The following is a 144179-nucleotide window of genomic DNA, read 5'->3' as shown; positions in this document are numbered from 1 at the left end:
GCTTCCCAAGAAGGGGCTGAAGTCCACCTTACTCCTATTGATCTCCACACACTCCTCACCCATCTTCTGTCCAACTCCAACAATTTTGTTTCTTGTAACATAACAGTGTTAGGCCTTTCCTTTCTAAGTAAATCCTTTATCACCCTCCTTTTCCTTGCACTCCCTAATCCCCTAATACTCCAGATAACTATTCTCATAGGCACAAATCATGCAAACACCCTCAGTTATAAACCACCACTCCTTACTTCATACCCTTTCTCCTATCACCTCTACCACTAAACTCTATATTTCCTGAAGTCCTCCTTTGTCATAGTCAACCCCTTCCTTTCCCCTATCCATGACCACTTCACTGAATCCATCCACATATCCTTCCTTTTGTTTGAGATTCTCAAACTCTGTACAAATCAGTCATCAAATTTTATCTACCTCCCCACTCTTCCCTTCAAGGCATCTTTCCCGAATTCTTCCACCTTCTTCCACCTCCAATCGTACCCTTGTTGTACCTTCTGGGTGGGATGCTGGTACTTCTATTTCAGCCATAATACACTGGTTAGTAACCAAAAACAAATTGACATTCGTACCTGGTTGGACAGGGATAGCACAAGGAACGCTAGGACTAAACTATTTGCCAAATCTGACTGAACCTGGTGTCGTTTCCTTATAGGGAGACTTTTGTGGAGTAGACATGGTAGAGCAAGCACCACTGTCTAGCCTACCCTCTTGAAAACCCAACCCCAGTACTCCCCTTCCTAGTTCACCCTTATCCATGCTCACAAGAGAGAATTGTTCTCTTACATTTAAGTCCTATACGCTCTGAGACTTTTCTTTGGCTCCCTCATTATGGGATAGTGGAACCTGTCCAGCAAATGCAACACCTCCTACCCTTTGTTCTTCCTTGGGAAAAACTGTAGTAGCCCCCTTCTTCTAAGTACAACACCTCCGTATTCAGGCTCATTGTTTCAATCAGATTTTGTTTATCTTGCAAATCAAGGCTACTCAAACTTGAGGCTCCATCTGACTCATAGTCATCGTTGCTACTGCTTTCATCTCCAAGCCAAACTGCAGAATTTAGCTTTTCTAAATCAATGCGCTTGACGCATCTAGGATTCCACCTCTCAGGCGACACCTATACGGACTGCTGACATCATCCAGCGGCGGTCTGACATCAGGAGTTCACCTCGTGAGAGAGGATCAATAGGAGAGGTACTCCTATGTGCTTTTACCCGCTTAGATACCAAGTTAAAAAACAAAAGTTAAAACTAGGGTTTAGAAGAGAGAAAGTAAGAGGAGAGAAGAAGAAGAGATGTGTCGAGAGGTGTGTTATTTTTACTGTTCACACCCTCAAAAGATCTTTATACTTTGAAAATAGTAAATTACAAGGAAGCCCCTACTTGACAAAAAGAGTACAAGGAAGAGAAAAAGGTTCAAAAACATCCCTGTCTAAGCAATCTCAACAGATTTCTAATATAAAACACCATCAATAAACTCTTCAAAGAAACCGAGAAACTTCTTAAGACAGTAAGATGTGTGCTCTATGAAAAGCAAGCAAATATACTACTAACATGCTCAAGAGCTTAAGAGGAAAAATAATAAACTTTGAAGGGCAACCATCCAAGATTCACATATAAGGAAGATTTTAGAACTGTGATCAAATCCGGTTAAAGCAAATATCTAACTATTTCCGAATTTCCAGAAAATGGGATTGGCAATGTAGGGGGCCGATGTGGATCTAATACAGATTTACAAAAGTTTCATTTGCATCTAGCCACTGCTGTGAGGACTGCAACAGAATTGGTCCTCTGTGATATGAGGCTACAATAGTATTCAATATTGGGGAGCAGAAAGCTTCTTATAACAATTATAGTGATTGATATTTCTGCATTATTTACAGACTAAATGTTTTGATTCTCCTTGTTTTATTTAATTAATTTTTTTTTTTTTTACTTTTTTGCTGGTTGGACTTCCTGAACATAGTTTATGAAGTTACCGGATAAGGACATTGTAGAGATGATTTTCTTCCCTGTTGTGGATGAGGCCTGTCGTGTCCTTGCTGAAGGAATTGCAGTCAAGGCATCAGACCTTGACATTGCTTCTGTTATGGGTATGGGATTCCCACCATACAGGTTTGTACTTTGTACTACGTTTCATGAAAGTTCAGTCTGTGTTGCTTCTTTCTCATCCTTAATGAAAACTATAGCCTAATCAAATGGCATGCACATTTTAATCAGGGGAGGGATCATTTTCTGGGCTGATTCTCTTGGATCCAAATACATTTGCTCAAGATTGGAGGAATGGTCAAAGATGTATGGAGAATTCTTCAAGCCTTGTTCCTATTTGGCAGAGAGCGCTGCTAAAGGAGCTCCATTGGTAAGAAACCTTAAGCCTTTTTCTCATGGTTCTTGTTAGCTTGTTGTAGATAATATCAAGGGAATCCCTTGGCATGGCAACATTTCTGGAATACCATGTATTCATCTTTATGTGTCTGAGTCTTGCAGTAGTTGCATTTTGTTTGGCTATTTGATATGGTCTACAACGTGGAGCCACCCCATTACATAGGAGAGTTCAAATCAGCCCCCCACAACGTCCCACAGCACATCCCTGCCGTGTATTGGGAACAATTTCTGATGATGATATCTTCATTTTTGATATATCGGAAGATATTCCCAATACACAGCAGGGATGTGCTGTGGAACGTTGTGGGGGGCAATCTTGTGGAGGGCTGATTTGATCTACATCCATCTGGATTATGTGGTACCTAGAATATCTCCTCATGATCACCAATATGAAATTCCATGCCCCATGCTTTCATATAATGAGCCAATAGAAATATTTATACAACTCAGAGAAACAAAGTTAATTGATTAAATGGCAGGAGTGAACCAATTGGTCATTTTTTTCCTGTGCTGAATGTAAGATGCACTTTGCTAATTGGAGGGTCTGTATCATTACACTCTTCTGCCAAACTGTTATTTGAAGGGGTGAGGGTTTCTACCAAAAAGGGGGCCGAGAATGCCCTAGAAGCTGTGCTGGTGCCACCTGTCATACAATTCAAACAGCACAGCTTCTGATTTTACAGAAACATAATCTTATATATATAAGATTGGGGTAGAAGTGTAAAGTGGGTTGTGCTGCCCTTTTCGGTGGAAATTTTGGGGGTCGGCCTGGTATGATCCACGGCCCAGGTCCGTGTGGGTCCGGACCGGGTTACAGGCCGTGTTATGGGCTTAGGTCATGCCGGGCTGGGCCACAACCTGGGCCGAACCGAGCTACAATGTTTTTTTTTTGAAAATTTTGATTTCTTTTCTAAGTAAAATTGTAAAACTAAAATATTTAATTTTCCTTTGAACTTTGGGAATCAGAAACTATTTAAAATTTTAAGAAATGAGAAATCTAAGTTATCTAACACATAAATGAAAAAAAAAATACTTAACCAAATTGAAATAAGAATGATGAAATAACAAATTGGAAGAAAAATAGGAATTTTATTTCATTTAATTTTGAATACAAATTACAAATACAATGATTGGATCATTGGATACTTGGATGAAAGAAATATGAAAATGGAATAAATTAATAAAATATAAAAATACAATATAGTTATAAATTGAAAATACAAAATTACATTGTTAACAAATTAAAAAATATCAAATAAATTAAATAAAATTTAAAAAAGTTACAATAATTTAAAAAAAAATAAAAAATTCTATACAAGTAGTCAAATTCATGAATCAAGATTCATGACTTTCATCATCTACTTCGGGTGAAATATCCGGTGTAGTATCATGCCCTCGTTTGTCTTGTAATCTATCTTCTGCATCTAGCAAATCTTTGAAGCAGATACACATCTCTATGCTTTCATCGTTCATGCAGCTTCTTTTGTCATCCAACACCCTGATACCTGCACTAAAACAAGACTCCGATGGAACTATAGACACCGGAGGGTTAGTAGATCACGTGCCATGGTGGCGAGAACTGGATAATTTTTTGAATGTTCACTCAACCAGGCTAAAATATCAAAATTATTTGATCCTTCCCCTCAATTAGAAAAATTTGCTTATAAATAAAAATCAAGTTCAGTAAATGAACTTGTTGTAAAAGTATCAGATTTCTGCCTTCTACTTGTAAAATAAAAAAGTTTTTCTCTTCTACTATTGGGTTCAAGGTCAGAAGTGGAAGATGCTATACAAGTTATAGGAATATTTCCTACAACTTCAGATTCGTATAAATTGTACATTTCAAATAATAAGTTATTAATTTCTTCCTTTTTATTTCCTATATTAATATTCATATTTTCACAATATGATTCAAGTAAAATATCTAAACCATCTTTCCTAATCCTAGGGTCTAATATTGTAGCTAAACGATAAAGGGGAGAAATGTTCTCCCAATATTTTTTAAATTTATTTTCCATTATTTCAACAATACATTGAAATTGTGGATTATTTCTATATTTTGCAAAACAATCACTAATTACCATTAATTGATAAGGTAAATTACAACTAGTTGGATAATAAATTCCAGATAATTCATTAGTTACATCACAAAATTGTTTTAAAAAAACTCTTATATAGACTACCATTTCCTAGTCTTCCTTAAATATCATATCATTTGGCATTTTTGAATTATAAAAATCAATAAGAATTTGTTTATGAAAAATACAACTTTCTAACATAGCATAAGTAGAATTTCACCTATGCTTTACATCTAATATAAAATGTTTATATTTTAAACCATAATTTTGGCATAAATATGTAAATTCTTGTTTTCTTGCCCCTGAACTTTTTATATATATAATACAATTTCTATTTTTGAAATATAAGTAGAAATAATATTCAAGGCATCTTGAATACATAAATTTAAGATTTGACATGCACATCTAATATGAAATAATTGACCATTTAAGCATGGTCTTAATTGAGATTTTAAAATATTTATTGCAGAATCATTATTGCTGGCATTATAAAAACTAATAGAAAATAATTTATTTTCTATTCCATAAGCATGCAAAGTATTTAAAATACTTGCAGCAATAGCTGGGTCAGTATGTGGCCATTTAAGTTTGGTAAGGGCATGTTCGTTTCCTCTTAACTCTTATCTCTTAAGAGGAATCTTTTAACTTTAAGAGAAAAATAGTTGTTCGTTTCATCTTATTCTTATCTCTTAAAGTGCAATCATACAACTTTTTGCTTTCCAATGATACCCTCAAAAAGACAAATAAAAACTCTAATATACGGGGTCAAAATGGATATTTGATAATTTTCAAAATTCAGAATTCAGAGTTCAAAACAACATTCTTTGCATTCAGTGTTTAGAGGAAAGAAAAGTTCACCAATACCAATATACCTCTTAATGTAATCATTGCACTTTCAAATGTCAGACTTCAGAGCAAACGAATAGGCCCTAAAACTTAAAATTCTTTTATTCAAAAGCTAATTTTCATCAATGAAATGGCCAATAACACAAATATAACTTATATTAAATTTGGATGTCCAAACATCCAAAGTAATTTCAACTTTAGAATTAAGATTTGTTAACAAAGAAATTAAATTTTGTTTATATGAAAAAAAAATTAAAGCATCCAACCTAATAGTATTCCTAGAAACTTTTTTATATTGTGGGTTTACAAAATTACGCAACCATTTTTCAAGCTTTGGATCTTCAGCTAATATAAATGGTTGTTCTGCATGTACAATATACTTAGCAAGTTCTTGTCCCATTTTTTCTTGTAAATATTTAAAAGTACCAAAACAACTCCCCCTCCCAATTTGTGTTTGAGTTGTTTCTCTCCCTCCGTCTTCTTCTTTCTCATGTGTGAGCAGATGCTTGCTTAAATGACCCGTACACCCTTGTTACAATAACTAAAGTCCTTCCTAAATTTTTGGCAAACGGCCCTTTCCCCTTCCCCTCAATATCCTCTTCTTTGAAAATTTTCCAAATCGAGCTACTCAACTTAGAGGCTCCCCTTTTTCCCCTAGTATCAGTACAAGGGGTAAAAGTTCCACTTCCATCGACATCAATCGCATCAATGCTAACACTATCATGATGTGATTGAATATCACCAATGGTGAACATGTTGGGGAATCGGTTTCCAAAAGAGCCGGTCATTTTTTTTAATTCTAAAAAGATAAAAATTAATCTAATTCGACTTATGCCAGTTCAAAATCTCAACTTGATTTCAATGGACAACGGTTGAAACCTTTCAACGTCCAAGCCTCCAAAATTGAGATAATTGAGTTGGTTGAGCAAGCCTTCTTCTTGTTGAAAGTTGAAACTTCAATAAAGTTGAGACTTGAGAATTGGAGAATGCAAAATCAAACAATCAGCTAATCAGAATTACTCAGATTGCAAAGAATTGAGAATGTATGAGTATGAGAAAGAGAGAGAGAAGAGATTAAGAGAATTGTTGAATTGGTGTGATGAGTATGGTGGAGGATAGGGCTATTTATAGGAATTGAACATAATTCAATTGCCCAAAATACCCAAAAACTAGTTGTTATTTAGTTGTTGGGAGGGGTATTTTGGTCATTGTAAAGTTATTTATAACTTTACCCAAAAAGCCCCCCTAAACTAGTTGTTATATAGTTGTTGGGGGGCATTTATGTCATTTTTTCAACCCTCCATAAGCAAAATACACAAATACCCCCCTAATATGGTTGTTTATAGTTGTTGGGGGGTATTTCTATAAACCCCCCCAAAAAGCTAAAACTAGTCATTGGGCCCCTTGGGGGGGCCAAGGACTATATTTTGGGCAGGCCGCACTCGGCCCGCTATGCGGGCCTATGACGGGCCATGCTGCGAGCGTGGACCTCAAACCCCCGGCCTAGCACGAAACGAACCTTCGTGCCGAGCCTGGAACGGTCCATGGGCCTTCGTGTCGTGCTGGGCCAGACTAGTCCAATTTCGTGTTGGGCGGCCCGACCCGATTTACACCTCTAGATTGGGGTGCTCTCTCCATACAGGAAATGGACTCTTGAGAGTAGATTCCCACATGAGAGGAACCCATTTCCTATTAATTATATAATAGTTATCTAATTATATAAATATATAATAGTTATTATAAATGTTTATTTCCTATTAATTATATAAATATTGTTAGATAATTAGATATATATAATTATCGAATTATATAAATATATAATAGTTATTATAAATATTATTAATAACTAGATATTGAATTAAGAGAATTTTGACCGTTATTTATTTATTTATTTTTTGTCAGAACGGGCCGATTGTTCAGTTTGAACGGTTGGACTGTTCGACCTAGTAACAGGACCCCTGACTGGTTTGGTCTCCGGGTCGGTTTTAAAAACCATGATGTTATGTCATTCGAGCATGTGACTCATACAACCTGAAAATGGAACTGTTCTGACCATCGGTTTTCAGGTCAATGGTTTGACCGTCCGGTTCGAACAAACGGTCCGTTCTGACAACAAAAATTTTATAAATAAAATAATGGCCAAAAACCATTGAATGGGTCAACGGGTTGACGGTTTGACCATCCGATTTGAATGGACGGCCCGTTCTAACAACAAAAATTTAAAAATAAAAAAAATGGCCAAAAACCATTGAATGGGTCAACGGGTTGACGGTTCGACCACTTGGGTCAATCAACGGTTTTTGGCCAGGGACCGGGATTGGGGTATAATGGAACTAATTGTCTAGACGGTTCCCAATTAAAAAAATAACAACATGGACGATCTGTTCTAACAACAAAAATTACAAGCAAAAAATTGTGTGTGAGGTCCATTAAGCAATACCATACGTGTTATGCCATTTGAGCGTGTAACTCATATGACCTGAAAACAGAATTGTTCTGGCCATTGGTTTTTGGGTGGACGGTTCGACTGTTCAATTCAAACAGATGGCCTGTTCTGACAACAAAAATTAATAAAATAAAAAACGACCAAAAACCATTGAACAGGTCAATGGTTCGACCGCCCAGGTCAATGGGTCGTTGACCGATTCAACGATTTTTTGCCAGGGATCGAGATTATGATAAAACGGAACTGGTTGCCTGGATAGTTCCCAATTAAAAAAATAAAAACAGCCAAAAACCATTTCACGAGTCAACGGGTCGATGGTTCAACCGCTCGGGTTCCATTTTAGATAATTAGATATATATAATTATTTGATTATATAAATATATAATAGTTATTATAAATATTCTTAATAACTAGATATTGAACCATTCAAATGGTTTTGACCGTTTTTTATTTTTTTTTGTAAGAACGAATCGACCTTTCGGTTTGAACGGTTGGACCGTTCAACCCGGTAATCGAACCCTTGACTGGTTTGGTCTCCGGGTCAGTTTAAAAACCACGATGTTATGTCATTCAAGTATATGACTTTACGACCCGAAAATGGAACCGTTCTGACCACCGGTTTTCGAGTCGACGGTTCGACTGTCTGGTTCGAACAAACGGCCCATTTTGACAACAAAAATTAAAAAAATAAAAAAATAAGTCCAAAGACCATTGAACAAGTCAACGGGTTGACAGTTCGACCACTCGGGTCAATGGGTCGTTGACCGATTCAATGGTTTTTGGCCAAGGACCGGGAAAATGGAACTAGTTGCTTGGACGGTTCCCAATTAAAAAAATAAAAAATTGGATGACCCGTTCTGACAACAAAAATTACAGGAAAAAAATTGAGTGTGTGAGGTCCATTAAGCAGTACCATACGTGTTATGTCATTCGAGCGTGTGACTCATACGACCTGAAAATGGAATCAGATGACCCGTTCTAACAACAAAAATTATAGGAAAAAAATTGAGTGTGTGAGGTCCATTAAGCAGTACCATACGTGTTATGTCATTCGAGCGTGTGACTCATACGACCTGAAAATGGAATCGTTCTGGCCATCGGTTTTTGGGCCAACGGTTCTATTGTTCGGTTCGAATGAATGGCCCGTTTTGACAACAAAAATTAAAAAAATAAAAAAAATGACCAAAAACCATTGAACGGGTCAATGGTTTGACCGCCTGGGTCAATGGATTGTTGACCGATTCAATGATTTTTTGCCAGGGACCAAGATTAGGATAAAATGGAAACGGTTGCATAAATGATTTCCAATTAAAAAAATAAAAAACGGCTAAAAACCATTTTATGAATTAACGGATCAATAATTTAATCATTTGAATCAATAAATTGTTGACCAATTTAACAATTTTTTAATAGATACCGGATCAACGGATCGATGATTCCATTCCAGCCCCTGCGAAGCAGGGCCCCTCCGCTAGTTGTATATTATCAAAGAAATATTTAAATGCCCTCCTATGATTATAAAGGGGAGAACAATTAAAAACAGCTGTTGTTCATCATATTTATACTTAACAAATGAACCTTGAATGCAGAACTGTGGAATAATCGTCTACAGTTCTGGTTATATTAGGCCAGACATGATACGCCATGCCTACAGTTCAGGTTATATTAGGCCAGACATGATACGCCATGTCAGCTCCGTAGACACGGATCTGCATTCAGGTTGAAGGCTATAAATGGGCTGAAGGCTTTGCTCCCTAGGTTCTCGGTGAAGTTAGAAATACTCAAATACCTGGGTATAGTTGATAATTGATAGTCCAAGTCTCCCGTTTGTACTCCTAATGTTTACATCTTACATTTAGGTTATGTTTGATTTGAAGGAAGGGAAAAATAGGAAAACTTATATAAGGCTTGTAAAGGTTTTCCTACTTTTTCATTCAAACCAAATATAGCTTAAGAGTCCCTTTAATTCGTGAGAATAGAGATCTGAAATTAGACTAAGTATATGTTTGGCATCATTGTTGCAGTTGCAGCACCGTTTTCTCAGAAAATGGTGCATTTTTTTGTTTGGAATCGTTGTTGTCAGGTAGAATGTTTCCTGGAACAACAACTTTTTTTGTTTGGTACTAATGCTTCAGGAAACGTTTTCTACACTTCTACCCATTATTCAGTGCCACATCATTGTCCAGTTGGTAGCAATGAGCTGCAGTTCTAGAAAACGCCAAATTTGGCGTTACTCCAAGCCATGCCTTCCCAATTTTCAAGGCGTGGCTTGGAGCACCGTTTTCTATGGAAAAATGGTTCTAAACAGATGGTTGTTTCCTGGAGCACCATTTTTTCCTATATAGCACTGATGTGCACCATTGCTTTAGAAAATGGCAACGATGCCAAACAGTGGCAAAAAATGGGCCATTTTGATTTGATTCCAATTGTTTAATTCGAAGGAATTGAAATTCAATTCACATTTTTGGTGGAACGACATTCCCCAATTTGAGAGTATGGCCATTCTGACTTTGATTTCAAGGGGTTTTGATTTGGATTCTGCCTTCGAACCAAACGGATTCTTACTTAAACCACCTATTTATCTCTACACTATCACGCAAGGTCTTAAAAGCAGTCGACTGGACTTGAGTCAAAAGAAGCCAGCATGTTGCATATATGTATAGTTCATAGATTCATATTTGGGATTTGGATTTTGAATACTTTATTAAATTAACTAAAAACGATCAGAATATTATATAATCAATTAAAAATAACTTTATTATTGTATTATCATGAAGAAAATGGTATTAGACTAGATTTTGTGTCTAAACGTACAGCATTTCTATACATAGATTGGAATGTATAGGTTAGATTTGGGGTGGATGAGTGGATCTATATTCAATCCAATTATAAATGGATACTCTTTGCAGCATGTTTTTCAAAACCAAATTGGACAGTTGGACCGGAAACTCGAGAAAAAGTGACCGGTTTCATTTCATACCAAAACTGCTTTTTGGTAAAAAAAACCATTGATTTGGTCAATGAATCGTTGATTCAGGCAATTAAACTGTCAATACAGACAATGGTTTTTAGCCTTTTTTTTATTTTTTAAGTCAGAATGGGCCTTTCATTTGAACCAGATGATTAGACCATTCATCCTGGGAACTGGTCCCCAGAACAATTCCCTGTCCAGCCTAATTTTAAAAACCTCGGTTTGCAGCCCTAATTTCAAAGTGAGATTAAACGAGTCAAATCCAATGGTTTTGGACAGGGAGTTGGAGGCACTTATAATATATTCTTCTTATTTATAATCTTTTTTTTTGGGGAAAATTTCCGATTAGTACCTTGTACTTTAGGCCTAGTGTCACTTTGGTCCCCAAACTTTAAAATGCAACAATTCAATACCCAAACTTTCAAAACATGCCAATCCAGTACCTGCTGTTAACCAACCCATTAACTAGCCATTAAGTGGAATTTGAAAAGACACAAATGCCCTTTAAGTGCCATCTAATTCTCTTTATCAATCATTCAAATGTTGAGAAAAAATGAACAGTCCTAAATCCTTGCATCTTCTATTCAAGAAAGTTGGGGTGACCAGAATTCCCATTGAGACATGACCCCAACTTTCTTGAATAGAAGAGGCAAGGATTTGGGATTGTTCATTTTTTGTCAATGTTTGGATGGTTGATAAAGAGAATTAGATGATACTCAAAGGGCATTTGTGTCTTTTCAAATGCCACTTAACAGATGATTAACGACAGATACTAGATTGACACGTTTTGAAAGTTCGAGTACTTAATTGTTTTATTTTAAAGTTTGGGGACTAAAATGACACTAGGCCCAAATTGCATGATACTAATTGGGAATTTTCCTTTCTTTTTTCAAGGAAACCTGAAAATGTTGACCTGGTATGGCAGGAGAAAAACTTGGAGGAAATAACCAAGAGATATTAAAGACTGGGAATTGAACTTTGCAAATTTGATTAGTCCCAGCATGGCACTTGCAGGCACATACCATGTTCTTGAACAAATTGGCCATTCTTAGGCTAACCCAAGATTTTACTATTGCAACATGTTTTGAAAACATTTTGAGTTAATCGATACAAATTATCGTTTCTACTTTCTACCTAAAATTAGGGTGCAAATGGATCGGATCATCTTATTTGGTTTCGGATTGAATCAGATAATATGATCTGATTAGAAATTGGATCGGATTCGGATAACCCCTATCCGACCCGAGAACATCCAATCCTATGTATATTATATATTTATAAATATAAATATATATATATAATACATATATATGTTATTTTTTATTTATAATTATATTTTTATAAATTTGTTATATTATTTATTTTTTTATAAAAACATGTATATATGATGAAAATAATTAAAAAATACTTGTATTTTTTGTTTTTAGAAAAATAATTGGATAGAATCAGATCCAAAGATTCGGCTTACGGATCGAATCTTCAGATCGGATTTGAATCTGATCTGATCCATTTGCATCCCTACTTAAAATGTAGAACTTGATGTTTTTCCCACATCATTTTTCTGATTGACATGACACTCATATATGATGTGGCAACGCATATTTTCACAAATTTGCATCGATCAACTGTAAAACACCCCCTATGAAACCTGAGCTAAGAACAAAATTATGGAAACCGGAAGTTGCGCATGTCAACACCAAAGCTTGAAGGACCCAAAATCTTCAACATTAAGACTGAGTTTGGAAGGAGTATAAATGCAAATATGTAGTGTACAAAACCTTATATTTTGTATTATTTTGTATGTATTTATGCAGTACATATTTGCATTTGTACTCTTTCCAAACTAAGCCCCGGATCAACATGAAGCACAAAAAGGTAAACACAAACTGATATTAGTGCAACAAAAGATCAATCTTAACAGAGTATGCAATGGAGCAGGGTGAAGAAACCTCATACAGAACTGCATCAGATCTATATCCACTTATAAAGTAGTTACTGTCAACAAAACTGATATGCATTGGTTCAAGGTCAACAGACAAAAGTATTCAGATGCCTTCATATTTGGGATCGGCCATTATATAATGGTAAGCAATTACCAGAACAAATACAAAAATGCCAATAAAATTGGTAAGGAATCCCAACTCTTCGTCATTAATCATCTCTGCAGAAGAGCAAAACAACAGAACCCAACATAGCATTAGCAGCAATACAGAATTAAACTCTTTATTTAAAAATCCATGATAGACATGTAATAGAAATGACGCTGAAAACATTATAAGAAAAATTTTATAAGAAGAAGAAGAAGAAGAAATAGTTGGTGAAAACCAGACTTCCATAGGAATTGTTAGTTTTATAGGCTCAGTTTGGAAGGAGTATAAATATAAATATGTAGAGTATAAATTCTTGTATTTTATATGTATTTGCACTCTACATATTTGTGTTTGTACTCCTTTCAAACTGAGCCTTAAAAGAAAAACGAGGGAAAACCAGTTTTACTTATTTATTTATTTATTTGAAGATACTGTAAATGCTGGCTTAGATCAAGGAGGTGGAAGGTTCAGAAACTGCTCTCATTGTCATTGGCAATGCCATGCTTCAAAATGAAATTGGATTTGAAGTAAAAAGGTAAAAGAAAAACTGAAAAACAAAGAGTTACGTTCTAAACTAAGGGGTTGGTTGATAACAGCTTAAATGCCTGAACCAAATGAATAAATAATGAAATATTTGAGGTTATGGTACTTGACCCAACTTTAGCTTCAGGTATTACAGAGCTCACAACCTCCTTAATGAGGAGCTATTCACTAAAACACCAAGAAAAAAATACCATTTAATTCATCTGAGACCCACCCAAAAAGAAAAACCTAATAGTGGAGATTCATTAAACAAGATATTGCAACATTGGCCAGTCCTACACATATTCCAGTGAAAAACCAGAGGCTCTTAAGAGGAAAGGAAAGTAACCACAAACTGGACCGGATCGGATGATCGGATTGGAAAAACCGGGAATAAGTTAGGTCTATTTTTCTTCAAAACTGATTTTTCTCCAAAAACCATTGGTTTTGGTCAGTAAACCATTGACATGGGTAGTTAATTGTTCGAACGATTTTAATTATTTTTTATTTTTTTTATTTTTTATTTTTGTCAAAATGGACTGACCGTTAGTCCCGATAACGAGACCCCTGACCGATTCGATCTCTGAATCGATTTTAAAAACCATAGTAAATATAAAATAGTAATCATTGTTTGCTGGCTTTTGCATCCGTGATGAAAGCATCAACATGTTTCTCCTTTGAGAGAAGTTATTTATCTATTTCTCCATTTTTTGCATTTTTTCTTATTTTTTTTTAAATATAAAATAGTAATCATTGTTTATCTTAATTAGATTAATAAAATTGCACACTATTAGAGAGAGACTTTGGGGTTTTACAATGCCTCTTATTTTAATGCATGTTATTATTACATTTAAAAGAGAGAGAGAGAGAGAGAGAGAAGTAATATAAATCAAATAATGTAAATAGGTAGAGGTGAAACAATCAAAAAATTATTAATTTAAAAATCCACTAAACTTTCACTAAAAATAAATATTATAAAAACTTAGTAAATATTAAAAATGTATTTTAATTCCACTTAAAAATCAAACTTAATAAATGCTAATAAAAATAAGAAGTTTAAATATAAAAATATTAATTCATAGTTTTAATAATATTATTAGATAACTTATGAGTTGAGACCTTTATTGTGCATAATGAACTCATTAAAAATGATAAAAATTAATGAAAATTTAAAATGCATAACCCATTTTATTAACAATATTTTATTGAAAAAATTACTGAATAATAATGAAAAATACCAAGAATTAACTAAAAATAAGAAATTTTAATTTTAATTTGTAAAATAAAAATTTTAATTTATAAAAAATCATAGTTTTATAATTAACACGGGCCTCTTTATCAACAAAAAATGTGCAAGCCCGGCCCAACCCGAGCCTAGCCCTTATATAAAGCTCAAAGCTCAACTAATTTAGATTTTCTAATAGAAAATTGATATTTAATATATATATATATATATAAAATAAGTACTTTTTTATATATGTAATAGTATCAGGCCAAGCTTATTTGAGAAAGCCCGAGCTCGAGCCCACATGCATGAAGTTTTGTCCAAGCCCAAAAACTAACGGGTCAGGCTGAGCTGGGCCATTGGACTACTCGGCCGATGAATAGGTCTAATTGTATATATAAACAATTGTATACATAAAAAGTCATATGAAATAAAAATTTAAACATCTTCTTCATTTTTTTTAAATGGACCTCTCATAGCTTGGTCTGGTCCACGACCTGGCTTGGCCCAAGGATCGGCCCATGGACAAGGTCAGCCTATGTCATGGCACAAACCCGTGCAGGCTCGAGTCGTGGGCCTTACCGAACCGACCCCTAAATTATCTTAGGGGAGGCAAGCACGACCCGATTTACACCTCTACTTGAACCCACCCAATACTAGGGACAGGGCAGGGAAATTCGAGGATTCCCCATCCATGATGAGGAGTGGGGTGCCTTGACCTTGAACTCGCCCGATATCGAGGAATAGTTGCCTTGCCCTGAACCCGCTTGACACTAGGGATGGGGTAGAGTGTCTTTACTATGGGCAGGGAGCCAAGATTTTTTATTAAGGGGGGTCAAAGCGTAGAAAACATGGACACGGGGGCAAAAGCTAGGAAACATGGGTAAGGGGGCTAAAATATAGGGGGGGGGCATGACTCCCCTCCACCACCCTTGGCTCCGCCCATAATTATGGGGTAGGGACAGGGATAGGGTGCCCTATCCTAAACTCACCCTATTGTCATTCCTATATAATTGTTAATTATTATTAAAATTAATAAAAATATTAATTTTTGTAATTACAACATTAGAGTAAGGAGATTATTTTTTGATAGTCCAAATGGAGATTGTATCCTTGAGCATTATAATTACAACAACTTTCATTTCCAATATAGTAGAGACGAGAGAGTAGAGACCAGAATGGCAAGGGCAAGATCTTCAATCTTGGAGAGAGGGAGGATTATGGGTATGGCTAAGATATAGGTTGAGGCATCTCCTCTGAATGGATTCACAAACTTTATGATGCTTCTAATGGAGGGGAGGACCCAACAACAATTTTAATCTCGCGCCTGCCTCTATTTGAGTGAGTGGCCAATTTCTTACTTGGTTTTCTCTATGAGACTGTGACGTCCAAATTTGAATGAAAATATGAAAAAAAAACCCAAATTATTAACATTTTGAAGAAAAGGATAAAATGATCTTAAAAATATCAAAAAGCATAACTTTGTTTTTTTCAGAAAATTAAGTCGCACATATCATCCATCATATAATACAAATAACTGGTAAGACTGCTTTCTATAAGGCCTCGTTCACTTTTCGATAAGTCACTTATCTGGGTAAATGCAATTACGTGAGTAAGTTTTTCCTCGTAAACACTTACGTGAATAAGTACATTTACACATGTTCTTTTTGTTTCCCTAGTAAATAAGGCAATGACCATTTTAGTCATATAAATTCATTATTAAAAGAGGTATTTTTGTCCCATTTAAGTGTTGGCAACTTCCTCCCTATGTGGGAAAGTTATTTACTCATTTAGGAAATGGATATCACTTTCCCGAGCAAGTGGTACCCAGAAAATAAACTTTCCCTAATCCCCACATAAAGCTGAAAAAAGAACTGTACGAAGCTAACAATTTTCTGGAATTCAGGTACTATGATACTAATCCCAAAATACAAGATATTTATCTGCAATTTATCCTATTTTTTAAACTGAACAATAATTAAATAATGGAGTGACCCCTCACAATCCTGAGACCTATATATTATTAATTAATTAATAATGAGGTATTTTGACAATAAGAAATTTTTAGTGTTTTCTTTTCTTGACAAGGATGGCAATGGGTTCTGTGTTGGGTCAAGATCTCATGTTACACCCAGAATCCCACCAAGCACCGACTAGCTAGATAGATTGCTGTCTGCAATAAGTTATTTGGTTGGCTTCCAGCATCACTGTTGCTATTGTCAGCATATCCACACAACTTCTGCTCTACTACTTCACGAAATCTAACACAACATATATAATAGATATCTATGAAGTGCATGAATCATGAACAACTTGCACACTCTATAGTACATTCTCTCAAGTTTCTTATTTTTTTTTTCCGAGAAATCAAAGCTTCTTTATTGATGAACGACCCTTCCAACGGTTCGATTGTTTTATACGTCATAGTCACCATTAAATAGCTTACCAAACTATGATTTCTTCCATTATTTTTTTTAAAGCCCGAAGACAAATTCGTTCAACTAACTCAGAAAAAGGTCTGTCTGATATCTATAAGAATATTAGGTAAGAAAGAAAGAAGTTACAGAAGACCAAGAGCAAGTGTAAGCAACACCAAGTGTATGGAAGAAATCATAAATCAACAATAATGTATTTTAAATAGTAATTATTATATTAAATTTATTGTAAAACAACCACAATTGTTAAATTTAATATAATTTATTGTTTTTACTGTTTATTTTTTAATACATAGTTAATTATTAATTTACTGTTTATCAATTACTAATTAAATTTAACAATTAATCTAATGCTTTAAATATATGTTCGGGGCACCTAGTTATCAGACATTGATTAGTTAGTGTAGGTATAAAAGAAACAAGTGGAGAACATGCCAACTCTCTACATGTGCATGTGACTACGGGTGTCAATTGGACTGGATTTGGTCCAATTGGATCCAGTTTAGTGTAAGTCCACTACAAATGGATCAGGTCCAATCCAATCTAATGAATATTTTGGACTATTTTGGATTAGTCTAATTCAATGTTTGGACCATGTATTCAATCTGTTCAATTTTGTTTTAATTTAGAGTAATTCTAACCCAAACCTGGTCCATTGGCACTTATATTCTATCTTCTATCAATGAACCAGATTTTGGCTCAATCCAGTAAATACGTTGGGCTACAAAGTCCGGACTGGTCCAATTCACTATGTGTTGTTGGTCTGTCTAATCCGTCCAAATTGATTTTGGTTTGGATGGGGTTCAATCCAAAACTGGTCCATTGACACCCCTACATGTGAATCAATATAAATATGTATAAGGAGCTCGCATTTCCTATATATGATCATAGCGGTAGGACAATCTAGAGACCCTAAAATAAAGTGAAAACTTACCAGCATCTGCAATAAATTCAAAGCTTGGCATTACCTTATTTTTATTTCAAGCGCTGGTGTATTTACATTCCACTGGGCCATATTTGGGAGTGCTTAAAAATAAATACTTATTCGAAATAAGTGCTTATTTGGGTCGAGACCACACCATTAAGCACATATTGGTGTTTGGGAAATAATCCTAAAATAAATGCTTATTTTAAAAATAAGGACTTATTTTTTAAGCCCAAATTTTTAGCTTTTTTTAAGTGCTTATACAATAAGCACTTACTCAATTTTTTCTTCCAAAATTATCCCTAGTGGAATTCTAAAATACCACTTATAAAATTATCCCTAGTTGAATTTTGTAAAAGTACCTTTATAAAAGTGCTTTCATGTAAAAATACTTTTCTAAAAGTAATTTAATAAAAGTACTTTCATAAGGGTATATTTTGAAAATTTGAAAGCAAATAAAGGGCAAAATAGTTATAAATGCTTATTTAAGTGCTTATTGGAGAAAAAGACTACCAAACACCCAATATGAAATAAGTGCTTATTTCACTTGACAAAGTTGGGTGCCAAATGCAAACAAGTATTTATTGGAATAAGCACTTATTTTTAACATAAACACTCTCAAACATGGCCCATCACATAAGACACGGAAATGTTTTCTCATGTATAAGTTGGAAAAAGAAAATTTGTTACAACCATTGTATCATACAACCCCCAATGAATTAATAACACACAAATGTTGAAATTAAAAAAAAAAAAATTCAGTTGATGTAATATCTTAAAGTTATTTAATGCTGGTATGTCCATATTACATTGGAGTTGCATGGGATTATAAACTGCATTTGGAAAGGATGCAAATGGAATGTAAATCCCGGTTCAGGGTAAATTTGCACTCAGGTTCACTTTTGCTTGTGTTTGGCAACATTACATTTATGCATTGATAAATGACGGAAAACACATTTTCCAATGCATATTTACATTGATAATAAGATGTAAAGTACATCAATAAAAAAGAAGTAAATTTGCATTCAAATGGGCTTTTGATAAAAAAAAATGGCATATACTTTACCAGAATTCGTATCTGTATACATTACAGCTAAAAAATCTATTTGGTAAGATGATAAATTTGTCAGTGCAAAATTAACCTAACTTTGTAATTTATATAGACCATTCTACACTCTACATATTTGCATCGTTTCCAAGCGCAACCATAATTGCAGCAGAATTAAACTCTATGGACTTTTCCTCTTTCTTCTAATGATGCAATAGATGAATTACTGAGTTTTACACAAGTCCCATAAACCTGCCATATTATTAGTTGATTAATGCAGGAAACAAAGGTGTAGAAATTATTAGGGACTGCAATCTACAGCTACAATCATGGTCACACCATTCCCTCTGCCTGAAAATGCGGATTCATTAAGTGCTCAAATTAATGTGATCAGCAATACAATAATGGTCAAGGAAAGAAGGAATCGTTGACCAAGTATACACAGAGCTCTGCAAGATTGGGCAATCCTGTGAGCTGCATGCATTGTCTTGTCTGCTAATCTAGGGGCAGAAACAAAAGAGCACCGAGGAAGATTAGCACACAGAGCTCTGCTAATCTACGGATTTGCCAAGGAGGAATGTAAGCTCCCCTCTAATAGGTCTTGTACAATAGTTAAAAGAGTCTCCATCAAACACTATATAAGAAAGCCCAAGCTCCAAAGAAAATTTGATACTCTCCAAATAGCCAAATTCTACTACAGAGCATTTAGCAAGCTTTTTTGCTCCTTTTAGAATTATGGCATACTATGATGATCATGGATTATTTAGGGTGTCAATGGACCGAAATTAATTTGGACAGATTGGATGAACCAACAAGACATATTGGATTGGATCAATCCAATCCAAAATATTTATTAGTCCATAATAAATTTATATTGAATTGTGTTGAATTAAGCTAAAATCTGGTCCATTAATATAAGATAAGAATATAGATGTCAATGGATTGGGTTTGGGTTGAAACCAATATAAATTAAGATGGATTTGAACAAATTAGACAGTCCAAACATTAAATTAGACCAGTAAAAAATCATCATCCAAAATATTCATTGGATTGGAGTGAACCTGGTCCATTAGTAATGGATTCACATTAAACTAGATCTGATTGGACCAAATCCAGTTCAAATGACACTCCTATCGATTACATTACAATCGGATTGAATACGATTTTGTAATTCATTGATTTGAGCATTAGTATTGATGACAGTGGAATGGATGTCTACCTCCTCGCCCTCCAAAGCTATTTTGCATCTATCTTTGCAAATGAGCCACATGATAACGACACATTTTGCAAAAAATGATAGGGATCGAGCCACTTCGACTACCAATCAGCCAATCATTCAAAGTGCAATCACAAACAACATTAATTTGCAGACTGAATGAGCTTTTAAAACATATTGAATCGAGGAATCCATGAGTCATTGAAATGAACATATGTATGTCCCATCCTCACCATATCAGCCATAATAATCATCCCTACATTTTAACACATCAGCCCAACAATCAGAGCTGTTGTCATTTGGAGTGACATTCCAGAAAGAAATCGCATTTGATAAATATTTGGAATGTTGGAATGAAAGAACTATTGTTCGAAGTCATGAATCTCCAGCATAATCTCATAATTTGTGCTTTATTCTTCAATAGACACGATATCATCCACCCTCTTCTTTCAATTTAGTCTAGTTGATCAACGCCTTAAGTACATATATATATATTTTTGTTATCGAAGGCACCCACTAAAAATTCATTTCCAATCCAGTATTGACCTTGTAAACATTAGGGCTGCGTTTGAAATCAGTGTAAAATGTTATTGGTATAAAAATACATTGATAACATTTAACACTGAACAGTGAAAGTGATTGTTGCTTTTTGAAAAACGTGATAGATGGAAGAGTGTATCGATGTAAAACTTTACGTTTGATGGGGTTTACATCGGTTATCGATGTAAAACTCTACTCCATCCAAACACACACCAAACTGAATCAAAGTAGAGTTTTATGTCAATCATAATTACACACTCCTTCCAAACACGTGCAAAACTGAATCAATGTAAGTTTTACATCTATTCTTGATTTACATCGCTTCCAAATTTAGTCTAAAGGAAATCTTGTAGACATAAAATAATTGGGAATTGATGAAAATGTGCTCTTCAACATAATTGTTCTACCTGCATGAGTGAGGTATCGGCCTTTCCACCCCACTAGGCGTTTTTTTTTTATTTCATATGGTGACATCAAATGCACATTTAACAAATTTAGGATACCTCACTCATCATCATTTAACAAATTTAGGATACTTTGTCTATCTCTTCTAATACTATTTGTACTGAATAGTATGAAGACTTATCATCATTTACCATTTGTCCTGACCACATGCCAAATTGTGAGAGAATAGATTGTAAATGATTCATTAGGAAAACACCATTGCCAAAGCGAATACCATAGAAATCATGAGCCAATAACTTACTATAAAGCATGCATCATAATACATCCATGGCCGATATAAAGGGGGCATTCTTTTTTTTGGATTTTGAGAGGGGGAAAAGTTGGTCAATAGGATTTTGTTTCCCACTGATCAAGAAACCCATATTCATTTTTCAAATTTATGTGGAGACCAGCGAAAGTTTATTTTCCAGGTAAGTGATACCCATCTTCTAAGTGGATAAATTAACTTTCCCATATAGGGAAAGTTGCCAATACTTGAATAGAACAAAAATACCCTTTTTAATAATGAAATTTTTATGACTGATGGTTATTGCCTTATTTACATGGGAAATAAAAGAACATGGATAAATGCATTTACCCAGATAAGTGATTTACCGAAAAATGAACGGGACAAAAGAAATACAGTGACAAAGGGAAACCTTGCCTTAGTCCCCTTTGTGGATGAAAGGAGGCTGAAGAATAATCATTTAGTAGAATAGATCAGAAAAAGAGACTATAGATACACAATACAATTAGGTTGCAAAAAATGCTGGAAAAGCCTCTGAATTGAAATGCTTTTAATGAAAATGACCATTATAATCTGTTATAGGCATTAGAAAGTTGAAATGCTTATAACGAAAATGACCATTCTAATGTGTCATATGCCTTAGAAAGATGAGTTTAAAAACGAAAGAGTCAGACCTACCTCTCTTATCCTTCTTTAGAGTGAACTGCATTGGACACAATAATTCTATTTATCTTCTGTTGTCGGCCTAGTACAAAGGCATTTTGAACATGTACTGAACAATAAAAATGAACTCCCCAACCCCAACCCCAACCCCCTCATTTATGAGAAAACATTTCATGTGATCTTGTCGCATATAGGGGTGCTAGTGAAAAATCAGAAAACCTAAAAACTGAACCAATAAGCCAGAAATCATTTTTAACTGCAAAATCCAGTTAGACAAACTCCAAACCCGTATTCAAAAAACCGATAGTTAATCATTCTAACTATTAACCAATTGATTCTATTCACTTTTAATTGGTTTAAATTTTTTAAAAGACTGATAGGATCAGTTCGATCATAGTTCGATTAACCAAACCAATGAAACGTAAAACTCACCGGCATCTGAAACCAAAACCAAAACCAAAAGTTAATTGTAATTGATGTTATGGTTTGAATTTAGGGAGAATTACGGTTCAGCCTAGGGTCAGAATTTGTAGGCTCAAAGTATATTTTGGATAGGTATCAGTTTGGAATTGATGTCAATTTATGGACGAATATGAGTGCATAGAGTGTGGGGTTTTGACCTTTTGAATGTTTTTAATTTTACAGTAAAAATTAAATCAGAAATCTACACTGGGACTGTCTGTACTTCCATTGAATTTATTACACAATCCGGATTTTTCATTTATAACTTGCTCTCCGTATAAGAGCCTTTTGCAAATGTAATGGAATAACTTTTGGAGAACTTCCCACCTTCCAGGTTTCATGGAAATCCAAGATTAAAGGTAAATTGGTTTACTATACACACCACACCACACTCCACGGTTCACACCACTGTTGCGGAAATATCATGAGTCCAACGATCCACGATGTCAGTGTACAATATATAACTCAAACAAAATTAAACATGTCTGGAGTGAATGCGGTATAAGTGCTATCTGTTTGAGGTGTAAATCGGGCCGTGTTAGGTCGGCACGGGCAGAGCCTGCATGTGGCCCGTATAAAATGTGGGCCATGCCGTTTTGGTCTATGAGCCATCCTGGTCCGTGCCTCCCTCTTCTGAAATAATTTGAGGGTCAGCCCAGCCTGGCACAATCCGTGACTTGAGCCCGCCGAGCCTTAGGCTAGGTCCGGTTGTGGATTGAGCCAAACTACGAGAGGTCTATTTAAAAAAATTGAAAAAAAATTATATATATATATTATATAATTATCACATATGAATTAATTGTAATGCATATTGGACCATGCCGGTACATGGCCTACGGGCGACATGGCCCTCTCAATTGCGCCACGTTGTGCCAATTCATAAATCTCTAAAACCCTAAACTCAGCACAACCCATGTATTGTCGTGCAGGACCCGGCGGAACAATCCGATTGGTGTACACATCTTATTCGTAGCAGACCGTTGATCAGCTGCAATAATTTGATGTTGTCTCGAGGGGCAATCAAGTATATTTAAGATTTAAAGATATGGGGTTTTTATAGTTCAGTCCACTTATTTCAAATATTTATTTGACACTAAATTATGCAGACCTCTCACTTGAATGTATATGCTCCTCAATCACTCCAACATGGGGTTATTATTGGTTGAAGTGTTTTTAATACAGCCATCAAATGCAGCTAATTTGAATTTCAGATCCCTCCTCTACATAAATCAAACCAGTTTTGGTACATGGTTTTAGCCCCACAGTAAAACTGTGAAATCAAGGCCCTCTTATGTATTGTTGTGCCTCATCTTGAATTAGATGAAGTAACATAGTAATGCTAATAACAGTGGGGTCATAAGGATATATCTAACGAGTTCACATCTCCGCCTCACAATACATCTCTGTCGTGTATTGAGAATATTTGAACATTTTTCGATGATAAATCAAACCAGTTATCATTGAGAGATATTCTCAATACACGGCGGAGATGTGCTGTGAAGCATTGTAGGGCGGCTCACTTTTGCTATGTTCTTTCGTGTTTTGGTACCATTAGTGTTTATTATGAAACGTTTAGGTTCGATTATTAATTTAATAAAAAATGATGTTAAAAATATGAATTGTCATGTCATATATGTATAATAAAAAACAGTGTTGGTTGATCTATACAAATTGCTGTTGCATCACTAATTCAGATGGTTCAACTCTAAACAGCAATGATCAGCCCCGACAAGCATTTTCTTTTTCAGTTGAAGTGACTCCTTGTGCAAGTGACAATTCATCAATTTCTATTTTTGAACCCCAAAAGTTTCATCATCAATAAATTGCATTAATGGTACCAAACGTAATCTGAACTAAGTCTCTCATTCCAAAAATGGTTTAAAACCGGCGATATTACTACCTCATCTCATCGTAGGGTGGCATTCAACTGGCACCTAGTGGAATTAGAATTTATTAATATATATGCTAGCGGAGGGGCCCCTATTTCGCAGGGGCTGGAATTATTGCTATTTATTATATTAAAAAAGATAATAGTTTTTTAATAAGAAACTTCTAATTATAAGTATTCACGTATTGAAATTCATATAAAGACTTAAAAGAAATCATCAGGTGTTCATTTTTTAAATATTATTTCAGTAAAGCATGTCATATAAAAGAATTAATATGATCATACAGTGATAGTTCTTAGTTCTACTTCATAGATGTCCTCTATTTCACATCAAGAACTCCCAGTTGACCCAGATAGTAGGACCTGTTTGGCTTGAGAACCGTTCAGACAATTGGTTCCGTTTTACTCCAAATCCGGTCCCTGACCAAAAATTGTTGAATCAATCAATGACTCGTTGACTTGGGCGGCCGACCCCTTGTTTAGCGGTTTTTGGCCATTTTTTATTTTTTAATTTTTCAATTTTTGTTGTTAGAACGGGCCATCTGTTTGAACTGTCAACCTGGAAACCGGTGGCCAGAATGGTTCTATTTATGGGTTGTTTTTTCTAGATATCAATAATTAGACGAAATAACTTTGTAGTCATAGTCATGGGAAGGGTGGACATTGCAAGGGATTCCAAAACCTTGAAAGATAAATCCAAAGTGACCTTAAACACAGAAAAAAAATAGCGGTAAATCCACCAAACTGGAAAACCCAAAGAAAAAAAAAATCAGAAAGTCGAGTTCAAAGTTCCGCTTTGAAGCAGAGCTAAACATATATGCAATCAAAGAAAGAGACAAAGTAGATCGTTTTGTAAGAAGATAAAAACAATAAAAAAAATCGCACAAGAAAACTCAAAGAAAAAATAAAATGGAATAAATAAAATGGTGGTAAACCCTAGACCGTTTTGAAGGATCTTGAAGAAAAAGACCAAACATACACCAAAAAAAACTAAAGCAGAAAATGAAAAAAAAAAGTAACATACTGCACGCTCAAATAAAACCAATAGTAGAAGAAACCTTTGAATAGTGAAAATCCAAAAGCCCAAAAAACCATAGTTTTCGAACCGCCGTTAACCCAGACGAACAGACATTTTTGCCTAGGAATCGTCCAGGAAACTGGTTCTGCTTTACCCCAATCCCAGTCCCTGGCCAAAAACTATTGAATCGATTAACGACCCATTGACTCGGGCGATCGAACTATCGACTTGTTGACCCGTTCAATGGTTTTTTGCTGTTTTTTTTTTATTTTTGTTGTCAGAACGGGTTGTCTATCGAACAAGACGATCGAGCCGCCGTTTTTTTAATTTTAAATTGGGAACCATCCAAGCAATCGGTTCCGTTTTACCCCAATCTCGGTTTCTGGCCAAAAATCGTTGAATCGATCAACGACCCATTGACCCGAGTGGTTGAACCGTCGACCCATTTAATGGTTTGTGGCCATTTTTTATTTTTTTTAAGTTTTGTTATCTGAACGGGCCGTCCGTCGAACCGGATGGTCGAATTGCAGTTTTTTTAATTTTTTTAATTGGCAACCATCTAGGCAAGCGGTTCCATTTTGCCCCAATCCCGATCCCTGGCCTAAAAACCGTTGAATTGGTCAACGACCCATTGACCCGAGCAGTCGAATTGTCGACCCGTTCAATGGTTTTTGGCCATTTTTTTATTTTTTTAATTTTTGTTATTAGAACGGTGTGTTCATCCATTCGAACCGGACGGTCGAATTATCGACCCAAAAACCGATGGCTAGAATGGTTCCATTTTTGAGTCATATGAGTTATGCACTCAAATGACATAACACGAATAATACTACTTAATGAATCTCATACAATTTTTTCACTGTAATGTTTGTTGTGAGAATGGATCATCTATTCGAACCAGACAATCGAACTATCAACCCGAAAACCGATTACTACAACAATTCCATAACTTTTTTATTGTAATTTTTGTTGTAAAAATCGACTATTCATTCGAACCGTCGACCCAAAATAGGTGGCATATATATATATATAATAACCCCATGGCAAGAAACCCTAATTTGGTGCAAATTTCCTGGTTCCCTTTTCTAAGCTGCACAGCCAGGCCCACCACGTTGTCGTGTTAGAATGTCGGAGCCAGCAGTGAGAAGTCATTCTAGTACAGAGTTAAATCTTTGCATGTTTAACCGACCTCTGTCATTACAGGTGAGAGATCATAAATCAGCGGGTTGTGGCAGTGCAGAGTAAATGTGAAGCAACTACAATCTGTTCAAACACTTAATTCTATTTCACCTGTTTTCTGTTTAAATAGCTTGATCATCACTGGCAGTTCTGCCCCCCAAAACAACTGAAACAAAGGCGGAGAATTTGAGATTTCCATCGAAGAGTAGTTATCAACAATGGCTTCAGCTGACCAGGAAAAGCAAGCTCAAGCAATGGAAAACTTAGAAGGATTTCCGCCGCTTAGCCCTCTCTCACAAATCATGCACTCCTTGACCATCATCGTGGTCGCAGGATTCGACGTGCCGTTCGACAAGTCTCAGACCGTGGAGCTGCTTAAAGCCATGCACACCACGTCTGATCCTCGTCTTTTCTCCGTCATTGTAACGGACCGAAAGGGTGTTCATCGGTGGAAGAAAGTTACTCAAGTAGCTTACGAAGACCACATCTTCGTAGCTTCGTTTCCGGAAGGACTATCCATGGAGGACTACGACAAACATTTCAAGGACTACTTGACCAAAGTATCTGTGACTCCATTCTCGGACAATCTTCCCCCATGGGAGGTCCATGCGATCATGTATCCAACCAGCAATGGCGCAGGGTCTCTGGTGTTCAAGTTCAGTCACGCGCTGGGAGATGGTTACTCGTCGTTGGGTTCGATCATGACGCTCTGCAGACGGGAGGACGACCCATCGCTTCCCATTACGTTCCCTTCTTCCACTTCCAAAGCAGGAAGGAAGAACAGCTGGTCAAGGAGTGCTTCGGTGTTGATCTCCTGGTTCATTAACACAGTACGAGATTCTGCTGTGAGCACGTTGCAGGGGACGTTTCTGCGAGATGATAAGACGCCGATCCGATCGGGGACGCCGCCGGTAGGGCTCCAGCCCATGGAAATCTCACCTGTCTCATTTTCTCTTGATTGCATCAAACGAATTAGGTCCAAGCTTGGAGCAGTAAGTTAGCTGAACTATCTCTTCCCGCCTTCTCCGCCGTTTTGTTTTGCTACCACATGGTTTTAGCGCAGGCCTAAAACTGTGAATCATTGCCTTTCATGTATTGCTGTAGCGCTCTGATCAACAACTTATCTGGGGCCACAGTATGATCGACGGCTTTGATTACGTGGTTTTAGCGCAGCGATAAAGCCATGTAGTAGCAAAAGTGGTTGGTTTTTTTTTTCCGACTATTTTCTGTAGTGTTTTTCTTTAATTTTAATTTTGACAAAATTATTGATTCCCAACTTCATAAATTCATCACTCTTACGGAATCTTACATGATATGGTATAAGGATAGGGTACGTGTGTATCGTAGGTGGGGATTAAAATAAAATGAAAAAGACAAAAAAAAAATTATGAGGTGAGATAAACCATAATTTAACGACTTTTGCTACAACATGATTTTAGCATTTGAGTGAACCCATCCTTAATGGGGCGTTCTTTTTTCAGATTTTTAGAGGGGGAATGTTTCTTTTTCATATTTAATTATGTGGGAACCAGGGAAAATTTATTTTTCTAGGTATCTTAGGTGGGTAAAAATAGCTTTCTCACCTAGGGAAAAAATTGACAATACAGCAACACTTGAATGGGACATAAATGACTTTTTTAATTATAGATTTTTATGGCTAAAATGGCTTTTGCCTTATTTACACGAGAAATAAAAGAACATGGGTAAGTGTTTCCTAGGAAAAAATAGGTATCTTAGGTGGGTAAAAATAGCTTTCTCACCTAGGGAAAAAATTGACAATACAGCAACACTTGAATGGGACATAAATGACTTTTTTAATTATAGATTTTTATGGCTAAAATGGCTTTTGCCTTATTTACACGAGAAATAAAAGAACATGGGTAAGTGTTTCCTAGGAAAAAACTTACCCAGGTAGCTGCATTTACCTGGGTAAGTTGGAAGTCCCCGTGGCAGTGAATCATGTCATAACAAAAGTTGGAAGTCCCCATGGCAATTGGGCAACTTATCACAAGTGAATACACCAATGTTTTGTATATACAAGCAGTGTCTTCAATGCATACCCACTTGCATCCCATCAGTTGTACAATCTAGTATCTTAAAGTTAATGTACTCTATGTTTTATATTTTGGTATGCATGATTAGCATGGTTGTGAGGTAAAATAGTAACTTTAATTAATATTTTTAAGTAAAAAACAAGGATCATTTACTAAAATACCCCCATAGTTTCATAGATTTACTAAAATATATTTTATAGTTTGCATTTTATTAAAACACCTCCTATAGTTTGTAATCTATCTACTTAATTGACCTTCAATTAGTATATGACTGGAAAATGACAGTTTTGACCCTAATGTCTATTTGAATAAATTTAATCAAAAGAAAATAAAAATAAAAAATACTATTTTTGCCCTCTACCAAGACACAAGCAACCACTGTATTTGATTATATTTGGTCAATTTTGTTTTCTATACAAAAAATGTGACGTGTACTTTTTTTGGAATAAACAGTCATGGATCTATGCCCTTGAACATTTTTCACTCAGTTTAGATGATGATGTTACTAATTTTAAATGGCAAAATAAACACTTAATTGGTAAAAGTTGATTAAGTATATAAATAGGTTGTAATATATAAGGGGTGTTTTATAAAATAAAAACTATAAAATTAAAATTAGGTTGAAATAAATGCATGAAATTATAGGAATACTTTAGTTAATAACCCAAAAAAACATATAAGAACTGAATGGGGTGATATATCATGTGCAGAAAGACCCTAAACAGCCTGTGCTGTCCACAGGGTTGTTGACAGTTGACACCTCAGTCCATACAACAAAAGCCTCATGGACAGCCAATTATTACTTTGACACAAAGCAGTAGATGTAGATGTGCTATTGTGGTCTCATTCGATTGGCTGTCGCAGTGAATGCGAGCTTCTTCTCTATCAACGTTCATGCAACCATGATTTTTTCTACACTAATTTTATCCATGTAAATTCCGTGCAATAAGTAATAGTATTGAAAAGTACTAAAGTCATGGCTGCATGGACTGACATACGGATCTGCTACAAACAGAGGTATACACGGACGGAGTACCTAAACAATTAAGAATGAATACACCGGCGAAGTGGGAATCTGCTACCAATAAAATAGAATTCCTAACACGTCTATCTTATTATAACTCTAAATTGTCACATTTCATTTTAAAACTAAAAATAAAACAAAATAGATTTTATTAACTTTTCGTGTTTATATGTAATTTTATACAAAAATAATTTTATAAAGTGATTTTATAAAAAAGACTTTTACGAAAGTACTTTTTACAAAAGTACTTTTACATGAAAGTACTTTTATGAAAACACTTTACAAAAGTGCTTTTATGAATGTATTTTTACAACAGCATTTTTACACAAAAACACTTTATGAAAGCACAAAAGTATTTTTATGAAAGTACTTTTACGAAAACACTATTATGAAAGCATAAAAGCACTTTTACATGAAAGCACTTTTATAAAAGTACTTTTCTGAAAGCATAAAAACACTTTCATAAAAGTACTTTTATGAAAGCATAAAAGCACTTTTACGAAAGTACTTTTATGAAAGCACTTTTGTGGAATTACTTTTATAGAAGTACTTTTATAAAAGTACTTTTGTGAAACCACTTTTACGAAAGCACATTTATAAAATATGCATTTTTTTTTGTATTTTCTGCTATTTTCTGTAATTTTTGGTATTTTCTACAGTTTTTTGGTGCTTTAATGCATAATTTTTGCATTTTTTGGTGTTTTTCATGCATTTTTTGGTATTTTTTGCATATTTTCTAATTTTTTCTTCAAAAGTTCTGAATTTTCTGCAATTTTTTAAATATTTTTTGCATTTTTCTGCATTTATCTACAATTTTTACATTTTTCAGTATACGGGTTGGCCTGACTTGTTTTTGTCACGTGGCAGTCTTGAGAGAGATTATTCTCTCAAAAGTTCTTATTTTGGGTATATGGGTCGTCTCAACCCATTTTTGTATTTATAGATGAGGGTAGGTGGATTAGTATGGGTGAGGGTGGTTAAGGGTCAATATGGATGGGTCAAGTGGGTTAGGGTGGGTTATGACCCTTTAATAAGGATTGATGAATGATGATGGGTCATGGTGGGTTGGTATTCAACCCAATCCAACCCACCCATTTGCCACTCCTAAGTCACGATTCAGTTAGTGAGTCTATTTTTTAAATCGAACCAGGGTTACCTTTTTTGGAAAACCGGTAACTAAAATCAAATCAAAGTCAACCAATTAACCGGTTGACCAATTTGGTTAATCATTGGTTTGGCTAGTCAATTTTTCAGTTTTTTATATTTACAATATATTATAAAAAATATATAAATATATAATAAAAAGTTAGATATATATATAATATTATATTTTAAATAATAAATAATATATTATATATTATAAATATATATATTTATATATAATGCATATTTATTAATTTATAATACATAGAAAATATAATATATATAATATACATAAAATATATAGAAATATATTTATACTGGTCAGTTTGGTTAATCGCCAATTTTCTATATTGGTTAACCGAAACCGAAATGGTACCTTCGATTTTTTAAAAATATCGAACTAGCTGGTTCGGTTAACTAAAATTTCGATTCTATTTCAGTTAGTTATTTTGTTCAATTTGATATTTCGATTTTTCTTGCTCACCCCTACTACCAACCCTGTCCCATATTGGGAACATCTCTCCCTTATCATCTGAGTCTGGATCACCTGCCAACAATATGCATTCCAACAACCTAACAACATGATCTAACACCACACATCTCATACACGGTGGGTGGATCCACACTTTTATAGTGAGTCCTAGTCTCATGGTGAGATGTGCGATATTAGATCAAGTTGGTAGGGGGTTAGAATGGCCCGTTGGGACGTTGTTGGCATCATGTCTTGGTAGCTGAATCAAGCTTGCAAACAGTATTGGATCCACGCTGTGTATAAAGATCACTGGTGTGTTCATCAAAGATGGTTCTATATCTGATTTGGATTTAATCCTCACAAAAACAGTCCTCACACCTTTTAAAACATCTCCAGACTTATATATTTTTTATTCATGTCAATCTAATAATATGTATATAATTTTTGGCAACGTTGTAAGGTCTTCTTGTAGGGTGATATATTTTCAACTTTTGATGACAATGATTTAAAAGCCTAATCATGTTCAAGCCCACTTTTTTACACTTTCAGGTACAACCATGTATGAGCCGATTTGACATAGTTATTAGGGGTTTAATAACTATGAAATTAAAGTTAACAAAAATGAGTGCTGAAATTAGGGTTGCAAACTTGGTGGGTTCATCAACTTGAGTCCGATCTCAACAATTAGGGGTGAGAAAATGGGTAAGTTCTACTCGAATCAAATAGAATCGACTTTGATCCAACCTTGAACTGACCCTATCAGGGCTGGTTCTTGGGTCTAGGGGATTATCCTACTCGAACCATTTCAATGAATCGGCCTTGGGTTGGCCATGGTTGAATCGGCCTTACTTTGAAATAAATTCCAAAATACTTTTGAGGATGTGAAGATTTGATTTTATACATTCATGGTTACAAAAGCTATAGTTTCACTTGACCATTGAGTTACTTGAGTGATTTGATCATTTATTTTCATTTTAATATTTGAATGTGTATAATAAGTAATGTAAAAGGTAATATTTACATAATTTAAATTATAATTATAAGTTTCGAACCACGTATTAATATATTATGGTAATGTATATATATTAAATTATTCAACTTAATAAAAATATTATATAAGTTTTAAACTATATATTATATTTATTGAAAATTAAGTTTTTAAAGAACATACCATTTTTTTGAAGGGGGAGAGTAAAGAAAGAACAAGTTCCACGAGTATACCTTAGAACTGCCAAGGACTGACCTTCACAAGGTAAGTTACTGGTTCCAAAAACTTACAAGGTAAGATCCAGGTTCTGTCTCGAAACTAAACCGTACCGACCCACGCTCATTCCTATCACCAACCCAAGCTTATGCATGAATTGGGCTTGACCAGTTCTAGATTGAGGGATGTACACTACCCCTGTTGTGTAGGCCCATGGAGCCAAAAAATCAAATAAAAAAAAGTTAACCGCTAATTCTATATGCATGGATTGGGCTTCAATTCATGGGTTTTAGCTTGGGCCTAGGCCTGAAAACTAAGACTTTGACCTAGTGTTGGGACAGACAGGCCTGAAGTCTAGGTAGGATTGGGTCAGCGTTAGCCTTAAATCTTGCCTAACCCATGCAAATTGCTACCTTAGTTAAAATATATTTAACCTGCTAATTCTACATACATGGATAGGGCTTGAATTCATGGGTTCTAGGTTGGGCCTAGCCCTGCAAACTAGAGACTTTGACCCAGGGTTGGACCAGGCCCAGGCCTGAGGTCTAGGTAAAACTTATGTGGAGTAAAGTTTGGAGTCTTATGACTTGTTTGTTTGTTTGTTGAACAGACTGTGAATGATGTGGTGATTGGGATATTATCATACGCCATACAACTGTACATTCAAAGGATGGATTTTATTTCTAGTGGGGCACGCGTAACGGCATTGATTCCTTTAAACATGAGAATGCTGAATGGATATCAAGACATTGGGGATATGTTGAAAGCTAATTTATGGGGAAATCGATTTGGTTTGTTGAGCATATCACTCCCTTCATTCAGTGATGAAGAAAAAGTTGATCCCCTCCACTTCATTACCAGCTCAAGGGACAACATCAGAAAGAAGAAGAACTCCGCTGCTGTTCATTTCTCCAGTGGATTGCTTACAATGCTCAACAACGTTCTGGGCCCAAAGGTTTGACATTAATTCGAAAAGCATCATATCTCTAATTAATTAATCTGGTCCTAACCCGGGCTGTAAATGATTCGGATTTGGATTGGATTCAATTACATAATGGTCCAAGTTGGTTAATGAAATTTTGGTTCCATTGATCAAGATACTCGTATTCTTTTTTTTTTTTAACGTAAAATCTACAAACATTTTATTTTTCTTAAGTATCCCTTATTCATCTTCTAGGTGGTTAAATAATTTTTTCACTTGGATGGAAAAAAAATTTTCCTTTTTATAATAACTTTTTATGATTAAAACAGTTATTATCTTATTTAGCTAAAAAATAAAAAATAAAAAACATGGGTATGAGTAAAAGAGGTAAATAACTTTCTGAATAGCGAATAGGGCCTTGAATTCAATCCCATTATTGAACTCTGTAATCTGAATCCAATTCAAAATCCAAAATATTGAACTTGGTTAATCTGAACCCAAATCTGAGTATGTGGAATCAGGTGTCGGATTCTTCCTGGGTAGAAGAAAAAAGAGAAAATGACCACTGTTTTTGTGTATTGCATGCAGGCTTTAGCTGGATTTATCAAATCTAGTTTCAGAAACACAAGCACAACAATCTCTACAGTGGTTGGTCCGACCCACAAAATATCACTTGAAAATCATCCAGTCAAAAGATGCTACTTCACAGTGGTCGGTGCTCCTCAGGTAATTGGAATCTCATTAGGTAGTTCGTCCCTTTCTGCCAAGGTTTTCGAACCGCCATTGACCCGGATGATGGGATCGTTTGGCTCGGGAACCGTTCAGGCAATCGGCTTCGTTTTACCCCAAATCTGATATTTGGCCAAAAATTGTTGAAAAAGTCAACAACCTGTTGATTCAAGTGGTCGAACCGTCGACCTGTTCAACAGTTTTTGATCGTTTTTTTATTTTTTAATTTGTCTGTCAGAATGGGCTGTCCATTCAAACCGGACAATTGGACCATCAACCCGGAAACCAGTGGCCAGAATGATTCCTTTCCAGGTCGATTTTTAAAATGTTACTTTCTACTATAATCGTATAAGCTGCCCATAGAGCGTGCCCCACAGCCCATCCCCTCAGTGCACTGGGAACATCTTTCGTGTTTGTCATGGGGAGATATTCTCAATGCACGGACTGAAAGAGAAAGTTGGGGAAAAAATCATCAAGGAATTTCTTGATGAATTGATTTAAGAATTTTCCCTTACTAATAAATCATTGAGAAACCAAACACAGCACTAATTTCCTTACGCGTCTATTTCCTCTCTTTCCTCTTGGGAAACACTAGGACACTCATGTAATTTTAATTTTATGTTGTTCTTTTAAGTTTTAACCAAAATGTGGCAAGACTCAGACCAGATTGAATGTTCTACAAAACACAGTTTTCTCCAATTGATCAGGCGGTTGAACCGTTCACCTGTTTCTGGTTTTTACCATCCGGTCCAATTTGAGTCTTACAACACTGCTTTTGAGTCTTACAATAAATCAAAAGCAGCTTTAAGCTTTGTAAACTCTAGGCCTGTTTGGCGTGTCTTTCTGTGTGGTCTTTCAGCTGTTTACAAGCCGAGAAGACCGATTTTCAGTCTATTTCTGTTTGGCGTGTGAAAGATCTAACCACCAAAAGACGGAATGCCAAAAAGATGTGAAAAGCCCATTTTGGTCTTTTATTCTCGTGCAAAAAGATGCATGGAAAGACGTGCATCTGCCAAACATGCTTCAGGCTGCTCAGATCTTCATGCAAAAACTCAATGCATCCTTTGATTGCCAAACGGGCCCTCTATAAACTCTGTTGGGCTTTGACGTACATGCTTTCTGTTTTCTGTCGTCGTGACCATTGCCACATTTGTCAATAAAACTGAAATATATTCTTTAGTTGTGTTTTAGGGACCGGATCTAGTAGGCACAACATAAGTGAGCATGTTAAAGTGGATTTTAATTTTCTTCAAGGGTGGGTTGAGGGGGTCCGGATGTAGTAGGCACGTTAGGTAAGCACAATGAGTGAGCACGTAATAGCTGTGTGACACATGTCCTAATTAATGCGCCTTTCTTCCAAACATTTTTGCTCCGCTAGACATAAATTATCCATTATTTTATTATCTTTGTCAAAATAATTAAAAATAAAAAACAATGAAAAAGGAAAACGTAAATGAGTCCCAACACCCAACATGTCTAGGTTTTTTCCTTTTTCATTGTTTTTATTTTTAATTATTTTGACAAAGATAAAATAACGGAGCAAAAACATGTGGATGAAAAGCGCATTAACTAGGACATGTGTCACACAGCTATTACGTTCTCACTCATTGTGCTTACCTAACGTGCGTACTACATCCGGACCCGGGTTGAGGGTATTTTAAGGGACAGGTGTCAAAAAAATTTTCAAGTGCTCATTGAACGTACTTACAACGTTGTGCCTACCTGATCTGAACTATGTGTTTTATTGTTTTGAAAAGTAAAATCAAGTTCGTTTTATTAAAAAAACATTAATATTTTTGAAAACATCAAAATAATGATTTTTAAAGCAAAACAAAAGAAGAAAAGACTACATTGGTGGTTTTTTGTTCTCTTCCTAAACCTTTGCATGAATTGGGTAAACATTAATTGGCTTTCCATTATCTCTTGTTTGTGTTTTTTACTTGTTTTTCTATTTTCCTAAACCTTTCCATGAATGTTATATTTGGGTGTTAAGTTTAACAGAAGGTTTATCATTATCCCTTTCATGAATTCATCATTTAAGAGAAGTGATTATTGATCTTTTATTGTGTTTATTTGCTGTGGTTGGAACTTGGAACAGGATGTTGTGTTTACTATAGCAAGTTACATGGAAGAACTTTGCATAGTTGCAACAGCGGAAAAGTCATTTATCGACTCTAATGTGCTGATTTCTTGCGTGAAAAAAGCCTTCGAGGACATTTATCAAGCAGCTTGTGGGATTAATAAAGTAGAGTTGAAGTGAAGATTCGCTGTCTTTCTACATGAAGTATCTATTTTGTTTGAGTGTGATTTTTCTTTGTTAGCTTGTAAAAGGTTACTAAGTTATTGTATTAACCCCAAACTCATGGTACTACAATATAAATAAAGAGGAAAAATGACTTCTTCTTCTTATAGAGCCAATGCAATTTGATCCCAAGTCTATCTTGCTAGTTGCTACAACCAGCCAGAGAACTTACCATCTTAGCCATCATTAGTTAGTAAAACGACTTCTATTTCATTTGAATATGTATGATGTTTCTCAAGTGCCCATTTAGGAGGGCTTTTACGACTTCTGCTTTGCATGGTGGACCTCACTTTAAAACCCTAAAATCTGTTAGGTGAAAAACCGGAAAAACTAGAATATGCTTTAATGAGTTAATGAAGCAACTTTTCAATGAAGCTAGTTTGTAGTTTCTACAATGCGATTCACTCAATGCAGTTCAATCAAAGCTGAAGCCCTTCCAAACTATAAATCTTTTAAACATTTAATAAAAGTACCCATTTTGATATGAATATCTAGATATTCATAATGGCTGGGCAGAATGTTTACATATACCATTGAAACAAATAAAAAGTAAGAATACAAGGATGGCGCCCATAGAGGCAATCCAGGACTTGGGGGTGGAACAACTGACCAATAAACTAGAATCATAAACATGATAATGATTCAGGTGTTATTTATCAAAATTCATAGGTGGGTTTTGATTGGTCAAAATCATATCATAGATTGTTCCTTTTCTAATTACTATGGTTATACGCAGAGGCTTATGCCCTTCACGATGGTTTGAAGCTATGTCGGGACCTCAATTGGCTACATGTAAAAGTGGAATGTGGTATTCAGATTGTTGTTAATCTCCTCAATCGGATTGAGAATCCCCCCATGGAGTATCTTCTATATCTTTCATGAGATTGTATCTCTTTTCTTCATTGAGGGTTTCTATCACTCGCTCTTACAGAGAAGTGAATCGCCTAGCTGATGCCTTAGCAAATGAGGGAATCGAATCCATGACGAGAACAACTTACCTAGTGGCTTCTCAACTACCAAGGCATATCAAGATGCTTGTATTTGATGATTGCCTAGGCTTGCTGACTCTTAGATACTTTTGATTTCTTAACGAATTTCTGTATGGGTGGGTTTAAAAGTGAGCTTAGGTTTTCTGAGAGTTTATGTAATGCGGGTTGGGCATGGCAGACTAAGTCATCCCTGTTTCTGCTTTATATTTTGAATAAATTTTAATTAAATATTAAGGTGGCCACCCCTCTACCTGGAGTAAATTTTGGGGTTTGAAAAAAAATATATATACAAATATCTAATACCATGTAAAGCATATACTTGCCTTGCCTTGCATTTTGGGGTCCCGGAATGATACGTATCAGCCGATACAGACCAATACGTGTCGATACTTTAAACCTTGGATGGAACAGATTGTTGATTCACAAGATTAATGTGAAAAAACAATGGGAGAGGATTGATAAGTGATGACGGTGGTGGACAATTGGAAGTGGATGGCAGAAATGGAGGTCTCGGTGGAGAAGGAGATGGTGGTGCCGGCAGTCAACGTCCTACACAATCACTTAGGCTGTGGTCTGCTGGTGCTCAGGTGAAGCTTAAGCAGAGGTGGAAAACCTTGAGCCAATGAAGGAATAAGATAGAGAGGACATTTGACATCATTAATCTTCTTGCACATGTGAAATACGCACACGCTCTTATGTTAACATGGCGTCCTGCAATGCAATTGGAGTGTAGGAATTTGTGCAGGAGGTCCAAACTCGAAACTCCTTGCCGAGGATGAAAATTTCCCCATCCCATGGGGAAAAGGTACGGTAACTACGAGAGTTTGGCCAATCAGAATCCCCATAGCAGGACTTTCTTTTTTATATTAATATTATCCACCTGCAGCATATTAGTTGGTATCCCCTGCATGATGGGAAGGAAAAAATAAACAGATCTAACGCTGTCCTAAATAAACTTGTTACAATTATAAATTTAGATCTTAAATGCGTCTTTCGAATTCTAAACAAAAATTTAGGCATCCCTATAAACCACAGAAGAGGACCCAAATATGTAATGAAATGCCTCTAATCGTAAGGATCACATTCTGTAAGCCACTTTGAAAAGGTCCACTGCCAATGTTCAATTTTGAGAGGCTGATATCTTCAATGAGATTGTGCTAGACCGCATAAGAATGCCTTGGGCTGTAAACAGTTGCACAGTGCACACATTTTTGTTGGAGATGGACTTGAGCGAGTATTTCGGAAGAGTAAAACATCCTGAACAACCATGTCGAAGACCCCAACCAAATCCGTTGCTTCACTTCCTGGGACTCGATCTGCAAATTCATGACAAAATATTATTGTAAAGGTTCATCCTTTGTAGTGACCACCTATCCCATGAAATAGTTTTAATAGATGCAGTTCTCACAATAACTCAAGGGAGTTCATATTTCACGTTTCCAAGGTAGAGACCACAAGCAGGCGCCATGGGACTTGCAGCTGTCACTGTCTTTGCATCCAAGATCCTTTCAACTGAAATAATTAATAAGAATTACAAAGACCAGTCTGATATAAAGCTAATTTGCATCATTTATTTCCATGTATAAGTGCATAAAGCAAAGTTGGGTATACCATCAGCAGTAGTCAGATTTCCAGTGCCAACAGATTTTAGAACACCAACAAGCAGTCTGACCTGGCAAAAGTTGAAGTTTCTTAGCAGAGACACTTTATAAGTAGTACGAAACAAGCTAATACAACTATGCACTTCATTAGTGATATCCTCATTGATTGAAAGGACACTTAGAATTTAATCAACTGTTGATCTTTGATTTAAATGATGAATTTTCTTTCAAAGGTTTTGTGGTTAGTAGTCAATGCACATGTTGATGAACATTTTAAAAACCCAAGCATCACAATAGGATAGCATGACACTGATACTTCGAGACAATAAGATATGAGTTCATTTCTTAAGATGGTTACGATATGATTGAGACCTTTACTTATGGAAGATAATTGTGAACAACATACAGCTGGCATGGTATAAAGATTGGATGACGACTAAAAATGTAGAAAACTTAGAAAAATATTCTAAAGAGAAAAGGGGAAGCCACAAAAGAGCGAAGCTTGATTTATGTAACTCTAGTATAAAGATTGGATGACAACCAGTAGGAAAGAGAATAGAAAATCAAGAAGAAAATAAGAAGAAATAGAGAAAACACCAAGATTTAACATAGTCTAGCTCAATAGCCTACACCCATGGGAAGAGAAGGAAAAATATCCACTATGAGAACAAGAGATACATGGTTTACCTCTCTATAAACTCACAAAAAAATATCCACTCTCACTCAACCCTAATCCCACACAACCAATGGCTTCAACAAGAAAAAATACCAAATTATATCAAAATTTCACACAAGCCCCTCTTCCATAAGTCCCCAAAATCAACATTACAAATATACCCTTATAACCTCCAACACCCTCCTTGAAAGAGAAACCAAACACAACCAAATAAAATAATATCTTTTTTTTCAGTTAACTCAAGAAAATTTTATTAAGATTAGGGAATGAAAAGTACAAGAAGTTGTTAAGTGAAAGACCCTTTACAGCAAAGAACTCCACACACATTTAACATTGCATCTTAGATTCTTGAATAAGAAGAAAATCTGGTTTTTCCTTTCTAAGAAGTTCCTTAAAAGATCTCCTTTTTGTTGCACTTCCTAATCCCCTCACATTCCAACTGATAATTTTCATTATGAACCTTAATCAGGCAGCCCTAACCACCTTCCTCCCTATAATCCCCCTTTTCTTCTCCCTCCCCTAGCACTGAACTCCTTATCCCCTTTTACATCAATGATTAATTTCTCTACAAAAACTTGTAAAAAAGAGAGAAGGAAAAGATAGATTTGGATCATGTGAGATGCCTGGTATGCCTTCCCACTTTACCTCTCCTAGTTCTTGGATTGTGGATTTTGGAGCTAGTGCTCACATGACTGGTATGCTTTCCCACTTTACCTCTTACAAATTGGCTCCAAGGAAAGGTAAAGTCACTGTAGTTTATGGATCTCAAACTCCAATTTTGGGTTTGGGTGAAGTCATGCTCTCTCATAATCTTTCCTTGAACTCCATCCTTCATGTTCCTTAGTTGGACAAAAATCTTTTATCTGTTATCTCCCTTACCAAATCCCATAATTGTTCAATGGCATTTTTTCCTTCACATAGTGTTTTTTAGGACCTAAGTACAAGGAGGACGATTGTTATTGGACATGAAGCTAGTGGAGTTTACCTTTTTGATTAATCCTTTAAGCAAGGATTATTTTGCCAAAACGAGTTATGTCAAAGTGAAAATGTAGAGAACACTAATGTGGACCCCACTGTGTTCGTATGTCAGCAATTAGTTATGATTAGGATTTGATTAGGATTAGTCTATTTCAGCTTTATCTTATCTTATTATCTTGCCATGTAAGCAATTCAGTCCTTTTACAATTATGATACTATGTATATAAGTTCAAGAGTGGGGCGGCTGTTTCTAATAACAACCACTCTCTCTTTTCTCAAAACCTCTCTACGAGTTCTCTCTCTCCATCTCTCTTCTTCTCTTCTCCTTTTCTTTTATTTTCTGTTCAAAACCTAAGGCTAATTGTAGTCTTGTACGACTACTTGGTAGCAGAGCAAGATCTAGGGCTTCTCATGTGAGTCTGATCCAGCCAACCACATGAGAATTGCCTAGGACTGGAAGAATAGAAAGATCTTTCTTCGGTTGATTCTTGGAGGTTATCAGAAATTGTAGCAGCTGTCCAAAGATTGGATCATACTCTTGATAATCAAGAAGAATCGGAGAAAGATAAAAGGTTCAAGATTAGTTTTTTTATCAAGACTGGAGGTGGCGATCAGAATTTCAGAGGATTTCTGGATCAAGATCAGTTTTTTTATCAAGACTGAAAGTGGCGATCAGAATTTCAGAGGATTTCTGGATCAAGATCAGTGTTTTTAGAATTTTCTGGGTAAGATTTTATTCTTTCTTAAGACCGGCAGCAAGATTAGTTTAAGAGAAAATCCCCAAAATCCAGGAATGTTACTGTTTGGGATAGGTGATCAGACTTGCCTCCCTTGATTTAAGTCAACTTTTTGCTCTCTGGAAGTAGAGCTGTTTCAGGACTGTTACCACTGAATCTGATTTCTGTTTCTAGGCCACTGCTATTAGTTTCAAAACCCAGTAGGCGGACTGATACAGTAGTTAGAAGGTTTTTTTTTTTTTTTTTTTTTAATTACTGAATCTGGATTCTGCTTCTAGACCTACTGTTATTAGTTTCAGACCCAGTAGGCCGACTGTTACAGTGATTAGAAGGTGTTTTTGATTAACCCCTAATCAAAAATGGAGTTTAAGAGCCAAGGGGAGGGTGTTTCTAGAACTGGTTCAGGTAACATGACTGAAAACACTTTCCAGATTACAACTGTTAAGTTTGATGGATCAAACTACTTAGAACGGGCCCAATCATCCATGATGGCCATTGGGGGTAGAGGAAAACTGAACTATTTGTTGGGGAATGTGAAGGAACAAACTAAGGAGGATCCCACTTATGCTAAGTGGATTCAAGAGAATTATTTGGTGATGACATGGTTGTGCAACTCTATGCAGCCACACATTAGCCGAAACTACTTATGGGCAAAAACAGCCAAGGAAATATGGGATGTTGTGAAAGAAACCTACTCTCAGCCCCTTAATGTTGCTAGGGCTTATGAGATGAAATGTGAGGTTAAAAATCTCAAGCAAGGAGAGAAACAGGTCTGTTTATTTTTCAACCTTGAAATCCCTGTGGCATGAAATTGAACACCTTGAAACAATTGAATGGGAAAATCAGAAGGATGCACAAACTTACAGAAAGCAGGTTAAAACTAATAGAGTGTTTGAGTTCCTAGCTGGTCTGAATTCTGAATATGATATTGTGATACAACAGTTGTTGACAAGAGACGGTGTAACTCTATCCCAAGCTTATTCCCTAGTGCATAGTGAAGAGACTAGGAGAAAAGTTATGTTACAACAACAGCCTTTTGAATCAGCCCTGGCAGCAGTTAGGCCGAAATCTAGGGGTGATAAGGAGAGGGATATGAAGAAGGAAGCTAAGGACCTAGTGTGTGAGCATTGCAAGAAATCTAAACATACTAAAGACACTTGTTGGAAGTTGCATCCACATCTAATTCCAGCAAAACTCATCTGGCACAAGAGGCACTCCTCTAGACACCTTAGCTGTTGTCTAAGCTGCTCTAACTCAATTGGAAAATGAAGTTGGTAATTCAGCTCCTCCTACCTCAGCTTTTGCTCATTCAGGTAATCGGGTCTCAGCTTACCATGCCTCAGCTACAGGTAATACAGAACATTCTTGGATAATAGATTCAGGAGCATCTGACCATATGACTGGCTTGCCATCACTATTTACTACCTATCATTTATCTTCCGATAGAGACAAAGTGTCCATTGCTGATGGCTCCCTTGTTCCTATTTCTGACAAGGGAGATATCAAGTTGTCTAATGTCATTTCTTTATCTTCGGTTTTGCATGTTCCTAAACTTAGTACTAACTTGCTTTCAGTTGGTAGCATCACAAAAAACCAAAATTGTTTAGTAACTTTTTTTCCTGATCAATGTATTTTTTAGGACCTGGAGACAAGGAAGGTGATTGGGACTGGCCATGAGACAAATGGAATCTATCTACTTGGAGGGAGTTTTCATTGGGAAGGTAGTGAAACTAAGAGGTCTTTTGTTTCTCAGTCTATTGATCAGATTATGCTTTGGCATAATCGATTGGGTCATCTATCTTTTTGGGCTTTGAAGAGTTTGTTTCCTAGTTTATTTGAATCTATCCAAATGTCCAGTTTGAGATGTGAGAGTTGTGAGCTTGCAAAGCACTGTAGGACAACTTATTCGTTGAGTAACAATAGAAGTAGTATTCCTTTTGAAATTGTGCATACCGATGTTTGGGGACCTTATTATATCACTGCAATGGGAGGGTATAGATATTTCTTGCTGTTTGTTGATGATTATACTCTGTTTTCTCGGGTCTATCTTATGCATTCTCGATATGAGGTTCTAGCATTGACCCGGATCTTTCATCAAATGATTTTAACCCAATTTGGTGTCAAAATCAAAATTTTTAGATCCAACAATGCGAAAGAATATTTTGAAAATCCATTAGCCTCTTATTTGCTTGCCCATGGGATTATCCATCAGAGTACCTATCCTCATACACCATAGCAAAATGGGGTTGCTGAGAGAAATAATACACATATTGGAGGTGGCCAGAAGCATTATGTTTACCTCCAATGTGCCTAAACGTTTCTAGGGTGATGCTATTCTTACAACGATATATCTCATCAATGGAATTCCTTCACAGGTTCTTGACAAGAAACCTCCTTTTACCCTTTTGTATCATGATAAAGAGTTATTTACCGTTCCCCTCAAAACCTTTGGGTGTACTTGCTTTGTTCAGATTTTTGGACCTCATCATTCCAAATTTTATCCTAAGGCCTCAAAATGTATCTTCCTTGGTTATGCACAAACTCAAAAGGGATATTGCTGCTATGAACCAACTTTTGGGAAGAGATTTGTCTCTATGGATGTCACCTTCTTTGAGGATGTACCCTACTATCCAAGGGTTTCTCCTTAGGGGGAGAGTAGTGAGGTTGGGATTAACTCATTAGAAGTTCCTTTACTCGTTCCATTATGTGAAGAGGGATGTAATGGGGAGGGTTATCAGAGGTGCAGGGATGTGAGAGTCTATCACAAACGGTGGAGGCAGGTTGATTTTGGTTATCAACAGTCTAGGCCTGCCAAAGTTCCTTCTGCAGATCCAAATCCAGGTACCATAATCCCTTTACCAGATATTACAGATGAGATACCTCCCACCATTGAGCCTTCACCTTCATTGGATGACCTAGACCTTCCTAAGGCTGATTGTAGTCTTGTATGACTATTGAAAATTTGAATCATTTGAAGTTGTGGCATTGCCATCTTGGTCATGTGTCTTTTAAGTTCATTAAGTTTTTGTTTCCAAACTTGTGTCAGTCTATGTCCAACTTGAGTCTACAATGTAAAGTCTATCATCTCTCAAAGCAATGTAGACCTATAAGTACATATTTTGCGAGTATAAGAAAAAGTGTTGTTGCTTTCAATTTGATACAAATTGATGTTTGGGGCCCATATTTTATTCCTTGTATGGGTGGCTATAAATACTTTATCCTGCTCATTAATGATTACTCTTGATACACTTGGCTTTATTTGATGAAAAGTAGAGGTGAAGTTCCCTCCATTGTCCAAAATTTCTTTAGAATGGTAGAAATTCAGCTTGAGAAGAATATCATGATAATAAGGTTTGACAATGCTAAGGAGTACTTTGAAAAGCATCTATTACTCTTCCTTGAAGAAAAAGGAGCAATTCATCAAAGCTCATGTTCCCATACTTCACAACAGAATGGTGTAACAGAGAGAAAAAATAGACATGTGGTTGAAGTTGCTAAAGGGGTACTCTTTCAGATACATCCGTCCACTCGTTTTTGGGGAGATGCAGTTGAAGCAATAGTTTATCTCATTAATAGACTTCCTTCACAAATTCTTCATCTCTAGTCTCCCCATCATCTTCTCTTCCACAATGATCCCATTATTTGTCTTCCTCTTAGAGTCTTTAGTTGTAGTTGCTTTGTTCATGACTCGAGTCCTTCTTGCCTCAAACTTGATCCCAAGTCCATCAAGTGTGTTTTTAGGTTACTCCTCAGTTCAAAAGGGGTACAAGTGTTTTGATCATCACACTAACCAACAATATGTTTCTAGGGATGTTATATTTCTTGAGTCTACTCAGTTCTTTCAGTCATCTCTCCTTCTCTTCAAGGGGAGAGTATTGGTGATGATTGGGTTCCGTTTTGTCACCCAGTTCCTACATCTGTGAATATTCCTAGTTCATCTTCTTTTCTTCCCACTTGCAATGATAGTACTCCTACTCCTCCTACTCCTACTCCCCCTATTCCTTAGCAGCATTCTTGGTAGCAGTTGTTCATAAGGCACAAAAAGAAGGTTCTTCGTGAGGCTAAATTCCTACAATAATCTAACCTCCCGGTTCCAGGTAATTTTGAATGCAACCCTCAACCTAAGACTCTTGTTAACTCAGAACTTCCTATTCCTACTTTAACTAAGCCTCATATCTCACAAACCGGCCTTGACCTTCCAATTGCAGTTTAAAAAGGAAAAAGGAAATGTACTGCCTATCCCATCACTGTGTTTTTTATGATACTCTTTCACCTTCCTGCTATGCCTATATTTCTGCCATTTCCTCTGTTTCTCTTCCCTCATAATGTATAGATGCAGTGCAGTCCCTCTAGTGGAAGGATGCTATCAACCAAAAGACGGAGGCCCTCATAAAGAACCAAACATGGGAGATTGTTCCACTTCCTGAGGATAAAGTCCTAGTGGGTTGCAAATGGGTGTATACAGTTAAACATCAAGTTGATGGCTCAATTGAAAGATATAAAGTTAGGATGGTGGCAAAAGGGTACACCCAAACTTATGGGATTAACTATTAGGATATCTTTGCACCTATGACCAAAATGAACTCTATCCAAGTGATTATGTCTCTTGCTACACACCATTAATGCCCTTTGTACTAGATTGGTGTGAAGAATGCCTTCCTCAATGAAGATCTTCAAGAGGAGGTTTACAAGGATCTTCCCCCAGGAGTTGCCCTCCCTAATAGTGAGGGGAAGGTTTGTTGTTTAAAGAGATCCTTTTATGGGCTCAACCAGTTTCCCAGAGCTTAGTTTGATGGATTTAGAAGGGTTGTTCTTAAAATTGGGTTTACTCAATCATAAGTTGATCATACTCTATTTATAAGAAGGGTTAATGGACTAGTGACTTCGTTGATAATGTACATTGATGACATTGTTGTCACTGGAGATGATAGCTCTAGAATATCCCAGCTAAAGTCATTTCTTGCTTCCGAATTTGAGATCAAAGATCTTGGGAAGCCCAAATACTTCCTCGGAATTGAAGTAGCAAGATCAAATGAAGGGATCTTCATTTCATAGAGAAAGTATGTGCAAGCCAATTGAAACTCCCATTGACCCCAATCATAATCTAAATGCTGATGATGGAGACATTCTTCCAAATAATGGTGTCTACCAAAGACTAGTTAGTTGGCTTCTCTATTTGTCCTTGACCAGACCTGATATATCCTATGTCGTAAGTGTGGTGAATCAATTATACATAACCCCAAAACTTTACATGTGTAGGCAGTCAACAAGATTCTTGCCTACTTAAAGGGGTGCCCAAGCAAAGGAATGTTGTATTCCAACCATGGGCATCTCATGGTTGAGGTTAATACTGATGTTGATTGGCCAGGCTTTGTGCACGATAAAAGATCCACTTCTGGTTATTGTGCTTTGGTCAGATGTAGTGTTATGTCTTAGAGAAGTGAAAAAGCAATCAATTGTAGCTCAATCTAGTGCACAAGAAAAATATAAAGCAATGGCTCATGGTGTATTATAATTCCTTTAGAAAAGGACCTTGTTATCTAAGATTGGAATCCAAGCTGAAGTTCCAATGAGGTTGTACAACAATGATAACCAAGCTGTGCTACAAATATTGCTCATAATCTACTCCAATATGATCGCACTGTTGAGTTGGGCCTAGTTGTTTTTATTCTTATTTTAAGTTATTTAGTTAGGAAGTTGTTGGGCTTTAGGCCCATTAGTTTATGTTTTTAAGTTGTGACTGTTCAGCTACATTAGTAGCTACCCTACTAAGGGCATCCTTGTAATATCTCATTCTTTAAGTTAAGTATAAATATAATGAGGGGTTGGCGGCTAGGGTTAATCTAAGAATCCTGGTTGACTTCCTACTCTTTGTCTTCCACCTCTTTCCCTTCACAAGAAATTAGACTAAATTTGCAATCAGTGATTTCTACTTGGTATCAGAGCAGGCCGAAGGTTCCTTGAGTTGTTTTCTCATGCAGCCCTAGATCGGCCGACTGCATGGTGATTTAAGAGGCTGATCGAAGATCTCAGGTAAGCCCAGTTTTTGGATTTTTTGGTGGATTTGTGTGCCCTGTAGCTGGTCTAGGGTTTCTCATCAAAATCAGGAAAAATTGGAGAAAGGGAAAGAGTCTTGTTTCTATTTTACTCTTCAATTTTGACCTAGGAAGTGGCGCCCTAATTTTTTAGGGTTCCTTGGAGATTTTTGTAAGGGGCGGTTCAAGTCTTGCTTGATTTGGAGGCTTCTAGAGAGAGCGGCTGCCTCTTCTCTCTCTTCTCCTGTTCCACAGAAAAGGAATCTTTTGTGGGAAGACAGTCTAGGACACCAGAAAGGTGTTGTTGGTTCCAGAGGTGTTTCGTTTACACTTTTTGAGAAGCATGGAGGGTCACGGAGTTGAAAATAAGCCCAAGAGTGAAATGGGACCAATGGGAAGAGGTGCTGGAGACCTTTTCGGGACTGGGACCATTACTATAGTTAGGTTGGATGGCGCAAATTACTTAGAATGGTCACAATCTGCAAAGATGGCCATTGGTGCTCATGGGAAATTAGGGTATATCATTGGTGAAGAAGTGAAACCCGAAACTAGCAACTCCCGGTGGGTACAGGAGAATTATATGGTGATGACTTGGTTGTATAATTCCATGTTGCCCCATATAAGTAAATTTTTTTTATGGGCAAATACAACTAAGGAAATATGGGATGGGGTTGCAAAAACCTATTCATAGAGGGAGAATGTTGCTAGGGCTTATCAGTTGAGAAATCATATTATTTCTACAAGGCAGGGAGATAGACCTGTTGCAGCCTATTTTTCAACCCTTAAAACCCTGTGGCAGGAGATTGACCATTTAGAGACATTTGCTTGGGAAACCACTAAGGATGCAACTACCTATCAAAAACATCTAGAGAAGTATAGGGTGTTTGAATTTCTTGCGGGCCTTAATCCTGAGTATGATATTGCAAGACAGCATCTTCTTTCCAGGGACAGTGTTACCCTCTCCCAAGCATATGCCTTTGTGTCAGGGCGAGGAGAGCAAAAGAGATGTGATGATGAAAAATCCTATTTCTGATTAGTCTGCCATGGTGAGTATTGTGAAACCTAAACAAAGTGGAGATCAGGGTGGCAGCGAAATCAAGAAGTAAGATAAAAGAGATTTGATCTGTGACTACTATAAGAAGCCTAAACACACAAGAGATACTTACTGGAAGCTTCACCCACATCTTGTGCCGACTAGACTGAAAAATAAGAAGGGAAATACACACATGGTAGTTACTGGTGACATTTCGGCCCCTCCTACTATAGCTGCTCTGGAGTATGTTGCAGCTGTTGCAGTAAGGGCCGAACTTGAGAGGTATGGGCAACTTCTGAACTAGTGGAATACAACCAGTTCCAGTTCAGCAGCAAGCGGACATCAAGGTATAAGTGGCACTGGTGGAGTCCACTCTACTTCCTTTTCTCACACAGGTAGTTCACACATCACTGCAAATTATGTTTCTACTTCAGGTAAGGAGGGACTTCCTTGGATTATAGATTCTGGAGCATTAGAGCACATGACCCATAGCTCTACTATTTTTTCTTCTTACCAGCTCTATTCTAGCAAAGATAGGGTCTCCATAGCTGATGGATCCCATGTTCCCATTGTTGGAAAGGGATCTGTCAAGATTAGTGATTCTATTTCTCTACCCTCTGTCCTTCGTGTTCCCAGATTGAGCACTAATTTGTTATCTGTTAGTAGTTTGATTAAGAACCTGAACTGCTCAATAATTTTTTCTCTTGGTCATTGTATTTTGCAGGATCTGGATTCAAAGAGGACGATTGGGAGTGGTCATGAAGTGAATGGGATCTACCTCCTGGATGTGCTTCCTCCTCATCAGAGTCATCATGTCAACAGGGGTAGTGAGTCAGGGTCTGCGGGTCAAATTATGCTTTGGCATAATCGTTTGGGCCATTTACCTTTTTCTTCTTTGAGTCTTGTTTCCAAAACTTTTTGAGTCTGTTAGTTTGTCAAGTCTGGAGTGTGAAGGTTGTCAAATTGAAAAGCATTGTAGACATTCATTTAAACCTAGTAATAAAAGGTGTTCTTCTTCTTTTGATGTTATTCATTCTGATGTGTGGGGACCTTACCATGTTCCTTCTATGGAAGGCTATCGATATTTTCTCTTATTTGTGGATGATTTCTCACGATACTCTTGGATTTACCTGATGAGATCTCGCGATGAAGTACCATCCTTGGTGAGGCAATTTCATCAAATGGTGCTAACACAATTTGGAACAAGAATAAAGGTGTTTAGATCAGACAATGCTAGGGAATATTTAGAAAAACACCTTGCCTCATATTTGTTAGAATATGGTGTTGTCCATCAGAGCAGTCGTCCCTACAGTCCACAGCAGAATGGTGTTGCAAAAATGAAGAACATACACATTGTTGAGATTGCAAGAAGAATGATGATCACAACTACAGTTCCAGTTCGGTTTTGGGGTGATGCAGTTCTCACAGCAGTATATCTGATTAACAGGGTGCCCTCTCGTATACTTGGATTCAGCACCCCATTCAGTCTTCTTTTTCCTGAGGGGGAGATGTTTCATATTCCTCTCAGGGTGTTTGGGTGTGTCTGCTTTGCACATATCCTTGGTCCTCACTGCTCGAAGCTTGATCACAAGGCAAAGAAGTGTGTCTTCCTTGGATATGCAGAAAATCAGAAAGGGGAGTGTTCTGGGGAAGTGAGTCAGCAGTCTATTCCTCTCCCAGTTCCAGTCCCTATGTCTACTCCTGTGCTTGACCCTCATGTGTCACCTACCTTACCACCTCCTTTGTGTCCTGCTTCTCAGCATTACTTACGACAGAGACTTCACAAGGAGGTTGATTCCACTACAGCAAAACTCACATCACTTCTTGTCGGTTCCTTGGAGACTCCAAATTCAACTGACATGGATTCAGGTATTCCTCTTGGTCCCGCTACTGTTTCTGTTCCCATTGATTCTACTAACCCTGCTACAGATAACCTTGATCTTCCTATTGCTCTCAGAAAAGGGAAGAGAAAATGTACTGCTCATTATATTTCATAGTACTTAACCTACAGTGGACTTCCTCCTTCCTACTAGGTTTTTCTTTCCTCTCTTGACGCAATGTCTATACCCAAGGGTGTTAGTGAGGCTCTCTCCAAACCTACAGCTTTGATTAAGAATCAGACATAGGACATTGTGGATCTACTAGAAGGCAAGGAGACAATTGGATGCAGATGGGTTTACACAATAAAATATAAGGCAGATGGAAGCATAGAAAGGTACAAGGCAAGACTTGTTGCAAAAGGGTACACACAGACCTATGGCATTGATTACTTAGAGACCTTTGCATCAGTTGCAAAGATGACCTCTATTCGGATACTTCTTTCTCTTGTTGCCTCATACTCTTGGCCCTTGTTTCAACTTGATGTGAAGAATGCTTTCCTAAATGGGGATCTATAAGAGTAAGTGTATATGAATCTTCCTGCTGGCTTTTACAGTGATACTGAAAAGGGAAAGGTATGCAGGCTTAAGAAGTCACTTTATGCTTGAAACAATCTCCTAGAGCATGGTTTGACAGATTCAGAAAGGCCTTGATTGCTTTTGGCTACACTCAAACTCAATCCGATCATACCTTGTTTGTGAAGCGAAGGGGATCTTTGGTGTCGGTCCTAATTGTTTATGTGGATGATATTGTTGTCACGGGGAATGACCTAAGTGAGATTGATTGTCTGAAAAGGAATCTACATAAAGAATTTGAAATTAAGGATCTTGGAGAACTGAGATACTCCACGAGTCCAACATTGGGAGGCAGTTGATAGGATTCTTGCTTATCTGAAGGGACACATGGGCAGAGGCATATTGTTTACTGATCATGGACAATTGAAATTAGAGGCTTATACAGATGCAAATTGGGCAGGATGCCTTGATGACAGGAAATCAACTTCGGGAGTGTGCACCCTTGTTGGGGGTAACCTTGTCTCGTGGAAGAGTAAGAAACAAACAGTGGTGGCAAGATCAAGTGTTGAAGCTGAATACAGGACCATGGCACCTGGAGTTTCAAAACTTCTCTAGATCCGTTACCTATTAGAAGAAATTGGTGTATAGGCAGAAGAAACTATGATGTTGTACTGTGATAACCAGGCAGCAATTAACATTGTCCATAACCCAGTCCAGCATGACCAAACTAAGCACATTGAAGTGGATAGACATTTTATCAGAGAAATAGTGACTTCTGGAGAAGTTTGTCTTCCATACATTGCTTTTGATCTGCAGCTCGCTGATGTTCTCACAAAAGGTGTTGCAAAGAACAAGTTGGAGCATGATCTACGCAAGTGGGAATGTGCGACATTTACTCCCAACTAGAGGGGGAGTGTTGAGTTGGGCCTAGTTGTTTTTATTCTTATTTTAATTTATTTAGTTAGGAAGTTGTTGGGCTTTAGGCCCATTAGTTTATGTTTTTAAGTTGTGACTGTTCAGCTACATTAGTAGCCGCCCTACTAAGGGCATCCTTGTAATATCTCATCCTTTAAGTTAAGTAAAAATATAATGAGGGGTTGGCGGCTAGGGTTAATCTAAGAATCCTGGTTGACTTCCTCCTCTTTTCTCCTTCTCTTTTCTTCTCTACTACTGAAATCTTTATCTTCCTCCTCTTTCCCTTCACAAGAAATTCGACTAAATCTGCAATCAGTGATTTCTACTTGCACAAAACACATTGAGGTTGATAGACACTTCATTAGAGAAAGAATAGTCAGTGGAGAAATTTGTGTGCCTTTTGTAAGTCAGAAAGATCAACTTGTTGATTGTCTTACCAAGGGCCTCCATAAGTTGAAGCTCGATAAAAGCCAAGGCAAGCTAGGCATGATAGATATATATGCTTAGCTTGAGGGGGAGTGTTGAGATTATGTATTGTGGGTAAGGACATTCTTGTCCTTCTAATTTATTGAATTTTGGTAACCATTTAAGGACAAATTTGTACTTTTTGCAACATTAAGTTAAATGTCCTTCCTCCCACACTTCCAACTATTTAATTTTGTAAATAGTTATTCTATCATTGTTCTTCCTATTCAATTTTCTTCCTTTTGTTCTACTTCTACCTACTAAATCTTTAGATTTTTTTATCCAATATATATTCTTTACTTTCATTTTTCTAAATCAAAAAAACACAAGTTAAAAAAAATTAGACAAAGAACAAAGATCTTCATATCGTATTCATTGATAAAGAGAAAGCATGTAATTGAGTTCCTAGAAAGATAATATGGTGGGTTTTGGAAAAGGAGTACCAAATAGGCACGTTGACAAAATTAGGGACATGCATGATAGTGCAACAACCAATATTAAAAAACCTGTGAGAAAGAAATTAGAGTTTCCCATTACAATGAGGCTTCACTAAAGCTCAACAGTTGCCCTTGTTTGTTTGTACTAGTCATTAATGAATTAACTACATATATTCATTAAGAAAACACACAACGTATGTTGTTTGTTGACAATCAAGTACTATTGACTAAACTAGAGAGGATCAAATGTAAAATTAGATTTACGAAGAAATTCCTTAGAAACAATATGTTTCAAAACCAATAGGATTAAAACAGAATATATCCAAAGCACATATTTAATAATAATAGGAGTGAAAAATAGGGTACGTTTATTGGGATTGTAAACCAAGAACTATCTCAAAGTGACATCTTTCTTTAACAGGGGAGAGATAAGAAGTCGGCATTCCCCACACTTTTTCATGCACTTCTATTCAGTCAGTGAAGTGTGTAAATAACCATATGAATGAGAATAAACATGTAGCCCCTTTTGTCTTATCAATCAACTGGTTGATTGAGTCCTCCACTGCTATGGCCAACAATGCTATATGGAGAAAAGGATTGGACAACCCTATACAAAACTGCTTGGCAATTAGGTGAGGCGAGCCCCCAAGGGTGCCCACCTAGGCAACTATGGGTAGAACACCTTAGATATGATCAAATTTCTCACATACAAGGAAAAGTAAAGTTCAAATCAAAGAAAAGCTAAATCTTTCACATAAAGGATTGGTTCCACCGTCCACCTCCAACCCACAGTAATAGGAAAGACAACTCCCCCTTGAGCTGGATTCAAGAGATCTCCTCGTCCTGTGATTGGGACACTAGTTCCCCTCCCCACCCACCCCCACCCCCCATTTGCAAAATCTCCTAAGGCCCTAGCTTCAAAGGAAGCCCCTTAAAGAAGACATTACAACTAGTTCGGTGGCAACGAACAACGGGAACAACAACCTTCCAGTAAGTTCCTCTTTCAATGAGTCTAGAGACCTATTTGTCATTGAGGAACCACTGAAAATAATTCTTTTGGCAACTGATTCTAACCCTCAACCGTTGAGGTCAAGCATGTCTAGTCCTAACCCCACTGGAACAACCCAGGTGGTCGATGGCTAGATCCCTTGCAACACTGCAAACTCAGGTTTCTTGGTAGGTAACCCACTATCAGCCCATGCATTTTCTAGGCATATGCAAGTTCTCATTTAGTGAATTTCCAAGTGTTCTACAAGGGCCTCGAGGACATTGTGAAGTAATTACTTGTAGCGATTGAGCGCAAAGCATTGCTGGACAAGAGTTTGGAAAATGCCAGGGACAAGAGAGGAGGATTGAGGAAAAATTGTGAGATCTTGCAACAGATCACTTAGGGCCTCAATGATAGAACCGGGAACTCAGATGGCAGCTTCAAAGTAGGAAGATGGGTAGAAAACAATCTTCTAGGCTTTTGTGAATTTTTTTGGCTCCATGGGGCTAGACAACTGGGCTCAAACCCATAACCCTTGCCCCACTTCAACCTTGGTGCAGACAGTAATAATAGGCCAGGCATCCTCCTGGTTCAAGAATACAAACTTGAAAATTCCAACCCTGCCACTGTCCAAAGTTTCTAGAGTAATAGGTTCTCAGTTGGTGCTTTAAACCTACTGTGTGCTCTGCTAGAGGCCAGCTAGTTATTTGGGACAATTTGAGGATCTCTAAGCTATCTATGTGGGTTGGTGAATTCTCCATCTCGGTGGATCTAATTTTAGATGATGGTTTCCAATGCCTTGTATCTTTTGAGTATGGCCCTACTGTTTTACAAAATTTCAACTCCTATGGGAGATTTCAACATAATCATGTTCTTTCATGACAATGGTGGCTCCAGACTCACTGCAGGCATGAAGGGTTTTGTTTCATTTGTCAATCAACAAGAGTTGATTGATCTTCTTCTTACTGGAGGCAACTACACATGGACAAGCAACTAGAGAAAAACCATGCTTGTCAAACTTGGCCACTTCTTCATATCTCCAAAGTGGAAAGTGCACTTCCCAGCCACTCATGAAGATGCTCTGCCAGGCCTCAATCTCTCTCCACTCCCCTTTGCTCCTGATCTGAGGCTCTTTTTTCCACATGTCGGGCCCTTTCCACTTCGAGAACAATGATCTACAGGAATAAGGTTTCATCAACAAAATCTAAAACTGGCAAAACTATTGCAAGGTTGTGGGAGTGCAATCTCATGTCATGGCCAAAAACCTATAATTCATCAAGAGGATGATTAAGGAATAAGGATTGACAACACACAACTCCCCACACCCCCAGTCTACAGAAAGATGAGTGTTTGAAAACTATTGTCAAGATTGACAAGGAGTAGGATATCACCTCTAAAGAAGATAATAATATCCAAGAAAATATCAAGTTACTTTAAAATAAACTCCTTACAAGGAGATTAAATAGAGGCATTGATCTAGAGTTAAGGGGCTAAAATAAGGCAATAACATAGTTTTCAAAGCGCCAAGGTGAACCTAGGTGACTAGGGAGCACTTAGTTGCTTGGTCAACTAGGCGCCTGCCTAGGCGTCACTTAATGTCAAAAAAAATAATAGAACAAAAAGGGGATGGACCCCTATTTTCACCAATGGTTTTTGTTCTAAAAGAAGAAGAAGAAGAAGAAGAAGAAGAAGAAGAAGAAGAGCACACACACTACATTCTATGATCAATTTCCCTTTCTTCTTCAAAGACATACAACTTGGAAGAATCAAACTCGTCTTCAAATATCATATCTCTGACTCATCTTGAAATATCTTCTCTATCAGAAACGTTGGCAAGATAAGAAATTAATAAAAAAACTTATTATCTTATGAAACAAATAAAATAATGATTCGGTGCATCATGTCTATGTTTATATTATAGACTTTAAATATAAAAAATATTAAATATGCGAAACTTACAACTATATATATATATGGTGCTTGGGTGAGGCGAGACCCAAAAAACTACACGCATAGGTAGGTGCCTAGGCGTCGCCTTGACAACTATGGGCAATAACAATACTGTCTTTTCCCACAAGAGGGAAAACAGGAGAACCAGGCGTAACACTATTACTAAAATCAAGTAGTAGTGGAGGCGACAAGAAGCCTTATGGTGTGTGCCTCAATTCCTGTTTGTTTTTGGGGAGATGCAATTCTCACAGTTGTGTACTTGATCAACCATGTACCTTCACGTGTCATGGGGTTTAAGGTGCCATTTAATCTTCTATTTCCAAATGAGAAGATATTCCATATACCTTTAAGAGTAATTGGGTGTATTTGTTTTGTTCACATTCTTGGTCCTCATTGTAGGAAGTTGGATTCTAAGGCCAAGAAATGTGTTTTACTTGAGTATGCTCAAAACCAGAAGAGGTATTGTTGTTATGATATAATGTCAGGGAGCAAGTTTGCCACTATGGATGTTACCTTTTTTGAGTCTACATTCTTTTTCTCTGGTGGTTCTCCTTAGCATAGTGTTTTGGGGAGGAGAGCTCACAATCTGTTTCTCTTTCTATTCCTTCATTTGGTCCATTAGCTCTAACTGTTGCTCCACCATGAGCTCCTCTAGTCACACTGTCAGATCCACTATGACCTGCCTCATAGTTCTTTCAGCACCAATGCAAGAGGGTTGACTTCACACATGCTCCAATAGGAGAAACTGCACCACTCTCCGTCAATCCATCTGAGATTCTAGGTGCAATTGATACAGTTCCAAGTATTTTCCTTGAGTTGTTATTGCCTCTGATCCCATTGATGATGTTTCTGTACCTAACATTGATGTTAGAGCTGATCTTGATTTTCCCATTGCACTCCACAAGGGAAAGAGAAAGTATACAGCCCATTGCATTTCACACCATCTCTCCTATAGTGCCCTATCACCTTCCTACTGTGCCTTCCATTCTTCCCTAGATTTTGTCTCTATGCCCAAGAATGTTAGTGAGGCTCTCTCTAAACCTGAGTGGAGAACAACTATGATAGAAAAAATGGAAGCCTTGATTAAGAACTAAGCATTGGAGATAATTGAGCTTCCTGTGGAAAAGGAGACAACTGAGTATAAATGGGTGTTCATTGTGAAGTACAGGGCTGATGGCAGCATAAAGAGGTACAAGGAAAGGTTTGTTGCAAAAGGGTATACACAAATCTATGGCATAGATTATTTGGAGACATTTACACCAATAGCGAAGATGAGCTCAATTCAGATCCTCTTGTCTCTAGCAACTACTTACTCATGGCTACTCTTCCAATTTGATGTTATTAATGCAATCCTTAATGGTGATTTGCAGGAGGAGGTATATATGGACCTACCAACTGGTTTCTATGAGAATGTTGGTGAGGGAAAATTTTGCAGGCTAAAGAAGCCATTATATGGTTTGAAATAGTCACCTAGGGCATGGTTTAATAGGTTTAAGGGGGCATTGATCCATTTTGGATACACTCGGACCTAGTCAGATCACACTCTCTTTGTGAAGAGGAGAGAATCACTTGTGATAATAGTGATTGTGTATGTGGATGATATAGTTGTTACAAGGAATGATCTGAGGGAGATTGATACACTCAAGAAGTCACTGCAAAAACAATTTGAGATTAAGGATCTAGGTGAACTAAAATATTTTCTAGGGATTGAGGTTGCAAGATCCAAGCATGGGATATTCATCTATCAGAGGAAGTACGTATTGGACCCATTGCAAGAAACTGGGAAGCTAGGAGTTAAACCAGCTGATACTCCTATTGATTCAAACCATAGGATTAATGCTCTAGACAGTGAGTTTGTTAAGGATGTGGGGAGATATCAAAGGATGTGGGTTAACTGGGAAGCTAGGAGTTAACCCAGACATTTCCTATGTCGTGAGTGTTGTGAATCAGTATATGCATGCTCCTTGGGTTCAACACAGGGAAGCCATTGATTGGTTACTTGCATACCTAAAGAAACATCTTGATAGAGGAATTTTATTCACAGACCATGGGAATTTGAAATTGGAGTCCTATACAAATGCAGATTGGGCAGGTTGCCTAGATGACAAGAGATCCACATCAGGGGTGTGTACCTTTGTGGGGGGAAATCATGTTTCATGGAAAAGTAAAAAACATTCAGTGGTGGCAAGATCAAGTGCATCGGCTGAATATACATCTATGGACCATGGTGTATCAGAATTACTTTGGGTTAAATCCTTGCTAAGTGAGAGTGGGATAGACGCAAAGGAGCCAATGTTGTTATATTGAAGTTGATAGGCAGTTCATAAAAGAAAAGGTGACAACCGGAGAAGTCTGCCTGCCTTATGTCACCACTGAGTTATGGTTGGCTAATGTCTTCACCAAATGGGTCGCAAAGAACAAGCTTGAACATGACCTATGCAAGTTGGGAATGTGTGACATTTATTCCTAACTTAAGGGGGAGAGTTGAGGAATTTGTGTAGATTTATTAGTTATTTTTCTGCAGATTTGTTGGTTAATTTGTTTATTATTTGTTTAGTTAGGGAGTGAGGACCACAACGCACTTGTAGGGGCCCTAGAGTGGTGTTTTCAAGTCCTTTATTTAGCCACCCCATAAGGGCATATTAGTCATTGTACATAATTTTTACTTAAAGTATAAATATCAATAAGAGGGGGCAGCAAGATCATATAGCTTTCTCATTCTTTTCTCCATTCTCTCTCTTATCTCTTATAAAAACCTCTTCTTTTCTTCTTCTTTCTCTACAGTTTTTTGTTTCTGTAGATTTCTACTTAATGGCAAAGAGATTACACTACAAGTGTTTATTTAGGCCCAAATAGTGATGGAAAAGTTTCAGTTAGGAGCAATGGGTTCGGGCACTAAGGACGGCAGAGCCTTAACATTAAATATTGAACATTGTTGGGCCTAATAGCTTTGGACAAATTCCCCATAGCAAAGGGAGTGAATTTAGCCATGTGGGGCCCACTTCCTTTTGGATTAGATCCAAGAAAAAGGAAAGAATCCTAATCTCATATATTGGCTCCAATTAAACTCCTATGCGTCTCACACCTAACAAGTTCATTCTCTCACAAGGTTCTTTAATTTATAAAAGGATTCTAGGACTGGTTTGTTGGGAATTAGAAAGTCCCAATTTGATTATGACTTGCTAGCCAAACCAAAAAGCCAAGTTCAACAAGGAAAGAAGATACCAGTCGTTTTCCAATTCGATTGGGAGTTGATTAGGGTTTAAAAGGCTCTAATAAGAGCTGACTTAAAACCCTTCTCCCCAAATCATCCGTTAGAGAAAAGCAAAAGCATTCGCTTCTGCATGCCCTAAATGCTCTAAAATAGTTGATCGGAACCACCATCGAACCAGTCCAATTGTAGCCAAGTTCACTGTGTTAGATACCTTGGAAGATATACAAAAGCAACCGAAATTCATCCTTCACATCAAAGAGCTGATTGGTAGTGCAAGAACAAAAGTGTTCCACTTACATCCTCTTGTTGGGTTCATGAGAGACATTCAAAGTTTGGGTGTGAACACCGTAGCGACTCACTGCACTTGTGGTGGGGTTCTCCTTCAGGCATGAAGTTTAAAATTATAGTTTTCAGTCTAAAAGACCTTGCTCCAAACCCCATGTTCGATTCAATGTTTGGAGAAATTGTTTCTCCTGAAACATTTCAGCACAGTAGCAATTTTATCGACTTGATTTTAAATTGCAAATTATCTACTAATTGATGTGTTTCACATTTCTGTTACATTAGAACTTCCATTTTGGTCGATAGATATTGGTATTACTTCAGATTTTATTTTCTAGTCATGGGTATCTTAAAAATATGATTTTAAGGTTTTCCAAAAAATTTCTGTTAGTACAAAATTATTATTTATGTTAACTTCTAGACCTATTAAGGTAATTTTCGTATTTACTATTTTTAGTAAACCATAATATTTTTAAAGTTAGTTTTAGCAGTATTAGGAATGTGTTATTACAGTTTCTTAGGAGCTGGAGTACTTATTTAATTGTCATTATGGGTTACCTATGGTTTTCTCTCAGTTTTGAAACAACTACAAGTTGTTTTGGGTCAACTTCTAGTCAAAATTGGAGTCTGTAAAGGGATATCCGACTAAACAAGTTGTCTATAAATAGCCATTGTAAATGGAGTTTAAGGAGAGTTGATTTGATGAAGTTTGGATTAGTGAATTCTGGTTGTTGCCAGAACATTTTCATTCCCCCTCTCTTATCTTTCTTCAAAATTCTAATTAATCACCCACAGCCCCTCATTCACCAACAAAGCCCACCACCAGATCTTAAATTAGTAGGACTCTACCCCATCCTACATCAGGTATGATACACTTTAATAAGGTTCTTTTGTGATCAGAAGACTTTTAAACAAATTAAATATGGGTACTTATTTGAACATCCCTGCCCATATTTTTGATTCACAAAAAATCCCTTCTTAATTAAATATGGTGAAATACACTGGTATCCTCATTATTGGATATATATATCAATAATTAGCAGGGTCTTGTTGTTGCTCTTCTCCATCTCTGAAGTGCATTCATCTTTCCCAACAACCTTGGCATACCCGACAATCTGACCAAGCTGCTAGAGAGAGGTGGAGATGACTTTCACCATCAACTGCACAAAACCCAGTCAAGGATAAGATTATGGACATTGGATCACTGGAGAAGTTCCTTCAGGAGAGGATCAAAGTCAAAGGCAAGGACGGTGGTCTCAGTGACTCCATTACCATCAACCATGAAAAGAGCACAATCACTGTCACCCCAGACAGCAACTTCTCTAAGTGGTATTTGAAATATCTGACCAACAAATACTAGAAGAAATACATTGTACAGGATTGGCTCTGAGTGATTGCTCCGGACAAAGATAGGAATGCTTATGAATTTTGCTACTTCAACATTGCTGAGAATGAGGGAGAGAAGGAAGACTGAAGATCCGGATCAGGTTTTCATTAGTTAATGGTTATTTCATTCATGATGTTCCTACTTAAAAATTTTGGACAAATTCTAAGTTTCTTTTTATTCAAGGTTTACTCACCATGTGAATTCCTTTTTCTTTTCTTTTTTCTCTTTTGAACTTGATATTATTGCCTAGTTTATGGGGATTAGCCACTTTTCCTTTATGATACTGTTAGATTGGTTTCCTCAATTGCTTTCCCAATTGGGTAAAGATATCTTTAGCATTATTGATAGATTGCCAAAAAAAAATAGTGTCATTCCGTCATTCACCACCCTTAATTGAGAGTGGTTGCTCAGTTTATCAAAAGTAGGGACTCCAAAATCACAAAACTAAAGTAATAGAAGAGATAAAAGGTTTCATATATATATTTTTTTCTCTACTCAATTTTATTCTTATTCAGTCCTAAAATAATAGACAAAATAGCCATTATATGTGTTTTGTCTCCATTTAGCCAACAAAAGCATTTTATTCTGTCCGTATTAATCTTGACAACAGGTATCAGATTGAAAGCATTGTACTAAAGAAATAAACTGAAGGAAGAAATAAAAGAACTCCTACCTGATGGTAAAGAAAAGAACGTGCCCGTGCTGTAATCACAAAGGAACGGTGTCTTCTTCTTTGCCCAAATTCTTGACCAGCCACAGAGGATTCTGCAACTTTATGATGATGGGGAATAGAAATTTCTAAAGGCTGCTCAATGTCTACTGAAGATGCATCTTGCTTTGTATAAGTATTTTGTTCTCTCTCTAGAATTGATGGGAAGTACGGAGTGGAAACTACCTCAGCCACATGAAGTTCATCTAAAGTTCTAATAGGTGACTTTGCCTGCAAATCATTAATAAGGTACCAAGCTATTTGTTGAGAACAGAAATACATTAAGCACATTTCCCAAGCTTTTAGTAGGAGACTACATAGAACAATACTAATTAGCACCAACAATTCAAACCTCACCTGCTTTTACATTTTTAATTTCAAATTGGCAAAGAAGTCAAGGTTTTCTTTGCAGGAAAAGGATAAAATATCCATTGAAAACCCCCCATCTTTTATGTTTCCTTTTAAATAAGGAATGGTGTTTATTGAACATATCCTACTTGATGAACGGAAAACACACCCTGATTAATAGCCAAAATATACATTCCTAGAAATACCAAAAATTAGTACCACATTGCATTAAAAGGCCATTTTTTGTCATAAAATAAGGGATATACCACATTTATCAAAAAGTGGGATGAGATCAAATAAGCAGCCATCGACAAAACACCAATAGATTTATTTTTTGCAAAACAACATGGGAGGGACAAGGAAACGATCTTATGGTAAAGTGGTCCTTATCAAATGTTTGACATAGAACGGGAAGTGTGGGAGGAAAAAGAGCATCGTCCTCTTCAAAGAGAAAATTCTTCAATCCACAAGAAGAAGAGAAATCCTTAAACCCACAAAGAAATGGAGAAAACCCAAAGGAGATTGTATTCAATTCACTATATCAATGTACTTAGATTGAGAATGTACAATGATCTTATTTATAGATAAATCATCAACTAAAAAAGAAAACTCCTAATTGTATACAAACTTTCAAAAGTACCTATCTAATAAAAAATTAAACTTCCTAATTCAATTGGATTTAAAAGCACTTATCTCCACCCCAATAAAATCAACAGATTTCAATCTCAGATGCTCCGAGAAATCAAGGGAGTTATAGGTCATAGGCTCACTTTGAAGTGTATTTTCATTGTAACCTTCCACAATATTCTTCACCACTTGAATTTCTTGAATTCTTGAATTATTTGATCCTCTTGCTTGGTGATGCATTCTTGAAAATCATCCAGACAATTATGCACCTGAATGCCTTTAGATTATAGAGAATCCTGTTCTTGCACAAGTAGTTCAACTTCTTGAATTTTTGGAACATCCTGACTAGTAAATTGCTTCACATAATCTTCACAATTTAAAACCATATTTTCAATTGTGTCAACTTGCATCTTTGCTAAAGAAATTTTCATAGGCTCTAAATTCTTACATTGAAAATTCATATAATTCTCCATATAAGAATTTATTCTCTTAATTAAACAAAATAAAATTTCATCAAAATCATTTGGGAAAAACTCGTTTGCCAACATTATCTTCATTTTTTACCATGAATGAATTTCATCCCTACCTTGACCTAGTCTATGGTATTGTAATTCATCCCACCAATTTTCTGCTTGTTCATCAAGCTTGTGCAATGCAAGTCACACTTTTTTCTTTATAAATATCTCATTGAGTTCAAAGTAGCTCTAGAACAAACACCCAATTGATAAAATCTTTCTTGAAGAAATCACCATTAAAATAGGAAATATCTTCAAAATCAAGCACCTATCTAAAAATAGGCGGATTACGAGTAATATCCCAAGTGCAAGACCTTTAGTACATACGACCCAAAAATTTTACTCTTGCAAGAGTCTTTTCTCCACCATAGTTTGTCACCTAGGCGTCTTTGGCTGGGTGCCTCATCTAAACACTGTCACTTATGGCAACTAGGCACCCTTCTAGGCAACTAGGCACCCACCTAAGCAAAAAAATGGCAAGGCAGGTGCCTTATTCTAATATCACTGCAGAATATCTCCTCTACCCTTGTCATTTGCATCAAAGACCAAACTAAAGAAGTAACAGGACCAGGACTGCAGAGGAAGAAAAAGAAAGAAAACGTGGGTGAAAATGTGCATCATTTATCTATAGGTCATCTTGCTAGAGACGATCAACCCTTTGGTTGAACTTAGAGAGGTTTTGTGGGGAGGATTGGATAAGCTGAAAGTGAGTTGGGACTGGTAGGTAATGGAAAGATGATTGGTTCACAAAATCGCTCCTCTTCATTTTGATCAGAAATGACTGATCCTTCAAAAACAAATAATTGTTGGCTCAAAAATCGTTTTTCGAATAATGATCATTTGAAACAAAATTTTAACAAAACATAGACTTAATTTGTTCTGTTGCCAAGCATTAGATTATAAGAAGGATGAACTATGAAGCTAAAGAATCAAATGAAAGGAAAGAAAATCTATAAACACCCCAATTAGAGAAAAAGTGAGACAGAGAGAGAAACCAAAATCCGTATAAAATGAGAATAAGAGCAAAAAAACTGGAACTTGCATAATAAAGAGACATTAATTCGATAATGTAATTTTTATAGAGAAACAGAATATAGCCATTGATCTTTCCATGATGAGGAACACTGTTGACTCATGAAAAACACCTGGTAATGAGATTTTTTTTGCAGCATTCGATAGAAGTTTGGGAGCTTTTCAATTGTTGGTGGCATCTGATACATCTGCCATCTGCAAATTTAGGGTTTTAGACAGGATAGAATGAGTGACTTGAGATGATAATTGTATTAGAGAACATATCCTGCTCCAGGTGGTCTGATAATTCTGTTTTATTGGTTTTTCAGTACCTCCTTCCTCCATTGCTCTTCTTTGGCTTGTTAAGCAACCAGAGCTCCCCACAATTTACTTTCCATCTGTGAGCAGGGATAGAACCAAAAACTCTAATTTGATGCAGATCCTGACTGGACTGAACACAAAAGCTCAGTCCAAACAAAGAAGTTTGTAGGGCAAATGTAACGAAGGAGGTGGTATCCTACAAGGTATATGTAAGTAGATCCTGAAACTTCAGCGCATATATATGTTTTACTATTGAAATTTAAAAGATCACAGGGTTTTGATAAGAGAAAAAGAAACAAAGAATGAATAGAAGGGGCCACTTTTAAAATCAAATAGATGAAGGGGCCAATCAAAGGTAGCAACTAGAGATAACAAAACTCGAACTGAACTCACTTTAGCCACAAGAGCAAAGGTCTCAAGGTAATCAATACCATACATCTGAGTGTAGCCTTTAGCAACCAATCAAGCCTTAAACCTCTCAACAATACCATCAAAATGATACTTGATAATAAAACACCCATTTATAACCAACTGGTTCCTTCCCCTCAAGCAGGTCCACAATATCCTAGATATGGTTTTTATGCAAAACATCTAGCTCAGTCATCATAGCATCCCTCCATTGTGGTTTGGATAAGGCTTCTGGTACAAACTTGGGAATCACATGTGTAGAAACGGAGGCAAGGAAAGAATAATAGGTTGGGGAAAGAAAGTTGTAGGACAAGTGTTTGGAGATACAATGTGTTATACACTTCCGCTTGCCTTTGCGAAGGGCAATAGGAAGGTCAAGGTCTAGAAAGGTAGCAGACGAGTCAGAGGAAGGCTGACCTATGACCTCAGTTGTGACGGAAGGTGCATGAGGCTCTGTGGAAGGAGTGGAAACAACTTGCCCATACTTGAGTCTTTGTCTTTGGTACCACCTTTGAACAATAGGATGTGAAGGAACATGGGAGGATGAGCAACAAGAGGAGGGGGAGCAGAACATGTAAAGGAGACGTAATGGGTGGTGCAACCAAAGTAGATGACTCCATAGAAGACTCAATAGGAACTGGAAGAGGAATAGCCGGGGACATAGCAAACAGCTCCTCGAAATGCTCCCCATTACAAGAAGTACCAAAGAAAGGAATAAACTCAACAAATGTGACATCCCTAGTGACAAAGCGGGTGCCACAAACTGGATCAAAACAACAATAACCCTTTTGTGTGGAGGCAAATCCTAGGAAGACACACTTGTGGGACTTAGGCTCAAATTTGTGTCTCTGATGGTTCAGAAGATGCATATAATAGGTGCACCCAAAAACTCAGAGAGGAAGAAAAAAGAGATCCTCATCCGGAAAGAAAAGCCTAAAAGGGGTTTTGAAACCTAGAACCCAAGAAGGCATACAGTTAATTAAGTATATATTAGTAAGGGCAACATCCCCCCAAAATTTTGTAGGAACATGAGATGCAAAAAAGAGGCTTCTAGTAACTTCAATCACAAGGCAGTTATTCCTTTCTGCCACTTCATTCTGTTGTGGAGTGTAGGAACAAGAACTTTGATGGATAACCCCAAAGGCATCAAAGTAGGATGAAAGGTTCGTCTCAAAATATTCCTTAGCGTTACCCGATCAGAATATTTTGATCCGAGTGTTAAACTAGGTAAGAATGAGTTCATGAAACTTTTGCACAATAGTTAGAACTTCATCCCGGGATCTCATGAAGTAAATCTAAGTATAGCGAGAGAAATCATCAATAAAGAGGATAAAATACTTGTAACCCCCCATAGTAGGTAAATGATATTGGCCCCCACACATCAGAGTGCACAATATGAAAAGCATAAATAGATTTTTAATTGCTCATTGGATAAGACTATCTACAATGTTTCACAAGTTCACAAGAATCACAATGAAGACTCGAAAGAGATATTCCCTTAAACATGTCGGGAAACAAATGACTCAAAGTAGAAAATAGATAAATGACCAAAACATAAATGACATAACATGACTCGATTAATAGACTCTAACAAAACAGATTCCAAAGCAACTCCATTAGGTGGTCCAAGACTTCTATCAGGTGTGTCCATCAAGTATATTCCATTCGTCTCATGGTCACTCCCAATCATCCTCTGAGATTTCAGGTCCAGAAAAACACAATAAGTAGGAAAGAAGGTTATGCTACAATTCATGGATTTAGTTAAGCTATTAATAGATAACAAGTTGGTGTTAAGCTTGGAGACATAAAGAACAGAGGATAAAACAAGAATGTCAGATGCTTTAATATCTCCTTTGCTAGAGATGGGAGCAAGGGACCCTTCAGCAAGGGTATCATCTCTCTACCAAAGAGGAGTTGATATGAACAAAAGAGGTTAGGTATACTAGTCATATGGTTTGACGCACCAAAATTAACAATCCAAGGGATTTTATGATTACCTAAAATAGTAGAATGATTTGTAGAAGCACAAGTACCTGAGTGAGCAAATGTGGATGATGAGGTGTTGCCTTAAGGGTTGGATGCTGCAATAGTGGTGTCCAAGTGATTAAGTAACCTCCCATACCTCTCAAACTCTACCTTTACTGCTGCCAGTTGCTCCATAGCTGATTTTTCTTCACTTTCTCTATATCCACCTTTAGGCATTGTAGCAACATTTGCATTTTTAGGCTTCCCTGTCTGACTACTCTTCTTGAAATTGTTGTTACTGTTGTTCCGAAACCTGTCCGGGAGAAGTTCTGGATGGAATTTCCAACAAGTGTCATTAGTATGCTTCGGTTTCTTCCAACAAGTGTCCAAGTGATTAATTGTACTTGCCGCCTACGCTCTTCACTGCTCACCATAAAGTATGCACAAGCAAGGGTGACTTCATCTTAGGCCAAAATATTCTGCCTAGTAATGTCAAACTCAGGGTTGAGTCCTGTAAGAAACTCAAACACCCTATTTCGTTCCACCAACTTTCTAAATGTCTCTGCATCCTTTGTGCTCTCCCATACAACTGTCTCCATAGCATCAATCTCCTACCACAATGATTTCAACATGGAGAAGTAAACTGCTACACTCTCCTACCCCTGTCTCAGATTGTTCACATCACTCTTCAACTTATAAGCTCTCGCAACATTCAACTTTTGTGAATATGTTTCAGTGACACTGTCCCAAATCTTCTTGGCAGAAGTCATCCAAAGGTAATGTTGGCTTATGTAGGGGGCTGCATAGAGTTGACTAACCACCCAATCACGGTGTAGTTCTCCTACATCCATTTCTCATATGTAGGGTCCATCTCTGCAGGTTTCTCCTTATTGCCTGTGAGATACCCCAATTTACCTCTACTACAAACAAAAATCAGTATAAACTGCGCCCAAGCTAGGTAATTGGTTCCATCTAGTTTAATTGTAGCCACTCCACTCAAAAAGGAATCTACCAAACCAGCCCCGGATACCAGAGTCTACTTCATTTCACTTCTAGATTGCTCCATCAATCAAACAAAAATCAAAAAAACTGGTTTTTCACTCTTTATGGACCTAACTAAGGTCAGCTCAGTACCAAAAGGTTCAAAAACTAGGGTTTCACTGCAACCGACTCAATGAAAGAAAGAGAGAAAAAGAGGCCGCTCCTACCAAAGCTTCCCAACCTTCTTCAAACCTCAACCGCCCCCTTCTAGGGATTAAAAGAGACCACCCAAGCCCTAAGCGCCACACCCAATCCTTCTCCTTATCCTATAACTTGAAATCTCTCTAGTCGGCTAGGGTTTGGGCAGAAAAACAACGGCTCCACTTCTTGACACTATTCAACCAAACTTTAACTCTCCAAACCCTCTACCAACTAGGCAAACAGTCCTCTGTATGATCAGAAGCTTATCTCTCCATACACTCTTCTAATCAAAGGGTGTATGGGAAAAGAAAAGATAAAGGAAAGAAGAGGGAAACCTGATCTTATACCAAGATGTAAAACTGTCCTTCAAATCTGATAATTAAACCTGATTACAGCAGTAAAAAGGAGAAAAAGAGGTGATTGCAGAAGGAAGAAGAAGATGGAGAAGAAGAGAAAGGAGAAGAGAGTTCTATAGATTCCTCCTCTCTCTCTTAATCTTTTATTAAACCCACTTAACTATGACTAATTACATCTCTGCCCTTAAGTGGGCGGCCGGCACTTAAATAACTTGAAAGAAACACAAAACAATAACAGGCCCATTAGCACATAAAATGTAAACATAGTGCTACTTAAAACATAAACAAGTACTAGGACCCATTCAGCCCAGTCTCTCTACATCTTATTTCAAAGGTTGCAGCAAAAACCCAGTTATATTTTGTACTACCATCTCATGGATCAAAAGATAGAATTATAGTAAATTGTAGCACAAATGTCACATAGAAATATTAAACATTCATGGCAGTGATCTTAGTTCTTAAACAAATTCAAGTAAAAAGAGAACTAAAGATAATAGCCATTAGATGGGGGGGAACCTGACAACCAGCTGCCCTGAAGGAACTGAAATCATGATGTCCAACAAGGATTTGACATGCTTTCTGCTAGAAAACCAATCAATTGATCATATAAACATTAAAGAAACAATCTCTTGAGAAAAGATAACGCAAAGAACAAACCTGCATAGCAGCAAGATCCAACACTTCTGGTACATGCCATACACGATCTTTCTCAAATGTCGATAAAGGCTCTGGCCCAGATAACAAGCGATAAAAATACCTAAGGCAATCATATACCACATTATATATGTTTACTATAAATGTAATGTTAATTATATCCAAACAATATTAAGGTTTGCAAATCAGGTCAAGAAATCAAATAGGAGATTTGACCATCACGTTAATTATATCCAAAGAATATTTCGACTATATGTATAAACTCCATGGACAAGCTAAAATGTCCATCACGTTGGGGTATACTTTGGATCAGGGTTACATGTTCATTTCCTGAGCCCATATCAGCACTATATCCCACCTTGTTTTAGCACCCAAAGTTATAATATTTTAATCACAAAAAGCTCCACAAAGAAGAGCTATTTTAAAAATATGGCAAAGGGATTTAACCTGAAATTTGCCCCATGAATAGGCAGTGAGAGGAACATATGAGGAATGTCAGGCCTATAATCATATTGTTACATGAAAGATATCTTGGCCATAGAAGCAAGTTTCTAAAATTGATCTGTAAACTGAACTTTAATTAATCTATATCATATTGCCCCTTGAGACACGACCAAACATATCCATGCTAGGGTCTTAAATTCTTAATCCATACATAAAATATTGGTTTTCAATTTTAATTATAGTTCCTTATCTTTTAAAAATGTCTTATATTAAGAAGGAAAAATGAACAACATAAGTAAAAAACAGGGGTTCTCAGCTCCGCTAGCTCACCGGAACGGAGTAGAACCCCATTTTTTACAAACGCTGTTTACTTGTCCTTCATAGAAAACAATCTTTTATGCATGTATTAAGAATTTAAGACCTAGCATGGACATGTTTGGGCTTTCCTCAAGGGGCTTGGCCAAGGGTCCAGGGATAGAGCACCCAACCCCCCATCCACTATGTTTAAATAGAGCAAAAAGTACAAAATTTAACTAAGTTGAACACCTAGGCCGAGGTGCAACATGCACAAGGCACACACCTAGGAGAACCAAGTGCGTGTCTTTTTAAAGAAGCTACATCTGGGCCTTGCCAGTGCACCTTAGGTGCACCTTTTAAATCACTGATCCTAGGCATCAAAAATTCTAAAAAGTTCAACTTTTTTATACAAATCAAGAAATATAAGAAAATTACTGTTCAACCCTTGTCTATATACCAACCAGTCCTACCCTTGTCTATATAAGGAGGGAAGAAAAAAAAAGACAGAGAGGAGTGAAACTGCTCAACTAGAGGAGAGGAAGAGAGAGGAAAGAGGAGTGAAGCCATCAAACTTGGGAGGAAAGAGGACGAAGATAATTCTGCTAATAGGAAAAAAGGTAGAGGTAGTACAAGTAATGCACATCCTTTCTTCCCTTCTATCCTGTCCACACATCTTATTTGGGCATTTTTTTTCCTTTCCCTGCTCTACTCTTTAAAAAACTCTCAAAGGGTCAAAGGACCTGGAGATTCTTGTCTTGTTTTAAGGTACACACACACAGACAGATTATATATAGATATAGAGCTTCTAATCCCTTTGGGCTATATGCCACATAAGAAAAAGGTTATTTGTGATAAGAACTGAAGTTTTAAACTCCCCGGTTTTAGGATTAAATTTGGTGGATTTATCCACCCTTATTATCTCATTTGGGAACTTTTTATTGATTATTTTATATGAATTTTTTTTCAAATCCATCACTAAAAACAAGTCTCGATAATGGGACCCACCCTTCAAATTAATTCTACTGTTTCATCAATGGGCCATACCCACTGTTGAACCAAATTTTAACCCTATAGTGGGTCTCATCTACTATCAAAATAGATTCAAATTATCTGATCAGTGTGCCATACCCATTGTCCAAGCTGAATTTCCTTATATCCTAATTTGTAGGGCTGACCCACTGCTAAAATAAATTTTGATATTATATCTATGGGACCTACCTTAAAATAAATTCTCATATTCTGATCAATGGGCCATTCCCACTGTTAAACCAAAACTTAACCCTATAATCAGTTCCATTCACCATCAAAAATAGATTTCAACGATCTGATCAGTGAGCCATAACCATTGTTAAAACTAATTTTAATAATCCTAATATCCTGTTTTGTGGGGGCCAACCTATAGTTAGGATAAATTCTGACATTATATCTATGGGACCCATCCTTAAAATTAAGGGGTTTTTATAGTTCAGTCCACCCCTAGGGTGGAGCTAAGATTTCTAGGGGTGGACTGAATCCTGACTGTGGATTGATGCCAAATCCACAGGCAGGATGTGGTTTATAGGGGGGGCAACTAGGAGGGGGCTGCAATTTCAGATTTCTGAGGTCGATTGCAGTCCACTTATCCCTAAAATTAATTTTTATGTTCTGTTCAATGGGCCATATCCACTGTTAAATCAAAATTTAACCATATAGTGGGTCTTATCCATTGTCAAATATCAATTCTAATGTTGTGATCAGTGGACCATACCTAGGGGTGGCCACGAGCCAAGCTCGAGCCCAATTTACAGGCTCGTTTATTAATCGAGCCAAGCTCAAGCCTAATAAATCTCGGCTCGTGAGGCTCACGAACTGCTCAAATAGCTACATAATAATAATAATAATATAAAATTACAAAAAATAATATATATAATAAAAATTCTACATATATATAATATTTTTATTTTTATATATAATAATAACTAATTATTATAATTCTAAACTTTTTAATATCAAATAAAAAATTTATATATAATTTTTTTATAAAACATTTTTCTCAAGTCGAGCTCAAGCCAAGCCGAGCTTGAGCCTCGTACTACCTTGGCAAGCTGAGCTAGAATAGATAGCTATTCAGCTCAGCTCGGCTTGAATCCACCCCTATCCATACCCACTGTTAAACTAAAATTTAACCCTATAGTGGGTCCCATCCACTATCAATAATAGATTCTAATGATAAGACCAATGGGCCATTCCCACTCTTAAAGCTGATTTTAACAATCCTTACTAGCAGGGACCCATGCGATGCACAGAATTTGTTAAGCGAAAGCTAAACAATAGAAACATATAAGAGTATACAATTGTTTTATATTTTTTACTTTTAAAATAATTAATAATTATTCATATTTTATAAATTACTTTTAAAATAATTAATAAATTTCAGCTAGGGTTGTTCATTGAACTGATGAAACCGACCAACTTGACCCAAGTTGGTCATTTTTCTAATATTTCCAGTTGACTTTGGTTAAACAATATCCCAAACCGACCAAGTTGGATTAGTTTTGCTTTGGCCATTTGTAAACATACCAAAATCAAACAACCCGACCATAGATATTCTTTAATATTTTATATTTTAAATATATTTTATGATATAATTTTCATATCATAAATACAATTTTTAAATTTATTTTATTAATAATGCCACTGTAATTTTTTTAAATTTAATTTAATTTTTTTAAGTTTAAATCTTTTGGACCTGCCGACCAAAACGAAAATCGACCCAAACTGATACAACCCGAGTTGGCCAGTTTTCACTAATGGTTGGTTTCAGGGACCAGGTCGATTTGGTTGGCAAAACAACCTACAACAAAACCGAACCAACCTGTGAACACTCCTAATTTCAGCTAAATTAATAGTCTAATCTCAAATAAATAACAATAGTCTAAACTCCAATAATAATTGAAAATTTTTAGCGAAATTAGTTATTTTCTAGAATTATTAATTGATAAAAGTGAAATTAGTTATTAACAATATTATAGTCATTTAAATAATATCATTATTTAAATTTTAAAATATTAATTATTTATTGAAGTTAATAATCCATAAAATTATAACATAAACTATTATTGCATAATTTCATCATTAATTTTGTAAAATATTAGGTTATTATTAATTTGAGCATTATGTTATAATTATTTTTCTACTTTAATAAATTTTTATTATTTTGTTTTTCTCATGTTAAATTTTTATTATTTGAATAAAATTTAAATTAAATAATCAGGAAAATCATAATTTATATTGTTAGTACATAATTTCGTGATGAACTTTGTAAAAATATAAAATTATTAATGATATGAATATTATTAAATCTATTATAATTATTTTTTGTTTTATAATAAATATTTTAAAGTTATTATATAATTTCATTAGAATATTTAAATAATTCTTAAATTTTTTAATTCAAACTTTCTTTAAATAGATATAGATAAAAAGTGGGGGAGATGATAAATAGGAATTAGAGATAATTTAGGAGAGAGACTCTCTACTAAATTAGAGATAATTTAGGAGATAAATAGGAATTAGAGATAATTGAGGAGATAAATAAGAATTAGAGATAATTAAGGAGAAAGTGGGAGATAGTGGGGGAGGTAGTTTAGGAGAAATTTAGGAGAAGAGATTATTTAGGTTATTAGGAACATATTCAAGAGAGAGAGATTTTAGGTAAATTTTTATGGGGAAGGAGAGAATCTCATTGGTTGTTTCAAAAATGACATGGAATAAAAAAAAAAGTAAAAAATTAAAAAAATAGAAATTTCCTAGACTTCCTTCTTTTACTATATATATATATATATATATGTCCTCATTTGTGGGGCTGACCTACTACTAAAATAAATTCTAACATTATATCTATGGGACCTACCCTTAATTTCTTACATTCTGATCAGTGGGCCACACCCACTGTTAAACCAAAATGTTTTCATGGTTCAAGAATGACCTAGTCTCCATTTAAAATATTTCAAGAATCAGAACAGAATAGAAACTAGAAATATTATTTCAAGGAAAAGAGAGTAGAGAACAATAATAAAAAGAGGAAAAGTGATTTGGGTGATTACCTTTTCGTTCAATGAATAAAATGGAAAAATAATAATTAAAAACTGCAATATAATAATTAAAAAATAAACCAGGACTGTCACCGATAATTGCTAGCAAATTTGCACTGATATAAAATACACCTACGTGCGCTCTTGAGCTTTAAATCTTGCATGAAAATTAGCTGGAACACAGCAAACATCTATGACTGTTATATCACCTTCATTTTTCTGCCATGAACAAGATTCACAAACTAACTAGGTGTCAACCTTCATAGAAGAAAACAACAACCATAAAAAAGGAAAACGAAAAAACAAAGAATGAAGACCTTAAATAGAAAACCACCCAAAACTCTACAATTAAGACAAGTTTACCCCTAGTGTATGTCAAATCATCATCCTTAAATTAGCTTCTTAATAGCCTGACCCAAATAACATATTGAAATATGCATTCAATACATCAAATGTCTAAAACCCTCTAACATGAGGAACCATGCAAGACTAGGGCCTGAAATAGATCAGATTCAGCAACCTAAAGCCAGGTTCAGCTTTCCAATAAGCAGGACTCCATGTTGAATCTAAGTTTAAACAAACATTCTTTTCATTAAGAAGAAAAAGCATAATTTCATTTATGTGCAACAAAAATTACAATAAGATATTACTGTGTATGATGGATTTACAATCAAAAGCTTCAACAATATTACCAGACGACAGTGTCAAAATGAACCCAATCCCTAAAGTACAAATAGATCCTAAAATATGCCATAGATTATGTAACTTAATTCTACACCCTAAAAGGATATTACAAAGCTGAAGAATATGACTTTCACAGAGGCAGTAAAAACTTGACCCGCGTGAGGACACTAGTATGTAAGACTATAAACGAACTGCTACTCCCATGGATCCAAACACAAAACTTGTATCTAATCAAGGGGAATTAGTTGATGACCCAGGACAATATGGGAGGATGGTCTATATATAGAATTACTTAACTATTATATGACCTAATATCTCATTTCTACTAGTGGCCTTTTATATCTCATTTGCAATAAGTGTAATCAGCCAGTTTATGAGATCCCCATGAGTGTCTCATCCAGATGTCGTTTTCATGGTATTACGAAACTTCAAAAGGTCTCCATGACTAGGAGTTATATATAAGGATCATGGTACTTAGTAGTTTCAGGTACAGTGATGCAGACTAGGTTGGATCTCCTTCATACTAGCAACCCACCACTAGTTTCTGGGAGAAAATCCAGTTACATGGAAGAGCAAGAAGCAAAGTAGCAGCCAAATTCGGACATTCAGTGCAGAGGCTGAATACTGGGATTTCACACTTTCTGTCTCTTTGCCTATGCATCTTCATTGTGACAACCAAGCTGCCACACAAATTGCTTCTAATCAAGTGTTTTATGAGCAGACAAAACATCTTGAGATGGACTGTCATTTTATCCAAGAAAAGGTGCAAAGTAGTAATGTTTATACTCCATTTTTCAAATCAGAAAAACAGCTTGCAGATCTGTTCACGAAGGCACTGAAAAGGAAATGAAATTACCATTGTATCCAAGCTGGGTCTATATGTAGGGTTGCTGTTGTAATGTTTAAAGGAGAGATAGATTAGTCAATATATCTTATAACTTAAGCAGGGGTAAGATCGGGAGTTCAATATTATTACTACAAAAAAACACTATTTTAATTTCTGATAGTAGAAGATCAAGACTGTAATCAGTCTTGAATCCTAATAGGTTTTAGGTTTGCAAAACAGAAGAAAAGTGAGAGAAAGGAGAGAAAATAGAAGAGAAACAAGAGAACACAAGTTGTTGAAAGGAGGGACAAATTCTAAAAAAAAATCTGCCGCCGCCACTCTCTTAATATTTATAGGTTATGTTTAGTACATAATGGAAAGGACACATCTGCCCTTAGTACTTACATAATAAATAAAGTATATAAAAGCTGAAATAAATAACAACTGAATTAACAAACTGACACTGCTATAACTGAAACAAATAACTACACTGCTGTCCTACGAACACAGTGGGGACCACTGCAGTGGGGCCCACATCAGTGTTCTCTACACTCCTCCTCAAGTTGGGAGTAGATATCTATCATTCCCAACTTGGATAGGTCTGTCTCTAATTTCTTCCTCGGTACAGCCTTGGTGAGGATATCCACGAGCTGCATATTAGATGTGATGTACGGAAGACACTTCTTGTGATGTGACCCTTTCTCGCACAAAATGTCGATCAACTTCGATATGTTTAGTTCTGTCATGCTGCACTGGGTTGTGGGCTATATTGATAGCTGCCTGATTATCACAATACAGCATTAAGGGCTTTTCATAGTCAATACCCAACTCTTCAAGTAGTGACCTCAGCCATAAGATTTCAGCCACTCCATTAGCCATTCACCTGTATTCCGCTTCAGCACTGGAGCGGGAAACAACACTCTGCTTCTTACTCCTCCAAGAGACAAGGTTACCTCCCACCAGGGCACAATATCCAGAGGTAGACCTTCTGTCATCAACACTTCCAGCCCAATCGGCATCTGTATAGACTTCCACCCTCATGTGATTACTGTTCTTGAGCAATATACCTCTACCCGGGCATCTCTTCAAGTATGCTAATATTCTCTCTGCCGCAAGAAGATGAAAAGTTCTAGGGGAGTGCATGTACTGGCTAACAACACTAACTGCATAGCTGATATCCGGCCGAGTGAGGCAGAGATATAGAAGCTTTCCAACCAACCGTTGAAACATAACTTTGTCTTCAAGAGGCTCCCCACCCTCTGCACTAATCTTGTGATTTTGTTCGATGGGTGTATCAGCCGGCTTAACACCCAACTTTCTAGTTTCCGCCAACAGATCTAGAACATATTTTCTCTGAGAGATAAAAATCCCCTGCTTGGATCTAGCAACCTCAATACCCAAAAAGTACCGTAGTGCACCAAGGTCTTTCACCTCAAACTCTTGATGAAGGAGCTGCTTGAGGGACTCAATCTCATGACTGTCATTTCCTATCACCACAATATCATCAACATATACTACTAGTAGTGTCAGAGAGGACTCCACCCTCTTGATGAATAGTGTATGATCTGACTGGGCCTGTACATAACCAAACTTTCCAAGGGCTAATCTGAACCTATCAAACCAGGCTCTAGGTGACTGCTTCAAACCATACAATGCCTTGTTCAGTCGGCAAACCTTCTTACCTGTCTCTGTATCATAGAATCCAGGAGGCAACTGCATGTAAACCTCTTCTTGTAAGTCTCCATTCAGAAAGGCATTTTTAATATCCATCTGAAACAGGGACCAAGAATGATTTGCTGCAAGGGATAACAGAACTCAGATGGTGGTCATCTTGGCTACTGGGGCAAAGGTCTCCAATGAGTCTATACCATAAGTCTGAGTGAACCCCTTTGCAACCAGTCGGGCTTTGTACCTTTCAATAGAGCCATCAGCATTGTGCTTCACAGTGAACACCCATCTGCATCCCACCAGTTTCTTTCCTTTTGGTGGGTCAACCAGTGCCCAAGTATTATTCTTCAACAGGGCATCCATTTCAACTTGCATTGCATCTTTCCATTCTAGAACTGATAAGGCTTCTTGCACTGTTCTTGGAATAGGGACATCGGCAATGGAAGTGAGATAGGACCGGTAAGATGGTGACAGACGATCAGAGGATAAGAACTGTGAGATGCTGTGAGTTGTAGAAGTGGTGCAATGTCGTTTCCCTTTGCGAATGGCAATAGGGAGATCAAGGTCATCCACAGGAGGGGAAGTGGCAACAGTGAGAGGTATCTCAGTAGGCTCTGGATCTAGAGCCGCAGAAGGAACTGGAGCTGGCCGGGACTGCCGAAGACTAGGATCAACCTGCCTGCATCACCTGTGATAGACTCTCAACTCCGGCTCCCTCTGACCACCCTCACCACTACAACCTTCATTACCCAGTGGAATAGGTAAAGGAACAGCCCCACTTCCACTCTCACTGCTCTCCCCCTGAGGAGAAACCCTAGGATAATAGGGTGTCTCCTCAAAGAAGGTGACATCCATGGAGACAAAACGTTTCCCTGAAACCGGATCATAGCAGCAATAACCCTTTTGAGTTTGTGCATAACCAAGGAAAATGCATTTGGAGGCCTTAGGTTCAAACTTGGAATGATGAGGCCCGAGAAGCTGAACGAAACATGTACAACCAAAGGTTTTAAGGGGAACAATGAACAACTCCTCGTCTGGGTATAGAAGGGAAAAGGGGGTTCTTATATCAAGGACCCGGGAAGGAACTCGATTAATGAGATAAACTGCCGTGAGGATAGCATCACCCCAGAAGCGAATAGGTACATTGGAGGTAAACATAATGCTTCTAGCCACCTCCAAGATAATGCTTATTCTTCCTTTCGGCAATGCCATTCTGCTGTGGTGTATAAGGGCAAGTGCTCTGGTGAATAACTCCATGGCTAAGAAGGTAGGAGGTCAATGGCTGAGCAAAGTACTCCTTTGCATTATCAGATCTAAGGACTTTGATTTTGGTCCCAAACTGAGTGAGAACCATCTGATGAAAGTTTTGGGTCAGAGCAGGAACCTCATCCCGAGAACGCATAAGATAGACCCAAGAAAAACGGGTATGGTCATCAACAAACAGTAGAAAATATCTGTACCCACCCATAGAAGAGATGTGATATGGCCCCCAAACATCAGTATGCACAATATCAAAAGAGGAATTACTCCTTTTATTACTTAAAGAATAAGAGGTTCTACAATGTTTGGCAAACTCACAACTCTCACACCTCAACTTTGATAACTCAACAGACTCAAATAAAGCAGGAAACAGACTCTTCAAAGACTTAAAAGACAAATGACCTAATCGGTTATGCCAAAGCATAACCGAACTCACAGACTGGGAAACAAAAGACTTCTTATCCAATGACTCCTCCCGACGAGAACTCTCTCCAAGCAGATAGATCCCATTCGTCTCACGGCCAGTCCCAATCACCTTCCTCGTCTCCAAATCCTAAAAAACACATCGGTCAGGGAAAAAGGTTACTGAACAGTTCATGTGTTTGGTAATACTACTAACTGAAAGCAAGTTAGTATCAAGCTTAGGAACATGCAAGACAGAAGATAAAGAGATAGTATCCAATAGCTTGATGTCCCCCTTGCCCGAAATGGGAACAAGAGAGCCATCAGCAATGGATACTCTATCTCGGCCAGAGAACAAGTGATAAGAAGTGAACAAAGATGGCAAGCTAGTCATATGGTCAGATGCACCTGAATCTATTACCCAACAGTGATCAGTATTACCTGGAGCTGAAGCATGGTAAGCTGAGGCTCGAGTACCTGAATGTGCAAATGCAGATGTGGCAGGAGCTGATGGTGACTAAGATGGCTGAGCTGAACTCCCAACTTCCTTTTCCAACTGTATGAGGGCAGCCCGAACAAAAGCTAAAGTCTCTAGGGATGTGCCTGATGAGGATGTTGAATCAGTGTTCACTGCCATATGAGCATTACCCTTCTTATTTCTTAGTTTTGCTGGGACCAAGTGAGGATGTAGCTTCCAACAAGTATCTTTTGTGTGCTTGGGTTTCTTGCAATGTTCACATACCAAATCCTGTTTATCTTCCTTCTTCCGGTCCCTTTCTGAGTCACCCCCTAGCTTAGGTTTAATAGCTGTCAGGGCTGGGAAAGGGGGCTGAGGCTGCATCATGACTTTTCTCCTGGCCTCTTCACTATGCACTAGGGAGTATGCTTGAGAGAGGGTCACACTATCTCTGGTCAGTATCTGTTGCCACACAATGTCATATTTTGAATTCAAGCCAGCCAGAAACTCAAATACCCTATTTGTCTCGACTTGCTTTCTGTGAGTCTGTGCATCTTTGGGACTCTCCCACTCAAGGGTCTCTAGATGGTGAATCTCATGCCACAAGGATTTCAAGGTAGAGAAGTAGACAAAAACTGGCTTCTCTCCTTGTTTAAGGTTGTTCACCTCACACTTCAGTTCATAGGCTCTGGCAACATTAAAGGGTTGGGAATAGGTTTCTTTCACAACATCTCATATCTCTTTGGCTGTCTTTGCCCACAAGTAATTATGGCTGATATGTGGCTGCATAGAATTACACAACCATGCCATAACCAAATAGTTCTCTTGAACCCACTTGGTGTATGTTGGGTCCTCCTTGGAAGGTTCTTTCACATCTCCCAAGAGGTAACCCAATTTTCCCCTTCCTCCAATAGCCATCATGGCTGATTGAGCCCACTCCAAATAATTTGACCCATCAAATCTCATAGTTGTAATCTGAAACCCGGCTTCAGATACACTACCATAACTGTGGTTTCCAAAACTACTTTCTCCCTGACCCTTAAACTCCATCTTTGATCAAGATTCAGTGGCTACAAACTGTTAGAGCCACTATACCAGAAAACAGAGTCAAACAAGCAAGTCTGGAATCTGATCCAAAACCAACACAAATCTGATCTGATCTGAAATCTGATCTGATCCGATTTGAAACCAACCCAAATCTGATCTGAAATCAATCGCCTATCACAGTATATGCAAGAAATCAACTCAAATCTGATCTGAAATCAATCGGCATGCACAGTACCAGGCAGCCTATCAATCTGAGATGCTATTTTCTGAAATCACTACTGTGGGGCCCACTGCTGCGAGAGCAAAATTAGGGTTTCAACTGTAGGTCTGAAGTAAGTGCTCAGCTGCACTCTCCAAGCAGTCCGCACAAGTGGGACTTGTCGTAGGGCAATATGAAACCCTAAAAATTAATTACCTTTAAAGAGGGGGGTTCGGCCCAACAGTCAAACCCTAGAAACAAACTTAAACACAGTTCGGCAAGCCAAACCCTAGAAACAAACTTGAACACATTCCGGCCCCTCTTTCTAGATAGGTCCAACCTATCTTGACTGATTGCAGTCTCTAAAACTCAGTAAGAAAAAAAACTTACTTATGTACTTCGGTTTACTGTCTTCTAGGGTTACCTGAACCCTAACCTTCGCTGCCTCTTCCTGATTACCAACTCTCCGCAAGCCGCGGCAAGTCTTCAACTGCTACGAATCTCTTCTGGTAATCTCCAAGATTCAGCCACCGAAAACTTCTTCAAAGCTTCCAGCCCTAGCTAGTCCTCATGTGGTCGGCTGGACTAGACACACATGAGAAGCCCTAGATAGGCTCTGATACCAAGTAGAAGATCAAGACTGTAATCAGTCTTGAATCCTAATAGGTTTTAGGTTTGCAAAACAGAAGAAAAGTGAGAGAAAGGAGAGAGAATAGAAGAGAAACAAGAGAACACAAGTTGTTGAAAGGAGGGACAGATTCTAAAAAAAATCTGCCGCCGCCACTCTCTTAATATTTATAGGTTATGTTTAGTACATAATGGAAAGGACACATCTGCCCTTAGTACTTACATAATAAATAAAGTAAATAAAAGCTGAAATAAATAACAACTGAATTAACAAACTGACTCAAACTGACACTGCTATAACTGAAACAAATAACTACACTACTGTCCTACGAACACAGTGGGGACCACTGCAGTGGGGCCCACATCAGTGTTCTCTACACTGATTTAGTTTAAGTGTATACATATATAAAGAAGTCATGACAATTGGGAGACTTCTTTTCTCAAATCATCAGACCAATTTTCTCCACTTGTGGTCAGTCGTCAAGCTATCAAACTGGTGAGAAATATTTTAGATTAAAAAAGAAAGAGCAGGAAAAAACAGATTCAAACAAGAAGAAGAGAGAAAAGTAGAGAATGTATTGAGAAAAAGAAGGGAGCAGAATAGAATGATCTGCCGCCCCAATCAATTGTATTACACATGACCATATGAGAGAGTGTTTTAAAGATGTACAAAAACTAAAATACCCTGCCATTCTATGAGTAAATAAAAAACAAGTATAAAAGTAAACAGCCCAAAACAGTCCCACATCAGACCCAAATAATCCAATAACTAATCCACTACAGATTTACACTCCCCCCTCAAGTTGGGAATAGATATTCATTCATTCCCCACTTGCATAAATCACCTTCCAGTTTAGATCTAGTGACTGCTTTGCTGAAGACATCTGCAAGTTGTAGATCAGATGCAACATACAACAAACAGGCCTCTTGAGATGCAACCCCCACTCTGATAAAGTAGCAATCCACCTCAATGTGTTTAGTACGACCATGCTGTAATGGATTGTGCACAATATTGATGACTGCTTGGTTATCACAATACAGCATCGACTTCTCATAAGACACACCTAACTCTTCTAATAGAGACCTCAGCCACAATAAGTTTGGCAGCCCATGATCCAAGGACCAATATTTTGCTTCACCACTCTCTGCACTAATCTTATGATTCAACTCAATAGGTGTATCAGCCAGTTTAGCACCTAGTTTTCCTTTTTCTTGCAGAAGATCAAGGACATACTTTCTCTTAGGACAGAAATGCCATGTTTAGACCTAGCAGCTTCGGTTCTCAAGAAGTATTTCAACTCATCCAAGTCTTTGACCTCAAACTCCTTATGTTGAAGCTTCTAAGAGAGGTAATCTCCCCTACATTATTGCTTGTGATCATATCAACAACATAAACCACATTGATAGTCACCGAAGACACATCTCTCTTAATAGAGTATGATATATCTTGAGCTTGTATATAATTAAGTCTCTCCAAAGCATGTCTAAACCTATCAAACCATGCTCTAGGAGATTGTTTCAGCCCATATAAAGCCTTTTTCAATCTACACACCTTCCCTACTTCTTGACTATAAAAACCAAGGGGCAACTCCATATAAACTTCCTCTTGTAGATTGCCATTAAGGAAGGCATTTTTTACATCCATTTGAAATAGTGGCCATGAAAAACTGGAGGCAAGTGATAATTGAACATTGGTACAAAGGTCTCTAAATAACTAATGCCATAGGTTTGTGTGTAGCCTTTGCAGCAACTCTAGCCTTATACTTTTCAATAGAACCATTAGCACTATATTTTATAGTAAACACCCACAAATATCCCACGGGCTTCTTCCCATGTAGTTAATCAACCAACTCCCAAGTGTTGCTCTTAATAAGAGCATCCATCTCTACCTTCATTGCATCTTTCTACTTAAAGCTTCCTACATATTTCTAGGTATAAAAATTGAACAAATGCCAAATAGGACATTTACAAAAGGGAAAGGAGATCATGAGAGAGGTATTGTGAAATGCAGTGGACAGTAGAGGAGGTACAATTGTGCTTGCCTTTGTGAATGGCAATAGGTAGGCTAAGGTCATCTGAAAGATCTAAAGAAGGTAGAGTGGATGCATCAATGGGTTTAGGTAAGGGATCAAGTGAGGAGGTATGGATGTCATCTAAAAGAGGTGCAGGTAAGGCATAGGTATAATGTTAGTAGTACTTGAATTTGGCAACTCAGAAGAAACTGGAATTGACCAAGGCACACCACAAGGACCAAGATCAACCTATCTCCGTCCATGTCTCCAAAACACCCATAATTCCTTACAACACTTCTTACATTCCTTTGTGCGACTCTCCTTAACCATTAGGATTGGCAAAGGAACATCACTCCCAAAAATAACCCCCTTCTCACAACTCTCCTCCCAAGAAGAAACACTAGAATAATATAGGACATCTTCAAAGAATGTGACAACCAATGAGACAAACCAAGATCCAAAGGAATAGTCATAACAATGGTACTTTTTAGTTTGTTCATAACCAAGAAAGATACATTGGTGGCCTTAGGATCAAACTTAAATCAACAAGGTGTTGGAAAACGTGGGGTTATTAGTTCAGATCTGAAAATAGAATTGTATATATTCCTAGGATTGTGGAAGGATTGATTTAGAAAGTTTTTTCTTTCTATTTCTTTCTTTCTATTTTTGTACTTTCTATTTTCTCTTCTTTCTATTTTTTCTTCTTTCTATTTTCTTTTCTTTCTATTTATTGCAGCAGCTTATTGTATAAATATGCCCATTGGCAATAGAATGAAACATATCAGTATTCTACCATTCCAAAACATGGTATCAGAGCTCTAGGTTTGTCAACCTTGAGATTTTTTCGGCCTTCATTGCCAGTTTTTTGTGTTTTTCTCTTCTGGCCTTCAGTGTTGATCTGTAACTAGAAGTGTTCCTTTATTCTTCTTTCCTGCTGGCCTTATTTTTCCTCCATTAACAATGTCCGACATGACTGCAACAAGTGCTCCCGTCCAAACCGATGAAGGAGCAACAAACTCATCCTCACATTGGTGATTTGCAGAATATTCAGGCAACATATAGACTGAATGGCCAGAATTACTTGAAGTGGTCACAACTAGTGCGTACCTATTTGAAGGGAAAAGGAAAAATTAGTCACCTCCTTGGAACAAGACCAAGGTTGGGCGAGCCAAATTTTGATGCTTGGGACGAAGAGGACTCCATGATTATGTCATGGTTGTGGAGTTCAATGACACCCGAGATCAGTGATACTTGTATGTTTCTTCCCTCTGCAAAGGCTATTTGGGATGTTGTCCGACAAACCTATTCCAAAGCCCATGATGCTGCTCGTGTCTATGAGGTCAAAGTGAAGACTGTGGCAGCCAAACAAGGGAGCAAAAGTGTTACAGAGTATGCAAATCTGCTACAAAATTTATGGCATGAGCTTGATCATTATCGGGTTCTTGAGACAAAGTGTGCAGATGATGTTGTGATCTTGAAGAATTTTATTGAAAGAGATAGGGTGTGTGATTTTTTGGTCGGACTGAATGCTGAATTTGATCAGGTCCGAATACAAATTCTTGGCAAAGAAGAAGTGCCTCCATTGAATGAAGTCATAGCCCTTGTCAGAACTGAGGAAAGCTGCCGTGGAATCATGCTTGAGCCTAAAGATCCCGAAGGCTCAGCCATGGTGGCAAGGGGAGGAAGTTACAGTGGTTCAAAGGGTGAGAACAATCACAACTTGGCTCGTGACACAACCACCTGTGACTCTAACGATAACCTCTGGTGCGCCTATTGCAAGAAGCCCAGACACACGAAAGATCGGTGCTGGAAACTTCATGGGAAACCTCCCACATCCAGCAAGGAATGGGGAAATCGAGGAGTTTCAAAAGGAGTTCAACAGGCCCATAATGTCTCCACAACCCCGCAGCAAGAACACTCAAGTCAGGGACCATTTAATGATGAAGAAATTGAAAGGCTAAGGTGCTTCCTGAAATCCTTGAAACCAGGAAGTGGTTCTACCTCTCTTGCTCTCTCAGATGAGTCTTTATCTCTAGGATTACATGCCTCGGCTAGTGTTTTTCCATGGATTCTTGATTCTGGAGCTACTGACCACATGACACCCTCTTCACTACATTTTCTCACCTATACACCCTGTCCTAGTAATAGAAAAATTTCTGTTGCTGATGGTTCTTTCACCACAGTGGCAAGGATTGGGAATATTCAAATTACTCCATCCCTATTACTTAAAAATGTGCTTCATGTTCCTAAGTTATCCACCAGCCTTATCTCTATACATAAACTCACCCAGGATGTGAACTGCAATGTTGTGTTCTTCCCTTCTTACTGTGTATTTCAGGACCAGGTTTCGGGGAAGAAGATTGGATTTGCTAAGGAAAGAGATGGACTCTACTACCTTGAAGCAACCAGCAAATCATCTCACACTGTTATGCATGTCACACACAAGTCACACACCAAGAATTTTTGGCTGCACTGCCTTTGTTCATGTCCATAATAAGGGAAAATTAGACCCACGAGCAATCAGGTGTGTCTTCTTGGGATATTCCCCAACTCAGAAAGGTTATAAATGTTATCATCCAGCCACCAGAAAATTCTACACCTCCATCGATGTCACATTTGAGGAAGGAAAATCATTTTTCACTCAACCTTATCTTTAGAGGGAGCCCTCATTAATGGAAAATAAGGCATCGGATCTACTCTCCCTAGATGTTTTACCCTCCTCACAGACATTCAATCGTCAAGAATCACATCCCTCTGAGTCACATTCCTCTAAGCCCCACATTCCCGAGTCTCAACAAGAGTCAAACAACCCGACCATTGAACCAAATTCGGACACTGTTAACCCCACGAATGATGTGCATGATAATGTGAGATATATGCAAGTTTACTCTAGGAGGAAAAATCCAGATCCTCAACCTGTGCAAGTCCAAGATTCAACTCCTAATCCTAGAACTGAGGGATGCTTAGATCCTAAACCTACACCTTCACAGTCTGAGTATGAGTATGACCTACCTATTGCACTGAGAAAAGGAACCAGAGAATGTACCAAACGCCCACTGTACCCTTTAGCCAAATATGTATCATTCCAAAGATTCTCTAAATCCCATAAAAGTTTTCTAGCCAGCCTTAATACCATTCCAATTCCTAATACTCTAGCCAAGGCACTTTCTAATAAGGAGTGGAGAAAAGCCATGAGAGTGGAAATGGAGGCATTAGAAAAAAACAACACATGGGAAGTTGTGGATCTACCAAGAAACAAGAAGACGGTAGGTTGTAAATGGGTGTTCACAATTAAGTACAAATCTGATGGGTCATTAGAAAGGTACAAAGCACGCCTGGTAGCCAAGGGATATACACAGACTTATGGGGTAGATTATCAGGAGACTTTTGCCCCAGTAGCTAAAATGAATACAGTAAGGGTGTTACTGTCGTTGGCTGCTAACTATAATTGGGATTTGCAACAGTTTGATGTAAAAAATGTGTTTCTCCATGGTGATCTAGAAGAGGAGATATACATGGACATTCCACCGGGTTTTGGAGAAGGCATTAAAGGGAACAAAGTTTGTCGGTTGAAGAAAGCACTATACGGTCTCAAACAATCTCCGAGAGCATGGTTTGGAAGGTTTACGAAGGTAATGCTGAGTACAGGTTACAAGCAAAGTCAAGGTGACCACACATTGTTTATCAAACACACAGCCTCAGGGGGAGTTACTGCACTATTAGTCTATGTGGATGATATAATCGTTACTAGGAATGATAAAAAGGAGAAGGAAGCATTGAAAAACTGCCTTGCCAGAGAATTTGAAATAAAAGACTTGGGGAGACTAAAGTATTTTCTCGGAATTGAAGTTGCACATTCTAAACAAGGCATCTTTATCTCTCAACAAAAGTATGTTGTTGATCTTTTGAGAGAAACAGGAAATATGGCATGTAAACCAGCTTCCACGCCTATAGATCCCAATCATAAACTTGAAGAAGCCCACGAGAATGCAAGTGTAGACAAGGAGATGTTCCAAAGACTAGTTGGAAAACTCATTTATCTTGCACATACACGACCGGATATTGCATATGTTGTAAGTGTAATAAGTCAGTTTATGCATAATCCTAAAGAAGTTCATCTGCAGGCTGCTCATCGAATTTTGCACTATTTGAAAGCCAATCCAGGAAAAGGAATTTTATTCAGAAGAAATGGAGGACTAACTCTTGAAGCATATACAGATGCCGATTATGCAGGACCTCCAGTAGATAGACGGTCCACTTCTGGTTACTGTACCTTCTTAGGAGGAAACTTAGTCACTTGGAGGAGTAAGAAGCAAAATATAGTGGCTCGGTCAAGTGCAGAGGTAGAATTCAGGGCTATGGCACAAGGAATGTGTGAATTACTCTGGTTGAAGATAATTTTAGAAGACCTGAAGATTCCACGAGAAGAGCCTATGAAACTATATTGTGACAACAAGTCAGCCATCAATATTGCTCACAATCCTGTTCAACATGACAGGACGAAGCACATCGAAATTGACCGACACTTTATAAAAGAGAAACTGGACAGCAAGTTGATTTGCACTCCCTATGTGTCTACAAAAGGACAACTGGCCGATGTACTTACTAAAGGGCTCAATAATACAGACTTTCGGAGAATTATAGCCAAGCTGGGAATGGAGGATCTCTATTCACCAGCTTGAGGGGGAGTGTTGGAAAACGTGGGGTTATTGGTTCAGATCTGAAAATAGAATTGTATATATTCCTAGGATTGATTTAGAAAGTTTTTTCTTTCTATTTTTGTACTTTCTATTTTCTCTTCTTTCTATTTTCTCTTCTTTCTATTTTTTCTTCTTTCTATTTTCTTTTCTTTCTATTTTTTTTTCTTTCTATTTTTCTTTCTTTCTATTTATTGCAGCAGCTTACTGTATAAATATGCCCATTGGCAATAGAATGAAACATATCAGTATTCTACCATTCCAAAACACAAGGTCCCAAAATCTAACAAAATAGGTATAGGCATACACTTCAAGAGGGATAGTAAAGGAGTCTTTGTCAGGGTACAGAAGAGAAAAAGGTGCCTTTCATGCCCACAACCCGACAAGGAACACAATTTGAGATAAATAGTTGTATGAATTGCATCCCCCCAAAAGCATATAGGAACATGTGACCTTAGCATAATGCTCATAATGTTCCTAGCCATCTCTAGGATACGCCGGTTCTTTCTCTCAACAACTCCATTTTCCTAAGGAGTATGAGGACAAGTACTTTGGTGACTGACCCCATATTCAAGGAGATAGGAAGACAAAGGTTCTATGAAGTATTCTTGGCATTATCGGATTTGAAAACCTTGATGCAAATATCAAATTGTGTAAGAATTGTCTGATGAAATGAGAATAATCATAAACAAACAAGAAATATTTATATCCCCCATGGCAGCTATTGTCAGTTGTTTATGTATTCAGATTTAGTACCATAAGGGTATTGTTGTAATTTCTCCTATGTTCATATTGTTCGACTGTACTAGTATAAATAATAAAATCATTCTTTCGCCCCCAAAGTTCTGGAGGGCTTTCAGTCACTCGACTCATCTCTTTTCTCTCTTCTCTCCTCTCTTCACTTGCTCTTGCTCAACATGGTATCAGAGCAAGTCGTCCAGGGCTGAAGGGTGGTGTCAAGCTAACTACTGTTGCATCCAGTCTTGTCTCCAATCGAACTCCTGATCTGGTGAAGTCAATTCGACCCAGAAGTTATAGAGTTTTTTCGTCTTCCAACCCAGAAATTGCTCATCTTCTGTTTGGCTGCCTATTGTTTGAGGATTCGTAGAAGGAGCTCTGGTTTACCATAAGGGAGACATTCATCTGAAACTAAAAGAGGTACTATCATCCTTGTCTGTTCGGATGCCTATTGTTTGCTGAACTGTTTGATGACTGTTCGGCTACCCTACCGTTGTCTGTTCGACTGATGAACTGATGAACTGATGAACTGTTTGATGCCTACTATTTGATGCCTATTGTTTGTGGACTATCATCCTTGTCTGTTCGGATACCCATTGTTTGCTGAACTGTTTGATAACTGTTCGACTCCCTACTGTTGTCTGTTCGACTGATGAACTGTTCGGCTGCCCTACTGTTAAGCGACTGTATTCCTTAACACAGTAACTGTATTCAAACTTTTTTGTTGTTGGTATTATGGACTGTTGATGGTCTGTTTTAGCCGACTAATTGTCTGCTCAACATCAATCTTATTAAGCCCTACTAAGTAGGTCATTCAGACCTGTTCTTGTACTGCAATAGCAGTGTGCAGACTTGTTTCAGTGAAGCCGTAGGTCAGAAGGACCTATTTCAGTACTGCAACAGCAGTGTTCAGTTTGTTATTTGTTCTCAGTGAAGCCGTAGGTCAGAAGGACCTGTTCTTGTACTGCAACAGCAGTGTGCAGACTTGTTTCAGTGAAACGGTAGGTCAGAAGGACCTGTTTCAGTACTGCAACAGCAGTGTTCAGTTTGTTATTTGTTCTCAGTGAAGCTGTAGGTCAGAAGGACCTGTTCTTGTACTGCAACAGCAGTGTTCTTTCTTTTGTTCTCAGTGAAACCAGTGGTCAGAAGGACCTATCTCTGAAATAGTCTTGTACGGTTGTGCCTTTTTTGGTTGTTGTTTCAACCTTTTATTCAGATATCATGAGCAGTGAAGATTCAGCCACATCTGGAGTTTCCTCAATGCTGAATGGAATGGGTGGGGGTGACCTATCCTTTCCCATGGCTGTTGTCCCTCTTGATGGTTTAAATTACCTGGAGTGGTCAAGAGGGATCAAATTATACATCACTGCAAGGGGGAAGATAGGCTATATTAATGGGAGGATAAAAGAACCATCCTTCGAGAGTGCTGAATATGATAGATGGAATCAGGAGAACAGTATTGTTATGTCCTGGCTCTTGGTGTCCATGCAACCTCAAATTAGGAAGAATTTCATGTGGGCTGAAACAACGAATGAAATCTAGGAACAAGCAAAGTCTACATATTCAGAATTGCGACACTATGCCAAAATTTATCAACTGCAGACATCATCTTCTACTTGTAGACAGGGGGAGAGGTGTTTATCGGTCTATTACTCTGACTTAACATCTGTCTGGAAGGAGTTGGATCACTACCAGAGTGTGGATTGGAAGTGTGATGAGGATGCTAAGAAGTACAAACAGCTTGTCTCCCAGCAAAGGGTGTTTGCATTCTTACATGGTCTGAATCCTATGTATGAATCTATCAGGGTTCAGATTCTCAGCTCTAAGGATCTCCCTTCTGTTCAAGAAGTCTATGCTCTTGTACAATCTGAAGAAAGCAGGAGAAATTTGATGAACAACCCTGGTGGGGATGCTGTTGTGTTAGTTGCAAAAGGAGGTGTATCTACTGGTGTGGGATCTTCTTCCCGGAAAGGAGATCTCCAGAAAAAAACAGAAGATAAGGAAAAATTGTGGTGCATTCATTGCCAGAAACCCCGACACACCAAAGATACCTGTTGGGATCTTCATGGGAAACCAAAATGAGCTCAAGATCTGACTAAGAAGCAAGGTTCAGAGGTGAATAAGAAGTACGGACAACAAAGTACAAAGAAACATCACATGGCCAACATGGCTACTCGGGAAAATCAGCCCCCATTTCTACTGTGGCTCAGACACATCTCACTGGACCTGACCCGAGGGAGGACATTATGAATTCCTTCCGTGACCATTTAGAGCTCTATGGTAGAGCAATTCATCAGATGGATACTCCTCCCTCAACCTCATTTGCATCTACTTCAGGTAACCCTGCCACTGCTTTCCATGTTGCTTCTCACACCCCTGACTCTCCATGGATCATTGATTCTGGAGCATCAAAACATATGACTAGTACGTCCTCTTACTTTCAAACCTATCACCCTCTTTCTGGAAGAGACAAGGTGAGACTAGCCGATGGATCATACTCTTCCATAGCTGGTCAAGGAACTCTCTCTCTTCCTCTTGGCCTTACCCTTTCTGATGTTCTTCATGTTCCAAATTTTCCCATTAATTTGTTCTCTGTTAGTAGTGTTACTAATTCCTTGAATTGCTCAGTGACCTTTTTCCCTTCTCATTGTGTGATTCAGGATCTGGCCTCGGGGAGGACGATTGGTAGGGGTCGTATGGTTGATGGACTTTACATGCTGGAGAATAAGGCTGGTCTTCATGTTACAGAGTCTATGAGTCAGTCTATGAATCAGTCCTGTAAGAAAAAAGTATATTTATGGCATTGTCAACTTGGTCATTTGTCTTTTGAGTCTTTGAAATTTGTATTCCCATAACTGTTTAAGTCAATGTCTGTTTCTGATTTTTCTTGTCAAACGTGTCAGTTGAGTAAGCATTGTAGAACTCATTTTCTTCAAAGAAATAGTAAATCTGAATCTCCGTTTCACATTGTTCATTCTGATGTGTGGGGCCCTGTTACTTTACCATCTGAGAGTGGCTACAAGTATTTCATTACCCTCATTGGTGATTATTCCAGATATACTTGGGTATACCCGATGCGAACCAAAGAAGAAGTACCAAAAATCATTCAAGATTTCCCGCGGATGGTCTTCACTCAATTTCAAACTGAAATCCAAATTTTCCAATCAGACAATGCAAAAGAATTTTTTCATAGTGATCTCACGGAATTTTTTGCTTCGCATGGTTCCCTTCACTGTAGCTCTTGTGCCCGCACACCACAACAAAATGGTGTGGCCGAACGGAAGAACCGACATCTCCTTGAAGTGGCTCGAGGTTTACTACTTCATATGAATGTTCCCAAACGGTTTTGGCTTGAAGTTGTTCTTTGTTCCACTTACCTTATAAACCGTATGCCCTCTCGTCGGTTAGAGTACAAAGCCCCACATCAACTTCTCTTTCCTAAGGCTCCCCTTCTTTCTGTTCCTCCTCGTGTCTTTGGTTGCCGGTGTTTTGTCCAAAATCTGTCTCCCACCCGTGGGAAATTGGATTCTCGTGCTATCCCTTGCATATTTCTTGGTTACTCCTTCACTCAAAAGGGATACCGTTGTTTTGATCCTGTTTCTCGTAAATTCTATGTCTCCATGGATGTTTCTTTCTTTGAAGATGAGCCTTTCTATCCTGTTTCTCCTCAGGGGGAGTGTAGGCATGAGGAGAAACTGGTTCAGCTTCCCTCTCTCCCTGACCCTCCACCTTTTCGTGTTTTTTCTCATCGTCGCAAAGGCCAACCAAATTCAAGAGCTGTAGAGAATCCGGAAGTTGTACCTCCAGTGCCACCAGACTCCTCGGGGGAGGATCATACTCGCTCAGGTATTTTGGCTCCCAATGATGTCCTTGAATCTATTGAAAATGATTCCTCTACTACTAATGATCTTGACCGTCCTATTGCTCACAGGAAGGGTGTTAGATTGTTCACCACTAAACATCCCATTTCCAACTTTGTCTCCTATGAGAACATTTCATCCTCATTCCGTGCCTTCCTTACCTCTATTGACAATGTCCCTATCCCTAAGAATGTGGCAGAAGCTCTTTCAGTTCCTGAATGGACAAATGCCATGAGGGAAGAAATTAATGCCCTTCACAAAAATGGCACATGGGAACTTGTTGATCTTCGTAAGGGAAAGGTTCTAGTTGGATGCAAATGGGTGTTCACAGTCAAGCATAAGGCTGATGGAACAGTGGAAAGGTATAAAGCCCGCTTAGTGGCAAAGGGATTTACTCAAGTGTATGGAGTTGATTATGCAGAAACTTTTGCCCCCGTTGCCAAGACGAATTCCATTAGAGTCATTTTCTCTCTTGCGGCTAATCTGGATTGGGTTTTACACCAGCTGGACATCAAGAATGCATTCTTGAATGGTGACCTTGAAGAGGAAGTGTACATGATTCAACCTCCTAGTTTTCTAGCCCAACGAAATGAACAGAAAGTGTGCAAGTTGAAGAAGTCCTTATACAGGCTGAAACAATCACCAAGAGCTTGGTTCAGCAGATACCATGTGGCAGTTCAGCAGAAAGGATACAGGCAATGTCAATCAGATCACACATTGTTTGTGAAAAAAGAAGGTAAAATTGTTGCTCTAATTGTATATGTGGATGACATAATTGTTACTGGTGATTGGGAGGATGAAATTCAGAAATTGAAACTTTTTCTTGCCACTCAGTTTGAAGTGAAGGATCTAGGACCTGCCAGATACTTCCTTGGAATTGAAGTTGCCCGATCAAAGAATGGTATCTTCATTTCTCAAAGGAAATACGTCCTAGATTTACTTCAGGACACTGGAAAGATGGGGGTGAAGCCAGTTGACTCTCCCATTGACCCCAACCATAAATTAGGTGACAACTGTGGTGAATCGCTCAAGGATGTGAAACAGTTTTAGAGACTTGTAGGGAGATTGTTATACCTTTCTATGACTCGCCCAGACATTGCATATGCTGTTGATGTCCTCAGCCAGTTCATGCATGCTCCTAGGTCTTCTCATCTTGAAGCAGCAGAGAGAATCCTCCGATATCTAAAGAAGTATCCGGGTACTGGTTTGTTGTTTCAAAAGCATGGACATTTGAAAGTTGAAGTTTATACAGATGCAGATTGGGCTGGATCCCAAAGTGATAGAAAGTCTACCAGTGGCTACTGCACCTTTATAGGAGGGAACCTTGTTACATGGAGGAGTAAAAGGCAAAATGTGGTAGCTAGATCCAGTGCTGAAGCTGAATATCGTGCTATGGCCCATGGGGTTGCTGAAGGCATGTGGATAAAGAATTTGTTGGGGGAGTTGGGTTTCCCAGTGACCAAACCTATAACTCTATTTTGTGATAACAAAGCAGCTATAAGCATTGCTGCCAATCCGGTGCTACATGATAGAACAAAGCACATCGAAGTTGACAAGCATTTTATCAGAGAGCAAGTTATCACAGGCGAAGTGTGTACCCCCTATGTCACTTCTGAGAACCAGCTTGCAGACATCTTTACAAAGGGTTTAAACCTTTCCAAACATCATGATCTTTGTGACAAGTTGGGCATGATTGATATCTATGCTCCAACTTGAGGGGGAGTGTTGTCAGTTGTTTATGTATTCAGATTTAGTACCATAAGGATATTGTTGTAATTTCTCCTCTGTTCATATTGTTCGACTGTACTAGTATAAATAATAAAATCATTCTTTCGCCCCCAAAGTTCTAGAGGGCTTTCAGTCACTCGACTCATCTCTTTTCTCTCTTCTCCTCTCCTCTCTTCACTTGCTCTTGCTCAACAGCAGCGATGTGAAAAGGCCCCCAAGCATCAATATGCACAATTTCAAAAGGAGAAACACTTCTTTTATGACTCAGAATATGTGGTTCCACAATGCTTAGGAAGTTCACAAATCTCACAATTCAAACTAGACAACCGAACCAACTCAAACAAAGTAGGAAAAAGAACCCTCAATGACCCAAAAGACAAATGACCTAACCGATCATGCCACAACATAATTTAACCCACTAATTGACAAACTAAAGACCTTCCAACAATCTTATTGCTTCCAAGTGGATCATCAAGCAACTAGATTCCATCAGCCTTATGGCCAATCCCAATTACCTTCTTTGTCACCAAATCTTGAAAAACACAATGATTGGGAAAAACTTTATTGAACAATTCTGAGTTTTAGTTAAACTACTAACTGAAAGAATATTAGTACTCAGTTTAGGCACCATAGTTGTTAACCTTGGAGGCTCACCTCGCCTAATTGCCAAGCAATTTTGTAGATTGTGTTATACTTTTATGTTCTTAATTTTTTGAGATTATAATTATAAAACAGGCATTTTTAAACTAAAAGATTGATTTTGTGTTTATATACTAATTTCTTTTAACTATTTTCTTATTTGTTAGGGTTTAATCAACACAGACATTGTTAAATTCTGTATTGAACCTTCAAAGAATTAAAACCTGAACTAATAAGTATGGAAGAACTTAAAATCATATCTAATCAACATATTCTCTTCTTCCAGCTTTACTTTTCTTCATTTCCTTTAACAAAGATAGGAGCTCCAAGGTTTAAAATTTCGCAGTATAGCAGCCTGTATCGGCCAATACGTACCGTTTCATGAGGGGTCCGAATCAAACCATTTTGGGTATGTACTGGCCAATACAATCCCGAAACAGACCAATACACACAATCTATCAGCTGATACAATCTGAATTTCATTTCCCTCTCTTTCTACTTTTTAAATCCAAATTCAGATTTAATTTATCTCTCCTCTCTCATTTATATTACTTTTAATTAAGCCTTTGAATTTGAGACAACATTAAATGCTAATATTACTTAATTAAATGCTCATTTGAGTCACCTTTAATTAAGGCATTTGAGACGTCATTAAATGCCAATTAAGTCAGATAGGTTGTTAAAACTCATAAGTTGAAGGTAAGAAGTTTCAAACCCTAATCATTTATTTAAAACGACAATTAGTCCACCACTATATCTTACCTTAACTATTTGTCTTAATAATATGTATTTTGATTCTTAAGTAATCTTTCTTCTCTTAGTGGATGTTTCTCAATAAATGATAAAAATTTGACTATTAAAATTTATATAATAATAAAGATTAATACAAATTATATTTATTTACTAAAAACTAAGGTATATATATTAACTTATATACATAATAAATATTATCTAAATCTATATGTAATAAATATTAACTAATAAATGGCTTCAAAAAAATATTAACTAATAAATATTAGTATATATACACACATACATTTTAGTTCTTCTATTATTCTTCAACGGGTACCAATTATGTCCCGATGTTTTATATCAACCCTTAAAGTGTGGTTTTTATGTTTAAATGAATTAGTTATAATCATATAAAACTCGTTTTTATTGTTGTTAATATATTTTTCTAAGGATTTCTTTGGATTTTCTAGTGTATCAATGCGTATCTTGATTTTTCGTCTGTATCTGTATTGCCAAAGTGTATCCCAATACATCTCTTAAAATTACCTTTCAATACACCTTGTGTTTCCAATACTTTGCACCTTGGGTTCAGCCCCTATATTTTTTTGAATTTTCTTCGTTTTCTATCTTCTTTTCTTATGAAAATTATGGATAATTATTAAGGAAACATGGATATGGAACATAGGCATCTACCCTAGGATATATGTTTTATACTTAAAAAAATCCATCGCCTAGGCGACTAAGCGACAAGGCGCCCCCATGTCACCTAGCCTCGCCTTGGCACCTTAAGAACTATGTTAGGTACATTATGGACTGAAGAGAGGGTAATTTCGGGCATCCTGATGTCACTCTTGCTAGAGATAGGAACAAGAGAGCCATTAGCAATAAAGACTTTGTAAATACGAGAGGCTAACTAATAGGAAGTAAATAAAGGAGATAAGATAGTCATATGGTCAAAGGCACCTGAATTAACTATACAAGCAATACTAGAATTACCTATAACAAAAGCATGACAAGCAGTTGGTCTAGTACCTAACTACCTAAGTGGGCAAATGCTAAAGTGGATGTACCAGGTGTAGAATGAGATTAATCAAGGACTCTAGATGCTCTTACCCTATTCACCAACAAATTATAGCAGCCCTAGTAGCAGCCAAGGACTCCAAAGAAGATGATTTGTTCCCCAAGGCAAAGGGAACCTCAGTAGTAACTATTGTATTTGCATTCCCCCTTTTATTCCTAAGTCTAGCAAGAACCAAGTGTGGATGGAGTTTCCAACAAATATCTCTAGTTTCATAGCAGAAAAAGCAGACCATTGTCCTGCTCTCCTCGCTGTGCACAAGGGAGTAGGCCTAAGACAAGGTGATACTATCTTGAGTGAGGATTTTCTTCCTAACTATATCATAATGTGAGTTCAGCTTGGCCAGAAACTCAAAAATTCTGTTCCTCTCAACCAGTTTTCTAGTGCCACAATGAGTTTAGGGTAGAAGAGTAAACTGATAAAACTGATACCGGCTTCTCCCCTTATTTAAGATTGATCACTTCACTCCTTAACTCATAGGTTCTAGCAACATTAAGAGGCTTGAGAATGTCTCCTTCACAAGGTTCAAAGTATCAATACAGTCTGATACCCCAAATTGGGTATATCGGATTTTGTATCAACACATTTTCTTTTTAGTTTTTATCGAACATGTTCAAGGGGGTCGGTTAAAGCCTGACTACCCCTTGAAACAGGTCTTATCCCGAAACTCCCCTTATTTCATGTATTGATGACCCACCAATACAATACGTATTGACCGGTATGGGCCGATACATATCAATACTTTGAACCTTTCTCCCTCACATTAATCCAAATTTCTTTATCTGATTTCATCCACAAGTAATTTCAGCTGATATGGACTGCATTGAGTTAAACAGCCATGTCATCACCATAGAGTTTTCTTAAACCCATTTACTGTGGGATGCATCTGTAGTTTCAGGTTTCTTAGTATCACCAGTCAAAGATCCATCTTTCCTCTTCCTCCAATTGCCATCATAGCAGACTAAGCCCATTCTAAATAATTTGTTCCATCAAGATTGACTGTTGTAATCTGAAAGGCACTACTGTCGATCACATTTCCAGCCCCTACCATACCTTCTCCACTAGGTTTAGGTTCATTTCCAGCAGCCTCCATAATGCACACACTTCAAGTACTTCACCAACTGGCCAAAAGAAAAAAAAATAAAAAAAAAAGCGCCCTTGCTGAAAATTCTGTTAACGGGTTATAAAACCTTTCCAGAGAGAGGGAATAAAAAGCAATCTAAAAGATCCCTCTCAGTTAAGAAACAGATTAATTTCTGTCAAAGTTCAGAGAACCGGACTGGGCATCAACCCAGAAAAGGGAGAGGTTTATGGATCAGAGGTTCAACCAGGGTCAAACCGTGATGATGTAATATATATATATATATACATCTATATCTATATCTATGTGTATGTAATAATTGTAAACTATATAATATATAATATTATAAATTATATATTAGATTATAATATATCCAAAATGTATAATTATATTCTGCTATAACATGTTTCTTATTTTATACTACATTATAATGTATATATATATAACATGCACAATTACATGATATATACATGATAATATCAATTGTATGCATATATTCAAAATGTATAATTGTATTCTTCTATAACATTTAATTTTTATATTCAAAATTAAGATTTGAGGCCAAAAAAGGGGTTTTTTGGCAAAAATAGTGGGACAAGGTGCCTTTGGCCCCTTGGGAACACGTAGACCTTGGAAAGTTACCCAAAATACAAAAAAGAGGATCAACCCAATCAGACATCCAAGTGCAAAGTTATGGCCTTCAGAAGTTCGCATTTATGTGCTAAAGAATTTTCAAAAAACCCGCCGGTATTCTAAAACCAGGACTGATTCAGCGATTTCTCGGTTCAATCGGCCAGGTTGGTGGTTTTGGTCGGTTTTTTACCCAATCCGGTTTTGGGGGTATGACCAAAACAACCAAGCCCAAGTCACAATTCAACTGCTCCGACCAGTCGGTCTGGTCCGGTTTTCTAAACACATATTTCTTTTTCTTTTTTTGTGATCAATAACAGTAAATTTCATCAAAGAAGAATAAGCTTACAAAGGAGGGTAGCTAAATTGTCTAAACTCCCTAAGTATGTGCTCAGGCACCCAAAGAGAAAAGAACAATTACATCTAAGCCCAGAAAACAGAATTCCTATTCACCCCTTGCCTAGCTAATCCATCTACAAAGGAATTTGGACTTCTCTTTACTCAAGTACATTGAACTTGAATGTCCTTAGTCAGCCACTTGAATTTTCTCTTTTGTGTCGGCTGTATTCTTTTAGCTAGCTCAGTACAACAATCTTAGAATCTCCTCCTATAATCAGTTTATTGACATTCAGGTCCTTAGCCCTTTGTACCCCTTCCAAAGTTGCTAATTCCTGAGCCCTCAAAGAATCTGCCACTCCAATTGGGTTGGAGAACATAGCTATTGCATTCCCTTTCTCATCTCTTAGCACTCCCCCAATACGCAAAGGCCATGGATTTCCCATACTACTGCCATCAAAATTTAGTTTGATAAAGCCGAGAGGCGGATGGTTCCAGTTGGAACTTGAAGTCTTCTTAACTAAGGCTGAACTTGCAATTTCTTTCCATTTCCTTAGCAGGTCATCCACTGAGAATTCTGTAAACATATCCAATGTTTAGAACCAATGTATTACACTTATATGGATCACCTCTAGCACGGCTTCCAGACTTCTCTCCTTTTCTGCAAAAGTCTTTGAATTTATTTCTTCCCATATAGTCCAGTCAACAGCAGCCCTAACACATTTCCACATGATCCTTGCCCTTTTTGTTGGGCAGTTGAAAGAATAGGAAGTAAACAAGCTTTGCACATTCATTGGGGAAGTCACCTGCACCCAATCAAAGAAGTAAACCATTCCCAAATAGATTTTGCAAATTGATAAGAAATTGGTAAGTGGTAACCAGACTCACCATCATCTTTACAAAGAACACACCAATGAGGAGACAAACATCTATTGGGTCTTTTTCTTTGAAGCAAGTCACCTGTGTTGACTCTTTCTAGGAACTTCCCAACAAAAACTCTCAACCTTTGGAGGGATAGATTAGCACCACACTTCTTTGGTAGGAAATGACAAACCAAGAGGAATAGCCGGTTGTGATAGGGCCTTTAAAAAATAAGCACAAGTAAAGGAACCTAAAGGAGAGTGGACCCAGATTCTATTGTCTGTCTTTGTAGGTTCCAAGAAAACCTCATCAAGAATGGACAAGATAGTTAAGTTACTATCCAATTCTATGTCCTTGGTAGCTCTTCTCAATCCCAAGTTCTATCCAAACCTAGAGCAGAGATCAAGTTAGAGGGTACAAGGAGAGTAGAGACCGGTTCATTTTTAAAGGTAGAGATAGCAAAAAGGGTTGGAAATTGGTCTTTCAAAGGAGAATCCCTAACCCAAACATGTTCTCAAAACTTGATGAGGTTTCCTGAGTGCAAGTCTTACCTGATCCAAGGAGAAAATAAAGGCAGAATGGCTTGAATTGCTTTCTAGGGTTTGGATAGAACCCTCTAACTATTATCTTAGCCCACAGTTTTTCCTTCTCTAGTGAAAATCTCAACAACCATTTCCCTAGCAGAGCCAAGATTCTCTTCCTGACATTCCCAATGCCTAGACCTCCATCCTGCTTACTCCTACACACCACCTCCCACCCAACCGTATGGTCCTTTTTCTCCTCCCGTTTTTTTTTGATAGATAAAATTCAATTAATTTTGTTAGAAGCGAATGATAAATAGTTCGTTACAAGCATCCCAATATGAGGCGCGAGGTGCAGCCTCGCTCATTGATACAGAAGCATCATAAAGTTACAATTGGGCCAAGTACAATTGTTCCCTAGTTACCTCTTGTTTAGCTAGAGAATCAGCAAAAGCATTTGCCTCCCTCCCCACCCACTGTATAGTTACCTCCATCTGCTGAGTTAACCATTTGAATTTCTTCAATTCATTTCTATAAACCCAAATCATTGAATATGGGTTTTTTAGCCAACCCACCACCACCTTGGAATCCCCTTCTATCACCAAATTTTCCAATCCTAACTCTCTTGCAATCTATACACCTTGTAGGGCTGCGTACAATTCTGCCTATAAGGAGTCTCCATTCCCCACTTGTCCTGAGAAGAGTGCTTTCAAGTTTCCTTCCTTCTGCCTAGGTTGCCTTGACTACTCCCATCGAAGTTTAATTTCAAAAATCCTTCAATGGGAGGAGCCCAAGCCAACCTTGCCATAGCCTTCTGCATTGAGCTAGAAGCCACTAAAGACCAATTCCTCCAAATATCATCAAATGTGAAATTTTTGAATAGTTCCACCGCTTGTAGCCAATGTATAACCCGAGTCATTACACACTCCACAATTTGTTGTTTGCTCCTTTCTTTCTCTTGGAAGATGCTGGCATTTCTCTCTTCCCACAAGGTCCACACCACTGCTGCTCTAGTGTACCTCCACATTACTCTTCCCCTCTTCTTCGGTAACACAAAGGTAGATGGGTCAAACAGCATTTTTATCTCCGTTGGCATATTCCACCTGCACCCAAACAAAGAGAAAACCAATCCCATATATCTGTAGCATAAGAACAAGAAATTAGTAAATGATAACAAGATTCACCATCGGATTTGCATAGAGTGCACCTTCATTTTTTTTTCACCTCCCATGGCTCCCAAAGGAAGTCTCTCATTAGCTTTTCCAGCTTGCTAGCCACCCTAGCAAGAATCTTAGAGACCAACAAGTAATAAACAGGCAAGTTAGCTAAGGTAGACCTATTTCTTGGAAGAAGGAAGTCTCTCATCCTTCTTCCAAAAGGAAAGTCTCTTTTCAAACCTCTCCACAACCGAAATCCAGAAACTTCCTTTCTAAGGATCGTCTCCTAGAGGTAAACCAAGGTAGTTAAGAGGCCAATTAGACACTGTACATTCCAAAATGCCTGCATACGCAAGGATCTCCCCTTCCCTAGATCGACTACTATAATACAACTTTTTTTCAAAATTCACTTTTAGGTTTGACATTTGCTCAAAAAGTTATACTGTAAGTTTCAAATACCTAATCCAACTCAGGTCCCCTCCCTCATAGAAGAGTATTGTATCATCTACAAACTACAAGTGTGTGAGTGGTATGCTCTCCCTGCCAACTCTCCACCCTCTAATTAGACTCCTGGAATTTGCTCTAGAGATTTGTCTCCCCAAAACATCAACAACCAAGGTAAACAAGAAAGGAGTAAGGGAGTCTCCTTGTCTTATTCCTCTCAAGGGTAGGAAGAAACCCACCACCATTCCATTTACCAAGGTGATCATCACCTCCAACAAGAAGGACCAATTTACCAAATCATAAGCCTTTTCTAGGTCCAACATGCAAACCACTCCCTTTTTCCTTGATTTCTTGAAATCCTCCACACTCTCATTTGCTAGGGTTGTTCACGGGTCGATTCGGTTCGGTTTTACTTAATATTATCAACCGAACCGAAAAAGTCAGGTTATTTTTAAGAGCAACCAAAACCAACAAGCAACTAAAGAAAACCGACTTTTTTTCATTTTACCTGAAATCAGTTTAATCGGTTTTAATTACATCAAATCTTAATTAATGTTTATTTAAAAAGGTCAATTGTTGATTGGCCCAACCTTTAACGGCTATGCCTACAATTATTATCAGCCTATAGCTATGCGGGCTATACCTACAATTGCATGTCAGTCGATCATGTCAAAAGTCTGTCAAAATAGGTATATTAATATTTTTCTAAAAGTTTTCTTTTACTTTATAAAACATGTTGTCCCTCGCCAGATTTACTAACGTGTCAATATAGGCAAATGGATTGGACATGGAATGTAGTGGCTGTCAAACTAAGAAAAGACCAAAATCATTATGTTTTTTAACTTTTTACATATACATGAAAACTTTTCCATCGGTTCGGATCGGTTTGAAGTCGGATTACAAGGTAAAAACTGTAGCTGAACCGAATTGTCGGGTTCTACCATTTTTTAAACTAAAACCAACCGACTGTTTTTTAGAACTGACCATGTTGGGTCGGGTTGGTTCGGTTTGGTCAATTTAATCGGTTTACAATATATTATGAACAGCCCTATCATTTGCTATAAGTATTTGATCGGTTATCTACCTTCCCCTCACAAAAGCTCCTTGGTTATTTGCTACAAGGGTAGGGAGCATTTGTTTAATCCTAAAGGACAACACGTTTGCACTAATCTTGTACAGACTATTTACTAGACTGATTAGTCTATAGTCCCTTGGATGAGTTGCTTCTCTCTTCTTGGGAACCAAAGCAATGAACGTGGAATTCATACCTGAGTTAACCACTCCACTTATATGGAATCATCAAATACCAACATTAGATCCTCTTTCAGTATTTCCTAACAAGCCTGATAAAATGCCATCATAAAGCCAACATTAGTGACTTTGACCTATCCATAGAAAACGCTGCCTCCTTTACTTCTTCCAAATCAAATTTTCTCTCCCACCACTCCCTATCTTCTATTCTTTGATTTGGCTATTCCATTCCATCCCCTTAATCCACACCCTATTACTTAAAGGTCTTCTCAAGATAGATTTGCAAAGGCCCTAGCAATCTCACTCTAATTGGATAATGTTATCCCCTTAATTTCCAAACTTGAAATGAAATTTTTCCTCCTCCCACATGTCACAGCATGAAAGAATTTAGTATTCCTATCCCCCTCCTTTAACCATTTACAACTTGATTTTTGTTTCCAATTGATTTCCACCTAGAACAAATCATCCTCTAACTGTCTTCTCAATCTCCACCTTTGTTCCTCATCCTCTTCTATAAGACATCCCCTCCCTCCCTTCGCATCCAGATCTTCCAGTTGTGCAATCACTACTTACTTCCTTTTTTCTAGCCTACCAAATTCTAAGAGACTCCAATCTTTAATTCTAGCCTACCAAATTCAACTGCAAGATTACTCTCTAACCACCATTCTTTGACTTTCTTAATAAAACCCAGGCGGTATAGCCACATATTTTCAAATCTAAACGGTGCAGGCCCTACATTTCCCAGCACTTCCTTACAAATCACAGTAGGCCAATGGTCTGATGTTACCCTTGGAAGTGTTCTAGAGGTCAATCTCCCCCATTGTTCTTCCCAATCAGTTGAAAAAAAGAAATGCATCTAGCTCAAAACAGATGGGATTCACTTGGAGCTTGGACCATGTAAAGTTATGCAACAGTGGGATCTCTTTAAGCTCAAAAACATCCACAAATTGATTAAATTTCCTCATACTTGTAGTCACCCTCTATCTAGAATTATTGTTTTCTTCCGAGAACCTGATTACAATTGTTAAACAAGAGTTACAAATCTAGGGTTTAGAAGAGAGAAAAGAAGAAGAGAGACGTGTTGAGAGGTGTGTTGGTTACTGTTCACACCCTCAAAAATTGTTTATGTTTTGAAAAGAGAAAATTACAAGGAAGCCCCTACTTGGGCACCCAAGTACAGAGAGAGTACAAGAGAAGAGGAAAAAAGCTAAAATACCCCTGTCTAAGCATTCTCAACACTCCCCCTCAAGCTGAGCATATATGTTAGTCATGCCCATATTGGCAAGGTTCTCAGCAAACTTTGGATGGTGAACACCTTTAGTGAGGCAATCAACTAGTTGGTCTTCTGACCTTACAAATGGAAGGCAAATCTCTCTACTAGAAATATTTTCTCTATTCACCTCAATATGCTTTGTACGATCATGTTGGACAGGATTGTGGGCAATATTTATGGTTGTTTGATTGTCACAATATAGTCTCATTGGGACATCTGCTTAGATGCCCATCTCAGTCAATAAGGTCTTCAATCAGAGTAGTTTAGACACTCCATGAGCCATACAAGGACTTCTTCAAGCAACAGATTTTTCTGTCACTGTTATGAAAGCTTACCCCAGGTGGTAAGTTCATATACATATTCCTCTTGTAAGTCCCATTAAGGAAGGCATTCTTTACATTCATTTGATGTAAAGGCCAAGAGTAATGGGCAGCAAGAGACATGATCACACGAATAAGTTCATTTTAGCAACTAGAGCAAAGGTTTCCACGTAATCAATGCCATAAGTTTGAGTGTATCCTTTGGCTACAAGTCGAGCTTTGTACCTCTCGATTGAACCATTTGTCTTGTGCTTAACAGTGTAAACCCACTTACACCCAACAGGAATCTTATCTTTAGGACAAGGAACAACCTCCCAAGTCTGGTTCTTTATCAGGGCATCCATTTCTTGGTCCATGGCTTCCTTCCAGTGAGGGGACTGCATTGCCTCTGTAACACTGCGAGGAATGGAAACAGAAGAGATGGCAGAAATATAGGCACAATAAGAAGGTGAGAGAGCACCATAAGACACATAGTTAGTAATAGGATACTTGCTACATGTCCTCTTCCCTTTTAGAATGGCAATAAGAAGATCAAGGTCAGAATCAATAATAGGATTGTCAAGAGGTTCAAGATTACCTAAGTCCGAGAGATCAAATTGTAGTGGGCATTCTGCTTCAGGAGCCACCCTCTTACTACGCCTGATGAAAAACTATTGCCAGGACCGAGGCCGATACACAAGAGGAGGAGGAGGAGGGGAAGGAATACCATTGTTACTGGGAAGAGAGGGTGGAAGAGGAACAAAGGTAGGAACAGGAAGGAAAAAGGGAGTCCATCTTCACTTGCATTCTCCCCTAAAGAGAAGGACAGGATGACCGGAAAAAGAGGACTCCAAAAATGTAACATCCTCAGAGACATACCTTTTGCCAGAGAGACCATCAAACAATCTATAGCCTTTCTGACTGGAGAGTAACCAAGGAAAACACATTTAACTGATTTAGTATCAAACTTATGTCGGGAAGGACTCATATCATGAACAAAACAAACACAACCAAAGATCTTGAGGGGTAGATTAAAAGGAGGTTCATCAAGGAAAAGAAGTTGATGAGGAGAATGAAGGTTAAGGACCCTTGATAGAAGTCTGTCAATCCTACATTTTTGGCAAATGGCTCTTTTTCCCTTCCCCTCAACCCCCTCTATTTTAAATATTTTCCAAATCAGGCTAGTGAAATTACCGTTCGGGAATTGGTTTCGAAAGGAGGAGTTTGCCATTATTTTTAATTCTAAAAAAATAAAAATTAATTTAATTGCACTTACCTGGATGGTCGGATTACCGATTCAAAATCTCAACTTGATTTCAACGGTTGAAGCCTCTCAAAGCTTCATAAATGGCTAAATTGCTAAGTGCCCTAACTGCCTAAGTGTATGACAGTATGTCAGTATGAGACTGTATGAGAATTGAGATGAGAGACTGAGAGAGTACTAGAATTGAGAAGAGAATTACTGAATTGGTGTGGAGAATAGGGTTATTTGTAGGAATGGAAAATAATTCAATTGCCCAAAATACCCTAAAAACTAGACATTTTTTAGTTGTTGGGAGGGGTATGTTGGTCATTATAAAGTCATTTATCACTTTACCTAAATACCCTGCCAAAACTACATAAATACCCCCCTATATAGTTTATAGCTGTTGGGGGGTACTTCTATAAAAACCCCCCTCAAAAAGTTGAAACTAGCCATTGGAGGGGGGTGTCTCTCCAAGACTCCAACCATCCAACAGCTATTTCTTCGGGTGGGTTGCGTCGTGCTAGCCCCCGGGCGACAGGCGGCACGCCTCGCAATGCCATGTCATGTAGGCCTAACCCATAGACCTAAAACCCCAAGCCCATACAATCGTGTCGTGCCCCGGCACGACCCATGAACCGTCGTGCCAGGCCGGGTTGGGCAGGCTCAAAATCGTGTCGGGCCGCGGGCGGCACGGCCCGATTTACACCTCTAATTGGACAGTGCTAGCAGAATTTGAAGTCAGTCAAGAGACCCATTGCAACAAGCCCCCTGAACTATGTTCAACCCATCAAGGCAGCAGAACACCAGACCTAACAGCCTTCTTTGGAGAAGAAGATAGACGATGACTATTGTCTAAGGGTACAAAACTCTTCCCCAATCTACGTGATCACTTAAGACATCACGTGGGTTGGTTTTCAGTCCTGAGGCTAAACCGCTCTGCCTCCCAATTCAAAGGCAACGGTTCACAACTTATTTTTAGCCAAGCCACTCCCTCTCTTAGACACATCGGCAAAGGAAACCCGGGACTCTTTCTCTCCTTTTAATTCAAAATCTTTTGAACTTTTTTCATTAAATAGATTACTTGGCTTTTGGTTTTCCTCCACCAACTTTCCAGTTTCCCAATTGGTCTTATTTTATTCACCAATCCTTCTCACCATCAAATGTGTGCCACGTGTATACCAGCCCACCATGTCAGAATCGTCTTCAACCTTGGTTCTTCATCCCCAAAGAGTCACTTCCACTTCTGATATCAGCCAAACACAATACCAGAAGCCATCAGATAACACTTCAACTGATTTGGGTAAAAGTATTGGTTTCATCCCTGCAATCCTAACCTCTGCAGCATGTAAATCTTGAAGATCAACCTCCTCCAAAACTCCTCCCAACAGCCTCACTATGTTTTCCAAGTTCAATTCATTTGAGAGATGGAAAGGAAGTCCTACCAGCTTTAGCAGGAAACTTCCGGAGGTGTGTTCCATCTCGTTACACATTCCAATTTTGAACCTGGATCAGGCCCTCTTCAGATTCAAATGTTGTGAAGCTCCAATGTCCATCGCCAACATCAAGGACCACCTGCCTGTCTGAGAACGGCTTTAATGCTACCACAGCTTCCGTTTCTAATATGCTCACCACTGTGTCCAGCAATTTCCTCCAATCCTTTACTTCTTTATTGGCTTTTATGACCATTCTCTGCAGCTCCCAATCACTTTTCTCGGGCTCAATCAACAACGTCTTCACACCCATTGAACTAACAATCACTCCTCCATGAAGGGAGGAGCTCTGCTTTGCAGCTTCCTGCTCCCCATCATTTATATCAATTACCAACTGGCTTGGATGGTTATGCTCACTATGCTCTTTTGTGTTCAAGTCATGTTCCTTGCCTGAAGACCTGTCAACGTATAATAGATACTGTTGTAACTTATCCACAAAGACCAGCCACCCCAGTATCTCCTTCCCTTCCGGCAAACATAACATCTGTCTGCTATTGTCAAAATATTCTGTGATAGCAATGAACCAACCTCTCTCATTCCGTCTCAGCTCAACTTCAAATCTCTTCCCTAGCATTTCCATGGAATTTCTCCAGCCTATTGCCCTGATAGAGTTGATTACTCCATCAATAAAACCTTTCTGCCACATCACAGCCTCCTCAGGCAAGAGGATCATCGCCCTCCTTTCTTCTCTGATTTTCAGCAGGTTCCTACTTCTATCCCTTCCATGTTCCAACTGTATTTTCTTCGCCTCAACACTCAGTTCAGCTTTCCACCTGTTAAACATCTGGAAGACTCCATCACTTCAAGCTCCCTCCATCTAGAAGGGGCAATTACTCTCCAGTTTTCTAAACGCACTTTCCTATAGCAAGAACCTAGAGCCGACCCTGGAGAAAAGTAGAAAATATCAGCCACTTCCTTCATAAGTCTCCAACACCTTGCCACCTTCAACCAGTATCAAGAGGGATTTAAAATATACCCAGAAATCACTGGGTGCCATCTTCAATCAAAGGTTTAATGATTAAACCCTAAACCAATATGATTGCTCTGATTCTTCCTGGTTTTTGGACAGTCTCCAGAACTCCGGTCTTGAGAAACATAGAATCTCCAATAAACCTCCAAGAATTAGGCTAAAAGTAACTGAAAATCTAGCACTAGTCCTATCTCATGCATCCGGCTACATCAACACAACATAAGATCAAAAAACAAGAACCTAAACCAGCTCTAATACCAAGTTGTCAAGCTGCCAAACTGGTGAGAAATATTTCAGATTAAGAAAGAAAAATAGCAGGAAAAAACTGATTCAAACAAGAAGAAGAAGAAGAGAGAATAGTAGAGTTTTTAAAAGATGTACAAAGACTAAAATACCCTGCTGCCCTATGAGTAAATATAAAACAAGTAAAAGAGCAAGTAAACAGCCCAAAGCAGGCCCAAAACAGGCCCAAATAATCCCATAACTAAGCCACTGCTGCTCTACATGGTCTTTGATCTCTCTTCTCTCCTCCCTCTTCAGCTGTTTCTTTGGTGTAATAAAAATAAACAAAACCTGTTAAGGCAATAAAATTGCAATCTATATGTTTTCAAGTGTAAGCCACTCAATTTTGAGGCAAAAAAAAGGAAGCCTACTATTTCCAAGCATTCCACACATCAGATAAGATTCCTTGAAGACTTCACTTCATAAAAGTTTCATAATCATCACAGTTTCGAGGGAAAGAGGGAAGAAGAGTATGTTGTGTCAGTTTGCATGTGTAACTTATGTAGTATTTGTACATATATTGACCAAAAATACTATAAGTATTTGCAAATATGCATGAACAAATAAGTAAAAGATCACAATGAATGAAGCCTAAAACTTTTGTGAGTATAACAAATAGGATAACTGCTCAGAGAAACATTTCAATGTAAATTGTTCTAAATTTAATTATATTAGAAAATTCAGAAAAAACATAGAAAAATTCACAAGTCAAGCCGGCTATACCAAAAAAAAAACAAGATAGTGTATATTAAATTATTCATTTTTAGCCAAGACTTTCTAGATAAAGAAAGGCTATACCTGTAAGAAATGGTTTACTGCCCTTCTAACCACTCCAGGTTCATGAGGAGGTAACTGCACTCCAAATATCCAACAATCACTGTAACTAGTACTTCTGAAAACACTGAAGTAGTAGAAAAAATAGACATTTGTTAATCTATTGAAAGAAGTACCCAACTAGACCCCGTAATCCAAGTTTTTATTCCCCCAGTATTTCAAGTAGGCACTCCATTGCCATATAAACTGGATACTGAACAACCTTTAGAAAAGGAGAATCATAAAAGTTCCGAATAGGAGAATCATACAACAATGGAAAAGGTAATAAATAAAAAAAAAGTTAATTGGAGGAAAAGAAAAGAGAATGCAAAAAAAAGGCCATAAATTATCACCCAACCGCATATTTATGTGCTTCTAATCAGCTTTCCTCAACTATATTATTCAAAGTTGGAGATGGCTCAACAATTAAATTCTGGGAAGATGATTGGTTAGGCATTGGAAAGTTATGTGACCTTGGCCCGCAATTGTATAGGTTGGCTAAGAAGAACAACTCCATTGCAAGGAATTTTGAGTTCAATCAAGGTAGAGAGTGTGGTGCCCAAGATTTAGAAGATCTCTTTTTGACTGGGAAATCCATTAATGTGTAGAACTACTTGCAAAGCTAGTCTTTCGAAGCACAAGTAGAAAGAAAGGACTAAAGGTGGTTGAAAGAGTCTCGAAGGGAAATCCAGGAATGTGTAGAAACTACCTGCAAAGCTACAGTCTTTTGAAGCACAAGTAGAAAGAAAGGACTAAAGGTGGTGGAAAGAGTCTCAAAGGGAAATCCAGGAATGTGTAGAAACTACTTGTACAGCTACAATCTTTTGAAGAACAAGTAGAAAGAAAGGACTAAAGATGGTAGAAAGAGTCTCGAAATCAGTTGTTTTCAGTTAAATTCTTCCACAAGGCTCTGTCAAGGAGTGATGGAGGAAGTCCGGAGTTAAAAGGGATTTGGGGAAGGGTGGAAGTATTTGCTTGGCTAGTGGCATTGGATAGCATTTTGACCTTTAAATCACATTCAATGCAGAGGTTTCCACTTTGCTAGCAGGTGTTATTTATGTGAGAATGCAGAGGAGAATGTCTTTCATTTGTTTATTGAATGCCCCACTCTAAGTTCATATGGGGATTCTTCTTTTAGACTTTTCAAGGCTAGTTTGATGGTCCCCTCTTCGGCAGAGGAATTATTCTCTAGGTGGCGAGGTGTTAGGGGAAATATCAAGGAAAAAATCACATGGAGCTGCATTCCTTTTGCTGTGTGTTGGGAAATTTGGAAAGAAAGAAATAGGAGAATATTTGATGATGTTGCCCAATTTAGGGACACCACATCACACTTCTGTGTGGTAAAAGGATCGTGGATTGGGTTCTCATTCTTCCAGAATTTGAGGTCTCAAAAGAAAATCTTGGTGCTGATTTTTGGAACATTCTTGAGCTGGTTTAGAAGTTTTGTCTTTCTTTTGGCTTTTGTTTCTTCTACTTGTTTGGTTTTACTTTCTATCATGTCTTGTAATTTTGGTGATCTCTCATCAGCCTCAGTTGTACCTCTTTCTATTTTAATAATTTTTTTTCTTTTTTATTTACTACCAAAAAAATATACCAATAGGTTTTGTACCCATACCAGGACCAATATTTGAAGCAACATCATCCTTTAAATTCTTGAAGGAAGAATGATACAAATAAGACATCTTCCCAATCTAGAATTAACACCCTTCTGAAGTCTCACATTTTCACTATGAGAAAAGGTGGACTAACAATTTGCAAAATGCATGAAAGTTCCTTTTCTAGCAATAAGGAACAATTTGCCCCTACTCCTTGTTTTCATGGCATTGCACCCACAAAAGATCTCCATCATGCTCTAGTTCTATGGGTAACAGGCTCCTCAATCTCTCCCTTCTTATGAATTTTCAAACCAAGGTACCGGAAAAGGATACATTAACTCTTGGTCTCCAATCCTAACCGTGCCCTGATTTGCACTATAATATTATTATTCTCTTGCAACAAACTCAAAATCAAATAATGCCTAAACTTAAGGCATATTCCTGAATAGTCTAGAAAAACTTGATTAAAGAATTGGCATATAATACTCTGGTTAGTAACCAAGAGATGTAAAGAAAAACTGCTTATCTAAGCCCCCTACCATGTCTTAAAAGAAGAAGAAGAACAGATGATACAATTGTACCTTTACCAACTAAGAAGATATTAGGAGAAGCCCCACCACCAGGAGGGACTTTTCAAGGAACCCTTATTAAAACAAATTTTGGAAGCCAATATGCTCTCTCAGAAAAAAAGAGAAGACAAAAAAGAATCAGAAAGAATACCACTTCACCCGGTTTCCTTTTGCTTATGCGTTCCACATCTACATGGCAAACATTTGATAATGCATGCACTCCAGCATCCTATACCAGTAAGCATCAAATATCATATAATGCTCAGAATTCGTAAAAGACCAGTGAGTATTTTCATGCCAGAACTGAAATTGTTGGTCTAAACGAAAAGCTAATGTACATGTGAAACAATAATTTCAATGAAAAATATTTTTGCCTTGTTGACAAGCTTGCTACTAACCACAAGACAAGCTAAAAATTAAATTCATAAGTTGTCTTCTTTTTATAATAAAAGAAAAGATACTTCATTAAAATAAAAAAGGAATCTGATTACAACCCAATAAGGTGTTAAGGAAACACCTTCAAGAACTTATAGATAACAAGCAGAAATACGATTTTGCAACTCAAGCACTTCACTAAAATTCTCCCCAAATTCTTCTCTAGTAACCTGTACAAAATCTGGAAGGACCATCACCCAGTCAAAAAATTAATTTGTCAATGTCCGCTACCAATTTCTCAATGCTCCAGACCTTGTTTTAAAACAATCTTCTGTTCCTCTCCTTCCAAATGCCCCAACAGACCGCAAAAGGGATGCAGCTCCAAACCAATCTAGCCCTTTTAAAACCTCTGATCTTCAGCCAAGTAGAAAAAATTTCTGCAAGAACCCTTGGCTGAAAGCCTCTAACTCCAAACAGTCAAGGGAAGAAACGCCAAGAGAAGTCAGCAACCCTACAAAAGAAACAAATGACAAACTGTCTCCTCTTGCTTGAGATACATATAGCAAACACTAGCCATGCTGAATTCTCTGCTCTTAAAATGTGCCAAAGTTAGAATTCTATCCATTGAAACCAGCCACACAAATGCTTCCATTCTTGGTGGAATAGAATTACCCCATACACCTTCATCCTGGGATGGCTCCATGTGATTTTGAATCAAAGCTGCATAAAATGATTTCACAGAGAATATTCCATTATTCCACTCCTTCCACCACAACTCACCCCTTGAAGAGCTTCAGGTCTTCGATTTTCTAGTATGTTCAGCAGCATAACACACTCTTCCACCTCCTGATCCAAATAATGACTTCTAAACTTAGGATACCACAGCAGCTGATCACCTTTCATCTCATAGCATTGGTTAATCCAAACATCATGATCAGAAAACCTGTACAACCTTGGGCACAAATCAATTAGTTTCCCAACTCCACACCATTCATCCTCCCAAAACCTTATTCTAGACCTATCCCCAATTACAAAACTTATTTAGTTTTCAAGTTATTCAGTAAAAGTCATTATTCGTTTCCAAATACTCAAGACATATGAAACAGAGACCTCCCTTGATTCCCAGTTTCCCACCCAAACTTCACAACCCCATACTTACCCACAATCACTCTCCTCCAATGCAACTCCTTTCCTTTTCTAAACCCAACATCCAAAGCCATTTTCCTAGCAACACCTTATTGAAAGTTCTGACCCTTCTTTTCCCCAACCCACCTCCACTCTTCAGCCTACAAACCTTGTCCCACCCAACAAGATGAAATTTCTTGACTTCACCCTAGCCTTTCCTTAAGAAGTCTCTTTGAATCTTCTCCACTCTCCTAGCCACTTCCGCTGAAACCTTTAATAAAGAAAAGGTAATAAGATGGTAAACTTGAGATCACACTTTTTACGAGTGCAATCCTTCACCCAAGGATAGAAACTTCACCTTCCAACCATTCAGCCTCTTCTCCACTCTTTCAATTATAGGCCACCACACAAATGCTGAAGATGTCTTGGAACCAACAGGCAAACCCAAATAAATGGGAGCTCCCCAATTCTGCACTCAAACACAGCTGCACACTCCATCAACAACTCATTTCTGATTTCTCCAATTCTTATCATAACACTCTTGGACAAATCCACTTTCAAACCTGTCAACATTTCAAAACTCGTCAAAATAGCCCTCAAATTCAACACCTGATCCACGTGCATCCAACAAGATTAATGTATTTTTTTATCAATAACAGGATCAGAATTCATTATCAAAGGAATAAGTACAAATAAGAGAAAGGGGGAGATAAATTCTCTTAGCTCTCCCTAACAATATTACAACTAAGCCCAAAATAGTCAATACCTTCCCACCTCTTGTTTACTCATAGAATCAGCAAAAGAATTAGCATCTCTTTTAACCCATTTTAGAGTAACCTCCATCCCTTATAGCAGCCACTTGATTCGCCTCTTCTCATAGATGTATCCCCACCATCCCACAACCTCTTCATCTTGCAGTCAGCTAATAACTAATTTTGAGTCTCCCTCAATTGATAGCTTCCAAATGTTCAAATCCTTTGCTTTTTGAATTCCCTCCAAGACAACCAATATTTCCGCTCTCAAAAAATCACCCACACCAATTGGATCGGAATAAAGAGCAACAATTTTTCCTTCCTCATTTCTAAAAACTCCTCCAATACCTGAAGGACCCGGATTTCGTTAACCGCTACCATCAAAATTCAGTTTGATGAAACCACTTGTAGGTGGGGACCAAGCAACTTCCTTCCATTTTCTCATCAATTCACCAGCTGGAATATCCTCAAACAACTTTAATGTCTTAACCCAATGAACCACTTTAATAGTTATGGCTTTAATTAGTACCTCCTTGTTCCTTTCTTTGTTTCTAAAAAACGTTTTTTGATTTCTTTCTTCCTAAAGTGTTCAGCAAATGGCCTCCCTTGTACACCCCCATAGGGTTCTTCCCCTCTTCGTCGGCTCTCCAACATAAGTAGAAGAGAACAAGCTTTGAACAGAAGATGGGGAGTTCCACCTGCACCCAAACAAAAAGACAAACCATTCCCAAATTGAAAAAGCAAGGAGCAGGAGATTAATAAGTGATAATAAGACTGACCATTGGCTTTACAGAGAGGGCACTAGAAAGGGGAGAGACAACAATTAGGTTTTTTTCTTTGCAATAGATCACAAGTATTAATCCTTTCTAGATACACCTCCCAACAAAAACCACCAATCCTAGGTGGAATAGGAATGCTCCAAACCTCCTTTATAGGAAAAGACATACCCAGACTAGCATTTGGCTGAATTAAATGCAAAAAGAATGAAGAATAGGTAAAGGAACCAAAGGATGAAAGGGTCCGAAGTTGATTGTCCCCTCTTGAAGGGTCCAACATCACTCTATCAAGATCTTGAAGTAAGGCCATGACACTATTTGTTGCACTCTCATGGAGGCCTCTTCTAAAGCCCAAATCCCAATCCAAACCAAAACCAAAATTCAATGGAGAGAAAAAGGAGAAAATGGGCTCCTCCCTATTAGACAATGTATGCCCCTATCTCCAATTAAATTGATGTACACGGACATTTTTGTATGAATAATATAAATACATTACCGTTTTATATTCAAATTAGTGTGTTTCCGTGAATTACTCCTTAAACTGGACACTTATGAGACTCGTTTATAAGTTGAAGATGTTCTCAGCCATTTGATAGACTTGGGGAGTTTATCCTAACAAGGCTAACACTGGTGTGCTGCCAAATTGGTGGAGCAGCTTGTCTTAGCTATTAGGGTTAGACCCCAAGCATAGTCAATGGGTGTTTGGATGAAACGCTGAACCTGGACCTTGGAGACAGATGAGCAAAATTGGAGAAAGTTGCACTTAACCCCAGATTTTATTATGATACAACACTAGGTCTTGGACCAAGCTGCTTTTGATATGCCAACCAAGGAGATCCATCAAGGGTCAAATATCTAGGCATGTTGGAGCAATTTAGGAAATTACCTGAGTGGGTGATCATAGTGATAGGATTGGCCCCTTTGTTAAACAAAGTGAATATCAAGGTTTACACTCTTTGATGGAAACCTAAGCTACCGACAATCGATTTCAACTGTATTTGAAATCTGATTTTGCAAAATGTATTTATATATTATATTATTATATGTCATAAAATGTTTGCAAAAGGTTTTAATCCTGGGATCCATCTGAGCAGAGAGTGTGACACTACATTTTGTAGTCAGGGAAGAGGTTCTTTCCTATGAACAGTCTTTTAATGATTATGGGCTAAGAAGGGCAAGAGACCATTACAGAGTTGATAACCTGATGGGCTTCATCTTACATAAGTCCATTATCCTTGGGTCTTCATAGGGTGGTTAAATCCAAAGATTGTTTATGTTTAAATATTAAGCCCAAACTGAGCCCAAACCCTTGGGCAATGAATTCAGCTTGTCCTTTCCTAGAGGTGGGGTCGAACCCTTATGGACTCATGTGAGACCTTTGTAGGTCCCACGCCACATAATATTCAAGCCTAAAGTGGGCCTTAAGCCCATTACTAATAAGATTAGTTGTCATATGTCATGTGATATGGATTGAATATCGGTATGGATATGGGTATGGAGCACCCATTCTCTTAAGAAGATAATGTCCTTATCTAAACATGGATAAGTCCTTATCCAAATCTGATTTGGATCAAGTTCTAATAGGTTCAGGAGAGTGCTCTATATAAGAGGATGAGAGGGAGGGGCCAAACCATTATGTTCCCCCCACTCTCTTGCTCTCTTTCTCTCCTCTCCTTGCATCCCAAAACCCTAGTTTGAACCATACTTAGTAGGGGCTGATTCTCATCAGTCCTTTGCTACATTTTTGGAGAAAAAATCAGAGAATTGAGATTCACACATCTACATCAATTCCAAGAAGGTTGGAGCTTGCAGCTTGGTTTTGCAGAAATTCCATTGTTGTATGGACTTCACATAAATTGTTGTACCATCCTTAGTTGGAGGCCGATTTAGGTACGACATTGGGCATGAACCAGTGTTTTCAACCCACCAATGACTTAGCCTATTGAACCCTTCGAACCGTCACCCAGTCTTAATTCCAGGTCCGGTTCTCTTGAAACCCGTTGTCTATTAAAAAACCGTTGACTTGGTCAAAACCATCCAACCTAAGTGGTTCAACCATTGACCCATTCGACCCGATCACCAGGTCGCGGGTTGTACACTCAATGTATGTGCAAACTTTCAAAGGTCATAACTTTACACTCTAATGTCCAATTGGAATGGTTTCTTTTATTTTGGGTATCTTTTTGAGATCTATGTGTCCCAAGGCGTCATGCCTCGCTATTTTTGCCAAAAAAAAACATTTTTTGGCCTCAAATTGCATTTTTTTAATATTTTTTATAAATACATAAATTAAAAATTGAATTAAAAAACATAAATTAAATATTAAATAATGCATACATTCTATGTAAAACACAATTATACACTATTTATTAATAAAATATGTATTATACATATACACACACACATATGTATATAAATATATATATATATACTTAAATATATAATGATGTTTTTCTGATAATTAAAAAGGATCAATTTCATTAATAAAAACTAGTATAGTTACAAGTTTCCTTTGGAGAGGCACGTATATAATAATGTTGATGTCACAATATCTAACCCGTTCAATCCAAACGGTTGAACCGGTGACCTATAACTCGGAGGCAAAAGTAGATCGACCTCTAGGTCGGTTTTAAAACAATGGCGTGAACTACCACTCTATAAAGGCTATTGATCAAACTGATTGGTCTAAAATCCTTTGGAAGCACTGCATCACCTTTTTTGGAATCAAAACAATGAAGGTGAAATTAAGACCTAGATTAACCACCCCTCCCTTTCAAAAAATTCTAGGAACATCCTTTCAAGATCTCCCAACAATCCTGGTAAAAGGCCATTGTAAAATCATCAAGGTCTAGAGCCTCGGATATATCCACGGAAAAAACTACTTCATTTCTTCCAACTCAAACCTCCTTTCCAACCAATTTTTATGCTCCTCAAAAAGAGTAGGCCACTCCAACCCATCAAGCCAGATTCTGCTATTTAATGGCTTCCTAAAGATAGATTTAAAGTGATCCACAAAAGCTCTGGCAATATCATTTGGTTGAGTGATCACCGATTATGTTACCATTCCCCTCAATTTCAAGATAAAGTTTTTCCTTCTCCTCCCATTAGCCAGAGCATGAAAGAATTTAGTATTCCTATCCCCCTCTTTGAGCAACTTGTTCCTAGATTTTTGTCTCCAACTAATCTCCTCTTTAAGCAAAATGTCTACTAATTGCTTCCTCAAGGCCCATCTCTCTTTCTTGTCTCTTTTCTCAATGGAACCCAAACTTTCTTTGAAACCCAAGTCCTCAATTTTTCTGATTAACTTGCTTACTTTCTTTTAGTCTTCCAAAGTGTTGGATATTCCATTCTTTGACCTTTATTTTTAGTTCCTTCAACTTCCAATGGAATTTCATCCCTTCCCATTTCACTCTTGGATTGCTTTTTTCCCACCAATCCTTTAACTTTCTCAATAAATCCATTAGAGCTTAGCCACATCTTCTCAAATCTAAAAGGAGTTGGACCTCTATCCACCATAACAACCTTAAAAATAAAAATCGGCTAATGATCTAAGGTCACTCTTGGTAGGACTCTTGACGCTATGCTTCTCCAATTTTCCTCCCAGTCAATTGTAAATAAGATTTTGTCCAATTTGGACATACTGGGTTAAACTACATGTTGGTCTAAGTGAAGTTACTATAAGAAAGTGGCAGTTCTTTGAGTTCAAAAGCATCAATAAACTGATTAAATCTCCTCATACTCGAATTGATTATCTATCCAGGATTGTTAGATGGAGATGTTCTTGAAAATTGTATGAGAGCTTTGGGTTGTCAAGCAGGCAATTCTCCTTTCAAATGCTTGGGGAAATATCTAATGTACATCACCCAATTGCCCCACCAGGAAACCAAGAACAAGAATATTACTCCAAATGGCTAAATATTAGGTTATTCTCCCACACCCAATCCTAATTGTTGTTTATCACTGTAATCTCCATGAAAAGTGCTGAATCATCCAGAGCCTTCATGATTGTTGCCAGTTCTAGGTTGTTGATTAAAACTTATTTATTGAAACATAATTATCAAGTTATCTCCAGTTTTGCAATTTGCATAACCTATAGGTTCTTGAAAACTTAAATCAACTTACATATTGACTTCCTATTTAAAGTTCTTGATTTCAATTTGTCAGTTTGATTATTTCAGATACAAACTTGTTAAGGATTAATAATTCAGGCCTTGTGAAATGGATCCTAAGTTTAAGTTTATAAAAAATTACTAAATATCTTTGATACTCCTGCATAATCCATCCACTTCATTCCAAAATCCAACAAATTAAATACCCTGGAATTCCACAAAGATATTGGTCAAACATAAAGTAGGCATTGCATATCTGTACATATTTATGTTCCTAAGTTAAGATGTTTTTTTAAGCAAGCCACCACCATACAAGACATGATGAAGCAATATCCAATAGAACAAAACTACAAAATTCTTTTCTGTCAGATAAGAGCTTCAACTTACAGTTCGACTTGAACAGAAGATTGAAACAGGTTGTCCAACAAACTTTTGAAAAGCATCCTAAAACACAGAAACTAGAGTTATGGTAATCAAATCACTTATTCTCAACAAGAATCATTAAAAACAAAAGCAACACAAATAATAATAACATCTAACATTCTATAGAGAATCAGATAATCAGTACATATTGGAAAAGATAAAATATGAACTCCTTTGCACTCAAGTATGATTTAAACTAAAAGATCCAGTATGAACTTTCCAGCCACAAAAGAGGAATTATATCAAGCCTGGAGCATAGCCCAAAAATCAAGTTCCTATCGAATTATTAAACTCAAACAACTGCAAAGATTGAAAACTGTGAAAAGAGGATAAGCTGAATTGGTATTAATTGAGCAAGACATATATACAGAACATAAGACTACAGTAGAAGCCAAAATTTTACCCTGCAAACACAAAAAAGGGAAATTTTTCATAGCTCTATGGCTAACTACAAACATAAAAAGTAAATCATCACTGTTAATTCCTAGTCTTGTTGGCACAATATGAAAGCATCAGAATTAAACATTGTAATTTGTTGCAATGGACGGAATGAATTTTTAATAGCAACTCTATGGTTATCACTGGGGGCAATACAGGAAAAAAATCTTAGACCCAATACCCATACTCAAATCTTCATTAGAATGATGCATGAAAAATTGATTTAGGATGGGGTAGGGATCCTACTAATTTAACATTTGGTGGTGGCTTGTGGGCTTTGTGGGATGAATGAGAGGTTGTGGGTTATTAAATATGAAGAATGTGGAGGGAAAAGCAAGTAGAATGCTTTCTATCCACCAAAAGAATGAGTAAGAAATTAGAAAGGAAGAGGTGAAAACTTTTGTTGTTACGGTAAAGAGCAAAGAGACAGATTGCTAATCGCTTAGAAGAACAAAGAGAGGGGGAAGAGAAAATTTTCTGGCAACAACCACAATTTACTAAACCAAATTATATTTTCTTCAAATCAACTAGTAGAAATCTGCAGAAATAAAAAAATGTAGAAATGTGTACAAAGACAAGTATGCCCTTATATGCCAGCTGAACACAAAAACTCAATAAAGAACTTAAAAAAAGCACGCCAAAACATTCCAAAGGGTCCCAACAAGTATGTTGTGGTCACTGATCAAAAAAAAAAAAACAAGTATGTTGTGGTCCCCACTACCTATGTAAACAAACAATCAACAAAATTAATTCATAAATCTACTCAAAAAAAAAAAAAAACAAACAAACAAAAACTCAACATTCCCCCTCAAGTTGGGAGTAAATGTCACACATTCCCAACTTTCGTAAGTCATATTCAAACTTGTTCTTTGTAACCCCTTTGGTGAAGACATCGGCCAACTGTAACTTAGAGGAGACATATGGCAAGCAGACTTCTCTGGTTGTCATCCTTTCTCTTATGAAGTATCTATCAACTTCAATGTGCTTTGTCCTATCAAGTTGAACTAGACTGTGGGCAATATTGATTGCAGCTTGATTTTTTTTTTTATTGGAAACAGTAACTTTCATTGAATTAGAAAATGAGTAGTACAATACCAATCATTCACAGCATGAGTGTTGACCCCATATTTTATCCCAAAGTTTACTTTACATCCCAAAAAAGATTTTCCCTTTGAGTTCCCTGTTTTGCCAAAATATCAGCCACACTGTTGGCCGACCTCCTTGCCCAAGTAAAGATTACTCCAGTTTCCCTTGCTAAACAATAAATCTCCCTCATTTGCTGTCTCAGAGTCCATGCCCCCAGACTTTTTGTCTGCAGCCATCCTATTAACGGCTTAGAATCTCCCTCCACTTCATAGTTTTGGAAACCCCATTGCTTGGGCTGTCTCAGTCCTTAGAGTAAGGCCATAATTTCAGTTCTTAAAGAATCGCCTATACCTATTGGGCAAGAGTACAGTGCTATTAACCTGCCCTCCCCGTCTCTGAATACTCCTCCCCCCACTCCTGAGGGTCCCGGATTGCCCAAAGAACTTCCATCAAAATTCAACTTTACCCTTTGGTGTGCTACTGGTATCCATTGGGGCTGAACCACATCCATAGTAGTAGAAAGGTTTGCCACTGCCGACCAGCCTCTAAATATTCCTCCACTGAATAATCATTGAATAAGTCAGTTTATTTCAGTCAATGTATGACTTTTGTGAGTATATTATCAATTACTTGTTCCTTGAGCCTTTCTTTTCCTTGGAAAATTTTGTTATTTCTCTCCTCCCATAATGACCAAAGGATAGCAGCTCTTGTAGCTCTCCACATCATCCTACCTCTTTTTTTAGCTAATATAAAGAAGCTTTGCTCAAAGAGGCTTGCCGTATCAAAAGGCAGAGTCCACTTGCAGCCAAACAAAGAGGAAAACCAATCCAAACAAAATAAGCAAAAGGATAAAACGATAATAGATGTGTAATTGACTCACCACAGTCCAAACAAAGACAACAAACATGAGGGGAAAGGCAGCAATTTGGTCTTCTTTTTTGTAGTTTATCCAAAGTGTTAATTTTCTGGAGTACTACCTCCCAACAAAAAGCCCTAACCTTCAAGGGAACAGGGTTACACCATACTTCCTTTGTGGGAAAAAATTTTGCAGCATTAGAAGACTGAAGGAGGGCATTGAAGAAAGAAGCACATGTAAAGTATCCAGAGGATGACACAAACCAAATTCTACTGTCTGAACAAGAAAGATCCAAGAATACAAAGCTAAGAAGGGAAATGAGCTCATCTACTAATACCATTTCAGACTCCCTTAACCCTCTCCGTAGTCCCAAGTCCCAAGAATTTTCAGTACCAAGAACATTGGAAATTGTTGACTCTTTGTTAAGGGAAAGGGAATAAATAGATGGAAATCTATCTTTAAGAGAAGATTCCCCAAACTAAACACTTCCCAAAACCGCACTTTATTACCTACACAAGCAACATACCTGATATACGAAAGAAAGGAAGACAATAAACCATGGATCACTTCCAGGGAGAATACCGAGATGCCCTAGGGTCAAGACCAGCATCCCACCCATTGTCTACCATACCATGAATACTCACAATCACCTTTTTCCATAGATTGTCTTGTTCTAGGGGGAATCTCCAGTCTCCACAACCATTTTCTCAGCAATGCAACATTCCTTGGTTTAATATTCTCTATCCCTAGACCCCCACTATCCCTGCTTCTGGACACTATCTCCCACTTCACTAGGTGATCTTTCTTTGTGTCCCCTAGCTCCCACAAGAAGTCCCTCATTAATTTCTCTAGTTGGTTGGCCACTTTGGTGGGGATCCTAAAGGTAGGTAAATAGTAGATTGGTAGATTAGTCAAAGTTGACTTTATTAGTGTTATTCTTACCCCTAAAGATGTGTAATTTCTTTTCCATCCTTCCAGCCTTTTTGTAAATATTTCCACTATTGGATACCAAAAGCTATCGGATTTTGGGTTCCCCCCAAAGGTGGTCCCAAGTACAATATCGAACATTCCCCTACCTCAAACCCCAGAACCCTAGCAAGGTTTTCTACTTCCTCTTTCTCTCTGTTTAATCCTACTACACAACTCTTGCCCCAATTCACCTTAAGGTTAGAAACCCTTTCAAAGTTAGTTACTAGCCTTTACAGTTGAGTCAGTTCTTCCTTTTCCCCTTCACAAAATATACCAATATCATCTGCAAATTGTAATTGTGTCACCACCAGCTCTTCCCTTCCAATTCTCCAACCTTTTAACTGATTTGTAATATCAGCCCTTGAGATCAAAACACTCAATACATTTGCAACTAGAGTAAAGAGGAAAGGGGAGAGAGGATCTCCTTGAAAAAGGCCCCTTCTCGCTAGAAAAAAGTCTCTAGCTACTCCATTGACTAGTATGGAATAACGACAGAAGGAAATGCAACCCTTTATCCACTTACACCAATTAGCTCCAAAACCTCTCAACCTTAAAATCTCTAGCAAAAAGTCCCAATGCCAAGTCATAGGCCTTTTCCAGATCCAGTTCGCAAACCAAGCCTCTTTCCTAGCAATAAGAATCTGATCAATTATTTGTCTCCCAAAAACAAAAGCCCCTTGGTTTGGAGAGATCAAAGAAGGAAGGACTCTTTTGATCCACTCAGCCAAAACCATAGAGATGATTTTATACATACTTCCCACAAGGCCTATGGGTCTAAAATCCTTTGGATGGATTGCATATGCTTTCTTAGGGATCAATGCTATAAAAGTTGCATTTGCCCCTGAATTAAACTTGCCCCTTTCAAAAAATTCTTCAAAGACTTCCACAAGCTAAGCACCTACTATCTCCCAACAGTCTTGATAGAGAAAGCCATCGTGAAGCCATCTGGGCCTGGGGCTTTGGATCTCTCCATAGAGAAAATTGCCTCTTTTATCTCTTGGACTTCAAATTTTTTTTCCAAAGCCTCAACCAAGTCCCTAGGGCCTTTCCCCCACTCAAGATTATCTAAACTATCTCTAATTCTGCCCGGCCCAGAAAAAATGGCTTTGAAATGCTCCACAAAGGCTTGTGCTATATCCATTTCCCTGGTTAAAAGTTGTCCATTCCGCTCAATCTGAGAGATAGCATTTCTTCTCCTCCCATTTGCTACCAAGTGGAAAAAACATATGTTTCCATCCCCTTCCTTTAGCCATTGACATCTAGATTTTTGTCTCCACCTGATTTCTTCTTTTTCGAGAATGTCTTCTAGATCTTGTTTAAGGCTCCATCTTTCAGCTCTTTCATCCACTTGTAGACGCCCTTCCCCTTCAAAAACATCTAACTCCTCAATTCTATGTACTATACCAGCCTTCCTTTCCTTTAGATGCCCAAAAGTCTCCTTGTTCCATTCTTTGATTTTGGCCTTTAGTCTTTGCAATTTCTTATAAAATTTGTACCCCTTCCACCTAAAGTCCACCTGCTCCTCCCACCATTCTTTCACTTTTGATTTGAATTCAGGATGAAGGAGCCACATGTTTTCAAACCTGAAAGGCCATGGGCCTCTGTCCACTCGTTCTTGGGAAATCCTAATTGGACAGTGATCCAAAGTAGTTCTGGGTAGGGCTCTGACCACCAAACCCCTCCATCCCTCCTCCCAATCCATCGAGAAAAGAAATCTATCTAGTTTGCAGCATATGGGTGATTCTTGAAAGTTTCCACAAAGTGATAATTCCCCCAGAAGATCCCCAGGATGGTGAATATGCCCAGCTTATTCCCCTGGCTGTCCAAAGCCTTCTTATCCACCTTCTATCCACTTCCATCAACTTTGATTCCTAAAGCAACACTATATCTGGTTTCTCCTTTCTTAGTATCTCCCTTATTGCTCTTCTTTTCCTTGCACTTCCCAACCCCCTTACATTCAGACTTATTATCTTCATGTAGATCTCCTTAAAACTAACTCCTTGCACTATCACTCACCCTTACCTTGCTTCTTTCTTTCCTTTCTTCTACAATTCCCTTTGTCATAGTCTACTTCACACCTAAGCCTCTCCACTTCACTTAACTTCTTCTTTCTTTTCTTAGTTGAGCCTTCTGTTTTCTTATTCAGATCCTTTATTGTACTTAGGACTTCCACATTCACTCCTTTTTTACTCTTTCTTCTCTTTTTTATTTTTCTGTTTTTTTTCTTTCAGCCCTTTCCCCTACTACCTCTTGATTAGGAGTGTCACACTCCTCATCTTTATTTCCTCTCTCTCCAGTTCTTCTCTCACTAAGATTCGAAAGACTTGCATAACCAGATCCCAAATTCCCTCTCCTTCCCCCTCACTCTCTTCTTTTGAAATCCCGTTATCTAACATCTCTGTCAATTCATTTGCAGTGGCAAACTTTGAAGTAGGGCTAGTCTCACCTATGGGCACAAACAGAGACGGACTAGAAGAAATGTTAGTATTCACGGAAAAATTTGGTAAAGTGATACCTTGAGCAAGTGGGGAGTCAGCAAAGGGAGTTAAAGGACCCTGATTACCGCAAAGTGGGCTGCCCGGGTTGTTTTTACAACACCCACTATCACCTTGCTATTGAAAATTTGTTGTAACTGTTTCTCTGCTTTCTTGTGCCTCTGATTTCTCCTCTTCTGATTATCACAATACCATAGCATTGGCTCGATACATCTATCCCAATCTCACTCAACAAGGATCTAACCCAAAGTATTCTGAGACACCATGGGCCATAGATCTATATTCAACTTCTGCACTTGACCTTGCCACCACTGAATTTTATACTTTTCCATGAAACTAGATTTCCTCCCATAAAAGTGCATACTCCTAATGTGGATCTCCTATCATCTAGCTTCAAATTCCCATGATCTAAGAATAAAATCCCTCTACCTGGATGTTTCTTTAGGTATGTAAGTATCCTATCAATGGCTTCCCAAAGATGGAAGCTTTTGCATGGCTAGTGGCCTTAGATAGCATTTTGACATTAAATCATCTTCAAAATAGAGGATTTCACTTGGCTAGCAAATGCTATCTTTGTGAGAATGCAAAGGAGAATGTCTATCATTTGTTTGTTGAACGCCCCTACTCTGAATTCATATGGGGTTTCTTCATTGGCCTATTCAAGACTAATTGGAGGTGTCCTAGTATGGTAGAGGAGAGATTCTCCAAGTGGCCAAGTGCAAGTGAAAATGTCAAGGCAAAGATTGTTTGAAGCTGCATTCCTTTTGCTATTTGTTGGGAAATATTTTTTTGACCAATATATTTCTTGGGAACTATGGAAAGAAAGAAATAAGAGAATTTTTAAAGAGAAGGATTAAGTAAGGGACCATATCACCTTACTATGTGGTAAAAGGATAATCGACTGCATGCTCATTCTCCCATAGTTTGAAGGAGTCACAAAAGAAGACCTTGGTTCTGGATTTTGGAACATTCTGGAGTTGGCTTAAAGCTTTTCTTGTTATTGGCCTTTGAATGTACTCTTCTGTTTTGCCTTGTTCTCTTTTGTGGCTTTGTAGCTAACGGTGATACCTCGTCACTATCAGATGTACTCTTTTTTCTATTAATAAATTCTTTATTACTTATTACCAAAAAAATAAATATATGAACCGATAGAGCATTTGATTCCCATTCATTCCGTAGTAAACTCTCTGCAATTTAGCGTTCCAATCTCTTCACCCAGACCTACCCATTTTCCAAACCTTCCACCGACCTATTCCTCCATTTCGAGAGAAATTCATTGATCCGCTTTCAAGTATCCATGTTGTCTTACAAAATGAACAAATTCAGATGCTTGGAGAATAAGCATCATCCTTGTATATAATTTGAAAATGCATGAGGGACTAATGGGGCAAAGGTTATTGCCAAAAAATTTTACTATACAGCTGCCAGCCTAATGAAAAGCAGAAGTTCGACACTGACAGAACTGATAATCACTCAAAGAATCAAACTTACGCAAAACTCGAAAAACCTTTCCACTACACTACTACATGGCTACACCTCCTTCTGGATACGATTCCTATAACTCCAAACCACAGTTCACTATTCAAGTAATTTCAATATAAGGACCAAAAAGAAAAAAAAACAAGGCAGTGGAGATAAAACAAGAAGCTTACTGATCAAAAAGGAAAAAAAAAAATAAAACAAGAAAGTCACCTCGAGAACGCCAACAATGGTTCTGCAATTAGGTTGCTTCTGGGAGCCAGAGAATCTAGTGCCGATATACTCGACTGCGACCAAGTATCTTTGGATTCTAGGGTTTGGGTTCATGTTTAGAGGATTATCAGAACGTTCTTCATCACTGGAATCTTCAGTTCGTGCGATCTTCGATGGCTTTTCTGGAGAACCGAGGTGAGAATCGAGGGACCGCTTGGATTCTTCGTGTTGGGATGAAGCCGTTGGAGATTGGTGCATTTTCAATTTTTCATAAATCACTCGTTCTTTACTTCCTATGTTTTCTATTTATAGTTTTGTAAGCATGTGGATTTTCCCGCCTACAATTAGCGCAACACTGAACGTCGGCATGACTGATGAGTAGAGTAGGGCATTTAGGGAGTGCGAATCGGATGATCATGGACCACGCCAATGTTTTAAAAAATGAGCTCACATAGTCTGTCCCATCCAATGGCAAGCGAACACTCCATTATCCTTCCTCTTACATTTCAAACTCACGGAGTCCAGACTAACGGCAGTTCGGTTTCCAAAATTTTGGGAAATTTTGGGATCTGTATGCAGTTAGAGCCTTTCTGATGATGGTTTCTTACTCTTTAGTTTTCTCCATTATTGTTCTTGAACTCAATCCATCTTAGCCGGTTGCTGGAGATTCGGGCTGTGCATCGGTGCTGTGAAAGGCAGTGGGGCTCACGAGGAGGAGAGGAAAAAAGAGAGGGAATGAGACCGTTTGGGCACGAAAATGTAGGACCAATGTTTGACATTGGGCTTGTCCAAGTCAAGATACCTCTTAATATAATTATTACATTTTCACATGTCAAAGTTCAGAACAAACGAATAGGCCTTAGACTATATTTTTTGAAGAACATAAGCAACTAGGATAAGGGATTCTCACTTGATATATATTGGTGAACCCAACCAGCAAACAAATAATCCACCACCAATCATCCACCTAAATGATTAACATACACCAGACTCTAGGAATCTCTAGTTAGTCCCAACATTGTTGGTCTCAATGATGAAATACAACCACAACTCCTAGAGTGTAGCAAGAGAGTTGAAAATCCCCCTATTGGCATTAAGAAAGGGAAGAAACTTCACATTCCTCTGGGTCTTGTTCATTGGTAGAAGCCAGCAATCGTAAGATAGATTTCTTGGAGGGTACAGTCGATAAAGAAAGAGCTACGAAGATGGAGAGAGCAAGAGTTTGACAAGTTAAAAATGATAGAAACGTGGAAAGAGCCCGGAAAATGGAAAGAGAGAAGGCAATGCAACAAGAAGTTGAAAAGGCACGGGAAATGAATCAATTAAAGACATGCCTCAGAATCCTCAACTCTATATTTCAACTCAAATGATTGTCTCTAACTTGCTACTTCAAGGCCACTCAACTAGTATAGAGGAGTTTGGTGAATGGTAGAAGAAACAATAGATTGGTGATTGATTACGAAGAACTGAAGATGGAATGTGTGAGTGGTGTGGTAAGGATACATGTGGTGGTCTCCTTGAAAGACGAAAGAAGGCTAGGAGCAAAGGATAGGCTAAAGACTTCTACCAATAGAATCGTATGTTTGTTATGATTTATGCCTCCTTTTATAAGGAGAAATCCCGAGGTCCTAGAAGGAAGAAGAAAAAAGAGTTTAAGGGTGACTGGGCAAAATTTCAAAAATTTATTTATCCCTTCCGTGAATCCTATTCCCTAATTTAGAAAAAATGCGTTTTTCAATGTTCGTTCTTGAAACAAACCAGACCAAATCTATAACCAAGATTAAGGGAGGGATATACCTGATACGGAATCCATGCAAGTAACTCCCAATGTAGATGTTCACGCCCAAAGAGGTCACTAAATCCCACCTCCACTGAAGATGACACAGCTTAGGATGAGGCAAGATCAGTAAAGTAATTCTTCAACAAGAATTACAATCCTTCAACAAGGATCACGCAGGGGATGTGAGCACTGTTAGACAATGTATGCCCTTAGCTCCAATCAGAATGATGTACGTTATGACAATTAAAGTAATGAATAAAGTACATATTTGATTCATTTTATTATTGTGTGTTTCTGTGTAATACCCTTAAACTGGACACATATGAGACTCGTGTTAGTTTAGAATCTTCACAGCCATTGGATAGATCTAGGGAGATTTATCTTGCCAAGACTGACATTGATGTGCCGCCAAGTTGGTTGGGGTGGCTTGTCTCAGCTACCAGGGTGAGACCTGAGCTACATGCAGTGTGGGTTTTCTTGAAACCCTAAACCGGACCAGAATTCCAGTGTTGCCCTGGACCTTGGAGATAGATGGGCAAAACTGAAATGTTACACCTAACCCCTAGACTCGATTATGATACAACACTAGGTGTTAGATTGGGTTGTCTTTGATATGCCAATCAGTGAGATCCTTAGAGGGGGTCAAAACCTGAGTATGTTGGAACAGTCTAAGAATTCATTTGAGTGGGTGATCATAGTGATAGGATCAGCCCCTTTGTCGGATAAAGTGAATGATCGGGGATGCACTATCTCTGGTGGAAACTAGAACTGTCGGCAGTCGATTTTAACCATTGAAATTTGTTTTGCAAAATATATTTATATAGAGATATACATATATATATTATGGTTTCAAAATGTTTGCAAAAGGTTTTAATTCCCGGGATCCTTGTGAGTAGAGAGTGCAGCACTGTACCTTGCAGCCGAGAGAGAGATCCTCTCTTGTCGGGCAGTATTTGATCATTATGGGTTGAGAGACTAAGTGTAAGGCCATTGAGGGTATTACCTAATGGTTAATCTTGCATCTGCCCACAGTCCTTGGGTTTTTATAAGGTGGCTTGGCCCAAGGACCATTTAGTGTAAATGTTGGGCCCAATAAGAGCCCATGGTGATGGACTCAAGGGTTCACTGTCTCTTACAGTGAACTCGGCCAGGCCTTGTAACAAAGGCTAGGTTGAACCCATGTGGCTGATGTGTAGATCAATGTTTGGGTCCCATGCAATACAAGGACATCCAATAGGGCAGCAATTTAGAGGATAAGTGAGCACCTAGACTCAATGGGCCTAAAACCCAATTCGAACTGACTTAATAAGATTAATTAAAGAAGGGCGGTTATGGGATTTAGATCAGTAGATAGGATAAGGGATTGTCCCTATCCACTCAGAGAGTCCAGATCCAAATAAAGATTTGGATTAGGAAACTCCTAATTAGATTATGAGGTTTGATCTTTATCTGCAGATAAGATAATGGATTATCCTTATCTCTTAACGAGAGTCCAGATCCAAATATAAGATTTGGATTAGGAAACTCCTAATGGGATTACGAGAATTTCTCTTTAAGACTAAAAATAGAGGAGCAGGACGAACCTCCAATTCATCCTTCAGTCTACTGATACAAGAGAGAATATAGCATACAGTTGGACTGCCTCTATCTTCTGCTCTTGCTCTCTCTTGTTATTGTCGCCATAACCAATTTGATCTCCACTCTGAGAGCGATCAAGAAAGGGTTCTTGTTACCATCTTTTGGCAGAAAAGGTGATCTGAAGTTGTGCTCACTCGCCCTCAATCGGATTCTTGCTGAAGAATCAGGTTCTTGCTGAAGAGCCATCATGCTGATTCTGCTTCATCCTACATTGTGTCATCTTCGACGGAAGCAGTTTTTAGATTCATCCTTGGGCGTGAACACCTTCATTGGAGGTTACTAAGACTTCGTATCAAGTATAACCCTCCACTCCCTTTTGGTTACAGATCTGATCCGGTTTAAGTTCAAGATTGATCATTGAAAATGCAATTTTCTAAAATAGGGAATGTGATTCCCACATGGGAGAGAGAGAAATTTTTGAAATTTCTCCCTACCTTCCTACAGGGTTCGGCCATCCATATGATGGATCTCTCATCCCTTTAGTGGTATCAGAGCCAGGTTCAAATCTTGAACCGAAATTGGCCATATCTGAAACTACGCAAATGGGCAGAAGGCGTTCTACTTGATTTGCGTAGATTATTGACTTTCTAGGAAATCGGTTCCCAGATTAAGGGGAATTGATCTGAAATTAAATCTTTTTAAATCTGATATGTATTTAGAATTGTTCTTTATATTTATCTTGATTTATGGGTTGTTCGTACGGTGGAGATGAAAAAGTCTTGATTGGCGCAAGAAAATTGCGCACCTACTGTTCTATTCATTCTTGTCTGTAATTATTATTTTTTTTTATTTTTAGACAGAATGTATAGGAATTTTTTTTATGTAATATTAATAGAAAATTAGGGTTTTCTATTTTATTTCATTCAAATTTGAAGCAGATTGCGTAGAAGGAAGGAGTTTCGCAAATTAGGGTTCAACTATCTGCGAATTGCAATTTGAGAAACTACAAACTGTGAACTAACCTCTATTTTGCAGGGTAGCAGATCTACGAACAACCCTTCTATTGATTCTTGAATGTCTTTTATCAGTAATTTAATTTCAGATCAAAATCTTGAATTAAACATCAAACCCTAGACCCATTCAAACCAGATTGGACCAAACTGGTTGGACCGAATCTGTGGTTCGATGGGGTTGTTCTCAGCCCTAATTTTTCACTCTTGGGTCCAAGAGTTGATGGTTAATTGCAAGATGCAATCCAACCCACACCTGTAAAACCTAGTTTTAATGTGTTAAAACTGCTTTAGCCCATTAACTGCATAAAAGCTATATGGGCCGAACAGTTCTTTGCAATTCAGCCCATATACCTAGATAATATTAGGCAGTAATATTAAGGATAATCATGGGCTTTACAGATATTAATTGATTGGATCAATTCTGTTTTTCAAGCATGTGATGTATGGATGTGTGATGTGCAACGTTCATGGGCCATAAGTACTTGGCCCATGTCGATATGATAGTGGCTCTTACGCACACCATGGCTGAATGCACATCATTGCCATGGTGTCCTTAAGATCATTGGATGATCTCCCTTCGTGGTGGCCCCACACCAGCTTCCTCCCCAAGAGGAACCGTGCGGATCTCTAGCCGTTTAGGGCCCATCTAAATCTAGCTTTATGAAAGCCAATGGGAGCCACTTTGGTTTGACCTAAATTAAACTAGGGCGTAATACTTCGTTCCCTCCACTGAAATATAAGTGCATGTGATAGGGAGATTCATATGATGAACTCTCTAAAGGCCTTCCATCATTAGCATGAAGATGGGTCCTTCAGTAATGAGGAAACGCACCATAAAATTGGGCTATCCATTTGCTGCTGCATCTGTTGAAATGTTTCATAAGATGATAAGGGTGTTATAGGCCGATGTGGAGGGGTCTATTCTAAAATAGAAGACTCTCTCATGGTACATTGGCGTTCACGAATATGATGGGTGAGCACTCACTGGACAAAAAGGTTTAACCCAAAATGACAATGAACCTTGTCTGACAGAGGCCAAAGGGAAAACTCATAAGATGAATGGATCCATGCACCCTATGTGATTTCCCACATTTCTAGAGACATAATTCACAGTCTCCGTCACTAAGATAGGAGGGAAATCTTAGAGATGAACAAATGGGAATGGAACATAGATTAAAAGCCATATCTATGTAGATAACATGAATCAAATAAGGTTGTGGACTAATATTTGCTTTTTATCAGAAATGGCAAATGGACAATTCACAAAATTGTTGGATGACAACAAACTTATAGGCCCAAACTATGTTGACTGGTACCGAAACCTTATGTTGGTCTTGACATCTGAAAAGTTGGACAAAGTAGCTAAAAGCCCTGCTTCGGAACATCCAAATGATAGGGCTTCTAAGGCCCAGAGGTGGGACTACCAGGAATGGAAAGATAAAAATTCCCTTGCCTGCTTCTACATCATAGCATCCTTAGACAATCTGATACAACGATAGTTGATCAGATTGAATTGTCCAAGGATATCCTGGATAGTTTAAGGACGATGTATGAAGAGTAGAATCGTTCTACTCGATAGAAGGTCTTGAAACAGTTAATGACCATGCAGATGTCCAAGAACCAACAATTTCATGACCATTGTCTTAAGATGATGGGATACATCAATGAACTTGAGGCTCTTGGATTTGGGTTTGACCATGTCACCAAGGTGGACGTCATCCTAAATTCTTTGCCTCCGTCCTTCAATCAATTCATCATGAACTATAATATGAATAACTAAATGTTAGCATCCAGGAACTCAGCAATATGTTGTAGAGGGCCAAGGAACTGATCAAGAAGGATGAGCCCATTGCCATGCTTGTTGAAGCTGGTAAATCAGGCAAGAAGAAGAGGAAGGCAAAGAAAAAACCTTAGAAAAAAGCTACTAAGTCCAAAAGGCAGAGGAAAGACAGAGCATCAGATGCTTGTCACTTCTGCAATCAGGCTGGCCACTGGAAGATGAATTATTCTCAGTACATGGAATCCAAGAAACAAGGAAATTTTGAATCCTTTGTCATAGAAACCAATTTGTTGGTAACTTCTACTTCTTGGTGTATTGATTCCGGGGCTTCGACTCATGCGTGTAACTCACTGCAGGGGTTTAGGACAAGTATAAGACTGAGTGACAGAGAGGTGACCCTTTACTTGGGAACTTCTACAAGTGTTGTAGCTATAGCCATAGGAACTGTAGAGTTAATTTTCAGAGAAGGAATTATTGTACTGAAAGATTGTCTTTATATACAGAATTTGAGAAGAAATTTGATTTCTGTTTCAAAACTGTGTGCGCATGGATATTCTGTTCTCTTTATTAATATGATTACTATCAAAAGAAATAACAAATTCCTCGCATATGAAGAACATGAGAATGGTCTCTATGTTCTCCATCCTTCTCTGGAAACTAACGTAATTGAAACTACGTCGGATGATATCCCCAAGAAAAGAACCCGTGATATAGTTAATCCCATGTGCCTGTGGCATTACCGACTTGGCCATATTAACATAGATCGTATCATAAGGTCGGTAAAGGATGGTCTTTCGGATTTTCTAACTGTAGAAGATCTTCCAACCTGTGAACCTTGCCTTCTGGGTAAGATGACGAAACGACCATTTAACGGTAAGCCTAAAAGATGTACAAGCATGCTAGACCTTATACATACTGATGTATGTGGTCCCATGAGTGTTACCGACTTGGCCACATTAACATAGATCGTATCACAAGGTTGGTAAAGGATGGTCCTTTGGATTTTCTAACTGTAGAAGATCTTCCAACCTGTGAACCTTGCCTTCAAAGTAAGATGACAAAACGACCATTTAACGGTAAGCCTGAAAGATGAACAAGCACATTTAACCTTATACATACTGATGTATGTGGTCCCATGAGTGTTAGGACACGTAACCATCATGTTTATTTCATAACATTTACTGATGATTACTCACGATATGGTTATGTGTACCTAATGAGACACAAGTCTGGATCATTTGAAAAGTTCAGAGAGTTCAGACTAGAGGTCGAGAAGAAGTTAGGGAGAGAAATTAAGACCCTTTGATCAGATCGAGGTGGCGAGTATATCTCTAATGAATTCAGGGACTACTTAAAGGTCAATGGGATAGTATCACAGCTAGCTCCTTCTACAACACCACAACTAAACGGTGTGTCAGAGAGGAGGAACCAGACTTTATTGGATATGGTCCAATCACTTCTCGTACACTCAAAGTTACCCACATCCTTCTGGGGTTACACATTATAAACTGCGATATACATGTTGAACCAGGTTCCAACCAAATCAATTCCGAATACTCCCCATGAGCTTTGGACCGGTAAGAAACCAAGTGTGAGACACTTGAAGATTTGGGGTTGTCCAACACATGTTAAAAGAACGAGTGTGGACCAATTGGAATCAAAGACCAACTGTTGCCTATTCGTAGGCTACCCCAAAGGTTCTGTAGGCTACTTATTCTACGACCTAGGAGAACAGAAGGTGTTCTGTAGCTGAAATGCCCACTTCTTGGAAGATGATTACATCCTGAACAATCATCGTCAACAAGTTGTTTTTGATGAGGAGAGCTCAGGAGTAGTGGGAGATGTCCCACAAGCTCTAGGTAATGACCAACGTAGAAGATCTACCCAAGTTTCTAGGCCTCCAGTTCGTTTCGGCTATGACTAGGATAGTTACTTGGTGGAAGTCACAACCAGTGAGGAGGATCCCGTGACTTATACGGAAGATATGTTGAACAAAGATTCCTTGAAGTGGGTAGATGCCATGAGAGCTGAGATTGACTCAATGGAAACCAATGGAGTCTGAACTCTAGTAGATCCGCCCCCTGTGGTAAAAAAATTGGTTGCAAATGGATCTTTAAGAAGAAGAATGGCCCCGATGGTAAGGTTGAGACCTACATGGCTCGTCTTATGGCGAAAGGGTACACTCAGAAATAAGGAATCGATTATGAGGATACCTTTTCGAAGGTGGCCATGCTTAAATCCATTAGGATCCTACTCTAGCTGTAGCAGCATACCATGATTACGAGATTTGGGAAATGGATGTCAAACTGCATTCCTAAATGGAGATCTTAGTGAAGATATCTATATGCGGCAACCGCAAGGTTTCATAGCTGCGGGTCAAGAACACATGTTATGTAAATTAAATCGATCCATATATGGACTTAAACAAGCTTCTAGGATTTGGAACATCTGGTTTGACTCTACCATCAAAAAGTTTGATTTTGAGCTTCCTAATACTGGGATACTAGTGATGTACCGAGTTGCGTCCCCATAGCTCGGGGCGTCAGGGTAACTCGGACACTGAGAGGAGTCCAGGGTCTCCCCACACTTGGTGGGAGTCGCTTGATCCGCGAGTAGCCAGGATGGACTCGGCGGGCCTCCATTCGTCGAGTTGTGGCTAAGTTGTCAAGCTGAGCTGTCCGATGAGCCAGGTCAGGGACACGTGTCTTCGTGTTAAGAGGTCGGGTCGGATTACCCTCCATCATTTGCCCCCCACTCCCTGCACTTGGGGTACTGACCCAACGCGGGGAGTTCACGTTGTGCCGGGTGGATCCGGCTTGGCACCACACGACCATCTCACGCGCCGGCGTACATCTCACACGCGGACACCACGTGACCGACCTACACCTCGTGGATGCCAAAAAATGTGCTAAACCGTTTTTCTCCTTGAGAATCTCACAACCGGTTTTGTTGTGAACCGTTAGATTGCTTCGATCTCGGCCATCGGTGTCCGGACCCAGCGGCTATAAATAGCGTGGGCCTTAGTCATTTTCCTTTGCCACTATTCCTCGTCTGGTTTTGAGCTCGCGTCTGGAGTCTTCAGCTCAGGTTTTCTAGTCAGCCTTTCTAGTTTGGTAGCGTTTTCGTTGGTGAGTCCCCGAGCTTCTTTCTTTCCTTATTTCAGTTTGTGTAAGATGTCTTCTAGCTAGGGCAGTCTCTTGGATGAGCCCGAGGTGGGTGCCTCGGGTCAGGGTGACCCCGAGGTGGGTACCTCGGTTCGCGGCAACCCGATTGCCGCTCAACCTTCCCATGAGGCACGGGTGGCCTCAGGTCAGCTGGCTTCCACCTCTCGTCGAGGTTGGGCGCCAGACCAGTTCTCCACCATGACACCGGAGAGGCTTCAAAGTCTCGTCGAGCAATTCCACCTTCCCCAGGAGTACCAGTACAACCTTCCGACCCGTAACTTTCCCTGGGAGCACGGTCTTGATGAGATAATGATCTTCAGAGAGCAGCTCATCGGCGGGCTGTGTCTTCCTCTTCACCCCCTTATTCCCGAGGTGTTGAGCTGCTTTAATGTCATGCTAGATCAGCTCCACCTGAACTCTATTCGAAACGTGGTTGGGACCATCTCTGTCTGTTTCGAATACAATCTACCCCTGGACATAGATATATTATGTTCCCTTCTGTCAATAAAGAAGAACGCGTCAGGTGTTCTCCCCGAGCACAGGCGGGCTTACTACTTGTCCCCTCGCCCGGGCTTCAAACTTCCGTATAAACTTCCTAACAAAGTCCCGACCTAGAAGCGGGACTACTTCGTGGTCCAGAGTAGTTCGGGGTGGCCCTTCCTAACTAGTTGGAGGGCGGCCACCCAAGACCCCGACATTACCCTCGATGAGAAGACGAGGGAGGTGTTCCAGTCATGGGCTCAGGTCGAGTTTGACCATAAAGATTACATTGCCGAGGCGAAGCTCGTTCAAGCTGGATTGAGCCCGGGTAGGTCTTTTGCCTTAGCATTCTTTCTCATCCTACCGAATATTTTCTAGTCTACTAACGTTGAGCTCCCCTGCAGGTCCCATGGAGGAGGAGACAATCACCAGCCAGAGGCTTCTTCACCATATGAAGAAGTGGAAGAAGAGAGTTGTGAAGAAAGCGTACACGGGGTCTCCCAGTACCCCTGCCGCGGAGCCCGACCTCCCACAGGCCCCTCCTTCGGGGCCTGAGGTCCCTCAAGCTCCCACTTCAGGGCTTGGGGCACCCAACCCTCCAGTGATAGACCTGGAGGAGCTTCCACCTCGAGGGCCTGAGGTGGCAGCAGAGCCAGCCGCGGGACCAGCACTAGCGCTCCCTACCCTGCTAGATCTTCACAGGAGTCTGCTCATCGTGCCACTGAAACGGCGCTGTCCAGCTCGGGGAGCCAAGAGGAGGGGGATGAGAGCATCTTGATTTCCTAGTGCATCCTTGAGAAGAGTAAGGGGGCCGTATATCTTGCAGAGGTCACAGGCTGGGCCGACCTTACTCCTGGCCAGCTCGGGGCCCGAGTTGTGACTCATGCTATGGTGGTAAGTTATTCAGCCATTGTTCTTCATTTCTTTTCTCTTCCTTGGTACTGATTGTCCTCCTTTTGCCAGGTGAACACCGTCGTCCACTCCTTGACCCTCCAGTCCGATAGACATTTGAAGCGGGCCTTGGCTACCAAGGAGCCATCTCACGCAGCCCACACTGGCCTGAGGGCAGCTTGGTGCAAGATTCACCAGCTAGAAGGGGACGCTGCGAGTCAGAAGAGCTTCATCGAGGTTCTCCTATCAGAGAAGCAGGAGCTGGCTTATGAGAGAGATCGGTTGAAGGCCGAGGTGAATGGGCTTCGCGTAGGCCAGGAGGCCTTAAAGATCGAGGTGGGGAACCTCAAAGCAGATCGAGAGGCTTCTCAGCTCGAAGTGCAGAAGCTGAAAGAGGCTAATGGGACCTTGGAGCACGAGGTGGAATATTTGAAGGCAGATATCTGGGAGAAGACCGAGATCTTTGACCATGCCCTCGAGGATATGAAGGTCAAGGCCGTCGCCGACTGCATCAAGTCGTCTAGGTTTGACGGCGTGATGTCGCAGGTCTACCGCAGGGGGTTCAAACTCAGTAGGTGGCTGATAAGGCAGAAGTACCCCGACCTCGACATGAGTGTCATCACCACTGGGAAAATCACAGGCGACCTGGCCCTCCAGGCCATGGATGACCTGGACTCCGAAGAGGAGGGCGCGGTGAGGAGACCTGCGCCACCGACCTAGCTGACATGCTCCTGAAGACACTCCAGGCGACGTTAACAAGCCTCCTGAGTGACTGCGTGCTCCTTGTATCCTGGGCCTGCGAGCTCAACTCGTTTTTTTTTATATATATATATATATATATATATATGTAACGAACTTCTGTAATGACTAATTGTAACGAAGTGTTTTGTAATGGAAGAACATTTTGCTAAGTGTTTGTGGAATTTCATTTTCGCCGAAGTAGTTGTCTCACTTTGATCTATTAGGCTATCGAGCCGAATTCCCGACATGGGTGTTCTTTAGTTGTTACTGCCCCGAACTGTCTCCTGGTACTTAGTAGGGGCGATTTCGCAGGGTACACCGAGGTGGGTGACACAGTAGGGCATACGCTCGACCTGTCTCTTTTTAGGTGGTACCCAAGCTGCTTGCGCTTAGGGTGTTAAAGCACTTAGCCTATGCCGTTGCGGCAGCTGTCTGATGTGGTGCCGAGGTCCATTGTTAGCTTGGTGCCTTTATCTTAGTAGACTAGGAGAGTGACTTATGGTTTACTCATCCAAGGGGCCGTAGGCTGGGAGTGACTTGTAGTCCATTCCTGGAGTTTGCCCATGCCAAAGAGGCGACTGGGCCTTATGGTGCCGGACTCTTTTTACTAGCTCGGTGAGACTTTCTATCATCTGGGTATCACTAGAAATTGACCTGTTCATGGGCCGAGCTGGGCCGGGCTTTTACTCTTCAAAAATAGAAATTTGTTAGGCATGAGCCCAAGCCCGGCCCGACCTACGGGCCTACAACATGGGCCAGAGCCCAGCCCTGATAAGAAGTCTGAAGCCCGACCTAATAGAAAGATTGGGATTTTTCCCTATTCAAATGGACATTATCTATTTTAATTCAAATGGTTTTTTTCCCTATTCAAATGAGCAACAGGTCTACAAGATGTTTTTTTTTCCTTTCTTTTTATGTTATAAAGCACAATTTTACATTCTTAAATCAAAAAATCTATTCAAATGGACACAATCCATTTTAATTTCATTCTTTTTTTTCTTACAATCAAGTGAATCAACAACCTTCTTTAAGGTTGTTTAATATATTCTTTGTTGTTTGGTTGTTTCTATACAACCAAGGCAAACTTGAAATAAAACATATGATAATTGATAATCCATTTTAACTCCTACAAAGAATCCATTTTAATTTCATGTTTTTCTTACAATCAAGTGAATCAACAACATTCTTTAAGGTTGTTTTATGTATTCCCTGTTGTGTGGTTGTTTCTATACAACCAAGACAAACCTGAAATAAAACATATGAGACAAGGAAAACCTGAAAATAAAACATATGAGACCAATTCATATAGCTTCATATTCTTAGAAATAGCATGACACACTAAAACTAAATGCGTATAACTTCAAGTTCATGTTCCTCCAAAATCATAAAAAGAATCTGAATAAGACAAACAAAATCCATAGAACATGTTCTCCATCCATTTTTGAATTCACCAACAACATGGAATATTCCAACTTTCAAGTTCCAAGCCACTCTAAAAATTAAAATAAAAGACCACTTCATTCATTTCCCATATCAAACAAAACATGTTTTAGCCATCTCCATTCATTCTTGAATTCACCAACAAGATTGAACATTCCAACTTTCAAGTTACAAGCCATCTTACAAAAGAAAATAAGAGATAAATTCAGTACCCATATCATATATGTATTTTGTTATCAAGTCAAATGACAAATAAATAACGGAAATATATGTTATTGTAATACCTAAAACATATATCAAGTTCAACATTTTCATTATCATCATTACTACTATTTGATACTTCATCATCTTCTAACAAGCTTGATCCCCCTGCATACAATTGGAAAATTTATTAGAAAAAATTCAATGAATCATATATTTTAATAAACAATAAATAAAAAAATTACCTAATACAAAGCCTTATGCACGGAGCCAATCTTCAAGACAAACCAAAGCTTGAACTGTCTTGGATTTAAGTGAACTTCTCCAAGGATTGATCACCTTCTTTCCAATGCTAAATGCAGATTCGGATGCAACTGTGGAAATAGGAATAGCCAAAATATCTCGAGCCATTGATGCCAATTCAGGATACCTAAGTGAACTCTTACTCCAATACTCTAAAACATCAACATCTGCTTTGATATCAAGGTTTTGTTTCTCCAAGTAAAGGTCCAATTGAGTTTTTTCACTTTGAATCTTTCTTTTTGAATTAAAAAATTGCTCATAATCCTCAAACCCATCACCATCATCATTTCTCTCACTCATGTCAAACTAACAAGAAGATCCAATAAAGAAGGTGGAGGAAATTTTTTTTTGTATTCATCAAACAAATCATGGAAAGTTTTAATTATAGCATTAACATGCTCCTCGGCTTCATTCCCATAAAGTTTATGAAAACAATATTCCACTAACCTAATTTTGCAACGAGGATCCAACACAGTAGCATAAGACAAAATCATACTATATTCAACCCAATATTTATCAAATTTCTCCATATTTCTAACCATATCAGTCATAAAATTCTAAGATTCCTTACTCACTAACATTAAATGTTTGCGAATCATCCACACTCCCTTTAAGTAAATGTTTGAAGTAGGGTACTTAGAGTAGAAAACATGCAAGTAACGTCATAAAAAACCTTTAAGAATTTGTGAAGTTTATCCACCTTTCCCCATTCTTCTTCCGAAAGCATAAACATTTTGAAAATATTATCCTTTTACCCCCAATGTTGTAAGACTTGCTTATAATAAATGGCATGTTCAAGCATAAAATAGGTTGAATTCCATCTCACAAACATATCTAACCTCAATCTTCTAGTTGTGATTAAGTGAAAACTTTTTTTAGCAAGTTCATAAAATCTATGCTTTTGGGCAGCTGATTTCTTCATATTTTTCACATCATTACGAATCTTAGAAACAACACCATCAACAATGTTCAAACCAGCTTGCATAATAAGATTCAAAATATTGCTACAACAACGAACTTTGAAAAAATCACCACCACACACCAAAGATTTATGTATTGAAGACCTCAATTTCAAAGAATTAGCCATCACATCATTGTAACTAGCATTATCTATTGTGATGCTAAAAACTTTCTGATCAATATTCCATTCGCTTAAAAGTATATGGCCACCTCATCTACTAAAGATAGTCCATCAAAAGGAGGTGCCAAAGCTTTAAAGCGAATAATTCTTTTTTGTAACTTGCAATTGTTGTCAACCCAATGAGTAGTATACACATGAATTCATCATCAGTGTGCTCAGGTTTCCAATTATCAGAAATTAAACAAATCCGACCAAGTGTATTAGACAAATAACTTTTCACACCCTCTTTCTCTTTCACATAACTAGACATGATATCTCTTTTAGCAGTATGCCTACTCACATTTTTAAATTCGGGATTTATAGATTGAATAAATAATCTAAACCAGGATCTTCAACAGTAGTAAAAGGGTGTTTTCCACATACAAGAAAAATTGATAATACCTTACGAAACTCTTGTTGATCAAACTTGTAGTTTTTAAAAGTAGTACTCCCATCAGTGTTTGATTGAGTAGTTACTTTATACTGCCTAATATCCTGGATTGTACGTCTAGGGCAACGCTCTAAATGACGTTTCAAGTGAGTAGTTCCCTTATTTGATTTACCTTGTAAGATTTTCTTGCAGTACTTACACCGTGCCTTCTCTGAATTAATCTTTTTCATTTCTTCCCACGCCTTAGATGTCAATCATTTTTTAGTGGAAGTCTGGTCAAACTCTTGATAGTCATCATCAACTATATGTACTCCTGCAGCCGCACTTTCACTTGCCATTGACATTATAGTAATTATTAAATATGAAATAACCTGCATAATGAATTCTATTTTATCAATAAGACAAGCATATATTAATTAAAAAACTAAAAGAAAAATAATTTATCAAAAAAACTAAAACAAAAATAGAGTCAATTTTATCTACTAAGAAATAGATGAGACCAAGTCAACAACATATCTGAATTCAATATAAATCAGAATTTATTTACATTAAAAAAAGAATATAAATTCTGAATTTGCAAAAAATAAAAATAAAAAGGAAAACCAATTCTAGATTATTCAATATAAATTCTAAATTCAATAATCAATATAAATCAGAATTTATTTACATTAAAAAAGAATATAAATTCAATATAAATTCTGAATTTGCAAAAATAAAAAATAAAAAGGAAAACCAATTGTAGATTATTCAATATAAATTATGAATTCAATAATCAATATAAATCAGAATTTATTTACATTAAAAAAAGAATATAAATTCAATACAAATTCTGAATTTGCAAAAAATAAAAAATAAAAAGGAAAACCAATTGCAGATTTTTCAATATAAATTCTGAATTCAATAATCAATATAAATTAGAATTTTCTTACATTAAAAAACAATATAAATTCTTAATTTGCAAAAAAAAAGGAAAACCAATTGTGGATTATTCAATATAAATTCTGAATTCAATAATCAATATAAATCAGAATTTATTTACATTAAAAAAAATATAAATTCTGAATTTGCAAAAAAAAAGGAAAACCAATTGCAAATTATTCAATATAAATCAAAATTTATTTACATTAAAAAAAGAATATAAACTCAATATAAATTCTGAATTTGCAAAAAAAAAAATGAAAACCAATTGCAGATTTGCAACCTTACTAAAGCCAAATACAATGTTTTTGCTTTAGGAATTAGGATAATCAAAACTAACAGTTTCAGCACTTTTGAAAGACAAACTAAGCCAATAAATATGTGTAGTGAATCCCTAATGCATCAGGTTGTTTTTATCATTTTCTAACAAATCTCTAATAGCATTCAGACAAACAATAGCATTCATATTTTGGACTAACAATAGCATTCAGATTTAGGACAAACAATAGCATTTGGCTATATAAACAGTAAACAGTAAACACTAAATAATAATTTCGTAATACAATAAAATGGCAAAGAGGACTCACCGCCGGTGCCTGTGTTAGCCGGAGTTGAGTTTGCGGTGGGCTGCGATTTTAACAGTGAAAAGTGTGTCAGTTCGCATCTGTGAGAGAGAGGGAGGGAGAGAGAGAGAGAGAGAGAAAGAGAGAGAGAGAGAGAGAAGGAGAGGACTCACCGTCGGAGTTGTTGTGCCGGTGAATGTTCGTCACCTCGCCGGTTGTGTGGCTGCCTGAGAGTGTGAGGACTGAGGAGGATGTGAAGAGAAGAGACGTTCGACTAAGGGGAAAGAGGTGAAAGAGAAGGGTTCTTACTTTTTAGGATATTAGGGTTTTTTAGGTTTAGTCTATAGGTCGGGCCGGGCTATTTTGGCAAATCCCGATCCTGGCTCAAATTTATTGCGGGCCGGGCTTTTTGGCCCGAGGTTAAGCCCGCGGCTCATTTGCGTGTTCAAGCCCGTATGGGGGCCAGGCCTATATCAATATACTAGATGATCTGTAGTGAATTGCCATCGAATACCAAACAAAACACTTTTGTCCTTCGATGGTATTTAAGTATGTTTTTCACAGCTATCCCGTATGGGGGCCAGGCCTATATCACAACATGGCATGCATGATGCTCCATACAGTTGAGGCATAGGGAACTTCTCTCATGCTCTCAATCTCATCGAGAGTCTTGGGAGACATACCCTTGGAGAAAGTGACTCCGTGCCTGAAAGGAGCATTTCCTTTCTTGGAGTTCTCCATGTTGTACCTCTTGACAATTTTGTCAATGTAAGTAGACTAGGATAATCCTATTATCTTCTTCGATCTATCTTTATAGAGTCGAAGTCCCAAGATGTAGGAGGCTTCTCCAAGATCTTTCATGGAGAATTGTTGTGACAGCCACACTTTCACTATAGTTAACATTCCTACATCATTCCCAATGAGTAGTATGTCATTTATATACAAAACCAAGAACGTAACCTTTTCTCCCACTATCTCCTGTAAACATTGGGCTCATCTAGATTCTGTTCAAAGTCAAACTGGATGTTCCATCTCCTAAAGTTTGCTCAAGTCCATATATGGATAGGTTAAGTTTACATACCATGTGTTCCTGACCTGCAGCAAAGAATACTTGTGGTTGTTGCATGTAGATATTTTCAACAAGATCTCCATTCGGGAACGCGGTTTTGATATCCATTTGCCAAATATCGTAACTATAGTGTGCTGCTCTAGCCAATAGGATCATAATGAACTTAAGCATGACTACTGGCGAAAATGTTTCCCCATAGTCGATTCCCTCTTTCTGAGTGTATCTTTTCACCACAAGACGAGCTTTATAGGTCTCAATCTTACCATTAAGGCCCTTTTTCCTCTTGTAAAAACATTTGCAACTAATTGCTTTCACCCTAGGGGGTGGGTCTACAAGAGTCCAGACCTTGTTGGTCTCCATCGAGTCCATCTCGACTTTCATGACATCTACCCACTTCAAGGAATCTATGTCCAACATAGCTTCTGTATAAGTCACAGGATCTTCCTCACTGTTCATGGCTTCCCTCAAGTAACTTTCTTGATCATAGCCGTAATGAACTGGAGGCCTAGATACCCGGGTATACCTTCTAGGTTGGTTACTATCTTGAGCCTGTGGGACATCTCCCATTACCCCTGGCTCTCCTTATCAAGAAATATTTCCTGACAATGATTGTCCAGTATGTAATTTTTTCAAAGAAATAGGCATTTTGACTACAAAACACCTTTTGCTTCTTTGGGTCATAGAATAAATAATGTACAAAGAT

At 38.0% G+C, this 144179-nt stretch overlaps 3 protein-coding genes and 1 pseudogene across 3 annotated transcripts; 2 read left to right on the top strand and 2 right to left on the bottom strand.

Annotated features, from left to right (window-relative positions):
• Positions 1-1977: 1977 nt before the first annotated feature.
• Positions 1978-2521, top strand: LOC148791712 (glyoxysomal fatty acid beta-oxidation multifunctional protein MFP-a-like). Its single transcript, XM_088888299.1, has 3 exons — positions 1978-2123; positions 2229-2367; positions 2417-2521. The coding sequence occupies exons 1-3, from the start codon at positions 1978-1980 to the stop codon at positions 2519-2521; spliced, it is 390 nt and encodes a 129-aa protein (XP_088744425.1).
• Positions 2522-12779: 10258 nt separating this feature from the next.
• On the bottom strand, positions 12780-12893 carry LOC109113928 (dolichyl-diphosphooligosaccharide--protein glycosyltransferase subunit 4A pseudogene; annotated as a pseudogene).
• Positions 12894-26693: 13800 nt separating this feature from the next.
• On the top strand, positions 26694-36591 carry LOC104586483 (wax ester synthase/diacylglycerol acyltransferase 4-like). The gene is made up of 4 exons (XM_010243733.3): positions 26694-27628; positions 33144-33488; positions 34044-34181; positions 36283-36591. Exons 1-4 carry the CDS (start codon positions 26855-26857, stop codon positions 36442-36444), a joined length of 1419 nt encoding a protein of 472 aa, XP_010242035.1. The 5' UTR covers positions 26694-26854; the 3' UTR covers positions 36445-36591.
• A 1707-nt stretch (positions 36592-38298) lies between these two features.
• LOC104586484 (Pseudouridine synthase family protein) lies at positions 38299-126824 on the bottom strand. Its single transcript, XM_010243734.3, has 11 exons — positions 126045-126824; positions 118473-118529; positions 111100-111177; positions 108770-108823; positions 73613-73695; positions 68666-68765; positions 68525-68587; positions 61240-61506; positions 39087-39147; positions 38884-38987; positions 38299-38791 (listed from the first exon to the last, which is right to left on the bottom strand). Exons 1-10 carry the CDS (start codon positions 126300-126302, stop codon positions 38890-38892), a joined length of 1119 nt encoding a protein of 372 aa, XP_010242036.1. The 5' UTR covers positions 126303-126824; the 3' UTR covers positions 38299-38791; positions 38884-38889.
• Positions 126825-144179: the final 17355 nt, after the last annotated feature.

This window comes from Nelumbo nucifera, chromosome 5 (genome assembly GCF_055504915.1).
Source record: "Nelumbo nucifera cultivar China Antique chromosome 5, China Antique-T2T, whole genome shotgun sequence".
NCBI classification, from domain to species: Eukaryota; Viridiplantae; Streptophyta; class Magnoliopsida; order Proteales; family Nelumbonaceae; genus Nelumbo; species Nelumbo nucifera.
Note: the sequence above shows the minus strand (reverse complement) of the source record. Positions and strands in the feature narration are given on the sequence as shown.

What these genes read in the sequence shown, in the direction of transcription:
- LOC148791712 (XM_088888299.1), top strand. Translation starts at nt 1,978, where the DNA reads ATGAAGTTACCGGATAAGGACATTGTAGAGATGATTTTCTTCCCTGTT. An exon ending in ATGGGATTCCCACCATACAG is followed by an intron (nt 2,124 to 2,228) that starts GTTTGTACTTTG and finishes CATTTTAATCAG; the next exon opens with GGGAGGGATCATTTTCTGGG. An exon ending in CTGCTAAAGGAGCTCCATTG is followed by an intron (nt 2,368 to 2,416) that starts GTAAGAAACCTT and finishes AGCTTGTTGTAG; the next exon opens with ATAATATCAAGGGAATCCCT.
- LOC104586483 (XM_010243733.3), top strand. Translation starts at nt 26,855, where the DNA reads ATGGCTTCAGCTGACCAGGAAAAGCAAGCTCAAGCAATGGAAAACTTA. An exon ending in TTAGGTCCAAGCTTGGAGCA is followed by an intron (nt 27,629 to 33,143) that starts GTAAGTTAGCTG and finishes TTTGTTGAACAG; the next exon opens with ACTGTGAATGATGTGGTGAT. An exon ending in ACAACGTTCTGGGCCCAAAG is followed by an intron (nt 33,489 to 34,043) that starts GTTTGACATTAA and finishes TATTGCATGCAG; the next exon opens with GCTTTAGCTGGATTTATCAA.
- LOC104586484 (XM_010243734.3), bottom strand. Translation starts at nt 126,302, where the DNA reads ATGCACCAATCTCCAACGGCTTCATCCCAACACGAAGAATCCAAGCGG. An exon ending in TCTTCTGTTCAAGTCGAACT is followed by an intron (nt 111,178 to 118,472) that starts GTAAGTTGAAGC and finishes TTACTGGTATAG; the next exon opens with GATGCTGGAGTGCATGCATT. An exon ending in AAAGGAAACCGGGTGAAGTG is followed by an intron (nt 108,824 to 111,099) that starts GTATTCTTTCTG and finishes TTTGGAGTGCAG; the next exon opens with TTACCTCCTCATGAACCTGG.